At 38.0% G+C, this 144,179-nt stretch overlaps 1 protein-coding gene and 1 long non-coding RNA gene across 8 annotated transcripts; one reads left to right on the forward strand and one right to left on the reverse strand.

The window, feature by feature from the left end:
- The first annotated feature begins 3,167 nt into the window (after positions 1-3,167).
- LOC127559756 (uncharacterized) lies at positions 3,168-5,944 on the forward strand. Its single transcript, XR_007953203.1, has 3 exons — positions 3,168-4,418; positions 4,631-4,724; positions 5,580-5,944. It is a non-coding gene; the product is annotated as an uncharacterized LOC127559756 (long non-coding RNA).
- A 45,319-nt stretch (positions 5,945-51,263) lies between these two features.
- LOC127559750 (uncharacterized) lies at positions 51,264-116,347 on the reverse strand. 7 transcript variants are annotated; one of them, XR_007953202.1, is made up of 8 exons: positions 116,134-116,347; positions 102,615-102,959; positions 95,061-95,360; positions 94,605-94,721; positions 94,175-94,266; positions 93,704-93,794; positions 54,902-55,233; positions 51,264-52,049 (listed from the first exon to the last, which is right to left on the reverse strand). XR_007953202.1 is itself a non-coding variant. In XM_051993742.1 (7 exons), exons 1-6 carry the CDS (start codon positions 116,222-116,224, stop codon positions 93,711-93,713), a joined length of 1,029 nt encoding a protein of 342 aa, XP_051849702.1. In that variant the 5' UTR covers positions 116,225-116,347; the 3' UTR covers positions 51,264-55,233; positions 93,704-93,710. The 7 variants fall into 7 exon arrangements, 6 of the variants coding, with proteins under 6 accessions (XP_051849702.1, XP_051849703.1, XP_051849701.1 ...); XM_051993742.1 differs by having other exon boundaries at positions 51,264-55,233; XM_051993743.1 differs by lacking the exons at positions 51,264-52,049; positions 54,902-55,233 and adding an exon at positions 87,095-87,178.
- Positions 116,348-144,179: the final 27,832 nt, after the last annotated feature.

A 144,179-nucleotide genomic window follows, 5' to 3' on the forward strand; every position in this document is an offset into this window, starting at 1 on the left:
GCCTCCCAACAGCCCTGGTGGTGAGCGCTATCAGGGTCTCCATTTTGAAGTTGAGGAAACAGAGAAAACAAAGTTAAATGACTTGCCCAGAGTCACATCTCCAGGAAGTGTCTGCAGCTGGATTTGAACTCACTTCTTCCCAACTCTACCCCCTGGTCAGAGCTGCACTGTCTGTATAACCCTGTACAAATCTCCCAGCGTGCCGGGCTCTCCTTCCCCCCTTTCCCCCAGGAGATGCTCCTCTGCCCGGGACTAGGCTGCAGCCGGGATCCCAGACTGGCCCTGGGAGGGACCCCGGGGTCAGCGAGTGCTCGGGGCTCATTTTAGAAATAAGGGAAAGGGACCTGGGGCAGCCCCAGAGTAAGGCAGGGGCAGAGCTGGGAGCAGAGCCAGCCCAGAGCTCTCCCTCCCAGGAGCCCCTCCCACTGAGAAGGGCCCTGGCTCCCATTGCAGGCCACGTTCCAGAGCCCCTACCACAGGAGCTGAGCCTTAAAAGAGAGTGTGTCTTCAGATGCGGCCACTAGGGGGCGCCAGAGGGCTGGACCAGAATTCAGGAAGGCTCATAATTCTGAGTTCAAATCCTGCCTGAGACACCTGGGCCCGTCATTTAACCCTGTTTGCCTCGGTTTCCCATCTGTAAAATGCAGTGGAGAAGGAAATGGCAAATGTCTCCCGCATCTCTGCCGAGAAAACCCCAAATGGGTCACAAAGGGCCAGGAAGGACAAACAAGTGAATTACAGCAAAGGCTTCAGAAAGATGGGAGCGAGCTGTGCTTCTGCTGGGCCTGAGTGAAGCCGTGGGAATGGGAGGGAAACGGCAGCTTTGGGAGCAGCCAATGGCCAAGTTTGTCTGCGATGGGGGAGGCATAAAGGCGGGGAAAGAACATGAGAAGGCCCCAAGGGGAGCAGATTGTGGAGGCTCAGGAGAGCCCGTGCTCATCCTGGAGGCTCCTCAGGGAGGTTTTAGAGCAGCCCCAGGGCTGTGCCTTAGGAAAGCCAGCTCTGAGCCGGGTCGGAGGGAGGAGAGAGGAGAGAAGCAGGGAGATGCATCAGGAGGCTGCAGCCCTAGTGCAGGTGAGAGGTGGTGAGAGCCTGGCCAAGGGAGGCGTGTGAGCAGAAGGAAGGGATGCTCTGGGAGAGGGGCTGAAGAGGAGGAGAGACAGGATGTGATGGCCCATTGGGTATGGAGAGCAGGAGGGGAATGTCAAGGGAACCCAAGGCTCCTGCCCTGGGGGACTGAGCCCACTGTGGGGCCGAGGAGCCTGGAGAAGGGTCAGGTTTGCAGAGAATGACAATGACTTTCACTTTGTAATGTCTCTGAGACGGCTGTGGTTTGGGTAGGTCCTTCTCGGGACCTTTCTGCCTTTTTTATTCCCTCAGGTACCTAAGAGGCCACTTTTCCTGTGTACTAATGACTGTTATTTCCATCCTGTCACAGGCATCTGCATCTCAGAAGAGGTGACATCTCTGAACATAAGCCAGGGACGTGATGCTGTGTTCAGACTAGACCAAAAACTAGGAAATGACGCCCAGAGGATTATGTGGATCTTGACATCTAAACAGCTGATCCTCGCCAACATCTCTGCAGGGGAGAGCAGTCCAGACCGGATCAGTAACAGCACACAGTACAAGGGGAGGCTGTCTCTGCTTCCTGATAAATCTCTGATGTTAAGCAATCTGACAACTGAAGACAGTGGATGTTATGAAGCTGAAGTAAAATCATCCTTGGGAGGGATAACTACTCAGAAGTTCAATTTAACTGTTCTTGGTAAATGAGCCACTGGGCCCTATTTGGACCCCTCCCTGCTGTCACCCGCTTGTACACTTTTTAAAGCTTTGTTTCACTCTCCCACCTTCAGATCTTTGCACAATCTGTCTTGCCTCGCATCTCTGCCGAGAAAACCCCAAATGGGTCACAAAGGGCCAGGAAGGACAAACAAGTGAATTACAGCAAAGGCTTCAGAAAGATGGGAGCGAGCTGTGCTTCTGCTGGGCCTGAGTGAAGCCGTGGGAATGGGAAGGAAATGGCAAATGTCTCCCGCATCTCTGCCGAGAAAACCCCAAATGGGTCACAAAGGGCCAGGAAGGACAAACAAGTGGATTCCAGCAAAGGCTTCAGAAAGATGGGAGCGAGCTGTGCTTCTGCTGGGCCTGAGTGAAGCCGTGGGAATGGGAAGGAAATGGCAAATGTCTCCCGCATCTCTGCCGAGAAAACCCCAAATGGGTCACAAAGGGCCAGGAAGGACAAACAACTGGATCCCAGCAAAGGCTTCAGAAAGATAGGAGCGAGCTGTGCTTCTGCTGGGCCTGAGTGAAGCCGTGGGAATGGGAAGGAAATGGCAAATGTCTCCCGCATCTCTGCCGAGAAAACCCCAAATGGGTCACAAAGGGCCAGGAAGGACAAACAAGTGAATCCCAGCAAAGGCTTCAGAAAGATGGGAGCGAGCTGTGCTTCTGCTGGGCCTGAGTGAAGCCGTGGGAATGGGAGGGAAACGGCAGCTTTGGGAGCAGCCAATGGCCAAGTTTGTCTGCGATGGGGGAGGCATAAAGGGGGGGAAAGAACATGAGAAGGCCCCAAGGGGAGCAGATTGTGGAGGCTCAGGAGAGCCCGTGCTCATCCTGGAGGCTCCTCAGGGAGGTTTTAGAGCAGCCCCAGGGCTGTGCCTTAGGAAAGCCAGCTCTGAGCGGGGTTGGAGGGAGGAGAGAGGAGAAAAGCAGGGAGATGCATCAGGAGGCTGCAGCCCTAGTGCAGGTGAGAGGTGGTGAGAGCCTGGCCAAGGGAGGCGTGTGAGCAGAAGGAAGGGATGCTCTGCGAGAGGGGCTGAAGAGGAGGAGAGACAGGATGTGATGGCCCATTGGGTATGGAGAGCAGGAGGGGAATGTCAAGGGAACCCAAGGCTCCTGCCCTGGGGGACTGAGCCCCCTGTGGGGCCGAGGAGCCTGGAGAAGGGTCAGGTTTGCAGAGAATGACAATGCCTTTCACTTTGTAATGCCTCTGAGACGGCTGTGGTTTGGGTAGGTCCTTCTCGGGACCTTTCTGCCTTTTTTATTCCCTCAGGTACCTAAGAGGCCACTTTTCCTGTGTGTACTAATGACTGTTATTTCCATCCGGTCACAGGCATTTGCATCTCAGAAGAGGTGACATCTCTGAACATAAGCCAGGGACGTGATGCTGTGTTCAAACTAGACCAAAAACTAGGAAATGACGCCCAGAGGATTATGTGGATCTTGACATCTAAACAGCTGATCCTCGCTAAGACCTCTGCAGGGGAGAGCAGTCCAGACCGGATCAGTAACAGCACACAGTACAAGGGGAGGCTGTCTCTGCTTCCTGATAAATCTCTGATGTTAAGCAATCTGACAACTGAAGACAGTGGATGTTATGAAGCTGAAGTAAAATCATCCTTGGGAGGGATAACTACTCAGAAGTTCAATTTAACTGTTCTTGGTAAATGAGCCACTGGGCCCTATTTGGACCCCTCCCTGCTGTCACCCGCTTGTACACTTTTTAAAGCTTTGTTTCACTCTCCCACCTTCAGATCTTTGCACAATCTGTCTTGCCTGACAACTTTGCCCCTTAGAGAGGGAAAGAAGGGTGGAGCTGCTCTTTCTTTAAGTAACAAGAAAGTTGAAGACCGAAATCTGAAGCCAGAAGGACTGTCACAAGTCACACACTCGTTACACAGCCCAGTGAATGAAAAGGACTGACTGAATTACAGACTGAGCTGCCTTGGAGACATGTGAAAGTTACTGAGCCAGTCAGTCACTCAGTCCTTCCTCACTCTCTCCCTGGGAGTTCTCTGGACTGGAGAGCAATCCCTAACGGCTAAAGGTGACCCTGAAACAGTGAGGGAGGAACAGTGCCCCTTTCTGCTGGGTGTGTCCTTAATGAAGGGAGAGAGAAGAGAGGTGGGGAAGAGGGGATGTACTAGAGGAAGATGATTGATGCCCACTGGGGTTTCTGGTAGAAATGAAAGAGAATGGAAAGAACTGGGCAGGGACTGGCACTCTGGAGGACAGACACTGACTACAGTCATACTTTATAGCTTCTGTGATCACTTCTGTATGTCTGCCTTCTGTTTAAACTATCCAGGCCCTTTTCTCTCTTTATTACTCTTCTTTCCTGAAGATCCTTCTTTACCGAAATACCAAAAAAAAAAAAAAAAAAACCTCTACAAAGAATAGAATCTCTACTAATTCTTTTTCCATTTTCTTCTTTGCATTCCTTGCTTCTTTCACATACTCCCTTTTTGCAGCCCTCTATCCCACTTCTTTGTAACAGACTTATGGCTAATGATCCTGATTTTCTGTTTTAGAGTCTGAGAGTACAGAGCCTACCATGCATTATTTATGGTTTATAGTCTTCATCGTCTTCGTATTTGTTGTAATACCATGTGTTATCTGCCGAAAACCACAAGGTAACTGCCTTTACAAAATAAAAGTAACTTGAACATGAGAGGTTATGGCTGTGCTGGGGCGCTGGGGCTTAGGGGGAGAATTGCACTAGTTTTAGTTTTGGGAGAAGGGAGGGAGAAGATAGGTCCTAAGACTGCATGTTCTCATTAGTGGCCAAGCCTCCTGGAAAGGAAATGACCAACCTGCTCTTTGATTCCATTCTTCTCATCTCCAGGTATTCAAAGAAGAGGCGAATTATATACAGAGGAGAATGGACATTCCCAGATGGCTTCTCCTCAGACCAATGAAGAGAGTCTGAGGATGCTTGAGTAAGAAATTAGCCACACACACACACAGTGCTCAAGTATGTGTGTGTGTGTATATCTATATCTCAATTTCTTAAGTTTATGACTTTAAAAAACAGGGTGCCCTGGGAGCCCTTGACCATTTTCTGTAAGTGTATCCTCTAAAAGGCCAATAAGGTACATCTGAGCAAACAGAAATTAAGCAGCAGGTCCCAAGAAATTCTCATCCTAGCAGAGGCCTCTGACAAAGAACTTGTCCCTGGTGACCAGAAAGTAAATAAGAGAACAGAATTAAGTCTAAAGTAACTATGTAGGAAGGAGAACTCTATTTCAAAGTGATTGACACTTGGATCAAGAAATCACCTTCTAGATAGGAAATGCCCATTCTAGCCAATGCTTTAAAAAATGAATATATTCCCTTTTATTAAAGGAATCCCTTAATAAGGAAAATCCCTTAGGTTTTTTTTCTTCCAGGAACATGACTGAGTGTCAGAGGGCTCCCTTGCCTTTTAAAAGAGCTGTACTTTGGCAAAAAGGTTTCTGGGTTTTAAGCTAAAAGAACAGTAGTGTCTGAATTCAGTCCTCATCCCCTGAGAAAGAGGGAACAGCTCAGCTGAAGATTCCAGCTTCAGCTTGTAGCTTTTAAAAGCAGATGGAACTTCAGTTCCCAAAGTAGAACTTCTGGTATAAAACACAGCACTAAAAGGCTACCTGAGCAGCACATTTGAGGTTGTCATCTTTCAGTCTCAAAGAAGAGCAGAATGATGTCACTATGTTTGAGTCAGCCTTTTAAAGCAAAGTGTATAGTTTTTTGTGATTTTTGATTAATGGTTTCACAGAATACAAATAAATAACATTTATCTAAAACTTTTTATCCAGTAGAACATTGCCAGTCACAACCATACCAAAGGATATAGCAGGAATGCAGAACGGACTTGGCACACAACAGGAAAACAGCAGAGATCAGCACAGACAGGAGCTGGGTGTTGAAGAAGGAAACAGCACAGAATCTATGGACCAAAGGAGAACAGCACAGATAGAAGCAGTCTAACAACATCGATCAAAGATGTGGGATCTTGTAAAATACGTTTCGATATTGATTGTTTGGTGAAAGAAATCTTGAATGAAATTTAGGACCAAACAAGAAATAGACAATGTTGGGAAATAAAAAATGGATAGTTTTTTTTTAATATGTATATAGCTTTTTATTGACAGAATATATGCATGGGTAGTTTTTCAACATTGTCCCTTGCAATCACTTCAGTTCCAACTTTTCCCTTCCTTCCTTCCACCTCCTCCCTTAGATGGCAGACAGTATCATACATGCTAAACATGTTGCAGTATATCCTAGATACAATACATATTTGCAGAACCAAACAGTTCTCTTGTTGCACAAGAAGAATTGGATTCAGAAAGGTAAAAATAACCTAGGAAGAAAAACAAAAATGCAAGTAGTCTACATTCATTTCCCAATGTTCTTTCGCTGGGGGTAGCTGGTTCTGTTCATCACTGATCAATTGGAATTGAATTGGATCTTCTCATTGCCAAAGATAGCCACTTCCATCAGAATACATCCTCATACGGTATCATTGTTGCCGTGTATAATAATCTCCTGGTTCTGCTCCTTTCACTCGGCATCAGTTCATGTAAGTCTCTCCAAGCCTCTCTGTATTCATCCTGCTGGTCATTCCTTACAGAGCAATAATATTCCATAACATTCATATATCACAATTTACCCAGCCATTCTCCAATTGATGGGCATCCATTCAATTTCCATCGAGGCATTCTATTTATACAATATGATACAGCTGGCCTTAAGATACTGTATAAGTTCTAGGAGAAAAGGAAAAAACTCTAGGAATAGCCAAATGGGAAAGCCTGAGATAAAGGAGGAAGACAAAGAACAGATTAATAGCCATATCCCCACAGGGCCTGGAGACTTCAGTGAGGCTCAAGGGTGTGGTGAATCTGAGGCAGCTTCAGCCCCACCTACCTGAGCAGGTAATTGACTCTCCTCCATCAACTCCACCCTCCGGGATGGAGGGAGGAGGGGTAGGGAGGGGGGGGGGGGGGCAGTGACAATACCAGCACCTCCCTACCAGCATCCAGCACCTCCCCCCCAGCATCCAGCTGCTCCTTTGAGTAGATTGCAAAAGGGACTAATTAAGGCCAAAGAGAAAGGGAGAAATGTATTGGAATTTCAACACCACATTTTTCCCTTTATTCAACAGTTTAATTCTTCAGGTCAAGAAAGTAGAAGATACTCTCCTTTTGATACAGATGTCCTCAAAGACCTGAAAAAAGCTTACACTCTTTATGGGGCTACATCAGCTTATATTAAGATGTTATTACAGAATTTGGCTTTTGAAATCTTGACCCCTAATGACTGGAAATCTATAGCAAGATATGCCTAGAACATGGACAAAACTACTTGTGGCTTTCTGAATATAATGAGCTCTGTAGGATACAAGCCCAACAAAATAGTCAAAGTGGAGTTCATACTGCAATCACCTGTGACCTACTAACAGATGTAAGTCCTTATGCAGATGTCGCAGTACAGATTAATTATTCTATAGCAGCATATGAGCAAATTGCTGCTAATGCTATCCAAGCGTGGGCTTCTCTCCACAATAAAGACAACAAGGGTGGGGCCTTCACAAAAATAACACAAGGGCCAAATGAATCCTTTGCTAACTTTGTGGGATGTTTGCAGACAGCTATCACAAGAACAAATGGAGAAAATCCAATAACAGACATTTTGATAAGGCAACTTGCTAAGGAAAATGCTAATGAGGTTTGCAGAAGAATTATACTAGGACTGCGCAAGGATGCTCCTTTAGAGGAGCTCATAAGACGCTGTGCCACAGTGGGCACAGGTGCCTTTCATAGCCAGGCTATGATGCAGACTTCCCAAAATCCAAACATGGGAAGACAGAATCCCTCTTGGCAAGGGACTTCCAGAGAGACTCGTAGATGCTTTCGGTGTGGAAAAGTAGGGCATCTGAAAGCTCAATGTTGGTATAGAGATAGAATGGGAAAACAGGGTGGGAGAACAAGACCCAATACCCCATGTCCAAAATGCAACAGAGGCTTCCATTGGGCCTCAGAATGTAGACAGATTCAGGGAAACGGGATGAGGGGCCCAGCCCCAGGGCCCAAGGCAAAAAACACTTGGGGCATGATGGCAGCCAATGGTGTACCCAGAGAGTGCCTAGAAGTCCAGTACCCAGACATGCCAATCAGCCAGAAAGCCTTATGATGGAAGAAGGGGATTACACAGTCAACCAGCCAGGAAGCAACCTGATGGCAGAAGGGAATTACAATTGGGGAGAATAGAGCTGTATGCAGCTGGGACAATTGAGATACCCCCTGGAGAGGTGAAATCTGTTCCTCTCCAGCCTATGGATTCCTTGCCTCTAGGCACAATAGGCTTGACCATTTCACCTCCTTTTTGTATGTACAAAACAGTCCATCCATACACTGATGTGGGAAACTGGGGAATGTGTAGATAATATCCTAGTCACTAATACAGGTAGACAATGTGTGACTTATCACCCAGGAGAAGTCGTAGCATCAGGTTTACTCATACAGAATCCTAACAAGCAACCTGATGATAGTCACCCAGGTTCTGACTCCAGACCACAAAATCTAGGAATATATTGGACAGCGGCTGTAACAGCTGACCGACCTATGCTCACTATCTATATAAATGGCCTACCATTGGAAGGATTGGTAGACACAGGTGCAGATTGTACAGTTATTAGAGGTGCCAATTGGCCCAGTCACTGGCCAAAGATTAAAGCAGACACCTATATGTCTGGAGTAGGAGGATCAATAGCAGCTGAAGTTAGTGCTTCCCCTATGAGATGGACTTTTGAAGGCAAAAGAGGAGTTTTTACTCCTTTTATAGTTGAAAAAATCCCCATCAATCTGTGGGGAAGAGACGTTTTAGAACAATTAGGGTTAAAAATGAGTACTTCGGTTTTTTAAGCAGGGCTGCTGTTGAAGGCATACCAACACTTTCACCTGTTCCTATCCAATGGAAAACTGATACACCAGTGTGAATAGAACAATGGCCCTTAGGTAGCGATAAAATTCAGGCCTTATTAGATATAGTACAGGAGCAGCTTGAACAAGGGCATTTACAACTTTCTCTAAGTCCTTGGAATTCCCCAGTGTTCGTTGTAAAAAAGAAATCAGGAAAATGGAGGATGCTCACTGATTTAAGAAAAGTGAATGAACAGATGGAAACTATGGGAACTCTTCAGCCTGGACTTCTATCTCCTACTCAATTGCCTAGGCCTCTTTGGGTCATCGATATTAAGGATTGTTTCTAAGAATTCTATCCCTCTGGATAAGGAGGATATGAAAAAATTGCCTTTTCAGTGCCCAGCGTTTACTTAGCTGAGCCTTATAAAAGATATGAATGGACAGTTTTGCCACAGGGAATGAAAAACAGCCCCACTATGTGTCAAATGTATATTGCTGCTGCTCTTGCTCCAATAAAAAAAGCATTTCCAAAAGTTATGCTACCTTATATGGATGATACATTGGGATGTGCACCTGAGGAACAAATGCTAGAAGCATGTCTACAAAAGACCATAGAAACACTAAGATACTACAAATTATACATAGCTGAAGAGAAAATTCAAAGACATGCTCCTTTTCAATATTTAGGATATGAAGTATACCCTAAGGTGCTTACAGTACAAAAACTGTCCTTAAGAACAGAGAAGCTAAACACCTTAAATGATTTTCAGAAATTGATAGGAGATATCCAATGGATGCGACCAGTGTTAGGCTTGACTACCTATCAATTACAACCATTATATGATATTTTAAGAGGAGACAGTGCTTTAAACTCATCATGTCAGCTTACAAAAGAAGCTCAAGAGGCTTTGAGAAAAGTTGAACTGGCTTTATCCAATGTGGTTGAGTCATTCAAAAACCCTTGGAAATGTCAGTTTTTGCCACACAAGAGGCACCCACAGCAGTCCTTCATCAAGGAGACAGTGTGATAGAGTGGGTGAACTCCCGGCACAACCAGAACAAAGCCTTACTCCTTACTCTGTGTTTGTGGCTAGAATTTTGTTAAAGGCCATTAAGCGAGCAGTACAATTATCTGGGGCAAGACCTGATAAGATATATACCTTTTATACCAATACACAAATTAATGTGTGTTCTGAGACCATCCCAGAGTGGCAAATTTTATTAGCCATGGCTCCAAATTTTACACATGGGTCTCCATTAAAGATAACCAGACTTTTACATAATTGGCGATGGATTCTTTGAAGAAAAAGTTTCTAAAGTTCCTCTTAAAGGACCAACTATTTTTACAGATGCATCCAAACACAATATTTGTGCTGTATACTCTCATGACTTAACTATAAAGAGAGTAGTCAAAACTCCTTTTCAGTCCACTCAGCAAAACGAATTATATGCAATCATGTTAGCTCTCAACTTATTACTCAGGAGACATAAATATAATATCTGATTCAGCCTATTCAGTAGGTGTGGTACAAAGAATTGCCACAGTCCAAATAAAATTTGCGGCTTCTAATATATATCAGCTCTTTAAGGAACTTCAGGAGCAAGTGAGAAAACATCCAGGTAAGATTTATATCTTGCATGTCCATTCACATAGTGGACTCCCAGGCCCTGTTTTTGATGGGAATTCAAAGGCAGATAGCCTTTTAACTATGTTAGCCAGTACGCCTTTATTTCAGGAGGCCCAGGAATCCCATTCTAAATACCATCAGGCTGCTCGAGCTTTGCTTTTACAATTTGGGATTACAAAAGAGGAAGCTAGGAGCATAGTAAAAAGCTGTAGGAGCTTGCCTTCCTTTCCACGCTCCTACAATGCCTCCAGGGAAGAACCCTCGTGGTTTGAGACCCAGTGAAATCTGGCAAATGGATGTGACCCATTATAAATTTTTCGGTTGTCTGTCTTTTATCTATGTTGTAGTAGACACCTTTTCAGGATTCACTTTTGCCATACCAGCAGCAAAAGAGACAGCCCAAGTGGTCACTGAATTCCTCACACAAGCATTTGCCATTATGGGTGTGCCACAAGCAATAAAAACAGACAATGGTCCTGCATACACCTCCAAACATTTTGCACACTTTTGTGCACAGTATAAGATTTTACACACCACTGGCATACCCTTTAATCCTCAAGGACAGGCAATAGTAGAGAGGAGAAACAGAGACATTAAGACGCTGCTCCAAACAAAAGAAAGGGGGAGCCACAGGTAACCCTAGAGAACTACTAAATCTAGCACTTTATACTATTAACTTCTTGATTTTTGACAAAGATGCACTGGCTCTGGCAGACAGGTTTTATAACCCACCGGAAGAGCAGTGTCCAGTGCGAGCAGCTCCACTATCTTTAGATAATCACCAGGTGATGTGGAGAGACCCAGAAAGTGGTGAATGGAAGGGACCAGATAGGCTAACTGCTTGGGGGAGAGGGTTTACTTGTATCTTTACAGGTGGAGAAGGAATCAGATGAGTGCCAACGAGCCGTATTCGCCTTGTCCATTGCAGAGAGACGGAGCAGACCCTTGAAATGAAGAAGAAGACCCAAGAAACATCGGGTGGTTCTGTTGCTGATTGTGCTCACCATTGAAAAAGTGTGGCAGTTATGGCTTTTGACTCATGGACATAGAAAATCATTGGACTTCAAAACTCTCAGAAATCATTGGATTCTCTGAGACATTAGATTGTTGTAGGACTTTAAATCCCTCAGAAGTTATTGGTTTACCTTCTGAATCCAATTCTCCCTGTGCAGCGGGAGAACTGTTCGGTTCTGCAAATATGTATTGTATCTAGGATATACTGCAACATATTTAACATATATAGGACTGCTTGCCATCTTGGGGGGGGGGGGGGGAGGAGGAGGGAGGGAGGGGAAAAAACGAAACATAAGTGATTGCAAGGGATAATGTCGTGTAAAAATTATCCTGGCATGGATTCCGTCAATACAAAGTTATTATTAAATAAAATAAAATTAAAAAAAAAAAAAGAAGTTATTGGATTCTTTGAGACATAAGACTTGAAAGCTCTCAGGAATCATTGGATTTTCTGAGAAATGATAAGACTGTTACAGGACTTCAAAATCTGCTGGAATCATTGGATTCCCTAAGACATAAAAAGACTTTTGCTGGACTTCAAAAACTTGGGGGGATCATTGGATTCCCTGATATGTGAAGCAATGGACAATAGATTGGTTTTGGACTATCTCTTGGCTGCTGAAGAAGGCGTATGTGTGACTGTTGTTTACATACTCTCCTTCTAGGACTTCTGGCAATCTTTTACAACACAATGTTGATTTATATTGTTTGTTATACCGTTACTTGGGTGTATAATTCATGTTTGTTACACCACATCAAGCCTGCACTGACTGTGGGGAGGGTCATCACTAATAGCCTCTGCGTTGTTGCTATGTGCTTGTGTAATACTTCCCATGCTGATGGGTTTGTGCAAAATAAGACCCTTGAGCTCAGAAACCTGCTAGCAACCCCCACTTCCCTTTGGTGCTTTTCATCTCCCTTCCTGAGATGTCAGGGAGGGTGTGATTATCTCCTTTTTAGTGCTTTCACCTCCCTTCCTGAGAAGTCAGGGGGGTCGTGATCACCTCCTTTTTGGTGCTTTCACCTCCTTTCCTGAGAAGTCAGGGAGGGTGTGATCACCTCCCTTTGGGGACTCTGACCTCCCTGAGGAGTCAGGGATGGCATGATCACCTGTGTTCTAAAACAAAAGAAAGCGGGAGATATAATGGGCTGAGGCTTGAGTTGATGCACTGAGGTCCCAAGCACATGAGGCTAAATAGTAATTGGACCATACTCTATTAATATATAAGCTTGGAGAAAGAATGGCCCCTGCCCACTCTTTGTGCAAGTCCTGATGCGTTGTATAGGAAATGACAATTTTGGTGGGTGGAGGCAGGGGAGTGGAAAAGGAAGAGGAAGGAGAGACTGCTTGCTTTTGCCATTGCAACGACCTTTCAGCTCAGATCTCCCTCTGTTAGCTGGCTTCCTGTTGTAGCTGCCCATATTGCTATCGCAATCTTTCTTGTCCATATTGCTATCGCAATCCTTATTCACCTCTTCACTTCAATAAAGATTGAAGATATTTCCCTTAACCTGAATTCCTGACTCTGGCTGATTTTAAATACACTATCATTACAATGCATGGACAATTTTTCAACACTGATCCTTGCAAAACTTTGTATTCCAATTTTCTCCCCTTTCCCCCACCATTTCCCCTAGATGGCAAGTAATTCAATATATGTTAAACATGGTAAAAAATATATGTTAAATCTAATATATGCATACATGTAGTGTCTCTTAATGCTACCCTAACCTTGTAGCTCCCCTTTGAGCTACTCTTAATGCCCGTCTGTCGATGGCACGTCTAGGCCACACTTACCTGTCTTCGGGCACCAATGGATCCCACAGAGACAGACCAACCAGAAGGTAGGGGTGAAGTGAAAGAGAACGTTGTTCTTAGATAGCACATATTTATACCCCCCTGAGGGTCTGGGGGAAGGGGGAGGTTCTCTAGCAACCTGGGATAATGGGATTGGCCCAAGAAGAGAAAGGGAGGTGTGCTAGGCTTTGAGAGCACTAAGGAGTACCTGAGTGGTACCTGGGGTCAGATACAGCCTCTTGGGGCTAAGCCTCACCTCCACATAGAACTCGCCGGCGCCTAGGTACCTCTCATCCCTCAGGTCCTCCTCCATGCCTTGGACTGCATTCCTTGCTTCTAGAGGCTTTTAAACCCTTAATATATACATATTTATACAATTATCTTTCTGCACAAGAAAAATCAGATCAAAAGGGAAAAAATGGGAAAGAAAATAAAATACAAGCAAACGACTACATACTTAAACAATCTCCTTAAAGAACTTTCCTTCCCAGATGCTCCTTTGGTAAAGTAGCAGAAGGCAGTGGGGGTGGGTGACTCCTTCCCCCACCTCTTCACCTACTCCCAAAAGTCTTTCTTTCACCTTCCTAACACCATTCGAACCTTTAATTTCCCTTACAAATCAGTCCTTCCTAAATCACCTGCATTCCTCTTTCCTTTTCCCTTCAAAAACCTGTAAGATTCAACCCTATAGTGAATAATAAACCTCCAAAAACCCACCTATGTCCAGCAGAGCTGGTTTTAAAGTATTAACTTATGTTAACAAATTTCAGAAGGTAACAAACTGAATCAAACTAATACAGCTGTTTTTAAAAGTTTTTTCTTCTACCACATTTCTTCTAACAGTGATTAGCATCTTATCTCTAGAGCTTTTTATTGCCCAGGTCAGGCTAAGCTTGAATTTTATTGCTCTTTACTCTAGTAGGCTTTTCCTAAAAAAATTTTTAAATCACAAGCAAATTTTCCAAACTTTCAAATCCCTTTTAATCTATTTTTTCTTTCTTTTTATTTCTTCCTTTCTCTCACTTTTCTCCCTTTGTCTCACAGGCTGCTGCAGTCAGCCAGAGACAGAGAGAGAGAGAAATATTTTTCAAACTTCTTGATATTTTCTAAGCCTGCAACACAGAGGCTGAATCCTTATCTCTTACAAGCTTATTTTAACTTTTAACACAGACACACACAGACAAACATGGAGCTCCAATTTACTATGCACAGTTGCAACGTTGTTTTCCAACCAACAACATAACAGACAAACCACACAGAACATAGAACATATATCACACAGACTACACAATTATACAGATTCCATGACATTCAAGATTTTTTAAAGCATGAGAACAACAATTTTCTCAATCGTTGACACCATGTCTGTTTCAGGAGCTATTCAGTGAACTTGAGTGTTTCGATCTTCTCTTCAGGTTCCAAGGTGTCTTGGTCTCGTAACTGATGATAGAAGATGTGTCTTTTTGTGATCGCAGAATCTACTTGAGATTTAACGAAAGTGGTTAGTTTATTAAAGGCCCAAGGGCCAAAAGAAAGGAGGAGAAGGAGTCCCACAAGAGGGCCAAGAAGACTAGGGAGAAGAGTGGATAGCAAGGGGGAAGTGGAGAACCAGTTCTTATGCCAGGATTCATTTTTTTTCTCTTTCCTGTTTTCTTTTTTCCAGACTGTCCCTAACTTTTTGTAGGCTGTTTTCAACAAGGCCAAGTTTATCTGAATAAAAGCAGCATTCCTCCTTGAGGGCTGCACAAAGACCTCCTTGTTGTAAGAAGAGAAGGTCTAAGCCTCTTCTGTTTTGCAGGACGACTTCAGCTAAGGATGCTACTGAGTCTTTAAGGTGTTTAAGTCCTGCTTGCAATTCCTGTAAATCCTTATCTATAGCAGCGCTCAATTGGGAATATTGTTTGTCATTTTGTATGAGGGAGGCTATACCCGTCCCCGTTCCTACCGTTCCTAGGCCAAGGAGGACGGTCAGGGTTAATGCAGTAAGGGGTTCCCTCCTGGTCCTGAAATTGCCAGTACTTTTTCTTTCCCAGATATCAAGGAAATCATCGGCCTGGTGTATATTAATATGAGGGAAGAGAAAGACAGAAACGCAGTAATCGCGTTTTTTGATAAAAGATCGGGCATCCAGAAATGTAGTAAGGCCAGCAGAGCAGGCAAAATAAGAGCTGTCAGGAGCGGCCACATATTGCCACAGTCAGGTTGACAGGTATGGTGTGGTTGCAAACGCCTTCAAGCTGTTTGGGAGGAAGCATGTTAGGTCCTAGGAGACAAATTCCAATGAATTGATCAAACTGTTCTGTTAGCCCAGTGGGGTCTTCTATCAAGGACCTCATTTCCTTCTTAAAGGCCCTGACTTCTGTGGTGCTCAGGGGAGCGTTCACAAATCCTATACCTCCCTGGGCCGAAGGAACCTCTCTTAAGGGATATAATTTAGGACTTGGGGTTTTAGTTCCCGGCAAAGGATAATTTCGGATATCTCTTTGAATTTGATCTAATTCCTTCCTTAAAGAGGAGAATGACTCTTTTTGGAGTCCAGGTGGGGTCAATCGAATTAAATCCTCCCGTGCCCTGAGGGGCCCAGGAGGAGCTGATGGGATTAAGTCCTCACCTTCCCTTTCCTAAAACCATGGCTTCTTCTGGGGGTGGGGATAAGTATGGAGGAGGGAGAGATAACAATGGGTCCCATTGCTGGGTCTTTAAAGTTTCCTCCTTCGCGTCCTTTACACTTGGACTCTTACTCAACATTATAGAAGCCCCGGAAAGCCATAGTCCTGCATATAGAACCTCCTCTGGATTAACAGGTTCTTTGTTAATAACACACAAATTCAGTATTTGGCACACCCAATCTTCAAGGGAGCCAAATTTAGGCCAAATAGTGCCTCCACCAATGTCTTTGTCACCCCAGACAAAGCAGCAATACCTTATCATCTTTTTTCTTGCTTTTTCCTTTATATTTTGGCAGTTTGTTCTAATTACTTAATTTGTTTCCCAAGGGACTATCTACCGGTATTCTCTGATCATTTTTCTCATTTCTCTCGGCGAGGGCTGGCTGGGACTGGGCCACACCCATTGAATTTGGACGGAATCTAAATTCCAAAAACACCCAAACACGCCAATTGTCGCCAATTGACTCCAGTCACCCTAGAAGGCCTAGCCAAGCCTACCTGTCCAGAGACCTAGAGTTTAAGACTCAGGGCCTCACAGCGTCCTATGAGCGACAAATCCCCCCAAGACTGCCAAGAGTCTCCCAGCGAGCTCAAATTAGCCCGGGCATTTGAGCCGCAAGTCAGGGGCCTAGCCCTGCCTTCCATCAACATACAGTGTAAAAGGCCGGTCATCTTTCTCAAAAGGCAAGGTGGGAGTGGCCCCAAATACTTGGGCGAAGTAAACCTTTAGATAAAGAAACTCTAGCCCCAGAAAGTAAAAAGCTTAGCAGCAACCATAGTGTGGCCACAAATTAAAATAGTTACTTAAGGCAGTTTTACTTCTGGTCTATGCAGTCACACCTGAACTCAAAACTCCCAGCAAATATTAGCTGCAGTCCCAAAGGATTTTATCTTCTACATCAGTTATCATTAATCAAGGACTTCAGATGAATCTAGTTCAAGAATCACAGTAAAGGGTTTACAGCTTATACAGCTATCTTTCTTATATAAGTAGACACAGATCTTGAAATTCACAAGTAACTGAACCAAACTTCATATAACTTATTGCCCAACAGAGATGACAAATTTTAAGGCATAACTCAGTTACAAATTACCCAATACCTCTAGAAAACACACCATCTAAGTAGGAAGGTAAACTATCCCATCTTAGTCCCTCAGCATCTCAAAGAATGGGGAGGGAAAACAGGGAACAAGTCTAGAGAACATAGAAAAGCACACAGCAAAGACAGACTTCTTTCCTAAGGGTATTCACCGAATTCTTAAATGGCTTCAGTTTCTCCCATTTACTCATTTCTTGCTGCAGTCAAGGAATGAGGGGAGAAAGGAAATAAAAAGCCATCTTCCAAAGAATTTAATTTGCCTTGACCTGAAATTTTATTCCCCAGCCATCATTCTAAAGGTCTTTCTTGAAGCTGCAACCTGGCCAGGGTTGGAGCCCAGGAAAAAAACTCTTTGTTGGCAGGGACATAGAATGCCAATCCAGAAGAGAATAGAACCAGAACCGAGGGTACAAGAGCAAAAGGTTTTAGGACTAAGAAAATTAGGAGCAAAAGAGTTCCCACCTGTAGGGTTAGGTAGGAAAGTGTGAGACAGACAGACCTAGCCTGGTTTACCTAAGTTATCTCTCCACAAGCAGCTAAGAAATAGTTTTAAGTAGTGCCCTGAGGCTAAGAAAAAAAAAACGAGAGCAGTTTAAAATCCCATCTTTGTAGACAGCCTTGTGAGCATGCGAAAGCGTAATTCTGAGGCTTCTACAGACGCAGGATGACCAAATCAGGGAAACTGAGTCCCGTTTAAATGTATAGGACGAGCACACGTCCTGAGGGCTAGAAGCTGCGGCTTTAAGAGCCAGGTAAAGGTCTGGAAGGGGCGCGGCTCACTTGTCCAAATTGCTAGCAAACTTCTATTTTAAAAGTTGGTGACAACCTTTCTGGAGATTTGAGAAGATTTAGATTGAGTCCCCAATCTCCCCACTGTACAGTAACCCCAAGAAGGGGACAGGATAGGAGCATTTAATGGCAGGTTACCAAGCCACATGGGAGAGGTCCGAACCAGGCCTCGAGTTCTACACTCCCCACTCCATGGAAGAAGGGGGAGGAAAGGCCAGAACGAGGGTGGGGGAGGAAGAGATGCCATCTTACCCAGCGCAGTGCGTCTTGAATGGCGAGGGCTCCTCTGGCGATTCCACGCTGGAACTTGAAGGCAGGGCAGCTCATCTAAGTCCCTAAATCTTGCTGGGAGAGCAAAACCTGAAGGGAAGACCGCTTACCCCTGTCCAGGGAGTAGCTGCCGTGGGCAGAGACATTCTCTAAACTCACCCCAATTTAGTGACCTTTCTCCTCGTGGCTACAGCCTGACCATTAGAGACTCCATTGCACTTAACAGTGGCATGGGAGAAGGGCTCAAACACAGGTCCTCTTAAGTTTTTCCGGCTATCTCCCCAGAACAGATCAAAAAGAGCGCTGGCCTGGGACCCCCGAGAGGGGTGGGGTCCCCAGAACAGCCACATGACCACTCTTTGGTCTGGGGTGGTGTTAAAGAGACACTTCCTCTCGTGTCTCAACAGTTCCTGCTGGAGAGCAGGACTATCTGGTGACAGGAAAAAAAAGATTAGAAATGCATTGAGATGCAAAGGAAGGGCCTTTCTCTCTCCAAAGGATTTGGACAGAGGGAGTTTCTTCAAGCAAAGCATCTGCTCCAGGACAGACTTTAGGGGCAGGGGAGTGTCTAGATCAAAATAGCAGCCTTTTCACCTGAAATGGAAGTAGGGTGAGGCGGAACACAGATATATTCTCCCCACTACCTTTAGAGATAGAGTGAGACCAAGAAAGAACGCAGATTCTTCCCGGAAGAATACTGCCTGAACAGCTAAGGTGGGTCTTTCTTGTGATAGGGTCTGTATCCAATAGATATCTGAGGACCCGGGGGTGGATTTTCCCCTTTGTGCTCTAATGGCTGGGTAGGAAGTATCTAGGGGGAGGGGTACGGCTTGCGCTAAACGCTGATGAGGTTTAATTGAAATGGTGGTGTTTAAGGCAGAAGCAATGACCTTAATTTCTCCCTTGTAATTATCCTTAGGGGAAAGGGAATTTAAGGGCAGCAATGAATTCTGCAGCGAAGCCTGTAGTGCTGAGAATTCTTGGGTCATCTGGACATATTGTCTCTGTATTTCAAGGGTTTTCCTAAGTTCAGACATACGTTTAGTGAGTTCTTCCTGAACTGCCATAAGATCAGGGGTGGTGAGGGGGCCCTGAGAGGTTTGCAAGTTTTGTGACTGTGTAAAGTAAATATCTTGGGGATTATAGGCAGCGGCTTCTGTCTTTAATTCTGCTGCGTCCTCTTCGCTAAGAGTATTATTTTCGGTTACAGGTATAGTCGACTTGCAAGTATGGGGAAAAACGGGGCAAGTGAGAGTACTGTCCGCGGGGGGTGGCAGGTCTATAATGACTGAGGGAGGGGATTCTGCGTCCTTTCTATTCTCAATCTTGGGAATTTCAATTGGAATGGAAGCAGCTGATGTGGCACGAGACATTGGGGCCAAACAAGATTCAGCGGAGAATAATAATTGCCGAACCCTGCCGTTGTTAGAGGCTCCTTCAATGACTTCGTTAATTAATGTCCAGAGGGGGAAAACATTTACGGGAACAGCGTTCGACCCTTCTTGTTTTAGCAAATTGTTTAGGTCTCGGCCAACCTTCTGCCATTTCCCGGGGTGTATTTCAGGGCCATTTACAATAAACCAAGGACAGACCTTATCTATGTATATAAAGAATTTTATAAGGTCCTTCTTTTTTACTTTTATGCCTCTTTCCTTAAGATTTTCTTTAAGATCTTTAAGGAATATTTGTTCTTTAGATAAATGCGATCCCATAGTACCGACAGTCGCGAAAACTTACCTCTTCCCTTGCGGGGTTCCGTAGAGACCGTGAATTCTCTCGCGGAATGGGAGCCCTGGGTTCCAGGCGATCCGGGGGCAATCTGTTGGGCCGAGGTCCACTTCGAGCCCCACCGTTGAGCGCCAGTTGTCCTGTCCAGCAGGACATCAACAGTGGGTCATCGAAGGGAGCCGGGGCCGAGGGGGAGCAAAGGCTCTGTAAGACAACAGTCTGTAAGGCACGCTGTGCCTGGGAACAGGATCGGAGAGACAGAGAGGCAACTCAAGATTTAAGATGGTGAATGTCTCTGTTTAATGAATGAAGAGGTTTTAATTAAATATGATTTCTGAGTGGGGGGGTTGCAATGAGAAGAATGTCGGACCATAGGTGTGGCAGAAATCCTGGAGTATACTGTTATCTAGATCCTGGGCGGAGATGACCGATTTCTTGGGACACACATTATCTAATCTCAGGAATTTAGGGTGTTTGCTACTCTTCTTAGCTCCTTGTTTCCTGCCTCCAAGGACATGGTCTCTGGCAGTCTTCAAGGACATGGTCTCTGGCGTATCCTCAAGAACATGGTCTCTGGCATATACATATTTATACAATTATCTTTCTGCACAAGAAAAATCAGATCAAAAGGGAAAAAATGGGAAAGAAAATAAAATACAAGCAAACAACAACAAAAAGAGTAAAAATGCTTTATTGTGATCCATACTCAGTTCCCACAGTCCTCTCTCTGAATATAGATGGCTCTCTTCATCACAAGATCACTGGAACTGGCTCAAATCATCTCACTGTTGGAAAGAATCACATTCATTAGAATTGATCATCGTATATAGTCTTGTTGTTGTATGTACAATAATCTCCTGGTTCTGCTCTTTTCACTCAGCATCAGTTCATATAAATCTCTCCAGGTCTTTCTGAAATCATCCTGTTGGTCATTTCTTACAGAACAATAATATTCCATAACATTCATATCCCACAACATTCATATCCGACAATTTATTCAGCCATTCTCCAATTGATGGGCATCCACTCAGTTTCCAGTTTCTGGCCACTACAAGAAGGGCAGCCACAAACATTCTTGCACATGAGGGTTCCTTTCCCTCCTTTAAGATCTATCTTGTTGGGATATAAGCCCATAGTAACACTGCTGGATCAAATGGTATGCACAGTTGGATAACTTTTTGAGCATAGTTCCAGATTTCTCTCCAGAATGGTTGGATCAGTTCACAACTCCATCAACACTGCATTAGTGTCCCAGGCTAGCCACATTTCCTCCAACACTGAAAAGAATTTATGACCAAACAAGAAATAGAGAACGTTATGAAATGAAAAATGGATAGTTTTGATACATTAAATTAAAAAGGGTTTGCAAGTCAGGTATAGAGGAAGAATAGACACAAGAGGCATTATATGTGGGAGAAGGGCTCAGTTCTGAAAACCAACACATCAGGAATGGTTTAAATAGCCAATACCAGACATATACCATGATATATTCCCAGAATATGGCAGGAGCAGAGCTGGAAGCAGAGCTAGCTCAGAGCTCTCCCTTTCCCATGAACCCCCTCCCACTGAGAAGGACGCCCTGGTTCCTTGGTACCAAGAAAAGTATTGACTCCCATTCTAATTCACATTCTGATCTTCATAGTCCCAGCCACATCAGCTGAGCCTTGAAGGGCAGTAAAGCTTCAGATGGGATGACTAGACAGCATAATGCCCAGAGGGCTGGGCCAGAAGTCAGATTCATGATTCTAAGTTCAATCCTGCCTCAGCCCCCCACTAGACATGTCACCCTGGGCCTGTCACTTAACCCTGTTTGCCTCAGTTTCCCGTCTGTAAAATGCAGTGGAGAAGGAAATGGCAAATTCTCCCACATCTCTGTCGAGAAAACCCCAAATGGGGTCACAAAGAGCCAGGAAAGACAAACTCCCAGCAAAGGATTCAGAAAGATAGGAGCAAGCTGTGCTTCTGCTGGGCCTGAGTGAAGCCGTGGGAATAGGGGAAATGGCAGCTTTGGGGAGCAGCCAATGGTCAAGTTTGTCTGCAATGGGGGAGGCATAAAGGGGAGGAAAGAACATGAGAAGGCCACAAAGGGAGCAGATTGTGGAGGCTCAGGAGAGCCCATCCTCATCCTGGAGGCAACTGGACTCCTCAGGGAGGTTTTAGAGCAGCCCCTAGGAAAGCCTTAGGCTGTGCCTTAGGAAAGCCAGCTCTGAGCAGGGTCGGAGGGAGGAAAGAGGAGAGAAGCAGGGAGATGCATTAGGAGGCTGCAGCCCAAGTGCAGGTGAGAGGTGGTGAGAGCCTGGTGTGAGCAGAAGGATCTGGGAGAGGGGCTGAAGAGGGAGGGAAGATGTGATGGCCCATTGGGTATGGAGAGCAGGAGGGGAAGGTCAAGGGAACCCAAGGCTCCTGCCCTGGGGGACTGAGCCCACTGTGGGGCTGAGGAGCCTGGAGAAGGGTTAGGTTTGCAGAGAATGACAATCACTTTCACTTTGTAATGCCTCTGAGATGGCTGTGGTTTGGGTAGGTCCTTCTCGGGACCTTTCTGCCTTTTTTATTCCCTCAGGTACCTAAGAGGCCTTTCCTCTATGTTATGTTTTGGTATGCCTCAGGATCAAGGGAAGCCTAGGATGGAGTGGAGGGGTAATTCCAACTGACAGTAGTAGACAAAACCACCCTTTTAATCTCAACTTGACCCACTCTTTCACCCCTAGAATGCTCAACTTCATGAACACATCATCTCTTTGATGTACTAGTGGTTATCATTAAACTCCACTAATGCCTGTGGTTGAAGAAGGAGGAGAAATTATTTCCATCCTGTCACAGGTACTGGGAACTCAGAAGTGGTGTCATCTCTGAACATAAGCCAGGGAAGTGATGCTGTGTTCAGACTAGATCAAAAATAGGAAATGAAACTGAAGTGGAAAAGCACCCAAATGGGACCCTGAGAAATATAATCTTGAATCTTTGTAGTTAGAAGTTTATTACTAGTTCTTCACTCCCTAATGCAGATGGTATTTTTAACAGCCCAGATGTGCTGTCCCGACAAACCCGAGACCTTGACAACCTGATAAGCTTAAAGAAATGCTGCTGCTGCTGAGAATGGCCCCCTTAGAGTGATAACTTTTTGCCTCCCGTTTAGAATAGAAATTCCTTTATTATGACAAATGTATCAAGAAACATTTTGACACCGTATTAGTCTCTCTCTTCTTTCTATAAACATATGGCCTGAGGCCACTCATTACTGATCCCTCCAGGTTTGATGTTGGGGGATCAGTCCTGGCCAGTAATAAAAGGCTCTTAAAACTTCATTATTTTGGCTGCCCTGTTTTTCTCTCACCTGGTACTTCAAAACCCAGAGAATTACACAGACTCTTGAATCAAGATGGCTGATCCTAGTCAATGCCTCTCCAGAGGAGAGCAGTCCAAGCTGGATCGTTTCCCACAAAGGGTATAAGGGGAGGCTGTCTTTCCTTCGTGATCAATCTCTAAAGTTAAACAATCTGACGATGGAAGGCAGTGGATGTCATAAAGCTGACATAATATCAGTCCCAGAAGGGGAAGCTGCTCAGAAATTCAATTTAACTGTCCTTGGTAAATGAACCATTCGGCCCCATTTGAATGCCACCCTGCTGACACCCACTTGTACCCTTTTAAAAGCTTCCTTTCACTCTCCCACCTTCAGACCTTTCCAGAACCTGTCTTGCTTTCCAACTTTGCTCCTTAGAGAGGGAAAGAAGGGTGGAGATGCTCTTTCCTTTTATAACAAGAAATTTGAGGACAAATATGAAACTAGAAAGACTGTCACAAAGTTACACACTCATTAGGCAGCCTCAATGAATGAAAATGACTGAATTATAGACTGAGTTTTCTTGGAGAATCATGTCAAAGTTCCCGAGCCAGTCACTACCTCAGTCCTTCCTCAGCCCTTCCCTGGGAAGTCTTTGGACTGGAGAGCAATCCCTAAAGCCTGAAGATGACCCTGAAATAGTGATGGAGGAATAATGTCCCTTTCTGCTGGTTGTGCGTTTAATGAAGGGAGAGAGAAGAGATATGGGGGTAAGGAGATGTACTAGAGGAAAATGATTGATGCCCACTGGGCTTTCTGGTAGAAATAGGGGAGAATGGAAAGAACTGAGTAGGAACAGCACTCTGGAGGACAGACACTGCAGACACTGACCTCAGTCATATTTTATTAATAGCTTCTGTGGACACCTCTATATGTCTGTCCTTTGCTCAAACCAAACTTTTCTCTCTTTATTATTCTTCTTTCCCTACCTTCGTGATCCTTGTTTACTCAAATACCAAAAATTTCCAGAGTACAACCTTTGCTAATCCCCCTTTTCCCATTTCCTTCTTTGTATTCCTTGCTTCCTTCACATATTCCTTTTTTGTAGTCCTTTATCCCACTTTTTGGTGACAGACTGATCCCTAATGATCCTGATTTATTGTGTTAGAGATTGAGAATGCAGAGCCTAACATCAAAAACCTATGGATTCTGAAAGCTATTCTTATCCCAATCCTTTATACGTGTGTGTGTCTTCTGTTGAAAACTACAAGATAATTGCATTTACAAAATAAAAGTAACTTGAAGAAGAGAGGTTATGGCTGTGCTGGGACAATGAGGCTGAGACAGAGAATTGCACTGGTTTTACTTTTTTTCGAGAAGGGAGGAGGGAGATGGGTCCTAAGGCTTCATGTTCTCATCAGTGGCTGAGCCTCTTCTAAGGGAAGTGACCAGCCTGCTCTTTGACCCCATTTTTCTCATCTCCGGGTATTCACAGAACAAACATATCACATACAGAAAAGAATGGGCCAGAGGAGAAAAATAAACATTTCCAGAAGATATCTCTTCAGACCAATGAACAGAGACTGAGGACACTTGGGTAAGAAACTAGCCACATACATACCTACATACACATGTATATACATACATACACACATATTATATATACATACACATACACATACACAGAGTGCCCAAGTATGTGTGTGTGTGCATATATATCAATTTCAAAAGTTTATGACTTAAAAAACTGAAGGTGCCCTCACCCTGGAGCCCTTGACTGTTATCTCGAAGTATGTCCTCTAAAAGAACAGTAATATGGTACATTTGAGCAATCAAAAATTAAGCAGCAAGCCCCAAGAAATTCTCATCCTAGCAGAGGCTTCTGACAATGGCCTTGCCCCTAATGAGCAGAAATTAAATAAGAGAACAGAATTAAGTCTGAAGTATTTATGTTTTAAGGAGAACTCTATTTCAAAGTGATTTACGTGGATCAAGAAATCAACTTCTACAGCCCTTTTTGTAGTGGCAAAAAATTGGAATTTGAGCGGATGCCCACCATTTGGAGAATGGCTGAATAAGTTATGGTATATGACTGTTATGAAATATTATTATTTTATAAGAAATGATCAGCAGAATCATAGGCCTGGAGAGACTTATATGAACTGATGCTAACTGAAGTGAGCAAAACTAGGACATCATTGTACAAGGCAACAAGACGATTATACGATGATCAACTGTGATAGATGTGACTCTTCTCAACAATGAGATGATTCAAGCCTATTCCAATAATCTTGTGATGCTGAGTCATCTACACCCAGAAAGAGGACTGTGGGAACTGAGGGTGGATTACAACATAATGGCATTTTCACTTTTTTGTTGTGTTTAGCTTGAATTTTGCTTCCTCATTTTTTTAAACTTTTTGATCTGATTTTTCTTGTGCAGCAAGATAATTATATTAAAATGTTGCCTATATTGGATTTAACATATGTTAAATATGTTTAATAGATATTGGATTACATGCCATCTAGGGCAAAGGATGGAGTGAAGAGAGGAGGAATTGTAACACAAGGTTTTTTCCAAGGGTCAATGCTGAAAAAATTATTTTTGCATATGTTGTGAAAATAAACTTCAATTTTAAAAAATTGCCTTCTACATAGGAAATGTCCATTCTAACCAATACTTGAAAAATAAATAAATATATTCCATTTTATTGGGAAAAATCCCTTAGGTTTTTTTCTTCCAGAATCATGATTGAGTGTCAAGGGATTCCTTTGTCTTTTAAAAGAGCTGTGCTGTGATAAAAAGATTTCTGGGGTTTAAGCTAAAAGAACGATAGTAGCTGAATCCAGTCTTCCTCCTCTGGGAAAGGGAACAGCTCAGCTGAAGATTCAGCATTACCTTGTAGCTAAAAGCAGATGGAACCTCAGATCCCAAAGTACAACTTCTGGTAAAAACACAGCAACAAAAGGCTACTTTAGCAGCACACTTGAGGTTGTCATCCTTCGGTCTCAAAGAGGACCAAAATGATATCATTTTGTTTGAGTCAGCGTTTTAAAGCAAAGTGTGTATTTTTCTAATAAGTGTGTGATTTTTGATTAACAGCTTGACAGAATACAAATAAATAGCATTTAGTTAAAACTTCTTATTCAGTAGAGTGTTGTCAGTTATAACCATATAAAAAGATGTAGTAGTTATGCTGCACAGAAACTATGGACCAAAGAAGAACAGCAGAGATAGAAACAATCTTACATCAGTCAAAGATGTGGGATCATGTAAAACACTTTTCCATATCGGTCATTTGATGGAAGAGAACTTGAATGAAATTTATGATCAACCAAGAAATAGAGAACATTGGGAAATAAAAAATAGGTAGTTTTGACACATTCAATTAAAAAGGGTTTTCAAGTCAGGTACAGAGGCAATATATGGATGAGAAGGACTCATACTTCTGAATATCTACTCACATCAAGAATGGTTTACGTAAGTAGGATACAAAATAAATCTCTATAAATCCTCAGCATTTTTGTACATCACCAACAAAATCCAACAGCAAGAGATACAAAGAGAAATTCCATTCAAAATAACTGTCGATAGCATAAAATATTTGGGAATCTATTTACCAAAGGAAAGTCAGGAATTATATGAGCAAAATTACAAAACATTTTCCACACAAATAAAGTCAGATTTAAATAATTGGAAAAATATTAAGTGCTCTTGGATAGGCCGAGCGAATATAATAAAGATGACAATACTCCCTAAACTAATCTATTTATTTAGTGCTATACCAATCAGATTCCCAAGAAACTATTTTAATGACTTAGAAAAAATAACAAAATCCATATGGAAGAACAAAAGGTCAAAAATTTCAAAGAAACTAATGGAAAAAAATCAAATGAAGGCAGCCTAGCTGTACCTGATCTAAAACTATATTATAAAGCAGCGGTCACCAAAACCATTTGGTATTGGCTAAGAAATAGACTCGTTTATCAGTGGAATAGGTTAGGTTCATAGGACAAAATAGTCAATAGCTTAATAATCTAGTGTTTGACAAACCCAAAGACCCCAGCTTTTGGGATAAGAATTCACTTTTTGACAAAAACTGCTGGGAAAACTGGAAATTAGTATGGCAGAAACTAGGCATGGATCCACACTTAACACTGTGCACCAAAATAAGATCAAAATGGGTTCATGATTTAGGCATAAAGAATGAGATTATAAATAGTTTATTATTATAGGATAGTTTACCTCTCAGATTTGTGGAGGAGGAAGGAATTTGAGACCAAAGATGAACTAGAGATCATTATTGATCACAAAATAAAAAATTTTGATTATATCAAATTAAAAAGCTTTTGTACAAACAAAACTAAAACAAGATTAGAAAAGAAGCAACAAACTGGGAAAACATTTTTGCAGTTAAAGGTTCTGATAAAGGCCTCATTCCCAAAATATATAGAGATTTGACTCTAATTTATAATAAATCAAGCCATTCTCCAATTGATAAATGGTCAAAGGATATGAACAAACAATTTTCAGATGATGAAATTGAAACTATTTCAACTCATATGAAAGAGTGTTCCAAATAACTACTGATCAGAGAAATGCAAATTAAGACAACTCTGAGATACCACTACACACTTGTCAGATTGGCTAAGATGGCAGGAAAAGATAGTGACAAATGTTGGAGGGGATGCAGGAAAACTGGGACACTGATGCATTGTTGGTGAAGTAAACAGATCCAACCATTCTGGAGAGCAATTTGGAATTATGCTCAAAAAGTTATCAAAATGTGCATACCCTTTGATCCAGCAGTGTTACTACTGGGCTTATATCCCAAAGAGATATTAAAGAAGGGAAAGGGACCTGAATGTGCAAAAATGTTTGTGGCAGCCCTTTTTGTAGTGGCTAGAAACTGGAAAATGAATGGATGCTCATCAATTGGAAAACGGTTGGGTAAATTGTGATATATGAATGTTATAGAGCATTATTGCTCTGTAAGAAATGACGAATCAGGATGAATACTGAGAGGCTTGGAGAGACTTACATGAACTGATGCTGAGTGAAATGAGCAGAACCAGGAGATCATTATACATTTCAGCAACAATACTGTAGGAGGATGTATTCTGATGGAAGTGGATATCTTCGACAAAGAGAATATTGAATTCAGTTCCAGTTGATCAATGACAGACAGAATCAGCTACAGAGAAGGAACACTGGGAAATGAATGTGGACTACTTGCATTTTTGTTTTTCTTCTCAGGTAAATTTTACTTTTTGGATCCAATTTTTCTTGTGCAACAAGAGAACTGCACACATATATTTTATCTAGTATATACTTTTACATGTTTAACATGTATAAAACTGCCTGCCATCTAGGGGAGAGGAAGAAGGAGGGAAGGGAAAAGTTGGAACAGAAGTGAGTCCAAAGGACAATGTTGTAAAAATTGCACATGCATATGTTCTGTCAATAAAAAAGCTATAATTTTAAAAAAGAATGGTTTAAGTTGCCAATATCATATACATATCATGAGGGGTATAGCATCCTCCAAAATCTATTAAGAAATTGAAGTGAAGGGATGAATGGAAGAGGAAGTAAAAAGTGAGGAAAGAAAACAAGGGAGGTATCCATGGGTGGGGGGAGGCTAAATAATAACAAGGCCAGTGAAGGAACAGAATTAAAACAAAGAATTAGCAGGGATTCGAAAAATATGTGTGTTCTATATGTGTGAGAGGGGAAGGAGAGAGGTTTCTGTGTATGTATGAATATATGTATATATATTTATACATAAATATATCCTTGTTTAACGATAGCTTACTTGATGGAAGTGAGGGAATGAAAGGGGGGAAAGAATGAAGTAAAAAATAAGCACAGTGGAGAACAAAAGAACAAACTACAAAGTAGTAAAAAAAAAAATAAAAAAGAAGAACACTCCTGAATATAATTTTTTCTGCTATTATATTTCCTTTATTGAACTGGTAATTTTTTGTTACTTTGAATCATTCGTCATGTTCTGCTGGGCACATGACAATATCTATTTTGTTTTGTTTTGTCTTCCTTTTCTGTTTTTTAAAATTGTTTTTAAATAAAATAAATAAATGAACAAGCAAATAAATGAAGCCTATGGTGGACTGTTTGCTTGATGGAGACATGATTAAGATATGTAATTTAACAGAACATGACTTTTTATCACTTATCATAAATGGTTGCAGTTCTTTGATTAATATATTCAGGACTATAGGGGAAGTGTGTTATTGCTACTTTTACTATTTGATTTTATCAAGTGTCTTTTCTTTAAATTATTTAGATATCAACAACAAATAAGATTATGTGGTGATCAACTGTGATAGACTTGGATCTTTTCAACAATGAGGTGATTTAGGGCAATTCCAATAGACTTATGTTGGAGAGAGCCATCCCCATCCAGAGAGAGGACTATGGAAACTGAATATAGATCACAACATAATATTTTCACCTTTTAATTGTTGTTTGATTGCCTATTTCTTCTTTCTCATTTTTTCCCCTTTTGATCTGATTTTTTTTGTGTGGCATGATAAACATGGAAATATATTTAGAAGAATTGCACTTGTTTCATCTATAATGGACTACTTGCTGTCTAGGGGAAGATAGAGGTAGGAAAGATGGAAGAAAAATTTAGAACACAAGGCTTTGCAAGAGTAAATGTTAAAAACTTGTATTTCAGTGTATTTTGAAAAACAAAAAGCTTTTACTATTTAAAAAATAATAATAAAATAAATTAATTGTGTATTCTGGCTATTATGAAAAAGTAAACCTATTGGTGACATTTTATGGTTTATGGATTTAAGCAGATGTGAATTCACAGAATAACTTTAAACTGATAAACTAACCTTGTCTGTGAGACTATGCATCAATTGGAAAAGGATGGAGTGTTCCCAGATACTATATTTGAAAAAAGCAAGATGGAAAATACAAGAAATTGACATTTCCCTCTATATATTGCCACTATCTTTTTTTAAGAACATATGCATTGCAATGCATTTGAAGTAAAATATTATTGGTTCTACTCTCAATGGTATATTTTGCTATTAATAAGATCTTCTGAGTCATTTTACCTCTCTAAATCTGTTTTCTATAATGGACTCCTGCTTTTGTTCTGTTTCTTAGAATATAATATTCTAATATAGAAAGAATAGAATAGGTTCCTTTAGACTCTAGCTAAGTGGTGTAAGAAACTGAATTAAGACTCTAGTCTCTTCAAGGGCATGGATCCCACCATTGCCAAGTAATAAATGTTTGGCATATAAGATGGCTTTAAGGAAGACTTGTACCTCTGCTGTGAGGGCTGCTGAACCCTTTTCAGGGCTGCTTTCCACCTCTGGTGTCCACCTGATTCACCCAACCTTCAGTCATGGCTCCAAAGAGCCGTAGCATGGACAATGGCCATACTCTGGTAAACTGATTTGATCAACAGGCTAAAATAGGTTGAGGGTAACTGAAAAGTTTCAAACCCTTCTTGAGTTGGGGGGGAGGGATGGTGGAGGAGGGGGAATATTTAGCCCAAGTATATAAAGACTTCTCCCAGCAGAAAGGAGAGTTAAGAACAAGTTATTCCAATGGCCTTGAAGGTGGCTGTAGCAAACGATATTGAAAACTTAGATTTTTTATTAGAAATTGAAAATATCAAGGTCATCCACTGAGTTGCCAAGCCATCACCACTTGTCTTAACTCTGTCTTGTCATTGGACTGTGATGATTCTGGAAGAAAGAATGAGGCTGACAACTCTGAGCAACTCTGTCTCACTTAAAACCAATGCACCCACTAATCAAAAGACATCAGCCATACCATTTTCCATTTTTACCTATCTCAAAATCTTAAGTGATGAAGCAACAGGTGTACATGCACTAGGAGCCATAGTTACAATCCTGCACACAAGTGACCCATACCATAGGTTAGAATGTAAACTCCTCAAAAGAAGAGGAGCTATTTTATTTTTTGTGTTTATTTCCCTAATGTTTGTATATAATGTTTGGCACATAATAAGTGATTAATAGGTTTGTGCTGATGGACTGTTCATTTAAACAGTGTACACTAAATAGTCTCTAAGTTCCCTTTCAGCTCAAAATCTATGTTCTTATCAAGCTAGGTTCTATCAATACAGCAAATTATCATGACGAATATGTTTTATTTAGGGGCTTGATTTTTATTCATTAAAATCTACCATTTCCCTCTTAGCTCAATCAGTCTCTTTTATTACCAATGATCCCGGTTTTTTTGTTTGTTTGTTTGTTTTTTAAAGAAGCTGCGATTTTGCTACAACCTACTAGGTGTCGCCTTGTTCACTGCTAATTCAGCCGCTGTTGGGTTTCAGTTCAGTCGTTTTCAGTCAATGTCCAATTCTTTCTGACCCCGTTTGGGGTTTTCTCAGCAAAGATATTGTTGTATTTTGTCATTTCCTTCTTCAGTTTATTTTGTATATAAGATAACTAAGGCAAACACGGTTAAGTGGCTAACCCAAGATGACATAGGTTGTAAGTGTCTGAGGACAGATTTGACCTAAGGAAGATGAATATTCCTAACTCCAGGACAGGGATTTTGGAGATATAAAGGAATTTAGTAACCTGAGTCAACCATCTCATTTAACAAATTACAAATACTTAAGTTAACTATAAAGAATATATGGGGGGAAAAAAGATGCTATGGGCATCCAGAGAAAGAACTGATATATGTATGTATAGAATAATTTTAGCTATATGGATAAAATTTTTATGTCTAATGGTAGCTATCTTGAAGAAGGAAGAGAAAACGAAATTTACATGACAATTTTGTTGTAAATTTGAAAGGAATAATAAGTTACTCCAAAGCGATCCCAATAGACTTTGGACAGAAAATGTCATCTGCATTTAGAAAAAGAATTATGGAGACTGAATGTAAATCAACATATGCTATTTTGTTCACTTATTTTTTCTATTTTTTACCTCTCTCATAATTTCTCCCTTTTGCTCTTCTTTTTCTTTCCCAACATGTCTCACAAAGTAATGCGTATTAAAATAAATAAATTTACTAGGAAATTTTTTTAAAGTAATAGCGATTTATGCATAAAAGATTTGCAGTTTCTTATACAATCATCTTTTTATAATACTATGCTTTAGAAGTGTTTTTATTCCAGAAATAAAAATAAAAGTTAAAAGGAAATAGAAGCAAAGAAAATTAAAGTGACTTTTCCAAGATTCCAATTATTTAGGTGATTTTTTAAAAGTTTTTTATTTTCTTTTTTTTTTTTAATAACTTTTCATTGACAGAACCCATACCAGGGTAATTTTTTACAACATTATCCCTTGCACTCTTTTCTGTTCCGATTTTTCCCCTCCCTCCCTCCACCCCTTCCCCCAGATAGCAAGCAGTCCTATACATATTAAACAGTATATCCTAGATACAATATATGTGTGCAGAACCAAACAGTTCTCTTGTTGCACAGGGAGAACTGGATTCAGAAGGTATAAATAACCCGGGAAGAAAAACAAAAATGCAAGCAGTTTCTATTCATTTCCCAGTGTCTTTTCTTTGGGAGTAGCTGCTTCTGTCCATCCTTGATCAATTGAAACTGAGTTAGATCTCTTTGCCGAAGAAATCCACTTCCATCAGAATACATCCTCATACAGCATCATTGTTGAGGTATATAATGATCTTCTGGTTCTGCTCATTTCACTTAGCATCAGTTCATGTAAGTCTCGCCAGTCCTTTCTGTATTCATCCTGATGGTCATTTCTTACAGAACAATAATATTCTGTAACATTCATATACCACAATTTACTCAACCATTCTCCAATTGATGGGCATCCATTCATTTTCCAGTTTCTAGCCACTACAAACAGGGCTGCCACAAACATTCGTGCATATACAAGTCTCTTTCCCTTCTTTAGTATCTCTTTGGGGTATAAGCCCAGTAGAAACACTGCTGGATCAAAGGGTATGCACAGCTTGATAACTTTTTGAGCATAGTTCCTAATTGCTCTCCAGAATGGCTGGATGTATTCACAATTCCACCAACAATGTATCAGTATCCCTGTTTTCCCACATCCCCTCCAACATTTCACATTATCTTTCCCTGTCATTCTAGCCAATCTGATAGGTATATAGTGGTATCTCAGAGTTGTCTTAGTTTGCATTTCTCTGATTAATAATGATTTGGAGCATATTTTCATATGTTTATAAATAGTTTGAATTTCTTCATCTGAGAATTGTCTGTTCATATCCTTTGACCATTTATCAATTGGAGAATGGCTTGATTTTTTATAAATTAGAGTCAATTCTCTATATATTTTGAAAATGAGGCCTTTATCAGAACCTTTGACTGTAAAAATGTTTTCCCAGTTTATTGTTTCCCTTCTAATCTTGTCTGCATTTGTTTTGTTTGTACAAAAACTTTTCAATTTGATATAATCAAAATTTTCTATTTTGTGGTCAATAGTGATTTCTAGTTCTTCTTTGGTCATAAATTCTTCCTCTTTCACAGGTCTGAGAGGTAAACTATCCTATGCTCTTCCAATTTATTTATAATCTCATTCTTTATGCCTAGGTCATGAACCCATTTTGTCCTTATCTTGGTGTACGGTGTTAAGTGTGGATCAATACCTAGTTTCTGCCATATTAATTTCCAATTTTCCTAGCAATTTTTTGTCAAATAATGCATTCTTATCCCCAAAACTAGGGTCTTTGGGTTTGTCAAACACTAGATTATTAAAGTTTTTGGCTGTTTTGTCCTTTGAACCTAACCTATTCCACTGATCAACTAGTCTATTTCTTAGCCAATACCAGATGGTTTTAGTAACCGCTGCATTATAATATAATTTTAGATCTGGTACAGCTAGGCCACCTTCATGTGATTTTTTTTCATTAATTCCCTTGAAATTCTGGACCTTTTGTTTTTCCATATGAACTTTGTTGTTATTTTTTCTAGGTCATCAAAATAGGTTTTTGGGAGTCTGATTGGTATAGTGCTAAATAAATAGATTAGTTTAGGTAATATTGTCATTTTTGTTATATTTGCTCACCCAATCCAAGAGCATTTAATATTTTTCCAGTTGGTTAGATCAGACTTAATTTGTGTGGAAAGTGTTTTGTAGTTTTGCTCATAAAGTTTCTGATTTTCCCTTGGCAGATAGATTCCTAAATATTTTATACAATCAACAGTTACTTTAATTTCTCTTTGTAACTCTAACTGTTGGGTTTTGTTAGTGATATATAAGAAAGCTGATGATTTTTGTGGGTTTATTTTGTATCCTGAAACTTTGCTAAAGGTGTGGATTGTTTCTAATAACTTTTTAGTAGAATCTCTGGGGTTCTCTAAGTATACCATCATATCAACAGCAAAGAGTGATAATTTGGTTTCCTCATTGCCTGTTCTTATTCCTTTCATCTCTTTCTCAACTCTTATTGCCAAAAAGCTTTTTATTTTCAAAACATATGCACAGATAATTTCTCAACACTGACTCTTGCATAGCCTTGTGTTTCTGATTTTTCCTTTCTTCCCCCCCTTCTCCTAGACAGCAAGCAATCCAATATAATATACTTTTTTAAAATTAAATTTTATCCAGTATACTTTCAATAGTACTATGATACTGCATGCAACTTTGAATAAGGAAACTATCCTACAGCATCTATTCTGAAAAGGTACAGGCTAGGACAGGAAAAAGGGAGCTCTAGGTTCTCTGGAAACTTCTCTTTGTGCCTTGACTAAAGTGTCAGGACCTTCAGCCTAAGACCCTGATTATTCTACTAATATGAAGAGTGCTGCCTTGTTTGAGGCTCTGCCCTCAGTGTAAGTGATTGAAGCCCAGGTGGGAAAATGTGGCTTTTTTTACTGTCTGTCCCCAAACTGATAACAAACTTGGATATCACCTGCATTGATCTTGAATTTCCCAGAGAAATTTCAGATGATTATTAATTCTAACTATTGGTGTTTTTCAAATGCAACCAACTAGCAACTAGCTTAGAGCAAATAAGCTGTTGGCTTAAGGTATTGATGCCCCAGGAGTATATAAAGTATTTCTCCCAGTGCCAGCCATATTATCTTTAATAGTTATCATTTTCATTTTCCCCAGTTATTTTTAGGTTATACATGCACATTCATTTTTATATATTTTTATATGTATCATGCTGGGAGAGAAAAATCAGCATAAAAGGGAAAGATCACAACAACAACAACAACAACAACAACAACAACAAAAAAAAAAAAAAAAAAACAGAAGAAAAAAAAAAGGGTGAAAAAAGTGTGTTGATCTACATTCAGTCTCCATAGTTCTCTCTCTGGATTTGGATGACATTTTCCTTCCAAAGTTTGTTGGGATTGCCTTGAATCACTGAACCTCTGAGAAGAACCAAGTCTGTCATAGTTGATCATTGTAAAATCCTGCTATTGCTGTGAAAACTTCACAAAACTTGGAGAAATTATGCATATCTTCCTTAATTGTCAGATCTTTTTTTTGACAGGATAACTCTGATGACTCCTCCCCAGAATTGGCTTAGGGTATAAAAGGATGGAATTTTTGAAAAATATCTTGAGTGTATATGTTTGAGAGTAGAAAAATTATCTTTTCATAAGGCAGATGAAAGGACATTTCTTAGCAGACATGATCACAATGCTGAATCCCTGAATGAAGGGGAGCTCTTAATCCCTGCAGAAGAAGAAAGCAGCTTCTCAAAAGAAAACTCCAACTACCTATATTCTTTGATCCAGCAATACCACCACTTGATCTGTTTCTGAAGAAAATTAGTGGGGAAGGGGGAAAAAAAGTGTTCTAAAATGTTTGTAGCAATTAGGGAATGGCTGAACAAGTTGTGGTATATGATCGTGGTGTAATGCTACTGTGCTGTAAGAAATAAGGAGCTCTGTGATTTTAGAAAAACATGGAAAGACTTGCATGAAATAGTGAAGATGAAAATGAACAGAACCAAGAGAATGTTGTATACAATAACAGCAAAACTGTTTTAAGAACAACTTTGAAGGAATAAATTATCTTGACTATTATATTTTGGTTGGGTTTTTGTTTGTTTTATTTTGACTATTATAAATACTTAAATTAAGTACAAAGGATAGATTTTAAAAGACACTATTTGTATACATAGAAAGAATCGATCTGTAGATAATATAATTTGTGTACAACTCTGGTGAGATACACATTCAAAGCTGTCTGCTCAGGCACATCAAAAGCTTTTACTCACATTGAATAAAGTGGTCCTCTTTTAGAAATTCAACCTCTTGCTTCCTTTCCTTCTATATTCTCATTCTTTACAGAATAATTCTCCAAATTTTTGATCAAGATATTCTTGAAAATTACTGGAAATGTTCTCTCCCAGAACTTTGATTTATATGAGGTGTGCCTATCAATATTTACTATATTTGACATTTAAATATCTAAATATTTTTATGAAACTTCTTTAGACCTCCCTTTCTCTTGAAAGTATCTCTGGAAGTTCCAGGAGACCCCAAACCATTCTTTGAGAATCAATATTGGTGATCTCTAATTTTTTTTTTAATCACTATAAATCCCAGTACTATCTGCCACCACCCCACTCTAACCCCTTGGAATATACAATCGGGTACTAATTAGATAGGTTGCATCTTTTTATTTCCTAAGATTTCCCCAAGTTATAGGTCTGGACAAGGACCCAAATATCTGCCATTAGTCGTGTTAATTAGGACTAGGTAGGGGACAAGAGAATTCCTGAGGGTGAATCACAGGCATATTTAAAAAAAAAGTAAACCAAAAAATAAAAAATAAAAAATCACTCCCAGAGGGAGACCAATGGGAAAACAATGAGACCGCAAGAGTAGTGATCCTTAAGAGGCACCACTCCATTGATCATAGTCTGCATGCGGCGGGCTAGTCTGCCAGGAGCGGAGCGGCAGCGCCGAAAGGGACAGCGCTGAAAGCGAGAGCCCAGCCCAGCAACAAGCCCGCAGGTCCTAATAGGTTTTAGGCAGGGAATCAGCGCTGCTAATTGTCAAAGGCAGACGGAGCCAAAGGACCGAACCCTAGCAACAGTTACCTTTATGTGTCTTCGATTTACCTGTTCTGGATTCCCCCGGTTCTGGGTGTTCGTCGGTGCCGTCATGCTTTTAAGGAGTGAATGATCTCAGCTCTTACGGGGACGGACTAAGGAAAGGCTACCTTGGGGGAGGGAGGTATTCGTGGCGGGGGTGGGGTCCAGAACACTGTTGTTTCCTATATTTCTTCACTGTAGCTACTTTTTCCCCACTGAAGCGTCTACTTTGTTTCAATCCACAAATACAAATCTTAAACATTGTTGACTGGAAGGAGGTAGGCTGGGGCAGCTATACTCCGAGACACGTCCTTTCACTTAATGGCATTTGTCCCCACCCTCCCTTTAACGTAATGTGTGAAATTCTGCAACAGATTTGGACCCCGGGACTGGCTTTTCAGGCTTGAAAATTAATTGGACAGTGTAAGGGATAATGTTGTAAAAAATTACCCTGGCATGGATTCTGTCAATACAAAGTTATTATTAAACAAAAACAAACAAACAAAAAAATTAATTGGACAGCAGAAAGTTGGGGAGAACTATGAAAAAGAAGAAATGATAGTGTCAAAATCTATCACAAAATTTATTTTTCTGCTGGTTCTCTACGTTCTTCACTATCTTCTGTAAAATCTGGTGGCTGTAGTCTATGATTAGGGAAAACACGGAAAGTATTATTTCCTTTCTTCTTGGTCATGAATTCAGTCAATAGTTATTTTGCTGGACAAATTTTTTCAAACTTTCTTCAGTTAATTTCATCTCCCTGTATTTACTTCTGTGATAGATATAAGATGGAGTCTGACTATAGCTCACTTGGATGTCATCCAACCTCAGTCCACCACTTGACTTCTTATATATTCACTTTCACAATAATGAGCTCAAAGGAGATCCAGGGGGATGTTGTTCAACTTATTCTTCATAAATAAATTTGCCTTCTCTTCTTAATAAATTAGCTTGAGGGGGCAGTTAGGTGGTGTAATGGATAGAGCACCAACCCTGGAGTCAGGAGGACCTGAGTTCAAATTTGACCTCAGACACTTAACACTTCCTAGCTCTGTGACCCTGAACAAGTCACTTAACCCCAATTGCCTCAGCAAAAAAATAAATAAATAAATTAGCTTAAGCACCTACTCCAATTCATTTACAGTATATTATAATTATTTAGTGAAATAGAAATGCTTCCTTTGCCACTAATAACGTTCATCTGTATTTAAATAAATATTATAATTACTTTTAAAATTGTCTATTAACAAATGAGCAATAATAAACATATAACATGTACATAGATGGGGGCAGCTACATGGCATAGTGGATAAAGCACAGACCTTGGAGCAAGGAGGATCTGAATTGAAATTAGAACTCAGACACTTAATACTTGCTAGTTTGTGACCTTGGGCAAATTACTTAATTCCAATTGTCCCTCAAAAGAAAAAGCAATATGAACATATGTGCTATGATATGTTGGTTATGATTAAAGTCATAAAATCATAAAGATTCAAAATATCAGTACTTAACTTGTCTTTTCCTCTGTGGAAGGACAGTCCTAAATCATTCATTTCACTCCAGATAATAATAAAATCTCTTTAGCATCTTCTTAACATTTCTCCTGGAGATTAGACTTCCCTTCCCTTTTGGTTTTCTCTTCATCAACGAAAGAAAAGTCTTCTAGCATCTCTCATGCTCTTGAAAGAATCTTCTATATTTGTGATTAACTTTTTTTTTACTTTTTTATTGTTTTCTTTTTCTGGTTACACATGGACATTAATTCTTAATACACATTTCTTTATGAATCATGTCAGAGAAAAATCAGAACACAAGGGGAAAACCATGAGAGAGGGAAAAAAACTGAAAAAAAGAAATGAACATAGAACTGTTGATTTATGTTCAATCACCATAGTTCTTTTTCTAGATGCCAATGGTGGTTTCTATCCAAAGTTTATTGGGATTGCCTTGGATTACTGAACCCCTGAGAAAAACCAAGTCTTTCATAGTTAATCATCATACAATCTTGCTGTTCCTTAGTGATGTGGGAAAGATTAGTTTCTAGATTCCCATCCCCTCCTAGTGAATGTAATTACCCTTTAACTCACAAATCCTGGTCCCTTTGAATTCCAATAGAAGATCCGGATCTGTCCCAGCCCCACCGGGATCTGAGCCAACTTTGGGGCTACACCCAAAAGCCCCTCTAGCTAAGTTTCCTATTATAAAAAGGCCACGCTGGAAACCCCTCTTTGCAGAGATTTCAAACATGGTAGCCATGTGAGGACCCGCTGGACCCTTTGTCTAGTGACCTCCTTATCTCTATCTTCACCTATCTCCTTACTTCCAAACCTAATAATAAACCTCTTTTATCAATATAGCTCTCTGGGCCAATAAATGCTTTTATTGGGAACTCGCGCCGCTACTAGACCCCATTTACTGCCGTATCCTTGCGCCTAATCCAGGGGGTTGCAGGGGAGCTTTGCTTGACTCCCGGTACCCCAAACCTGCCACTAGACCTTAACTAAACCCTAATTTCATTTAGGTACCCCAAATCTAGACCTCAACATTAGTATACTGTATTTTTAGTTCTTCTTGTTTCACTTAGCATCAATTCATGTAAATCTTTTCAGGTCTTTCTAAAATCAGCTTGTTCATCATTTTTTATAGAACAATAATATTCCATTAATTTCATGTACCATAATTTATTCAGCCATTCCCCAATTGATAGCCATCTAGTCATTTTCCAATTCTTTGCCATCACGAAGAGTTGCTACAAACATTTTTGCATATGTGGGTCCTTTTTCCTCCTTTATGATATCCTTGGGATACAGACCCAGTAGTACCACTGCTGAATCAACATGGTTAACTTTCCATTAGATATTTTGGATATGGGGCCTTTGTCAGAGAAATACAATGCGAAGATTATTTCCTAGGTATTATTTTTCCCATCTAATTTTAATTGCATTAGATTTGCTCATGCAAAGCCTTTTCACTTTTATTTAAGCAAAGTTGTGCACTTTACTTTCTCTGATCCATTCTATGCTTTTCTGAAAGTAAATTCTTTCCTCTTCCATATATCTGAAAGGCAATTTCTTTCTTTCTCTTCTAACTTGCTTTTGATTTCACAGTTTTCAGATGAAGTAATCAAAACTATCTCTAGTCATATGGGGGAAATACTCTAGTTCACTATTGATTAGAGAAATGCCAATTAAAACAATTCTGAGCTATCACCCCACACCTATAAGTTAATACTGATGAAGACAATACAGCCTTGCCCAGAAGAGCATCTATATTCCCTGGGAAAGACTCTGTTCCTATACATTATGCACCTTTTGGATGCAAAACCTACATTCCCTGGGAAAGACTCTTTTCCCACACTCTATCTCAAGTATGTTCCTTTCGGATGCAAAACCCAAATTGTTTTGTTTCTGTATAAAAGTAAGCCCTGAGAAAATGTCTCTCCCCAACTCTTTGACATTGCCCACCAAGTGAACATCTTGATGTCTCTCTCTTTAATAAAGTGCCTTTTCTTATCATAGCTTTTTGTGTAGCGTTTCTCGCTGGGAACCTGCCCTAACCTGGTGTTCTGGAGAACTAGGAGACCCACTCATTTTCTTGCTACGATCCATACCTCATCAATACTACAGAAAAGAAATGTTGGTGGGGATGTAGGAAAATTGAGACACCAAAGCAATTGGTGAAATTGCATAGTAATTCATATGGTTAGTAGAGCAATTTGGAACTATGTTCAAAGGGGTTTAAGACTGCATGCTTTTTGATAAAACAATTCCTTTCTATGTCTGTATCTCAAAGATAAAAAAAATGATGAAAAGGATCCTTGTGTACAAAAATATTTATAGCAGCTCTTTTAATGATGGCTAGGAATTGGAAGTTTAGGGATGTCCATCAATTGGGGAATGACTAAACAAGATGTATATGATTGTGATGGAATACTATTGTGTTATAAGAAATGACAAATAGAATGCTCTCAGAAAAACCTGGAAAAGACTTACAAAATTGATGGAAAGTAAAATGAGCAGAAACAGGGTAACATTGTATACAGTAACAGCATTGTAAAAATATCTATGATAATATCAAATAAGGTTCTATAAATATAGCTAATTATTATAGCCTAATAAGCTTTATTTAGGGATTGATAATTGTTCAATAAAATCTTCCATTTCCCTCTTGGCTTAGTCTCTTTATTACCAAGGAGACCATTTTAAAATGAAGTTGCAATTTTGCTATAACCCATTAGATGTCGCCAGATTCCCCGCTAATACAGCCTCTGTTTGGTTTTTAGTCAGTAGTTTTCAGTTGCCATCTCTTTCTGACCTCAGGGATTTCCTGGCAAAGATACTGGCATGATTTGCCATTTCCTTCTCTGGTTTGTTTTGTAAATAAGATAACTGAAGCAAATACAGTAAAGTGGTTTACCTAAGGTGATATAGATAGTAAGTGTCTCATGCCAGATTTGAATAGAGGAAGATGAATATTCCTAACTCCAGGACAGGTAACCTGGGTCAACCCTCTCACTTTACACATAACTATGTAAAGGACATATGAAAAAAAAAATGCTATCAGCATCCAGATAAAGAGCTGATAAATATATGTATAGGATAATTTTACATGTGTGTCTAATGGTAGCCATCTTGAGTGAGGAATAAATTTACATGACAATTTTGTTGTATATTTGAAAGGAATAGCAAGTTATGCATAGGAGATTTGCAAATTTATATATAATAATCTTTTTTATAGTACTGTGTTATAGAAGTGCTTTTATTCCATAAATCAAAAATAAAACTTAAAAACCTACAAACCTGTAAATAGAGGCAAAGAAAACTAACATGACTTTGCCAAGATTCCAATATACTTTTTTAAAATTAAATTTTATCCAATGTTGTTTCTGTGATACTATGATACTTCATATAACTTTGAGTAAGGAAACTATCTATAGAGTCTATTCTGAGAATATAGACTTGAATGAGAAGAAGTGAGTTCTACACTCTCTGGAAACTTCAATTTCTACCTTGATTGGGGTGACAGGACCCTGAGCCTAAGACTCTGGTTGATCTACTAATATAATAAGTGGTGTCTTGGTCTTTAGCTCCGTTGTGAGTGCACTCAGTTGAAGTGGGAGGCAGGCAAAGGGGAAACATGGCTTTTTTTTTTTCATCCTAAAATCAAGCTCTGGGAGATGGTAAATTTGGATATCACCTGCATTGACCTTGAATTTCCTAGAATCATATCAGATGATAATTAATCCTAATTGTTGGTATTCCCCAATTTTTTTTAATTATAGCTTTTTATTTACAAGATATTTGCATGGGTAATTTTTCAGCAATGGCAATTGCAAAACCTTTTGTTCCAACTTTTCCCTTCCTTCCCCCCACCCCTTCCCTCAGATAGCAGCTTGACCAATACATGTTAACTATGTTAAAGTATGAGTTAAATACAACATATGTACACATGTCCAAACAGTTACTTTGCTGTACAAAAATAATCGGACTTTGAAATCGTGTACAATTAGCCTGTGAAGGAAATAAAAAATGCAGGTAGACATAAATAGAGGGATTGGAAATTCTGTGGTTCATAGTCATCTCCCAGAGTACTTTTGTTGGGTGTAGCTGGTTCATTTCATTACTACTCTATTGGAACTGATTTGGTTCATCTCATTGTTGAATAGGGCCACGTCCATTAGAATTGATCATCATATAATTGTTGTTGAAGTATATAATGATCTTCTGGTCCTGCATATTTCACTCACCATCAATTGATGTAAGTCTCTCTAGGCTTTTCTGAAATCATGATTCTGGATATTTCTTACAGAACAATAATATTCCATAATATTCATAAAACACAATTTATTCAGCCATTCTCCAATTGATGGGCATCCACTTAGTTTCCAGTTTCTGGCTATTACAAAGAGGGCTGCCACAAACATTCTTGCACATACAGGTCCCTTTCCCTTCTTTAAAATCTCTTTGGGATGTAAGCCCAGTAATAACACTGCTGGATCAAAAGGTATGCACAGTTTGATAGATGTTCCCCAATTGTAACCATCTTGGAGCTAGCTTGGAGGAAATAGGGCTTTAGCCTAAGATACTGAGGCTCTAAGTGTGTGTAAAATATTTCTCTCTAGTGGCAAACAATATTTTTAAAAATATATTTATTATTTTTCCCAGTTACCTGTAAAATATTTTTTAGGTTATACATGTATATTTTTGTTTGATTTTTTTATATATTTCTATATGTATCAGATAGAGAGATAAAAATCAGAACAAAAGGGAAAAATCATGAGAGAAAAAAAAACAGAAGAAAATGGAAAAAATAGTGGAAATAGTATGCATTGATCTACAGTCAGTCTCCATAGTTTTCCCTCTGGATGCAGATGTTGTTTTCCATCCAAAGTTTATTGGGATTGCCTTGAATCACAGAACCTCTGAAAAGAACCAAGTCTAAAATAGTTGATCATTGTATGATCTTGCTATTGCTGTGTACAATGTTTTCCTGGTTCTACTTGCTTCATTTAGCATCATTTCACGTAAAGCTTTCCAGACATTTCTAAAATCAGCCTGTTCATCATTTTTATAGAACAATAATATTCCATTACTTTCATATACCATAACTTATTTAGCCATTTTTCAATGGATGGGCATCTGCTCCTTTTCCAATTCTTTGCCCAGAAAAATGGGTAGTGGCAGCCAATATTAACTAACATTTGCACTTCAGTCTCCCTCCAGACTTTATTGTATACTTAAATCCATGCCATTCCCTTAGGGTTTCATTACCATGGTTTTCCTTTTTGTGGGGCCTGCTCAGACCTTTATGCAAGATGAAGGTCAAAATGCTTCCTCTCCTATTGAATCTGTCCAGTATTCTAGACAATTTATTTTGCTCCATGTCAAAGTACTCCTACCTATAGCTTTATTTTTAGAGGAAACCAGTTAGGAATAGCTATATAGTGCAATTAGGTGACAAACCAAATAGAGTGCCTAGGCTGGAGTCTAGAAGGCTTTTCCAGAGTTCAAATTTGGCCTCAGATATTTACTAGCTTTGTGATCCTGAACAACTCACTTAACCAGAAGTAACAGAATGGGTTGGAAAAAGAATTCAGTATCAAAAAAACAAATATTGGAGTCTAGAGAACTGACCCTTCAAACTTCATTCTTCATAAGCAGAGTACTAGCCCTCTCTGGTACCAGGGAAAACTGCTTTTCTAACTTCAGCCACCAGGTGTAGTCAGTGTTCAAGAAGAAATGGGTATTTTTCAGCCCGTTGGAATACATTCCATCTCACAGATGAGTATCTCCAGAAGAGCTACATTATTTCAGGAGCCTCCTTTTGTTCAAAATCATAATTCACAAGTCCATTGACATGTTTATTTTGATCAGTCCAATGAACAACACAAGAGTGCAAAGTAAATACATTTAATGAAAAAGTGCGGAAAGAAAAGTAGCAATAAACATTCCCCCCATACAAAGTATCATTATAAAGAGTAGATGTATCCACCAGGGAATGGATGGAGAATGAGTGAATTCAGTCCATTGGTCATGTACTTATCTGGCATAGTATATAATCTCTATCCAGGGGGTTGTACTCCCTGATGAGCATCTCTAACATCCTAATAATCTCACAGGGCTATTTGTTGGCAGTGACTTTGTGATCCACAGAGACAAAGAAAGAGAAACAGAGAGGCAGAGACAGGCAGAGACAAAGAGGGAGGAAGGGAAGAAGGGAGAAAAAGATGGAGAGAGAATAGGCTCCAGTTTATTGTTTGTTTAAAGCCCAAGATCCATTCCACAACTCTTTTAGAATGGTGAGATCCTCAGACATGGAGTCATTGAACTGGGGGAAAATTCTTGGCTATTTTTTCTGCAAATAGAAAAGTATTAGTCATAGACTTGATTCTGATAAACTTTTCCTCTGCAAGAGGAGAACTTTCATCCTAGGGACCAGGCTTTTTGGAACTCCAGAAAATGCAGTTACATAGTAACTATAGTTACCTATTAGGCTCCACTTTTTTTTTAATCTTCACTTCCTCCTCTCTGAGGAGGAGAATTTTTAAATGATATAAATGAAATGAAAGTCAAAGAAGAAATAATCAGAAAAAAAATGAAAGCTATGGATGAGAGACTTGAAAAGAGAAGTAACACTTTAGCATAGAGGTACAAAAAACTTTACTTAAGTAACACTCACCCTAAAAATTAGAGGGGAGTAAATATATATATATATATATATATATATATATATATATATATATATATATATATATATATATATATATTAATGATTCTATTAAACAAGAAAAATTAAAACAAAATCAAAAGATTTTTAATATAGAAGAAAATGAAAGATAATTCATACCAAAGGCAAATGACCCGAAAAATATATCAAGTAGAAATTATTTAAGAATTATTTTATTACCTGAAAACTATGACAACAATGACAACAAAAAGATTCTGTCTATTATATCTTTACAAATCAGTGGGAACTGCCCAGATTTCTTACAACCAAAGAGCATGATAAAAATAAAAATAATCTACTGGTCATCTCCAGAAAATAAATCATAATATAAAAACCACCAGCTATGTCATAGCCAAAATGAAAGCCTTTAGGTCAGAGAAAAAGTACTGGAAGCAACTAAAAAGAATGAGTTCAGGCACCAAAGAACCATTGTCAAGATCACACAAGGTTTAGCAGCTACAACTAAAAAGAAGCAGAGATATAACCTTACAACTAAGAATTACTTACCCAGAAAAATCTCAGTAAAATCAAAGAGGAGAAAAAAATTCCAAGAATTTCTAATGATAAAGAAAAAAAACCCTAGAACTACATAGAAACTTTTTGATTTCAATATGGGAATAAAGAGAAACAGAAAGAAGCAAAACACAAATGAGCATATATCAATAAAGATGAAGAATTTGCAGCCTAATTAAGAAGAGAATAATTCAAGGGTCCCAAAGAATCATGATGTCATCAGTGGTCATAAAAGACTCATGCCCTGGTTTGAATGGGCACATTGCTGATCTTAGTCACTCTATTCTTTCTGTAATGCTTAAGTCCTCAAGAGGGGCCTTCTTTAGCCACAGATAGAATATTCTGAGGCTCATGGATAGTACAGAAGAGTTGTCTGGTGATTTACAAGACTGGTATCTTGGCAATATTCTTGATGCATCAACCAGAAGTCAGGAAGTGACTGTGCTGAGTAGTGATAAGGACAACTTTCTGGGTTTTATCTTCTCAGAATGATGGTTACACACCACAACCCAGGCTATACTGAAGGTTCAGCCAGGATGTGTGTAGAGTAGCTGGGGGAGCCATTCATTAAGTGGAGGAAGTGGTTAAGTAGGAGAACTATTATCTCAAAATCAAGTTTATGGTTTTTCCTGCTCAAACTCTTAAATTAATCACCAGGTTTGGACTCAACATTTGATATTGACTCCTTCTATATCATTTTATATCATATTATTTTCCTTCTATATAAGATTGTACCATTCCTTTCATGAACAAAGGGATAAAGGACATTTGGGCTATGTCAAAAGCTCACTAACAAACAGGTAGGTAGAGCGATGGATAGAGCAGTGGACTTGTGATCAGGAAGAAATGAGTTTGAATATTATCTGAAACACTAAGTTGTATGATCCTGGTTGAGTCATTTTACCCCCTCAGTGTCCATTTCCTCATCTGTAATATGGGGATAATAAAAGCACTTATTTGTGAGTTTTAAATAATACAATATAGAGATACAGGACTTCACAAATCTTAAAATGTTATATCAATCTTAGCTTATTATATTATCATCATCATCATTATCAGTTCACAATTAGTCAAATGAAAAATGCACAAAATGGAATCCATTAACTTTACCCTCAATCCAACTGTCATGTGAATCCCTCTGTTTTTATCAAAAACATCACTATTCTTCCAATCATTCAGGTTCATGGTCTTGGAATTGATCTCAGCTCTTCATTCTCCCTCATCCTTCATATCTTATCAGTTGCCAAATCTTAGCAATTCTTCTTCCACAATATATCTTTCATCTTTTCTTTTCCACATCAATGATGCGACCATCATTGCAGTTTATATGCTAGCCACTTTTTATCAGAACTATTGCAATAACTTCCTAAATTGGTCTACCTGCCTCAAGATTCTTCTCTTTCTAGTCTATCCTCTGTGAAGACTGCCAAAATGATTTTTTTTTCTTTTTTTAATGGAAGTTTTTCCAATAATATTTTATTTTTCCATATACATATAAAGATAATTTTCAACATTCATTCTTGTAAGACTTTTGTGTTCTAAATTTTTCTCCCTCCCTTCCCTATCTTCCCCCATTTCAAGACAGCAAACAATCTGATATAGGTTATATATGTACAATCCTTTTAAACATATTTTCATATTTGTCATGTTGTACAAGAAAAATTAGAGCAAAAGGGGGAAAAACTGTGAGGAAAAAATAAACAAACAAAAAGCGAAAATACTTTGCCTCCATCCACATTGTCTCCATAGTTCTCTCTCTGGGTGTGTTTAACATTTTCCATCCCAAGTGCCTTTTTAAAGCACACTTCTGATCCATTTTCTAAAATACACCCATATTCTCCTCTCTACTGACATCACAATGTATTATCCATCTCCCATACCATCTATTGACAGCTGGTGTTATCGAATGCTAGGATACACTCTTAAAATTACATATCTCTCATCATGCTCCTGATTATTGGAATTGAGTTTCGCACTTCCCACTTGTATGTATGACAAATTGGGTATATCGTAGGAAAATCTCTCTGGTGCAGTAGCTTCTTGGATCCAGTTTCTAGGAAGATTTGCTTTATAATGATGGATAACTTTTAGACATATTCCTGATTAAAGATCTCTAACCCTTTCACCTTTCTGATCAGTAGTCACAGATTCTCTTCCTCTTCCAGAAGCATGAGAGAAGGGGTAAACTGGAAAACACCTGACATTACCTACCTCATTGGATTGTAAGAATATATATGTATATATATATATATATATAACATAGCATCTATTCTTGGATATTTCTGTGATTTTCATGCACATTACAAGATTGGGTCCACTGATACCTTGAATTCTAGAGATAACAACTAGCGGTCTATACTTCTAACAAGATAGCTCATGGACTCCACCAGTGTGCTTCTCATTAACACTCTTGACGGTGGACACAATTAGCTCTTAGTTTGCTAAGATAAACTAAGATAAATAACAAGAATAATTCCTGCAATACATTTCTCCCCACAAATCTTGGGTATATTCTCCAACAAGTATACCTAGTGTCCAAAGGAAAAGTGAATTCAGTAAATTACAATCATAGTGAGGATTAATTTAGGATATAAAACAAAGACAATTGCACTTAGGATTTAAGAAAAAGGCAACTCACAATTTCTGATGTTGTAGGGTCAGAAAATCCTTTCTTTCTTCGTAGAATCCTAACACAGTTCCTTAAGTTCAATGTCTCTGCCAGACATGATGCTCAGCTGGACTCTCAGAATCTATTCCTTTCTACATATCAACTCTCCATTACTACAGTTCACTACCTGAAGCTACTTTCTCCTAAATCTGTGTCTCTCTGGAGGATGTATCTCTTCTCCCTGACTAGATACAGCAAATCCTACTCATTTAAGAGAAGCTGTTGGCAGTTTTAGGAAGAAGAAAGAAATTCCCTTTCCGTATCTAAGGATGAGAAACAACTCCTAGCTTATATTTTCTTCCCCTTTCATATTTACCCAGTGTTTAGCTATATAATGCCTCTGGAAGAAGGGCTAATTTATTGACGAATCACTGTTGTGATTTGTATTGTGTTGTGACTGTTGTTCCTTCCTTAACTTTAATCAAAGAGGTGTTTCTGCAATAAAGGGATCAAAGCAGAGTTGATTACTTACAATTAGTTTAACAACTCATTAACATCTTGTTAACACCTAACATTCTTGGCCTTCAAAAATCACAGGAATCTATTCTCAGTCACCCACTCAGGGAAATATTTGCGATTCCCAGCAAATCAACGGGGGTGATTTTTGCCAAAGCAAGTGATACAGGTCACAAATAACATGGAAATAACATGCTATTCTTCAGCAAGGATAAAGTCCTACCATAGGTGGTGGGCCTGACAAATATCCTTATTTCCAAAATCAGAGTTATATATTTTTAACAAATACATTATTTTGTAAAGTTTTTAATAGATTTCCATTGTCTTGGTTCTTGCAAATATGTGCAAGGGTGCTTGCTTCCTCATTAGAGGTTTTCATAGGAAATAAAATACCTGCTGTTTTAGTTAGTAAGCTAGTGATGCGGGAAAGATTCCTTTCTAGATTCCCACTCTCTCCTAGTTAATAATGTAAATTGCCCTTTAACTCACAAATCCTGGTCCCTTTGAATTCCAATAGAAGATCTGATCTGTTCCCAGCCCCACCCGGATATGAGCCAACTTTGGGGGACACCCGAAAGCCCCTCGAGCTAAGTCTCCTATTATAAAAAGGCCACGCAGGGAACCCTTTTTTGCAGAGATTCCAAACATGGCTACTATGTGAGGACCCTCTGTCCACTGGACCCTCTGTCCAGTGCCCTCCTTATCTCTACCTTCACTTATACTTTAACTTGCTTATCCAATAATAAACCTCTTTTATCAATCTACTCTCTGGGCCAATAAATGCTTTTATTGGGAACTCGCGCCACTACTAGACCCCCTTGCACCGAATCAGTACCCCAAACCTGCCACTAGACCTTAACCCTAATTTCATTTAGGTTCCCCAAATCTAGACCTCAACACTAGGAAATGAAGAATTAGTGGAGAAAAGAAAAGATCATAATGAAGCACTGAAAATAGTTCATAAGGGTGAGGGGTGTTAATGCTGCTATAACAAGTTGTAACAGACAATCATGATTTTATTCTATAATCTACAATGTTATAATTAATATCATTATCACTAATGCATGAGATTCTTTGATTCTAACAGATATGTCATCCTAACAGAATTTACATGCATAACATATATATAACTACTCTAAACTTAATCTGATTCTGCTTAATTCAATAATATAATCACTGATACCTACCAAATCACAATAAACTGAGTAAATACTGAGTAGGAGGCATCAAAATTAGGGTGGGAAATGGGGCAGAGAATAAAGCTTTCTTTCCCAGAAGGGAAGTCCTTGGGGAAAGAAGGAGGGAGGGAGGAAAGAAAGAGGGAGAGAGGGAAAGGAGGAAGGAAGGAAAGGGGAAGGAAGGAAGAAGAGAGGAAAGAAGAAAGAAGGAAGAGAGAGAAGTGAAAGGAGGTAGGAAAGGAAAAAAGGAAGGAAGGAGGGAAGAAAGAAAAGAAAGATGAAGGAGGGAGGAAAGGAAGGAAAATTTATTTATTTATGGAAGGATCAAACATGATGATTTTATACATTCATTAAATTAATCAAATACATATATAACAGGGGTCTAGCCAATGAGAACCCAATCTTGCGAGTATGTGGCTGCTTAGTGAGCTTTAAGCCAATAAAGTATATATATATATAATTTTACTCTACCCACAGTCATTTCCCTGAAATTTGGTAATCAGAAATGTTTGGTTACAAACCACACATTATCCAGAGTTATTGAGTTCTTTGTGGTCTTATCCATAGAATTGCATGGAATTTAAAAAAAAAAAAAAAAAACTAACAGAGTGGTTACAAGAAACGTTGTATGGAGCTGACAGAGTCTCAAGTCAGGATGTCCCTAAGACTCCATTCTATTTCATTCATGGATAGTTAAGGGTGATAGAAACAATTGGATCAGGAATTGATGGATTATGAGACTTGGTAATAAAGTAAGTCATGGAGAAAGATAGTGATTTACAGGTCCTAAGTCCAGTGAGGAACATTAGCTTGGCTAACATGTATTATTTCCCCTTCTCTGTCCATCTAGGAAGACATTTCCCCCCATTTTCCTATACATCCCTTCACTCCTGCTTTTATCTATAGAACTCTTTGCTTGTTAGCCCAAGCTATCAGATACTCCTGTGATAGGCAAGAGTTTGGGTTTTTCGATTTCCTCTCATATCTCTGTTATTTAAACTCTTGTTGTAATTTATACTGATGGTCATCAATTTTGAGACTGCCTGATTTTTACCAAATGGGATCCTGTTCCTTAAATGATAGAATACTATTTTCCTTCCAGCACCACAGAAGGAGAGAGGACCATAGCCAAAAAGAAAGAAAGAATATACTTTATTATTGTATCTTTCCAGGATGCATATGCATACAAATTTGAAGCTAAATTTATTTCATTCCCCTTGTTATAAAACTGAGATGGCTTTAAAGCACATAGAAACTTCACATTGCTACTTTAGAAAGGACAAAAAAAAAAAAAAAAAAAAAAAAAACAAGAAGATTTATTCTGTGCACTTACACTGTCCAGACTGGTCAAAAGTATCACTCCCAAGTCACCTTAGTTATCTCTTCTGTTCCTCTTCCATTCTACTTTTTATTATAGTTAGTGCATGATAGTGTGTGTGTATGTGAATGAGTAAATGTGCATGTGCGTGTATGTGTGTGTGTGTTTCTGGGTATGTCCCAGTCCCTTTACTAGTTCATGCAATCCATGAGATTAGGGAACCACGTCTTATTTCTTTTTGTTTTCCTCGGCATTTTACAGGGTTCTTAATACTTATTGAATTGATATTATAATTCTTATTTATTATATTTATTAATTCATGTTATAATAATTCATGTTTATTGTTAGATGATTCTAGGTATACGTGGCAAAAGGAGCTGTATAGCAGAAAATAACATGAGAAGGGGAAACAAGATGTGCAGAGGAGGAGAACAGGAAGGCAGTAGTGAAAGGTTGTTTACCCCAAGATTAATGATTTTGTTATTGAGTAGCCTGTACCGTGAAGGGGTAAAGACAAAGAAAGCTGGGTTTGAAATGATGTAATGAGATGGTATATAAGAAGGAATGTAACTGTGAGAAGCTGTAGATGCCATTAGAGAAGATGTAGTAAACGCTTGCAGTACTTAGTAACATCTGGTGTGTCGAGTGTTCTGTGGGGAGGAGAGCAGCTGGCGGGAGCTACTTCGGAGACGTCCCAAGTACCTGGAGGATGGTAAGAAACCCAGTTATAGTTCCCCTTGGTGAGTAGGGAAGCTCAACAGTTGAGACCCTCATGGTGAGTAAGGGGAACTCAACAACTGGCCCCAGAAAGTACAGGGAAACCTCCGCCCCCATCGCTGCCGCTGCCTCCCTCCCTGGAATCCCGAGCCCTCGGGCATGAAACGGTTACCTATAGCCTATTAAATCCATCTTTGGACCGGTTTAAAACTAAAAAAGCGGAGGCGGTGGAAACTGCAGGGGCAGACGAATTGCCGCCCCGCCTAGTGAGTGGCAAACAAAGACCGAGCAGAACACACCCCCAGAAGAGGGAGAAACTAGGAAGTTGTGGAATGTGGCGCAGCTAGTAAAACAATAGAAGTAGTTAAACCGGTTTTTAAAAGAAATACAGGTTCAAGAACTCCCTGTAGTGACCAATGTATCAAAGTGGCGAGGTTATTCTTAGAAAGTAAAAAAGGGGGAGGAGGTTTCTGGCGCCCCTATTACTTTTTGTTCTCTTTCTAACGTTAAGTTACCAAAGGTTGCCCAATTATATCAACAACTTGATATAACTATTCCTCCTCATGTGATTAGTGTAACTCCTATTGATGGCCCTAATATTTTTACTGACGCTACAAAAGACAATAGGGCTAGTTTTTATATACCTTCCATGGAATGCTCTAAGTGTTTTATCTACTCCTTATGACAACCCAGAAAAATGAATTTTATGCTATTTTATATGTATTACAACCTATCTCTCCACACTTTAATATTATTACAGAGTCAGTATGCTTATTTAGTGGTTAAGAATTTACAGAGATAGTAAAGAAATGTTTAAAATATATTCCTTTTGCCCCTCATAAATGTGATCCTATCTATAATCCAAAAGGAGATAAGCCTAATGATATCTGGCAAATGGATGTTACTCACTGGAGAACACAATGTGTTCATGTAACTGTAGATACTCATTCTAATTTTATAGTAGCTACTCTTCAACCTGGAGAGGCACTAAAACATGTTATTTCTCACTTATATCATTGTTTTGCTTCTATTGGTGTCCCTCAACAGATAAAGACAGATAATGGACCTTTTTGTACCTTAAAAGGTTTTCAGTCCTTCTGTTCTGAATTTGGCATCACTCATGTGACAGATATTCCTTATAACCCCACAGGTCAGGCCATAGTTGAAAGAGCTAATAGAACCCTTAAGGCACTCCTGGTCAAACAAGAAAAGGGAGTGTCATGGGGTAGGCCAAAAGGTCCCTTAACACAGAGTATGTTAGACAAAGCAGTATTTACATGCAATTATTCACACCACCAACAAAATTAATAGGGTTTTATGGAAAACAGAAAAAGGAAGTTAGGTAGGTCCAGGGACAGTCCAGGTGTGGGGTCCCGGGTATGCTCTTATTGTTGCAGATGAAAACGGATGTGAGCAGTGGGTGCTGACCAGAAGGATCCGGGTCATCAAGATCAAATGGAAAAAGAGGAGAAGGCAGAAAGAGCTGCAGAGAAGATGCTCCCAGCACCATAGGCGGAGATGGAAAAGAGAACTGCCATCTCTACTGGGACTGTTATCTCTCATGAGCCTCAATACAGGAGCGATAGCACAAAGAGAGTGGAGTAACTGTGTGGCACCAGCACAGTTCCTGGCTGATCAAAAGGGACAATGGACTTGGGGGTTATTCCTGGACTATTGGTGGTGCATATGGCAGGGTGGGGACAACAAACACCTGATTTTCATGTATATGGCAATGGGACATTATAGTACTGACACACCCCAGGCAAGGATGATGGACACTTATTTAAATAACGTCACTTTTATTATTTATTCTGCTCCCATTTGTTTTTCCACGGGGGTGATTGGGCCCCCAAGAGATGTATTCCATGGGTAATGAAATCCTTGGTATGGGCCCTCACAGAGAAGTAGAATTGGATTATCATCTTTTAGCTTTGAGTGTAAGACTGTATGAGATATATGCTTTAGAGATGGCAGTATGTGGTTGGGAGAGGAATTGGTCCTTCACACTTTGTTACAATCTATACCTTGTCATTACACTTATCACCCTGTATGTGTTACTCCTTTGTCATGGGATGATACAGCACTCTAATACTTGGATTAAGGTGTGAGATCATTTAAGAGGGGCCTTATTGGCAGCAAATGTTTCTAACCAAATTGAAGAATTGGCTAAAATAGTCAAAGATATTAATGATATGGGTGCACAATTTCAATTACCTGATGATGCATCACAAGATTTTGTAAATTGGATCCAATCTAAATTACCCACATTGCCCTCTTGGTTTTATAGTGTCATAACTGGAGTAACTATAATTCTACTACTGCTTTTGTGTCTTCCGCGCTTAGTGATAATTATGAGAAAAATAGCGATAAATGCTTTTGCACAGTACCCGCCTCGGCCGCGTTGCTATACAAGCTGTTGAATTAATGGGACCATACTCTCAAAGTATCTCCCAAGAACTTCAACATTGATTTATGACATGGGAGACATTGGCACAGGACTGCCCAGCAGGGTATACCCTCATCAAAGAAGATGCTGTCCTCTATGAGCAAAGCAAAATTTAACTAGCTTAGAAAAAAAGTGAGATGCTTGAAGTTAGACAATCCACCCCAAATGTTCATAGGAACTATGTGTATCCAACCTGCGCCAAAGCATTCCAAGTTCATAGTGAGCTGATCAGCCACAGTCAGACATGCTGAAACTCGATTCTAACATAATGATGTTATTTTGGTCCTTTTCCAAAATGAAAGACGAGGATCTGATGACAAGAAAAGGTACAACACCCCCTCAGTGAAGACTGGGTTGGACTTGGGCATCTGAGCATAATGTCTTTACCTACCATAGACAAAGAAAGAAGTTTTGGTCACTGATTGATCCTTTAGAAAATTGGATTCAAACTTCATAGAACTGTTAACTTCAAGAGAGAGAGTTTCCATGCTCCCAGGTAATATTAGTCACATAAATCCTCTGTTAATAGCTTTCCTGGAAATTGATCCATGTTAGAGACGTCATCTCTAGGTTTAAAGAGTAGAATCTGTTGTTTTTCCTCAGGATTCAAGCTCACTATGATCTTTTGAATCTTGTGTCTTTGGTGTTTGTGTACAAGTGAAACAGGATGAAACTTCTCTGGATGCCATGCAGAGAATTATGGAAGTTCAGGGGTCCAAGTACCTGGGATAATGGAAAACAGAGTACAGGAATCAACACTATTTACCCACCAAAAACAGATCTTTCATATGTTTTCTTCCCCCATTAGACTGTAAACTTCTTGAACTAGAGACTACCTTTCTTTTTTTTAATTTATAGTCCCAGCACCTAGCACCATATCTGGCAGTCAGGCTGACTCTTCATGACTCCATTTGGGGTTATCTTGGCAGAGATACTGGAGTGATTTGCTATTTCCTTCTCTTGTTCATTTTACAGATGAGGAAACTGAGGCAAACAGGGTGAAGTGACTTGTTCAGAGTCAGAGAGCTAGTTAAGTGTCTTAGGCCAAATTTGAACTCAGAAAGATGAGTCTCCTTGATTCTAGGTCCAGTACTCTGCCCCCTGCACTACCCAGCTGTCCTGCCTGGCATATTTTAGGCAATTAATAAGTATTTGTTGGTCGATTAGTTACAGTATCCCAGACTCCTTCAGTCGGAAAAAATCTGGCTTTCTGAGCTTTCCTCTGTAACTGAGCAGCAATGGCATAAATAAACCTGCCATCACCAATCTTGTCCACCAGAAATGCAATCCTGAACAGCCGTGACTGATCCTGATGTACTTGAAACTTTAGGGATTATCAGGAGTCTTTGTGTATACATGGTCATCTTGATTCCCAGTGCCTTAAAGCCAGGTGTACTACATAAAACCTCTCCCTCAGGATTCTTGATTATCCTTTTTGGAGTTTAGAGGATCAGGTATAGGATTTCTGCCAATAACTCCAGTATCTACTGATGATATTCCCTCAATTGCAAAGGATGGGTCCCCTGCAACCCAATTCCATTTAATCACTTAAAATTGGGTTCATTTTTATGAAAGAATATTTATTTAAAATTACAAATATACAAAATTGGTATCCCATTATGTCAGAGGTTTAATGTTTTACACACACACTTCATAATGATGAGGTTTGAATGCCCTCAATTCAGGTGGTCATGAGGTTAGTGTCAATAAGAGAGTTGTTAAAATATCCCCTTTAATCTGCCACAGGTTTAAAAGTGAAAGAATTCACTTATTCCCAAATTATTAATTGCAAAATGGAAGTTTATTGTTGGATAGAAACCAGTTTGCTGAGGGACTGATTTCTATAGTGGCAAAGACCTATTAGGGAAATAGAATTTGTCACTAAGAATGTTTTCTCAATAGGCAGAAGGGTCCTAGCAGCTGAGTAAGCTACTTTAGGCCTTCTGCAAAGAGCTTAACTCTAGGAAGCTGTTATATTGGGTATCTTGGTGGGGGCTAGGACAGCCCGAGCTGATCAGACCAGGATTCCTCAAATGAATGAGAATTTCTATGGGAGTTGATTTGCTTCTGAATAGTACTGCTTCTCTTAGTCTTGGAGGATGGGCTCTGTCTCTAGACAACTTGGAGCCTGGAAGATCCTGATCTCTAAGATCAGAAAAGGGGATACAATCTCTAAGAGTGATAATCTTAAAGGGAACATAGCTTCAGTAAAAAGAAAGTTTCCCTCCTTCTTCAATACCACCTCAGTCTCTGGAGGAGGGGGAAGGGCTATGGTTCACAGTTTATCTCATTTCCTATAAAGCCCAATACCAAATTCCAAGTCTAAAACTCTTCTTGGTCTCAAGTCCCACTCACCCTGGCTTCTCGGGGGTTTCCCTGCTAGGCTAACTGGCTAACTAGAAGATCCTACTTGGAATCCTGGCTCCAATGTGGCCTTGACTTGAACTTTCGGGTATAGTGGGATTTGTCAGCACCTCAGACTGAGACAGACAAAGCTGAACAAAAACAGAAACCTCAAACCACAAGCAGAAGGAAATAGTTCTTCCCTGTTTCCTGATTCAGTGCTGTGTCTAAACTGTGTGATGTTTGCCCTCTGGATACAGCAGGAAACATTGCATAAGAATGTCCTAGTCTAGCAGTTTTAAAAAATATAGCCTGCTCTGACTACACAGCCATTCAAAAGTGTCTACTCTCCCTCACATGGTCAGGGAACACAGAAAAATAAGGTGCCTCCACGTTAAGTGATTGAGGCCCAATCCTAAATCCAAGGCTCCTGATCTAAACCCCAGGACCCCATTATACATTTTGAATTTGAAATTTGCCATTCTTGACAAATAGGCAAAAGTACATTTTTAATACAGTCCTTCAGAACAATTCTCTGAAGATGGGAAGAGACATAAGCAATGTCCATTCACTTGTTTCCCTAGTATCATACAGTTAAGACTCAAAACAGACAATAAAGATGTACAATCCCATATGTATAAAAGAAAATTAGAAATATTCACCAAAACAGAGTTTTGCAAATTCAACAAAATAAGAAGCATTTAAAGAGTTTACCCAAATTCTCTGCTTGTTTCCTCTTAGCCTTCTAAAACCTTTCTCAATCCATGAGTAAAAGAAACAGTGAGGAAAACTGGTTTCCCATATCCAATGGAAATATGATCCAACTGAGTTTTCCAAATAACATGGGGCTCTACCTAGAGGAATTTGGGATGAAGTTAAATTGCTGTTACCTCCTGCTTGAATAGAAACTTCTCCAATGATTCTCTTATTTCATAAGGCCATTCATCGAAGGTCTGGACAAAAAGTGTTCCTTTCTACATAAGGAAAAAATTCAGAGGTCCCACTGTCCTATAGGTGATTCCCATAGAGATCCAAGCAATTTCCTCTGAGGTCTTATTCCAAAGGGCTCTTGAAATTCTCACCATGGATCCTTGCTACTGCCAGAGTAAATTATCTGTAATTGCAGACTCACCCATCACCCAGTTGAAGCATCTACATAGTAGTTCAGAAAAATAAAGCCTAAGATCAGATCTGCCTTTAGATACTTACTAGCTGGTTGACCTTGAGAAAGTTCACTCAAGCTCTAATTACCTCGGTTTCCTTATTTATAAATTAGTCATGAAGACTCAGAAACAACTTGTGTCTAAAATGAGACAATATTTGTAAAGCACTTAGTATACTGCCTGGAATAAATGAGGTGCTTAATAAGCACTTATTATCTTATAAAAGTAGGATGAAATATCATCTACTTATGGATTTTAGGCACAAACATTCTCACCCTAAAAAATTGAAAAGCATTTTATTTTCACAAAGGCAAGCAGCCTGGGTCTATTTAAATGCAAAAGGAATGATATAAACAATATATTCTATTGATTCTTACATTTAACTTAATATCAGTACTTACAGAGAACTCCATAATACAGGATAATATCAGTATAAGTATCAGTATCAACAGAACTGACATCTGAGGGAACTCACACTGGGGTAAAAAAAATCTACTGTGCATTATAACCTAAACAATTTTTTTGCCCAAATTTCTCCAGGATCTTACAGGTTCGGGTATATAAAATCTAAAATAGTAGGCAGAGCATCCTTTCAAGGGTTCTCTCAAAAGCCAAGGGCCTAATTTTATTCAAAACTAGGCCCTACATATAAGCGATAACCTGACCACTACTACTCAAAGGAGGTACATTACATTTCATTCCCCAGTATTTTTTCCTTAAAGGGATTACAAGTTCCCTGTAAATGGCTCCAGCCCTGACTTATTTGATTTCTATTAGAAGTACTACCTCATCTTGCTTGTTATGCAAACTTACGGACTTATATATGACATCTGAAGTCAAGGCCTGAATTTAAAAAAAAAAAAAAAAGATTTCATTTTCTTTCTAGTGGCTGTTATTAAAATTTAAATACGCTATAGAAAAACAAGCTGTAATAGTTTCTTTGTGAATTTTTGCACCTCCATTTCCATTTGGTCAATTCTATTTTTTAAGAAATTGTTTTCTTCAGTGAATTTTTTGTATATATTTTTTATTTTTTTGTATTTACTAAGCTATTTACTTTTTTCATCATTTTCTTATATCATTCTCATTTTTCCTCAAGTTTCTTCTACTTCTCTCATTTGATTTTTTAAAATCTTTTTTAAAACTCTCCCAAGAGTTCTTTTTGGACCTGAGACCAATTTACAATTTTCTTTGAAGCTTTCCATGTAGATGTTGTCTTCTGAATTATTTGTGTTTTGATATTCCCTGTCACCATAGTAACTTTCTTTGGACAGGTTCTTTTGCTTTGGTTTGACTTGGTTTTGATTTTGCTCATTTTTTCCAGTCTATTTTGCAACTTTTAACTTTATATTAAAGTTGGGCTCTGCTCCTGAGATAGAAGGGTTACTGCCTCAAACTTCTTGTACCATGAGTATAGGACCTTGCTTCTAGTCTGTGCCTAAGGCACAAGGCTTGCTTCTGGCCTGTCCTGGGCTTCAGGACTTTGCTGCTAGTTGCTCAGATGCTACCTGGCCAAGATTACACTCCCCTTTTATCTCATTGAGACAGACCTTTCCTGCTGACATTCTAAGTTGTCTTAGACTGGAAAGTTGTTTCACTCCATCCTTTTTTTGGTTCCACAACTCCAAAATTCATTTTAAAATATTATTTTATAGTTGTTTGGAAGAGAATTTGAGAGTGTTCAGGTAAGTTCCTGCCTTACTACTACATCTCTGCTCCATTCTCAATAAGCTCCAATATTAATACTTAACCTAATGAATTTCCCTCCTCATCCACATCCATCCATCTCCAGACAGTTAGATGAGAGGAAAGACTACAGGGAAAGATTATAGATTTGAGAAATTCCATCTGGCAATTAATTATAAAAAAACAGGAGGGAAGCAATGAATTTTCCATTGCTTCTTACTGGGTTTCTCCTAGGTGTAGTCTATAAAAGGATTCCTAATCCTATTTACTCTATGTCTCCACAGGTCTCCAGAACCAAATACAATGCTCTTTTCCTATTCTTTATATTCTGAAATGTGTATATTTGTGAATGTTTGCTGAATTTATTATTTAAAAAATGAATTTTTTAAAAAAAGAAATTACATTTATATGTAATATATATAATTATTTATAGTTAAATTTCCAATAAATAGGAAAAAAAATTAAATGAAATGGGGTGGACTGAGTATTCTATAACCCAAGGAATATGATCAAATTCATGTATTGCATGTAAATCTTACTGGTTTTGAATTCATATTCAGTAGAGGCCTATATGTGTGGACAGGACTGGATGAAAAACTCTCCTATGTGTCTGTGGTTCATTGCCTCCACTCAAAATTTTTACCTAGGAATATTAACTGACTTCTATTTCCCTTCCCTTGCAAGCATCAGACTCTCAAAGGTATTAAACATAGAACATGTCTTTAACCTCACTTGCCAACCTCAGTTCATTCTGACTTTTGACATTCTTAACATTGTTTTTTATAGGACATTGCCAACAGTTTTATATCCTTTTTCTGTTGCCTGACCCTGCTTCCATCTTCTGTATGTTTCTTTTTTAAAATTTAAGTTAGTTGGTAAGTTTGTTGCTCATGCACATAGATATCTTTAGACAAATCTCATTTTTCTTCCTGGTTTGAATTGTTTCCCTTTGTGACTTCAGAATGCCATTCTAGAGCATCTTTTCTCGAAGCATTTTGTTCCATGAGATCATTTTATTTTTCTTCTGAACCCTTTTGATATCATGCTTTCCACTCATACTCCATTCCTCTATCACAAACTCTAGAATTGAGTCATCAATTCCCTCCAAGGTACCTATCATTTCCTTCCCAGCAACAAGATTCTCTCTGCTAATGAGAATTAGATGCAGAATGGAATTTTCTCTTGTTGTTCCTCCATCTTTTGAATTTTATTGAACTGCTTGAGCATAAAGATTGTATTTTGCCTTGTTAAAAAAAATTCTCACACTTAGCACAGTGTACATCATAGTAGATCATAGATACTTTAGTGTTTCTTGATTGATCACTGGGACAAGTTTCAATTAGCTCAAAATACAGATATCTTTGATAGCCAACAGGTGGCACTCTGAATGTTTCCTACCTATCACAGGGTTTCTGAAGATAGGCACCTTTAATCTGCTGCACCCTCCCTATTGTTCACTAGAAAGGGCTCAAGAAAAGGGGGGAAAAGCATAGGATGTTATCTTCTACAATAGTATTAATACTAAAATGGCATTGCAACCCTTTGTCAGTCCTGGTCTAATGGAAGAAATATTCACAAGATAAATTCTAATACCATTATATCTTGGTTTTAGTTTTTATCTCTTTGGGAATAATTTGCTCTCCCAAGTACTACTGGATTTATATTGATTTAAACACAAAATACATATCAAGTTTATGGTATAAAGAAAAAAATGAAAAAGGAATTAGGCAAAATATTCTTCCACTCAAGAGATTGTCATTACTAGCTATCATCTCTCTTTAATGCTTGCTTCCTTTCCCAATCTTCAGAATAAAAAGGAAATGTTACTAATCACAAGCACCCTTGGCTCCTAAAAGAAATTTAGGGGGAGAGAATTGGCTCAGGCTCATAGATAAAAGAATTCAGTATATATGACACATCCATCTGACTCACCAATATGATTGTGATCATAATCATAATTCTTAAAAAGTTTGGGTCACAAGATGCCGATGTCCCCCCCTCCCCATCTCTCTGTTGAGAGGCTACCAACACTGGGATTCAAAACATAGGTCTCCGGACCCTGGGGCAATGGTCTTGGTGATTGATATCCATTTTTTTTCATCTTTATGACCTCAGCAAATTATTTAAATTGAAAGGTCCTCAGTGTACATATAGGTTGAATGAAGGTATCGGACCAGATAGAATTTAAAGGTCTCTAAGTCAATAATGATTAGTTTTTTGCCACGACAAAAAGAGTTGCTATAAATATTTTTGGACATGTAGGTCATTTTCCTTTGATTTCTTTGGAGATATAGACCATTCCACCTTTAGATAGTTATAACTGTGAATTCCTAAACTGACTTTGAAATGTCTACTTATTGCTCCTAGATCTATCTTCTCAGGCTTGACAGAATAAGTCTTAATACCTCTTCTACCCAATTACCCTTCAAATTTTCAAGGATAGCTTTCCTGTTCTCTTGGGTCCTGTCTTCTACTGGCTAAATGCCACCCAGTTGTTTTAACCAAAATTCAGGTCATGAACCCCAGTTCCACCAATATCCTGGCTGTCCTTTGGATATACTCCAGCTTCTTAATTTCTTTTTTATACTGCTTCTTTATATATTTGGGATAATTTTTTTTACCATTCCAAGGAAATTATAATTGACTTTCTTCTTAACTTACAAGATTCCTTTAAATATTGGGAGGACAGAGTTATTTCAGAATTCATGGGTCAACTGGTAAACATTAACTATAATTTTGCCTGCTGAATGGTTGAAATTTCTAACTTCAGTTTGGGAATCATGAGGATCAAGTAGTATCCCCTTGGTCTGGGATTGAAACAGTTTCAAATGATTCTCTTCTACCTCCCACTCCAACTATAATCCTTTTGGTTAATTCTTTCACAAATTCATGCCACAAACTGCCCCTTTTATATAGAACTTCTAGGGCAAAAGGGCTATAAAGCTATGTATAACCTTTCATTCAGTAGTGTCACTACTAGGTCTGTATTCAAAAAAGATCATAAAAGAGGGAAAAGGAGCCACATGTGCAAAAAAAGTGTTTATGGCAGCCCTTTTTTTGTAGTGGCAAGAAACTGGAAACTGAGTGAATGCCCAGCAATTGGGAAATGGCTAAGAAGTTATGGTATATAAATGTAATATAATATTATTGTTCTATAAGAAATGATGAGCAGGCTGATGATCAAGGATGATAAGGGAAGAAGGAAGGGAAAAATGGGAACACAAATCTTATAAAAATGAATGTTAAAAAACTATCTTTCCATGTATTGGGAAAAATAAAACATTATTGGGGAGGGGAAAAGAAATTGCTAAATGCTGCAGAGGCAGATTTAAGCTCAATACAAGGAAAATCTTCTCAAAAATTAAAGATATTCAAAATAGGAAGGGTCTAATTCCTTCATTAGAGATCTTCAGAGAACGGGTAAACATTTATACAATATGCTGCAGACGTGATTCTTGTTCAGGTACATTTTGGACTAGAAGATATCTTAGGTTCCTTTCAACTCAGAGACGCTGCTATTCTTTAAACCTGGGTGTCTTACTCCCCAATTGAAAAACAGCTGCTGCAGAAATATTTGCTAGCAGGGGAGGTGGGCTGGGAACTCAGGGTGCTTTAGTCTTAGCCCCATTTGTGACGCATTAAGCAGGAAAAAAGAAGTGAGAAACAGGGGAGGTTGTGGTGGGGTGGAAGAAAAATACTGTCCACCATTACCCAGCCTCTGAGCAAAAATGACCACAAACCACAAGCTAATTTATAGGGTACAGCTTCTAGAGGAAATTTAGCAATAATTTTAAGGTCCCCTGACCTTAAAGTGCTTTTGTTCTAACAATCTATCTGTCAATGATTCTAAAGTCTTGGGCCCTTAAAATAGTCCTACAAACATTACTGATTAACAGAGAGATAATCTGTTGGTCAGTGAAAATCAAGTTCCTGAGACAATACTGAATAGACCACCTCTCAAACCTACCTGTTTACAATTAGCAAATAAGTAACATGAAGCTCTAATCTAACTTTGTCCTATAAATCTATCTTCTTTCTCTTGGTATCTTGCTAAATTCTTTTGGAACTTAGCCCACTTCAATTGATATTACAATAAACTTTGTCCCTTAACTTGGAGATGGGTTCAAGCCTGAAAATTCTTTTGAGGCACTTCATGACACCAGTCTATGACCTCCTGACCCTTTTGGTGTCCCTTCTGAACCTCAGCACCTATAAAATATAAATAACAGGTACAATATAATATAAACAATATAAATAAATATTGTTAAGTTTTCTGTAAGCACAAACATTCCTACCTCCCACCAAAACATTTCTAATTGCAAAGTCAATTTTAGAGGTTTTTAATTGTAGACAAGAAATCAAGGGGAATTGGACTAAGTGAAAGGAAAAATCCATATTAGTCTTAATCCAATCCTCCACAGGAACCTCAGCCTCCAGACTGCAGTCCCAGTCATCTGTAACATCTGGTAAAGTCTTTCCTACTATGCTTCTTCCAGGACTCCTGGAAATTCAAACTCCAAAGGTATTGTCTGGATCAATAATCCTTGCTACCAAGATGTGAAAGGGATGAAGACTCTGCCAGTGTATAATTCCTTAAAAACTTATCCTTTGTCTAAAAGAATGAGACTTCAGCCTGGCTAAGGCATTCCATACAAGAGTGATAATCCTATATTCCATTTCAGGACTGTTCTGACTCTGAGAAATGCTAGTAGTAAACAATCTGTCCAACATAACCTTCTTTCAGTGCCTAGTTTAAAGATCTGTTGTTTCAAAGTCTGAGTCATTCATTCTACTCCTCCTGAGGAAGGCAAGTACCAAGGGTTATGGAATTACCATTTAATTCCTAAACACACTATGATATTCTGAAATACTCTAGCAGTAAAATGGATTCCATTGTCCCAGTCAATCCTTTCAACTAACCCAAATGGAGGAATGATCTATACAAGGAGGATTTTGCTGACCCCAGCTACCTTGGCTGAGCTCAGAGGTGGAAGCTAAGCTTCCACCCATCCAGTTAAGTGATCTATAATTACCAGTAAATGTTTGTCTCCCTATTAGTGGAATTTCAGTGAAATCCACCTAAATACTTTGGAAGGGTCTTAGCAAGACTTCCCTTCCTCTCTTCATATGTTTCCCCTAGAACTTTTTGTTAACCTACTGGCATATCACACATCTTTCTGTGGTTTATTTTGCCACAGTATAAATCCCAATACACTCAGACTATTTAAGAACCATATTCCACAGTGCCTGGATTCTCCAATCAATTCTCTTGTTATCCCTTTGCTTAACATTTTTGTCCCATCTGGGAGTATCCACCATCCTTTCTCCTCTTTAATAGCCCTTAATTTAGACAACTATTCTGTTTCCCTTTGATTAAAGACTAGGATGTGATGATCTATTTGAGATATTAAGACTAACATGGGGTTTTTCCTTTCACTTAGCCCAATTCCCCTTGCTTTCTTGTCTACAAACCTATTTCCCCTCATTTCTAGCAAACTTCCCTTTTGATGCACTTTGATGTGTACCATCTCTATTTCTGATGGTAACAGTAAATTTGCTAATGTTGATTATTTCACCATGAGCCAAATCTTTTCCCTTACTGTTAACAAGACCTCGTTCCTCCCAAATCCTTACTCCATAAGCATATTTGGAATCTGTATATATAGTCCCTTCTTTCCCATTCAAATTTCTTAAGGTCCTGATAAGAACAGCATCTTATATGGAGAAATCCCAGATCACTTTTGGGAACAATTCTTTAATATAGCAATAGGCAAACTTTCAGTCCAAGGAAATTTAGCTTCTAATCAATTTAGTAATTGGTTTCTTAAGAATCTGACTCATTCTTTCCACTTTCCCAAAAGAGGGCAGATGCCCAGGTGTATGGAATTGCCACCTAATTTACAATCTCTTCCCCATTATTTCTTATAAGACCTTAAAAGTAAAGTATGTTCCATTATCAGAATCAATAGTCTCTACCAATCCATACATAAATACAATGTGTTCCAATGTTATTCCACTAACTCTTCTTAAAGCAGCAGAACTCAGGAGAAAATTTCCACCCATCACCTATATCTCAGTTTTCCCACTAGTGTCATTTCATTAAAACCTAACCTAAATATTTTGGAGCCAGGTTCCCTCCTTCCTTCCAGAGGCACACTTCCTCAATACCTTCCAATCTATCTCTAGACATATTATACATTCTTCAGATACAATTTGCTCTGCAATTGATAAGGTAAAGCTTTTGAGGGAAATATAACAATAATTTTAGGGTCCCCTGACCTTAGAGTGCTAGTGCTCTAACAATGTCAGTCAATGATTCTAAAGTCTTCTGGTCTTAGAATAGTCCTACAAACATTAGTGACTGTCAGATAGTTATCACTGATCAACAGATTATCTAAGTTCCTGAGACAATAGTGAATAGACCACTCTTCAAACCTAGCTGTAAGCTCTGGTCTAACTGTTCTATAAATCTATCTCCTTGCTCTTGGTTATTTGCTAATTTTTTTTTGGAACTTAGTCCACTTCAACTGGTGTTACAATTACAATAAACTTTGTCCCTTGACTTGGAGATGGGTTCAAACCTACAAATTCTTTTGAGATACCTCAACACCAGTCTGAGATCCCAACCTTTTGGGGTCCTTTCTGAACTTCAACATTTGGCAACTGTACAGGGAGAGTCTGGCCTCCCCTGACTTGATTTCCTCCTTGTCAAGTAAGGCCCCCATTTTTTTCTCCCTCAGTCCTATAGCTGAAACACTCCAAGAAACTGGGAGAAGGCTTATCTAGGATGTGGTGAGCACAGCAAATTTTCCTTGACTGGGGTCGACCAAACTTGGAAATTTTTGCAATTTTCAGCAAAATTCCTAAGGAACTTTTGTCACCTTCCCGCCTTCTCTGGGACACCAAAGAAGACAAGGTGCTATAGGATGACTTTTGGCAAAGAAATTTTATGGCTTGTGACAAAGATGGGACAGTCCTCTTTCAAGTGATTTTTGTCTTTTGTCTGCATCTCTGTGCAGAACACCTGTGTCATGTTTGTTCTGTGACCTAGATTTTGTTACCTAGAAAGATTTAAAACGTAGCCAGCAAGAAAAAACTTCTATGCTGTAGTTAGAACACTGGGAAAGATTTGTTAAAATCCTTAACATCCTGTGGACCTCAGCTCTGGCCAAGCTGGGGGCTATAGAAATAAAATTAGCTCATAACATCTTAGCAGATCCTCAAAGTTTCGAGAGTGATGATTAAGAAGCTTGGCAATTAGTCATTTTAAGATTGAAAGAAAAAATAATTCCCAAAACACTGGGGATAATTCCAGGAATTTACCCCATTCTGAAAGAAAAAAGAAAAAAAAAAAAACTAGGTAAATAGCAATTTTCTGCTAACCCTTCCTTGGCTCTTCTCTTGTCTGGAATCCCCTCCTGCTCCTTTGGGAAAGCACCCCAGAAGGTATTAAGATACCCTCTCCACTCCAGTCTGGAGGAGTCCTGAGTATATCTCACTTGTGGGAATTGCTAACAAGATCATTATAGCCCAAGTCCCTCTGTCAACTCTTCTCATCTCAGATCAGATTAAGAAAAAAGAATGCTATGGAACTGTAGGGAAACTCAAATTCTGCCTCATCTGTAGAAATAGGAGAAGCAGCAACAGCTGTAGGGAACCCACACAACCTTGTCCAAACACCTCCCCGATCCAGCTTGGGGGAATGGAGATGCAGTGGGGTTCAGGTTCCATGGTCAGCATTCTCTGAGCTCTGGCACCTGAAACTACCATCAAAGAGCGAGTCACCCCAGCCTTCAGCAAATTCTATCCAGGAATTGCCTGGGAAAAATCCAGGTACCCCTGGCAGCACCCAGCATGGCAGTGTGAGATGAGAAAGCCAGTCAACCTCTGCATTTGGTAAGCCCACCATTTTGTTTCAATTGTAGAAATGTATTAGCTATGTGATTTATGGCAAATTATTTTATCGCTGCCCAGTCTTCTGATTTTTAAAGAGAAATTAAAATGTTGTGAAGATCACATGATTGCAAAAGTGCTTAGCATAAAACAAATTCTATATGAATGTTAATTGCTTTATTGGATATAATTGCTTCATATTTGAAAACTTCATGGGTTTTTAGATGTGATCAACACACAATGTCAATGTTGAAAGAAATGATTTCTATGTGTGTGTGTAAAGTAATTTGGAAGCAAATTCAACTATTAGGAGGATAGTGCACAGAGGAAAGAGTCTTTCTTTCCCTTTCCTTCCTTCCAGGACTGTAGCAGGTTTATATGGACAAAAGGATAAGAGGGAGAGAAAGAAAACATATTCAGTTCAGTGAAGTTTGTTATTTGAGATATGATAGTAAAAGCAGTTTTAAAGGAGCTCTAATTAAAGCCCACAAAAGGGATATATAAATTATAATCTATTTGAACTGATAGTGTTAATAGAAGAGTTAAGATCTTGAGAACTTTAGGAAAACAGAAAAGCAGTTTGCTACGACTTTAAAGACTATGGCAACAAACAACCTGCTTTTGAGTTATTGAAAGTCAGACCTCTGAGAGCCCTGTGAGACAGAGACAGAGAGACAGAAATAGAGACAGAGACAGACAGACAGACAGACAGAGAAGGAGACAGAGCAAGACAGAGACAGAGACAGAGACAGAGACAGAGAGAGACAGAGAGACAGAGACAGACAGAGAGACACAGACAGAGAGAGAGAGAGAGAGAGAGAGAGAGAGAGAGAGAGAGAGAGAGAGAGAGAGACTGAGACTTATTTAAAGGAATAGAAATTACATCTAAGACTATTTGTGGTTAGAAAAATTCTAAAATTGTTAACAAAGTTATTTTGGAATTAAAGGAGATGAAAGCCTTATCAATTCGCCTCCAAATATGAGGTATGCAACACCACTTTTTCCCTTCAAAGAGTGGAGAGAAGTATCAAACAGCAAGCCCATGAAAACACTAACAATAGTTGGGATAGGCAATAGCAAGCTGAGCCCCTTCTCTGAGTTTCTGTCAACTCCCCTTATATTGTAAGCTTGCCAAGTTTTCTTGGAACCATGAGGGTGAGCAGGGTCATTGGCCCTGAGAAATGAGCCTGTTTAGGATGAATAGTGGCTAAATAAGGAATGTGTTTACTAAGAATCTATGAGTTTGTTTAATAGTTGATCCTTTGCACCAGTATAAGTTAAACAAAATCTCCTGTGTGTGTAAGTCCCAGTAAACTTTTAAAAACAATGTATCTAGCCCTAAGCTGTGATTGGTTAACTGGAAGTTCATAGCAGATGGATTTTACATATTATGACCCCTTTCAGAGGCTTCAAACTGCTTTTGGTTTTTGTTGACACCTTGTGTATAATGCCACTGTCCTACCCATTATTCCTATTCCTTTGAGGAGACAAAAGCAGGGATTTGGGGGAAATGTTCTTTAGTATTTATCTTTTTTTTAATAACTTTTTATTGATAGAACCCATGCCAGGGTAATTTTTTACAGCATTATCCCTTGCATTCACTTTTGTTCCGATTTTTCCCCTCCCTCCCTCCACCCCCTTCCCTAGATGGCAAGCAGTCCTTTACATGTTGAATAGACTACAGTATATCTTAGATACAATATCTTTGGTATTTATCCTAGAAAAAGCTGTCTTAATGAGAGACATTCATGATAGCCTTATCTACCCTGCCCCCCAGTATTCCTCTGTATAGGGTTCCTGGTCACTGCTCCTAATAAACCCCATACTAACTCCACTTTTGTTTATTTTCTCTCTCTCTCTCTCTCTCTCTCTCTCTCTCTCTCTCTCTCTCTCTCTCTCTCTCTCTCTCTCTCTCTCTCTCTCTCTCTCTCTCTCTCTCTGGAGGGGGGGAGGGGGGCCTCAATCTACTCATGAGATTTGTTTCTTCCAGACTCCAAGCTATGAACTTCCAACTACTTATTCAACCTGAATACCCTCGGGTAACCGATTCTAACCCTCAGCACTCCTTGTGCTGCCATTCAAGGTGAGTGCCTCCCCAGCTCAGTCTAGACTCCCTAGGCAGAGAAAGCTCTATGTCAGCATGAAGTAGTTCCCAAAGATGAGATCTCCATCCCTTTGCCCCGAATGAATCTGGTGTTCAAACTGCTTGAGAGGGGGGAAATACAGCTTTTAGGGGGAAATATAGCAATAATTTTAAGGTCCCCTGATCACAGAGTGCTTCTGTTCTAACAATCTGTCACTGATTCTAAAGTCTTCTGGATTATAATCAGCGATCTTGAGGTCCACCCAACCTTACAATGCTATTGTTTTAACAATCTGTGAATGATTGTAAAAATTTTTGGCCTAGGAATATAATAATATGTCTTCCCTTAGATTTTAGGGAAGACATATTAGAAATCCTGAGACCCTCTGACCTTAGATTGTTAGAACAATAGCACTTTATCTGTCAATGATTCTAAACTTTTCTGGCCTTAAAATTGTCCTACAAACATTAGTGACTGTCAGATAGATAATCTGGTCAGTGATAACCAAGTTCCTGAGACAATAGTGAATAGACTACTCCTCAAACCTACCTGTAGGTTCTAGTCTAACTGTTCTATAAATCTATCCCCTTGCTCTTGGTTCTTTGCTAAATTCTTTTGGAACTTAGCCCGCTTCAACTGGTGTTAAAATTACAATAAACTTTGCCCCTTGACTTGGAGATGGCTTCAAGCCTGCAAATTCTTTTGAGACATCTCATGACACTAGTCTACAACCCCAACCTTTTGGGGTCCTTTCTGAACCTCCACATAATTACACACATCCTCATACGCCAAACCTACCTGCCTCTACCTCTTTGTTAAAAGGAAAAAGCAAAACAAATTTTTAAGATTAATATTCTAATTAGCTTTGGACTAAATTTCACAAAATTTATACCACATATCAGGCTGACAAAATATTAAAGCACAGTTCATACAATATTACAAATTGCCCAATATACAATTTAGCAAGCAACACAGTAGCTTGAATGTATTTAATCTAAATAGGAGATACAAACATATGACCTCTTTAGGTTAATTACCAGACAACCAAAATATTTAACTTAAAATCGAATCAAATACAGATTTAAATTTCTAATAACAATACCTCAATATTAATGCACATATATTTCTAAATCTTATACCAGAATAAACACATTCACAATTTTAGCACACACTAGTTAATAGTAATTATCTTATACAGTTTCAGAATTAGAATTCCAATTTAAACACACACAGCCCCCAAAGTTAAGGTGGCAGAAAACTGTCCTTTCAAAACCATCCACAGGGCTTTAAGAAATTGGTGGATGACTTCCAGCCAAGATGGCAGAGAGGAGGCACACATCTGCATAAGCTCCACATTTTCTCTCAGAATCCATTTCATTACAAGCCTCTGAATTAATGCTTGACTGAAAAAAAACCCACAAATAGTTACCAAAAGAAGACATCCTTGAAATTCGCCAGAAAAGGTCTGTTTTTGCTAGAGGGCAGGGATGGTTAGATGGGGCGCAGACTGAGGGCAGGCAGCTCACAGCTGAGAAGACTGGAGGGAGGGTGGGGTGTGATCTCAGCCGTCTCTGTGGGGAGAGCTTTGCTACAGGATTGAATACTTTGCCCTGGCAGCAAGCCAGCAGACAAGCAGAGAAGCTAAAAACACCGGGAGTGAAGAATACAACCCCAAGCAGCTGGAGTCTCTTGGGACCTGGCCACCCCACCACACAGTGTCTCAGCATGCTCTCAGAGTCTCAGAGTGCAGGCGCAGCACAGCCGTCACTCTCCTGCTAGTGCCTCACTGCTGCCCCTCGGCAGTCTGAAGAGGAAGCTTAGTAACACCACCAAGTACCCCACCCTCAAAAAAAAAGCAGATTGCATTTGTTTTTTTTTTTTTCCTTTGCTAATTCATCTTTGATTCTTCTCTGACAAAATAAGGAAAAATTTTAAATGGACCTTAACCATTGATAGCTTCTATATGGATAGAGAGCAGACTTTAAACTCTGAGGAGACTAAAAACAGACTGTCTCCAGGTGAATCCCCCAAGGAGGATAATGTCTGGTCCTCAGCACAGATGAATCTCATAGAAAAAATGTAAAAGGCTCTCACAAGAGAGCTTGAAGAAAAATGGGAAAAGGAGAGGGAGGCTTGGCAAGAGAGTCTGGAGAAGTCATCCCATTCATTTAAAGACAGAGTGGATAAAGAAATCAAATCCTTGAAAAACAGGATTAGTGAACTGGAAACAGAAAATAGCTCTCTAAAAAATAAAATTGGCAAAATGGGAAAAAAATCCATAGAACAAAAGAACTCACTTAAAAATTGAATTGGACAATTAGAAAAATATATTTAAAAAGTGAGTGAAGAAAATACTTCATTGAAAATCAGAATCGAACAAATGGAATTGAATGACTCAAGGAGTCAACAAGAAGCAGTCAAGCAAAACCAAAAAAATGAAACAATGGGAAAAAGTATCAAATACCTTCTTCAGAAAACAACAGACCTGGAAAATAGATCTAGGAGAGACAATCTGAGAATTATTGGACTCCAGGAAAAATATAATGAAAAAAAGAGCCTAGACACTATTTTCCAGGAAATTATCAAAGAGAACTGCCCAGAAGTCATAGAAACAGAGGGCAAAATAGACATTGAAAGAATTCATCGATCACCTACTGAAAGGGATCCTAAAATCAAAACACCAAGAAATATAGTGGCCAAATGCCAGAACCCTCAGACGAAGGAAAAAATACTGCAAGTGACTAGAAAAAAAAACAATTCAAATATAGAGGAGCCACAATAAGGATTACTCGGGATCTAGCAGCGTCCATATTAAAGGATCAAAGGGCCTGGAATACGATATTCCGAAAAGCTAAGGCACTCAATATGCAACCAAAAATAACTTACCCAGCTGGAATAAGCATCTTTTTCCAAGGAAGAAGATGGACATTCAACAAAATAAGTGAATTTCACTTATTTTTGATGAAAAAACCAGAACTTAACAAAAAGTTTGATCTACAAATATAGAACTCAAGAGAAACCTAAAAAGGTAAAAAGAAATCTTGGGAACTATATTTCTGCTATAAAGATATATAAAGAGTACATGTATACCTTGTTCTAGAAACTAGAGGTGGAAAGGAAATTGTACCAGAAAAAGGGTAAAGTGGGGGTAGTACATCTCATGAAGAGGCAAAGGAAACCTATTATATCTCAGAGAAAGAATGGAGGGGGGTGAACATAGTGTGTATCTTACTGCCATCAGAATTGGCTTAAACAGAAAAATTTTAGACATAGTCGATTTATGGTGAAACTTCTCCCAACTCATTGAAAAGTGGGAAGGGAAAAGTGAAAAGGGAAGGAATAAGCTAAGCAGAAGTGAATATAGAAACTGTGAGAAAAAGGAGTAAGATAGTGGGAGGAACTCTATGGCAGAGAGGAGGGATATTAAAAAGAGAGAGCTGTGAGAAGCAAATGGTGCTCACAAGTTTAATACTGGGTAAGGGGGAAGGAAGGGAGAAAAGCATAAACAAGGGTTAACAAGATGGCAAGTAATACAGAATTGGTCATTTTAAACATAAATGTGAATGGAGTAAACTCCCCCATAAAGAGGAAGCGGTTAGCAGAATGGATTAAAAGCCAGAATCCTACAATATTGTTATTTACCAGAAACATACCTGAAGCAGGGAGATATATACAGAGTAAAGGTAAAAGGTTAGAGCAGAATCTACTATGCTTCAGGTGAAGTCAGAAAAGCAGGGGTAGCCATCCTGATTTCAGATCAAGCAAAAGCAAAAATTGATCTAATTAAAAGAGATAAGAAAGGGCACTATATCTTGCTAAAGGGTTGCATAAATAATGAAGCAATATCAATATTAAACATATATGCACCAAGTGGTGTAGCATCTAAATTCTTAAAAGAGAAATTAAGAGAGCTTAAAGAAGAAATAGACAGCAAAACTATAAGAGTAGGAGATCTCAATTTGTACTCTCAGAATTAGATAAATCAAACCACAAAATAAATAAGAAAGAAGTCAAAGAGGTAACTAGAATACTTGAAAAGTTAGACATGATAGATCTCTAGAGAAAACTAAATGGAGGCAGGAAGGAGTACACTTTCTTCTTAGCAATTCATGGAACCTATATAAGAATTGACCATATATTAGGACATAAAAACTTCAAACTCAAATGCAGTAAGGCAGAAATAGTAAATGCATCCTTTTCAGACCACAATGCAATGAAAATTACACTCAACAAAAAGCCAGGGGAAAGTAGACCAAAAAATAATTGGAAACTAAATAACCTCATACTAAAGAATGATTGGGTGAAACAGCAAATCATAGACATGATTAATAACTTTACCCAAGAAAACGACAATAATGAGACATCATACCAAAATGTGTGGGATGCAGCCAAAATGATAATAAGGGAAAATTTCATATCTCTAGAGGCCTATTTGCATAAAATAGAGAAAGAAAAGGTCAATGAATTGGGCTTGCAACTAAAAATGCTAAAAAAGGAACAAATCAAAACCCCCCAGTCAAACACTAAACTTGAAATTCTAAAAATAAAAGGAGAGATCAATAAAATTGAAAGTAAAAAAACTATTGAATTAATTAATAAAACTAAGAGTTGGTTCTATGAAAAAAACCAACAAAATAGACAAACCCTTAGTAAATCTGATTTAAAAAAGGAAAGAGGAAAGTCAAATTGTTAGTCTTAAAAATGAAAAGGGAGAACTCACTACTAATGAAGAGGAAATTAGAGCAATAATTAGGAGTTACTTTGCCCAAATTTATGCCAATAAATTTGACAACTTAAATGAAATGGAAGAATACCTTCAAAAATATAGCTTGCCCAGATTAACAGAGAAAAAAGTAAATATCCTAAACAGTTCCATCTTAGAAAAAGAAATAGAACAAGCTATTAACCAACTCCCTAAGAAAAAATCCCCAGGACCATATGGATTTACATGTGAATTCTACCAAACATTTAAAGAACAATTAACTCCAATGCTATATAAACTATTTGAAAAAAATAGGGATTGAAGAAGTCCTACCAAGCTCCTTTTATGACACAGACATGGTACTGATACCTAAACCAGATAGGCTGAAAACAGAGAAAGAAAATTATAGACCAATCTCCCTAATGAATATTGATGCTAAAATCTTAAATATAATATTAGCAAAAAGATTACAGAAAATCATCCCCAGGATAATACACTATGACCAAGTAGGATTTATACCAGGAATACAGGGCTGATTCAACATTAGGAAAACTATTAGCATAATCAACTATATCAATAACCAAACTAACAAAAACCATATGATCATCTCAATAGATGCAGAAAAAGCATTCGATAAAATCCAACATCCATTCATAATAAAAACACTTGAGAATATAGGAATAAATGGACTTTTCCTTAAAATAGTCAGGGGCACATATTTAAAACTGTCAGTAAGCATCATATGCAATGGGGAAAAATTGGAACCTTTCCCAGTAAGATCTGGAGTGAAGCAAGGTTGCCCACTATCACCATTATTATTCAATATTGTATTAGAAATGCTAGCCTCTGCAATAAGAGTTGAGAAAGAGATTAAAGGAATTAGAATAGGTAATGAGGAAACCAAACTATCACTCTTTGCAGATGATATGATGGTATACTTAGAGAACCCCAGAGATTCTACTAAAAAGCTATTAGAAATAATTCATAACTTCAGCAAAGTTGCAGGATACAAAATAAATCCCCATAAAACCTCAGCATTTGTATACATCACCAACAAAACCCAGCAGCAAGAGATACAAAGAGAAATTCCATTCAGAATAACTGTTGATACCATAAAATATTTGGGAATCTATCTACCAAAGGAAAGTCAGGAATTATATGAGCAAAATTATAAAAAAGTCTCCACACAAACAAAGTCAGACTTAAATAATTGGAAAAATATTAAGTGCTCTTGGATCGGCCGAGCGAACATAATAAAGATGACAATACTCCCTAAACTAATCTATTTATTTAGTGCTATACCAATCGACTTCCAAGAAAATATTTTAATGATCTAGAAAAAATAACAACAAAATTCATATGGAACAATAAAAAGTCGAGAATCTCAAGGGAATTAATGAAAAAAAAAAATCAAATGAAGGTGGCCTAGCTGTACCTGATCTAAAATTATATTATAAAGCAGTAGTCACCAAAACCATTTGGTATTGGCTAAGAAATAGATTAGTGGATCAGTGGAAAAGGTTAGGTTCACAAGACAGAATAGTCAACTATAGCAATCTAGTGTTTGACAAACCCAAAGACCCTAACTTCTTGGATAAGAATTCATTATTTGATAAAAACTGCTGGGATAATTGGAAATTAGTATGGCAGAAATTAGGCATGGACCCACACTTAACACCATATACCAAGATAAGATCAAAATGGGTCCATGACCTAGGCATAAAGAACGAGATTATAAATAAATTAGAGGAACATAGGATAGTTTATCTCTCAGACTTGTGGAGGAGAAAGAAATTTGTGACCAAAGATGAACTAGAGACCATTACTGATCACAAAATAGAAAATTTTGATTACATCAAATTAAAAAGCCTTTATACAACCAAAACTAATGCAAACAAGATTAGAAGGGAAGCAACAAACTGGGAAAACATTTTCAGAATTAAAGATTCTTATAAAGGCCTCATTTCCAAAATATATAGAGAATTGACTAATTTATAAGAAATAAAGCCATTCTCCAATTGATAAATGGTCAAAGGATATAAACAGATAATTTTCAGATGATGAAATTGGAACTATTTCTAGCAATATGAAAAGATGCTCCAAGTCATTATTAATCAGAGAAATGCAAATTAAGACAATTCTGAGATACCATTACACACCTGTCAGATTGGCTAAAACAACAGGAAAAAATAATGACGAATACAATAGATCCTAATTCAATTTAGTTGATAGTGCCAAGCAACTTAAAAGTCTCAAAAACCCAGAATCTTCTAAAATGTTGTTTAGGAGTGTCCAGTGTACCTAAACCCAGAGATCTATCCCAGAAACAAAAGAATACAAGTCGATAAGAATAAATTCTTAACTTAAATTTCCCTAGAGAACTGCTGTACAAGCAGGTATCCTTGGATAAGAGAATTCAAAGCCATCATCACCTTTAACAGAAGTACTTAAATGCTAATTAAGAGGTGATGAGGAAACTAGAGGGGAATATTGCCATTAAGACAGTTGAACAACTGCAGCTTTTTAGCTAAAGCTCTGCTTGTTATTATAAAGTCTCAAGTCACAATTAAGGTATAGTTTAAGGCTATATTTCTATAAGTGTCTTTACTCAGTTAATTCCACATAATGGGAAAAAATGTTAGTAGTCACCCTCTCCTGCTTCGGCTTCCTTTGCACAGTCCATTACTCAGCTTAGATTCTAGCTTCAGGAAAAAAGGGTTTTTATTAACCTCTGGCTAACCTTTCTCCAGTTGCTGGAAAAAGCAATTTAGCCTCTGGTCAACCTCATTTTCTGCTAAAAAGGGAAATGCGGCCTTTTGAAAAATCTTATAATCTCATGATTATCTTGTTTTTCTAATTTATCTGCTATTAACTAAGTTTTTTTTCATTCTATTCACTAAATGTGTAGTAACTTAGATTTAACATTACTATTTAATCTGGCTCAGTTTAGGCTAGTTCTTCCTAAAGAAGGGACCCTAACCCTATAATCAAACTAAAAATAAATTGAAGTCATCAATAAAATTTGATTTCTTTTTCAATTTCCCCACCAAGCATCCCCACAGAAATAGTTTCTACTCTTTGATACCATTTGCTGGTCTTTGGCTGCCATGCAGCTTCAACCTACTACACAGAAGGAGGAGTAAGCTCCATAGTCTGCTAGCCCCAAGGACCATCTAAAGAAAATAAGAATAATATCTGGCATTTATACATCTTCAACTATGTTGTTATGCCCTGAATAAAAGTATTATGCCTCCTCCTTCTTTGCCATTAGGACTGAAAGAATTGAGTCAGGAAAAACCTTGAAGCTCTGACTACTTTACATACCATTGTGCCATATACTCCAGATGCATTATCTCAATCCTTGCTGGGATAATCCCCCTCCTTTTGAATATCGCCCCTCGACTTGCTGTCTCCTGTCCTTGAACTTCTTATTTTGACCCCTATCCTGTCAGAATTAAGTTATGATCCTTTCCTGGAATTACATCTCATCCATCCTCCCAGTCTTCAGCCCTCCTTATCTGCTTTTGTTAAACCCTGCCTAGCTTAAATCCTTATTTGCCTCAGCTCCTTGCTGCTAAATGCTTTGGGCAAGAGTCCCATTACAGCTGGCTAGCTTAGAACTCTCCACATTAAAAGATTAAAAACCAATCTCTGTCTTGCCTCAGTTTTTTCTGATATTACAATGTGTCCGGTACTATGCTAAGAGTTTTATAATTATTTCAATTAATCCTCAGAGATGGTTTTGTTCTCATACACATTTTACAATTGAGGAAGCTGGGAAGAACTGAATGACTTGTCCAGGATTACGTAGCTAGTAAGTGTCCGAGTCTGAACTCAGGTCTTTGTACTGACTCTAAGCCCAAAGCTCTATCACCTCACTCCATCCATTTAGCTAGAAGCATCCCAAGGTGTGGTGTTCTTTTCTTCTTTAAAATATATAATATAAGATGGTTCTCTCTGGGAGAGAAGGTAGGTTTCTCGGGGGAGGTTTTCTGGAGGCAGTCTTAGTTGCAGTTGAAAGTAATAATCACCCAATGCAGCCAGCTGATAAAAGTTCAGATCTTTTATTGTCTCCAACATAGCCCGGTTAGCTTGGAGGCCTATCTCTCTGCTTGGTTCCAAGAGCTCTTGCTGGTTTGTCCTTTGCTTCTGCCTCTGCTTTCTTCAGCCTCCAGAGCCAGCACCAAGTTGAATCTGTCTTGCCTCTGAGAGAGCCTTCTCAATCTTCAGCGGAACTCTCAACTCGTAGCTTCTTCCTCTGAAAACTCTTCTGACTGGCCCCTTTGAATCTCTATTTATTTGAGAGAGAGGAATTGTGGGATGCAAGAGAGAGGGATTATGGGTTTTCTCCCATAGTGCTCTCTGGCCCTAAGAGCTTCAAGGGAGGTGTGAATTCACAAAGTTACACAGTTAACTTTGTGAATCTCCCATATTTGTGAACTCCAATGAGTAAAGGTGTAAACACAAGCATTGTATCAATTAGTTCTACTTAGTACCTTGTTCCAGGTTCTGGATCTTCTTGTAAGATCAGATCAATAATCTATCAACTCTAATGAGTTAGCAGTTTGTAAAGATTCCAACACCAAGGCACATTTAAGTCTATGTTTTTGAAATGTCTTTTCTGCTACTTCCCTAGATTCTGTATTTGACACAACTGAGTTAAGGCCAGAAGTTCCTTCTAATCGATATTACATTTCTAGGTATAACGGAGGGGTGTATGGGTGTTCAAGTAGGATTAAGACCTCTGATGTGATGACTTGCCAAGCCCTTTTCAGGACTACTCAATCACCTTTGGTATCTGCCCAGAACCAAACTTTAAACCTGTGGCTCCAAGAAGCTGAAACTTCAAAGTTTGTACAACTTTGCCTCATCTAAATCCAATTCATCCATCACTGTATCTTTAGTACTCTTTGAAAACAAACAAACGATAACAGTATCCCTGAGTAACTTCAAAGTATTCTGGGTAACTCATTTAGCAAAACTGCAAAGAACTAGTAAAGGGACTTCACTACAGTGTCATGAAAATGAAGCTTGGAAACAAAATAGAGAAAAGCCAATGGAAGTTAATAGTCTTTGATTTTGCATCCCTGAGAGTAACAGAATTGCTAATCGCTCTATACTTAACACTTCAGATTCAATTATGTTATTTAACATATATTGGACTACTTGCCATCTACAGGAGGAAGGAGGGAGAAATTGGAACACAGGATTTTGCAAGGGCTAATGTTGAAGAATTGTCCACTGTTTTGAAAAATAAAAAACTTTAATTTAAAAAAAATTTTTAAAGAATAAAATGAAAAAATAAATTAATAATGAATGTTTAAAAAAAAAGATTCAATTATGTAGGGAAGGATTCTACAGTAATGAAATGGGGAAAAAGCAGACATAGTTCCATTGAAAGGAATCTCAGATTTTGGCCATGGCTTTTCTCCTCTCCCCACTTTCTACCTCAATCAGTGATTTTCCTATTCAGTTTAGAATATGGTCATATTAATCCTGTGCCCCCCAGTCTGCCCCCTCACCTAGACAACTTCTTTTATATTGCTCAGCCTAGGGAAAAAAGGCTCTTTCTTGCACTTATTGTGATGTATTTCTTCTAGTTTTCAATTACTAAATCCAAATTATCTACTCCTTAGTGAAGCTTTGGAGCTCCTTGGGTAAAGAAAGAAGAAAAACTAGCAAGTTCCCCCTCTGAGTAATAATAGCCTGGGTCTAAGAGGAATGCCTTCCCTAATGGGAACTGCTTGCAGTATTTTTTTTTTCTTTTGATCTGGACATTCTTTGGCAGACTTCAGGGAAAATCCAAATGGATGATAAAAGTCTGCCTGAATTTTTTCCAGTCTGAACTCCTAATATTCATACCCACCCCATCCCATTGCTCTAAGCACAAGCACATGAGCGCACATACACACACATACACACCCCTCATCATTTAAACCCCAACTCAACCCCCTCTCCTCAATGTCCCACTCTAAAGTTATCTTTATCCACTCATTTCACTGTGCTGCTAGAATGACTGCTTCATATTATAAGTGTGAGAATGTAGCAAAGCCAGAGAATCCCTAAGGTTATCTGTCCTAGGGAGTACCATGAACAATGCTGGTCAGTCTGTTCATCAGTAAGCTGTAGAACTCAAGCATGGGAACTATCCCACCCCTATCAGCATATCAATCTAATCTTTGTTTCTCTTTCTTATGGAATTATTTCCTAGATTCTGACTCTTTGCCAGATTCTCTTGGAATTAACCAGTTGTCAAGCAGCATAACAAATATTTGCCCCTTAATTTAGAAACAAACTGAGTGTTGCAAATTCTTTCACCAAACCCACAACACTGACCAAGGGACCCTAATCTTGTTGGGGTGTCTTCCACTTCAACATATATGCAGAAAACTTGCTTTTCTCTTAAATCATTTCCCATTCCTTCCATCTTTAGAGTCTAATGGGTACTTGGCTCCCTCCTGATGTCACAGTCTCCTTTTATCCCACTTTCCTAAGTTGAAATGGCAGAGTTGGAATACTTCTTACTCCCCATTGCCACTATCCAGATTTTCCCCCATTACTCAGTAACATTCTCCTTTGAGGTTCACCCAATCCATAGGTACCACCTAAACAAAATTCCCGTAGCTGATGTCTCATAGATTGCAAGGCACTCCCCTTAATGATCAGTGCCTGGCTCATAGAATTTTTCTGCTCCTCTATTCTTGACCTTATCCTAATATTCTTCAACATCCATATTTATGCTCCCTCAATCACCTTAGCCTTATAGTTCCTCAGTTTACTCATTTTACATCACCTGTTCCTTCAACTCAACCATACACAAAGATTCATTCTTTCTCCAACTTGACCCTTCAGTCATAGAGTTCAACTTCACAGTTCCCTCTTTTCTTCAGATCTTTGCCACCTTATATCTCCAATCTTGTCCTGCCAAGACTCAGTCATAGATCATTCCCACCATCCACTTCTTTTGTTCCTCTACAAAGAATGAAGTTGGACAAAATTTTGCTAACTGAGTCTACTACAAATTTGTATTATATAATCTTAACCAAATTCTTCCTGTGTCAAAAAACCTTTTTTATACTTCCCCTAAATAACTGATGATCCCACTTACCACAACAGCTCTGCCAAACTTTTTCATTTTTTTTCTCAAAACTTCATTGGCTCTCCTCTCTTCTCCCCTTTTAGCTGAGAGCCTTCCTCATATTTCAATGCAAAACATTAACATCATTTTCCCAGAGTTTCCTCAAGTTCTCCATCTTACTTCACCTTCTTGGCCTATTGCTTCTATCTCTTCCTTCACCCTGTGTGGGACAGTGAACCCAAATTAAAATCAGAGCCTTTCAGAGTAAGAAAGAGCAAAAGGGTATTTATTACGCTCTTATGAGAAAGTATGTCTCCCAGCTGACATGGTGTTTGTGAGTAAAGGAATGCAAAGTACAAACTGCAAAACACAAGATTAAATAGCCTAAATGCACAAGTCTCCATTTCCCTCCCCACCCCCCAAACTGGCCTTTTCTCACATTGTTTGGGGAAAGTCCAGGCTTACATTCTAAATGCACAAATCTATCCCAGAAAAAGAATAAATTGTCTTCAAAAGAAGTACTTAAATGCTAATTAAGAGGTGGTGGGAAACAGGAGGGGACAAATACCTGCAGCTTTTTAGCTATAGCTCAACTTGTTATTGCAAAGTTTCACGTCATAATTAGGGATTCCCATGAGAGAGTCTTCACTCAGTTTATTCCATACAATCCCTCCTCTTTATTATCCTTTGAAGACCCATTACAACATTTTTAATACATTTCCTCAGCCATCTTTTTCTCAGTCTCCAATCCCACTGAACCCGGTTTGTCTTTTTTCTCTCTGGGGTCCACCCTTGTCTAACTGAACTTGCCTCTCCAGGTTGTTCAATCTTTCTTCTGTGGAAATCTGTCATGTTCCTAAGGTTAAATTTTCCCTATAAAATCTACTTATGGGCCATCCCAAGTCACTGCCTTCCTTTGGGTCAGCCTACCACAGCATTCTGCACTGTGGTAAATTTTCCCCTCCCCCACACTGCGTGGTATCTCTCCTAACTCCATTATGCTTTCCAACCCTACTCCTCCTTGCAACTCACTAATTCTTTTATGATGCTAAGAGCCTTTCAGGATTTATCCTGCCACTTAGGGCATGCTCCAACCTCAGGGGGTACTCCCTTTCTACTGGGAAATTGTGAGTTCCACCAAGGAACTTGTCTTTTCCATTGTTAATTGTTAAAAAGTACTCTCCTTGCTAACTACATGCTCTCTCAAATCTATTTATTTCTACTATGGCCTGGAGTCTAATGAGCCTGTTCAGCATACAAATTGGGATTCTGTACACTCAACTCCCATCTGGGGCCATCTATCACCCTAACCATTTGTGTCCCCAGCAAGTAGAGTAGATAACCTTTCATAAATGAAAAATGCCTATCATGAAAGTCAGCAATAACAAAAATGCTAAAAGAAACAGACATATTTGCATCTAGCCACAGGTAGATGAAGTAGGCCAAATACTCATTTACTTATTTAGGATATAATGACTACATATTTTCAGATAGGAAACTGCAAGATTTTACATCTACTGAACACTTGCCCTGATTATAAAAATTTGCTATAAGAGGAAAAAGCAGGGAATGATTATAATCAAAAACTGATCCTTCAGGCCTTAGCCTGAGAGCACATATATGACAAGATAAAGCATCCTTAACTCAATTTAACAATTCTACTTTATATCCAGGCTCAGGAATTATCAGATGGGTTCTTATTCAAGGGAATACCACAGGGAAACTGATTCAGAAGGATCCCCCCTTAAGTGAAGGCCACGATTGTCCTCCCAACTCTTGCCCAGTACTAACCTCTACCTCTAACAATTCAGGACACTTTCCTCTGAGTAGCTTGTGGCATATTCCTTTCAGATGGTATATTACTGGCTTGATGATCCATCGGACAATCATATCTGAATTCAAAACTCCAAATAATATCAGCTACAGTCCCAAGAGATTTTATCTCAAATAGCAAGTCTCATTAATCAAAGCTTCAGATGAATATGGCTCAAGGGTAACATATCCTAAATTAGTATTGACTATACCTACTTACACTGATAACAGTAAGAGATTCATCTTAGAAAGTTCACAGCTTATCTTCATATCTAAGTAGATGGGTTTTAAATTTAGCGTTGCACAAATCATTTTGCTTTAAGATGCTCAATAACCAATCTATATCAAAACATGTTATTAGCCATGTTTAAAGGAACAAAGTCATAGACCACTGTTCTCAGAATCTCCCTTAAAAATGGGAACAGTTTTTAAATGACTCAATACAACCAATTAAAACTAACATAGAATATAGAATATCCTAATTTCACATTAAAGAACCCTACCATAATTAACATTAATAATTTCTTCATCCTAAAAAAGTGTTAATTCAACTTTCTCCAATCAAAGAGTTCCTATAAACTTTTTTGGAAATCTAAATAACAGGTATAACACCAATATTGTTAAAATTTCTCTAAGCACAAACATTCTCATCTCCCACCAAAACATTCTTAATTTCAAAGTCAATTTTAGAGGTTATAAATTGTCCTTAACCGTCCATTCTTGAGGTTCCTCCACAGGTCCTTTAAGCCTGGTATTTTCCACCTTCAGATTGCAGTCTCAGTCATGTGTAACAACTGGTAACATCCTTCCCACTGTGCTTCTTTCAGGATTTAGTAAGTGTACACTTGCCTGCAAACTGCAAACTCCAAAGGTGTGTCTGGATCATCAATCCTTGTTTTCTAAGGGCTAAAAAGGGAGGAGGACTCTGGCAGTATATAATTCCTTAAAAATTTATCCTTTGTTTCAAAAGAGGGTATTTCCCTTTCTCCTAGATCACTTCTAAAACAATTAGCAAACATTTGGTTCAAGGGAATTTAGTCTCTAACATCAATTTAGTAATCTGTTCCTAAAAATATGATTCATTTCAAGCCATTCTCCCTTTGATAAATGATCAAAGGATATGAACAGAATGTTCAGATGAAGAAATTAAAACTATTTCTAGTCATATGAAAAGGTGTTCCAAATCATTGTTGATCAAAGAAATGCAAATTAAAACAACTTTGAGGTCCCACTACATATCTCTTGGATTGGCTAAGATGACAGGAGAAGAGAATGATAAATGTTGGAGGGGATGTGGGAAAACTGGGACACTGATACATTGTTGGTGGAATTGTGAATGGATCCAACCATTCTGGAGAGTAATTTGGAACTATGCTCAAAGGGCTATCAAACTGTGCATACCCTTTGATCCAGCAATATCTTTATCATAAAGGAGGGAAAGAGACCCACATGTGCAAAAATGTTTGTGGCAACTCTTTTTGTAGTAGAAAGAAACTGGAAACTGAGTGAATGCTCATTAGTTGGAGAATAGCTGGATAAGTTATGGTCTATGAATGTTATGGAATATTATTGTTCTGTAAAAAATGATCAGCAGGATGATTTCAGAGAGGCCTGGAGAGACTTACATGAACTGATGCTAAGTGAAATGAGCAGAAGCAGGAGATCATTGTACATGGCAACAAGAAGATTATATAAAGATCAATTCTGATGGATGTGGCCCTTTTCAGCAATGAGATGATTCAAGCCAGTTCCAATGGTCTTGTGATGAAGAGAGCCATCTACACCCAGAGAGAAAACTGTACATTACAACATAGTATTTTCACTCTTTTTTTTTTTGTTGTTATTGTTTGCTTGCATTTTGTTTTCTTTCTCATTTTTTCCTTTTAGATCTGATTTTTCTTGGGCATGATGATAATTGTAGAAATATGTATAGAAGAACTGCACATGTTTAACATATATTGGATTACTTGTTGTCTAGAAGAGGGGGTGAGAGAAAGGAGGGAAAAAAATTGGAACACAAGATTTTGCAAGGGTAAATGTTCAAAATTATCCATGCATATATTTTGAAAATAAAAGACTAATTTTAAAAAAGAAGATGATTCATTCTTTCCACTGGGCAGATGATGAGGGCAGATGCCCAGGTGTATGGAATTGCCACTTAATTTGTAATTCCCTCCCCATTCTTTCTTATAAAACTTTAGAAGTAAAATATGTTCCTTTATCAGGATCAATAGTCTATCAATCCATACTTAGGCAAAATTTGTTCCCATATTATTCCACTAATCCCTCTTAAATCAGCAGAACCCAGGGGAAAGCTTCCACCCATCTCCACTGGTGTAATTTCATTAAAACCTAACCGGAATATTTTGGATCCAGACCCCTTCCTTCTGGAGGGACATCTCCTCAATACCTTCTTGTTTATCTTTAGATATATTATATACTTTTCAATGCAATTTGTTCTTCATTTACACATATCCCTATATGCCAAATTCTTATTTTTACTTCTTTGTTAAAGGAGAAAGCAAGACAAACCTTAAGATTAATATTCTAAATAACTTTGAACCAAATTTCACAAAACTTATACCACATATCCTGCTGGACTAATAAAATATTAAACACAGATTATACAATTTTTATAAATTACCCAATATACAATTTAGAAAGCAACATATTTCATCTAACTAGGAGATAACAAACATGTGACCTATTTAGATAAGTTACCACAGAACCAAAATTTTTAACTTAAAATCAAATCAAATACAGATTTAAATTTCTAATAACAATACCTTTATATTAGTGCACACATGCTTCTAAAATCACACACATACACAGCTTTTCTTAAATCTGTAAAGGGCTGAAACTCTGAAAAAGGTGTGCTTGAATCAGACAACCAAGCACTCAAGGCTAATTATCTATTCAATATAAGACAATGACTATTAGCATATGTTTGGGAAAATGGCCCTTCTCACTGTTTGGTGCTGACTCAATGTTTGGGGTTTAAGATAATCCTAGGCAAGGATTAAAGGGTGGGGTGACAGAGGCCAGAGACTCACGTGGCTGCAGAATGAGGAGGAGAAAGGTGGAGATTCTGGACTCCAGAATCAAGGAGAGATCTTTGGCTAAAGTCCTGGAAGTTTGCCTGCTTCTCCCCGTAAAGACCAAAGACTTTTACTTATCCTGACTCTGGCTGATCCTGAGGTCTCCAGGGAGCTAGCCCGGCCTTAGCATAAATCAATCAAGTTCCTTTTCTTGGCCCCACCTTGGAGTGGAAATGAAGAGGGGAGTTCTGGAGCAGAAGCTTTAGGAGCCAACTGGCTATATTAAAGGCACCTTTGAATTTATACCCAGCCCTTGGGGTATGGACAGTTCCTGCAAAAGTTTGAGGCATCTGCCCAAAAAACCAATAGTATTTCCCTATACATTTTTGGTACTTCATCCCAATTCTTTCTAAAGAACTATCTTCCCAGATCACTACATAGGTTTAGAGCCAGCTACCTTCCTTTTCCAAGGTTCACAGTTTCTTGTCCTCTTTATGGAGGACTCACCCAATCTTACCAAAGGAAAATAGGAAAATCCTTACAGACTCAAACTGCTTAGGATTTTCCCAATATCAAAGGGAAACAGGAGCTTTTTATGGAGTTTAACTACCTAAAATTTCCCAATCTCAATCCCACTCACCCACATAGATCACCAGTTCTTGGCAAAGGAAAGTCCTCTCACAGATCTAACCACTTAGAGTCTCTCCCCATCTCACCAGTTCTTATTCACCTGGGTGATACTGCATAGCTTACCTGACTGATTTAAAATTTTTCTCAGCTGGCTTATCTCCTGGGCCAAATTAATCCTCTATCTGTAGTAGTCTTCTTCCATTTTTGCTTTGTCTAGTTGTCTCTCTTCAAGATTTCACCTAATTGGAGTGGAAGTTCACGAACTGAGTCCAAGTTCCATTAGAGAACTCTCCAGAGGGTGCCTGTCCAAGGATTCAGTCTGAGAGGGACCTCCTCACAAACAGGAAATATTCCTGATGAGCCTCCAAACTACATGGCACAGTGAATCCAAATTAAAGTCAGAGACTCAGAGTAAGAAAAAGCAAAAAGGGATTTATTACAATCTTGTGAGAAAGGACATCTCCCATCTGACAAGGTGTTTGTTAGTAAAGGAATGCAAAATAAAAACTGCAAAACACAAGATTAAATAACTTGAACAGAGAAGCCCTATCCCCATCCGGCCTTTTCTCCCATTGTTTGGGAGAATCAGGACTTGACATTCTAAACATGGAAATCTATCCCAGAAAAAAAGAATAAATTGTCTTTAAAAGAAATACTTAAAAGCTAATTAAGAGTGGAGGAAAACTGGAGGAGGTGAACAGCTTTTTAGGTATAGCTCAACTTGTTATTGCAAAGTTTCAAATTATAATTAGAGCATTGTTTAAGATCATATTCCCATGAGAGGATTTTCCCTCCATTTATCCTATACAATCCCCATCTGACGTAATGAAGTGATCTTTCTCTTTGCCAAAGCAAATTCCTCTTTATATAGAAGTGATCTCATTCTATCTTATCTTCACAAATAGATCATCTTTTCTATTATCCCCACTTTCTCACTTATTTTTCAATCTCTGTGTCTAGTAGTTGCTTCCCTATAACCTACAAACATATTCATGTTTCCTTCCATTTGAAAACAAAAACAAAAACCTGGGGAAGCTAGGTGGTGCAGTGGATGGATCACCATCCCTGAAGTCAGGAGGGCCTGAGTTCAAATCTGGCCTCAAACACTTAACACTTCCTAGCTGTGTGACTCTGGGCAAGTCACTTAAGCCCAATTGCCTCAGGAAAAAAAAACACCTTCAATTGATCCATCCATCCCTATCAACTAGTGCTCTATCTTTCCAGACTTTTGTGGCTAAACTCCCAAAGAAGACTACCTAAAATAAAGATCTCCACTTCCTCTTCTTTGACTCTGTTCTTAAGTGTCCAGTCTGGTTTCCCATCTCATCATTCAACCAAAGTCATCAGTGATCTCTTAAGCACCAGATCTAATGACTTTTTCTTAGTTCTCATCCTTCTTTTTTTTTTTTTTTTTTTTTAAATTTCATAGCTTTTTATTTACAAGTTATATGCATGGGTAATTTTACAACATTGACAATTGCCAAACCTTTTGTTCCAATTTTTCCCCTCCTTCCCCCCACTCCCTCCCCTAGATGGCAGGATGACCAGTAGATGTTAAATATATTAGAGTATAAATTAGATACACAATAAGTTTACATGACCAAACAGTTATTTTGCTGTACAAAAAGAATCGGACTCTGAAATGTTGTACAATTAGCCTGTAAAGGAAATCAAAAATGCAGGCAGGCAAAAATATAGGGATTGGGAATTCAATGTAATGGTTCTTAGTCATCTCCCAGAGTTCTTTCGCTGGGTGTAGCTGGTTCAGTTCATTACTGCTCTATTGGAACTGATTTGGTTCATCTCATTGATGAAGATGGCCAGGTCCATCAGAATTATCATATAGTATTGTTGTTGAAGTATATAATGATCTCCTGGCCCTGCTCATTTCACTCAGCATCAGTTCGTGTAAGTCTCTCCAGACCTTTCTGAAATCATCCTGTTGGTCATTTCTTACCGAACAATAATATTCCATAATATTCATATACCACAACTTATTCAGCCATTCTCCAATTGATGGGTGTCTATTCAGTTTCCAGTTTCTGGCCACTACAAAGAGGGCTGCCACAAACATTTGTGCACATACAGATCCCTTCCCTTCTTTATGATCTCTTTGGGGTATAAGCCCAGTCGTAACACTGCTGGATCAAAGGATATGTACAGTTTGATAATTTTTTGAGTTCTCCTCCTTCTTAACTTTTCCTTCACCCTTTGACACTGTTCATCACTCTAATACGCTCTGGATGCTCCCTTCTTGATTACTCTCCCTGATGCTGTCTTCTCTGTAGGTTTTCAGGACACCATTCTACTGCCTCTTTCTCTGTCTATCTGGCGCTTCTTTCTCAGTCTTCTTTGCTGGGTCTTCTGCCAGGTCATGTCCTTTTACCATAGGCATTATATTCACAGGTCTCTATTTTGGATCCTCTTCTTTTTCCTCTCTATATTATTTTCTTGATGATCTCGGTTCCATGGATTTTATGTCTATGCTGAGGATTCTCAAATCTAATTATTCAGGTCTGACTTGTCTGCTGACCTCTAATCTTGTATTTCCAAATGTCTTTTAGACAATTCAGGAGGAATATCCTATATACATATTAAATTAAATATATCCAAGATCTTTCCCCCAAAATTCTCCCCTCTTTCTAACTTTCCTATGACCACTGAGGATGCCACCATTTCCCCAGTCACTCAAGCTTGGTATTAACCTAAGTATTATCCTCTATTCCTCGATTTTTCTCACCCCACTAGATTTAGAGTTGGAAAATTTAAATCCCAGATCTGCCATTTACTAGCTTTGTGGCTTTAAAAAAGTCCCTTCCCATTTCTGAATCTGTTTGCTTACCTGTAAAATTAAGATGTTGGCCCAGTTTTGTGATTTCCAAACTTTTTATAATGATATTTCCCCTTTTCATACACACACTCACACACACACACAATCTTACAACTCTCACAATTTTCATAAAATAATTTGTAATATTTTTCAGTTCATGCTTTATTCAAATAAAATTAATATTTCATGATAATTCAATAATCATGTGGAAGTAAATCAATCCTATAATGATAGAACAACACAGATATGGATGCTACTTCAATCTTTTATTATTTTCACATTTGTAATAATTTATTTTAAAAATTATAACAAAGGGTAAAGACAGAGGCTACACCTATAATTTCATTGGTTCAAAAAATTTGTTGATTGAAGAAAATTTCTTTACTAATGCAGAATGGAAACATCTGTACAACTTAATTTTAGAGTACTGGCTAGAATAAAAATTCTTAAAGTATATATTATAACCCCATATAATTTAATTTGGAGAGATCACTAAAGTATTATTTATTATCAGTAAATGTTTGATTTGTATACCTATTTAATATGCTAAGGTACTCAGGGTCATATAAAAATTTATTGGGTAAAAAGGAGTCATGAGTGGAAAAAGTTTAAGAAATTCTGGGCTAGGGTAATTTAACCAGGTCTACACAGCTAATGTGGATTAGAACTAGAAACTGAAACCAAATCTTTCTGATTTTTTGGTGGTTGTTTGATTATTTTCCAGTCATGTCTGGCTCTTTGTGAACTTATCTGGAGTTTCCTTGGCAGTAATACTGGAGTGGTTTGTCATTTCCCTCTTCAGCTCATTTTACAGATGAGAAAACTGAAGCAAAGTTAAGTAACCTGCCCATGGTCACATAACCAGTAAGTTTCTGAGGCCAGATTTAAATTCGCAAAAATGAACCTTCCCATCTCCAGGCCCAGTACTCTATCTACTGTGTTGCCTATCTTTAGATGACTCTAAAGTTCAATAATAATAGTACTGTGATGGGCAGGCTTGCTTTTTGTCACAGAGTTTCTCAAAATGTATCACCACTGGTGATATTGCTATTTATAACCATTTCTTAACCACTAATCTTTTATCTCTGAATAGCTACAACAGAAAGCCCCATTTAATACAAATATAATATTAGTAATAATAATTTTTATACCAAATTTTATTTGTATACCAATATTTATACCATTTATTAAACATTTCCTGTATGCAAGCTTGGTGCTAAATACCAAAAACATAAATACAAAGAAAGTAGAAAAACAAGGAATTTAAATTATATTAAGGGAAGATAATATATAAAAGAGAGCTCAAAAGGAAATATTGGCGGGGATGGATAAGTCATAAGAGTCAGGCACAGAACCTGGTGAAAAGTAAAGGAGTGATTATGGCTGGCTTGGGAACTTTCTCTAATGGATGTACCAAGAAGGAATTCACCAGTTAAAAGAGTAGAGAGTTCTTCCAGGATAAGAAGGTCTTTTGGGTGGAATCATCTTCTTGAGGGAGAAGACTTCTTGGCATAGCAGAGAAGTACATAGAGTCAGGAACAGAGCCAAGAGAGTAGTAAATGAGTATAATCAATATGGCCAACTTAATCACCTATAACCAAGATATAATGGAATTTTCAGGTTCAAAAGTTTGTTTCAGCATATTATCAATCAATTCTTAATTCTTAAACAGCTATTATTTGCCAGACATTCTGCTAGGTACTGACTACAAAGTATATTTACAAAGAACTTCATTAAAGAACCTCTAATCCTAATAAGCTTATATTTTAATGGAGGAGATAACACATACACACAAAATTATATGCAGCATAAACACAAAATTAACAGACATAAATATATATGAAGTAATTAAGAACAATATTATGTGAAAAACCTTCAACTGATCCATTTATCATTTAACCTTTCTTCAGGTTGCTGAAGGGAGAGAAAACTTCTTGGAACAAATCGATATGTAGAGAATCTAACAGTCATGATCATGTCCCTGTTCCCTGTTTGCTATAATGGAGACTTTGGGGAAGTTCCTCTCTGGTGAGATCTGAGAGCCTTTCTTGGTGGAGCTGAGTTAATCTTGCTCTCAATGAAAGAATTCAGTCACTCTGTATTATCTGATGTATATCCTTTTATAGTTCCTATGTCCCCCTTTCTCTGATTTCTGTTTGGTCTCAAATTGGATAAATGCTATTTATTATGTGTGTTCATGGTGGAACTAGCATATGGTAGCAAGGGAATCAAGACTTGTAAAAAGAGCTTGGGGTATTCTTTCTCCATTAAGGAACAGCGATCCGGAATTTATCTTGTACCTAAAAACCTTTCTCTAGACTATTCTTTTTTTTTTTTTTTTTTTTTTTTGCTGAGGTAATGGTAAATATATATATATATATATATATATATTATATTATAGAATTCTCTTGCTACACAAGAAAAGTCAAATCAAAAAGGAAAAAATGAGAAAGAAAATAAAATGCAAGCAAACAACAACAAAAAGTGAAAATGCTATGTTGTGATCCACTCAGTTCCCATAATCCTCTCTCTGGGTGCAGATGGTTCTCTTCATCACAAAATCACTGGAACTGGCCTCAATCATTTCATTGTTGAAAAGAGCCATGATCATCAGAAGTAATCTTCGTATAATCTTCTTGTCGTGTACAATGATCTCCTGGGTCTGCTCATTTCACTCAGCATCAATTCATGTAAGTCTCTCCAGGCCTCCCTGAAATCATCCTGCTGGTCATTTCTTATATAACAATCATATTCCGTAACATTCATATGCCATAATTTATTCAGCCATTCTCCAACTGATGGGCATCCAATCAGTTTCCAGTTTCTTGCTACTAGAAAAAGGGCTGCCACAAACAATTTTGCACATGACACACATACCTCTTATTTGTGCAAATTGATTCATGTCTAAGAAATCTGTTTATGCAATAGCATCTGAACTCAAAGTGATTCTGTACTCTAAAGGGTAGTTAGAAAATAGTTCATGCTATGCCTCCAATTGTAGCACAAAACTCTGCTGCAATAAACTGAGAATGAAACATCTAATTCTATGTGAGTAAAGATTCATTTCACCTAACAGTTGCCATTCAAGTCACAAATAAAGGGGAGCCCAGCAATATAAAGATAGCATCAACCACAAGTGTTTACAATAAATAACATTAAATCTGGCAAATATATTCTTTTTCCCCTTGAGGGAATTAGGGTTAAGTGACTTGCCCAGGGTCACACAGCTAATAAGTGCTATATGTCTGAGGTCAGATTTGAACTCAGGTCCTTCTGACTTCAGGGCTGGTGCTCCATCCACTGCACCATCTAGCTGCCTCTGTATTCTTTAACAGAATAAATTTAAGAAAAAATAAAAGGAAGTAAGACTGGAGCAGGGCAGGATGTTCTGTTTCTCTTAGCTAGCTTGTTTCTCTGTGTGTTTCTGCCACTGGAGCAAATACTCTTAATAAAGCTCACATAGGAACATGCATTTCATAGATTGACTTTTTAAATGATTACCTTTCACAGCCTTAAAAAAAGGAACTGCAAGTGTGATGGACAGTAGCTGCTGCCCCTTCATACCACTGTGTGAGATAACTTCTGCCTCTCCTTGTGTCCCTCCTTATTCTCTTCAAGAACCCCCCAATGCCCACTGTAACTGTGCCCTCCCTCCTGCAAGGGTTGACCTCAAGTTAGTTTCTCCTCTTCCCAAACTAAGAAAAATTGCAAATATAAGAGATTTTCGTGGCTGGCTCATCCCTTGTCAGGGATAGTTACTTGTGAATGAGATCTTAGGAACCCAACAGGTAGGGAAGATACTTTCAAATACACTGACATATTGAGAAGGAAATACATTGACTTTAGAAGGTTGTGTGTTGGGGACCCTAAGCTCCCTTTTTATATCCTACCCCAGCTTAAATGTCTACAATCTCCCCAACTGTATCCTCATTACCTGAGTATTAGTGGGGTGTCTTCTGGATGTTACTGTATATAGTGGTGATGTTCTCCCTCTCCTGTAGCCGCTGCTCACAAGCTTCTTGGCACTAGAAAGCAAGAGAGATATTGGAACTAGGTTGGTGGAGAATAAAAATGAAGATTTGGGGAGGAACACAGAATCTCTAGCAAGGCCTGGGCAAACACACCACAATTTATATTTATTTTGTGTCCCTACAGCACCTATAGCCATCTATATTAGAAAACATAGGATAGTCATAGGAAGTGATTGACTTTGAAAAACAGGCACAAAGAGGGGCAGTTATTTGCCCTGAAGTCACACAACTAGAGTTGAAAAGAAGTCTCCGTCTTACCTTTTGTGTCAGTAAGAAGAGGTGAGTAAGGACAGAAGGTGTGATGCCTATGGGAGTAAAGAACTAAAGGAAAAGAAAGTTTCAGGGAGTCCTTAGGATTCCCAGCCCTCAGGTACCTGGTTCTGGTTCTCAGGAAGCCTGTCTGGATTCAGCATTGTATTTTCGACACTATTATCACTATCTCTTTGATGCTTTGAAGAATCCATAACTGAGACAATAAAAAGAGAAGGCAGAGATTTGATTCTCCCTACACAATAAGAGGCAGAATCCTAACTCACCCTCCCCAGTCCCAGCAAAGATTTAGGGCTTTCCTGTCTCTCAAGGCTTTGGTTCGATTTTCTCTGTCTGCCATACATCACACACACACATACACACACACACACACACACACACACACACACATACACACACACACACACACACACACTCCCATTAGAGTAAATGCCACACTCATCACCTTTTAGATAACATCTCTGACCAAAATTACTGGGGCAGGGACCTCTAATTAAGAAGGGAAAGGAGAGGATTTTTACATTCCAACAATACCTTCTTTCTTCTTTTCTTTTCTTTTGTAGATCCACCATCCAATCCCCAGACTCCCGAACAATATGAACAGGATGAAAATTCCAAGATACCAGGGCCGTTTATGTAAAGTTGACATGTCTCAGCCATAGAGAACAAGAGAAGTAAGAACAGGAAGGAAACAGGAGAGATTCCAATTTAAGGGGGAAAGAGATAGGGCTTGAATGACAGAATGATTATGGTCAAGGGTGGAGAGGTCAGGGAGGTATATTTGGACCAAATTTATTTCAGTTGAGCAAAAATTAAGTACCTGATTGCCTGAGGAAATAGTGATACCAGAAATACCTAACTGGGAGGGCTAGAGAAATGGTGAGAATAAGTGACCAGCCCTCTACCTCTTCTCTTCCTCCTCAATTCCTTCCACGCCACCAACTCCACCTTAAACCACCACCAAAATCCAAGAAAGATACTTTCACTCACTCAAATTATCAACACAGACGTCACGCAGTTTTAATGTGATGTTTTTCTGTTCTGCATCATTCATGGCTAGGCAGGTGATAGAGTAATTCTGAAACTTCGGTGGAAGGAACACTTTTACTCTGCTAGAGTTAGAGAGTAGACCTAAACTCTCATTCTGTATTAGCATCTTAGGAATATCTTCACTTTCCCAAGTCATTCTCACTTCCGTCATGTCTCTCTTGGCTTGGCATTCTAAGGTAAGGTTGCACCAATCTGAAGTCTGAGACTTTGAGAGTACCTCAGTCTTGAGAACGATGGGCTCTGAAAATAAAAGACAGACCAAGAATCAAGTATAAAAGTGGCCTGCCCGAATCCAGCCCTTGTAACCATGAGCAGTTTGTTTGGTCTCTATGATCCACACAATGAAAAGACGGCCTTTTAATTTGCTGTTGAGCCAGAATTGGATATGCATTGGAAAGTCAAAAGCATCCAGTCTTTTTTTTTCTGGCTGGCTGGTTCAAGATATACTGTAAGGTTCTATGTGGGAAGAAGCAGCATAGCATCCTTGTCAGATGTGCATATAGCCTGTGAATAGGGGCCTGTTCTTTTCCTCACTGAATTTCTTCCTCCCCAGTTATGGGTGAATTAATATTGGAGATAACTGAGTATTGTAAGCTTCTGAAAGTTGGGAAAGTGAACCATCTCACTTCCCATTGACAGGAGTCTAAGCCAGCTTTTGCTGAATAGGAGCAAGCCTAAGGGTGTCTAAGACACCAACTGGTCCACTGATTAGGTTGAATTCAGAAATGGATTTGGTGCAGTGAACACTCACAAAATGTTCTAAGTGTGAGTTCCTTTCCCCAAAAACTTACGATGTTGAAGAGAGAGTGTACCTGACTGTTATAGGCAAGGAGGGGATGTTTGTACATCTTTTTTTACACCTTCTTAAAAAAATAACCCTTTGCAAAAACCAATTGATGAAAATTGGTTAAATGATACCAGAGAATTACTTATTGACAGTTATCCTTTGGGAAAACACTGGAATGGGACCTCTACCAATAGCATTTAAAAAGAATCTTCACCCCACCCCCAGAATCCCAAGGATTCCTCTAGAATCCTGAGGACATATGGTGCCTTAACTCATTAGTGTCAATAAGAATTGGAATGAGAACCCTTAGAGCTTTATAAAAGTTTCTAGACAAGGTTCTGCTCAAATGACCCCAGAGCACTTTCTCCTCACTTTTTAAAGATGGAAACAGAAGCCATGAAAAAAACTAAGGCGAGAGGAGTTGGTCGATGAGTGAATAGAGCACCAGTCCTGACGTCAAAAGGACCTAAGTTCAAATTTGATCTCAGACACTTACCACTTCCTGGCTGTGTGATTGTGGGCAAGTCACTTAACCCCAATTGCTTCAGCAAAAAAAAAAAAAAAAAAGAAAGAAAAGAAAAGAAAAGAAAAGAAAAGAAAAAAAAAAAAACTAAGGCACAAGAATTCAAGCCTTTCTCCAATTGATAAATGGTCAGAAATATGAAGACAACTTTCAGATGAAGAAATTGAAATCATTTCTAGTCATATGAAAAGATGCTCTAAATCACTATTGATCAGAGAACTGCAAATTAAGACAATCCTGAGATACCACTACATACCTCTCAGATTGGCTAAAATGACAGGGAAAGATAATGACAAATGTTGGAAAGGATGCGGGAAAACTGGGACACTAATATATTATTGGTGGAGTTGTGAACTGATTCAATGATTCAATCATTCTGGACAGCAATTTGGAACTGTGCCCAAAGGGCTAACAAACTGTGAATACCCTTTGATGCAACAATATCTCTACTGGGCCTGTATTCCAAAGGGATCATAAAGGAAGGAAAGGGACCCCTGTATGCAAAAATGTTTGTGGCAGCCCTTTTTGTAGTGGCAAGAAACTGGAAACTGAGTGGATGTCCATCAGCTGGAGAATTAAGTTATGATATATCAATGTTATACAATATAATTGTTCTATAAGAACAATCTATAAGATGAGCAGGCTGATTTCAGAAAGTCCTAGAGAGATTTACATGAACTGTGTGTGAGTGAAATGAAGCTAAGTGAAATGGGTAGAACCAAGAGATCATTGTACATGGCAACAGCAAGATTATATGACGATCAGTTCTTATGGATGTGACTCTTTCCAACAATGAGATGATTCAGGCCAGTTCCAATGGTCTTGTGATGGAGAGAGTCATTTGCACCCAGAGAGAGGACTGTGGGGACTGAATGTGGAGGATAACATAGTATTTTCACTTTTTTGTTGTTGTCTTGTATTTTATTTTTTCTCATTTTTTCCTTTTTGATTTGATTTTTCTTGTGCAGCATCACGATTGTGGAAATATGTATAGAAGAATTGCTCATGTTAAACATATATTGGATTGCTTGCCATTTGGAGGAAGAGATGGGGGGAAAGGAGGGAAAAAAGTTTGAAAGAGAGTTTTTCAGGGGTGAATGTTGAAAATTTTCCATATATACATTTTGAAAATAAAAAGATTTAATAATAAAAAATGTTTAAAAATAAAGTCAAATTTCTTTCATCTAAAGCTTCTAAGAAAAATAAGAATTGGGCTCAGGTAATGGAAGAGCTCAAAAGGAATTTTGAAAATCAAGTAATATAGATAGATAGAAGAAAAATTAGGAAGAGAATTGAGATGGTACAAAAGTAAATACAAAAAGCCAATGAGAAGAATGCCTTAAAAAGCAAAATTGGCCAGTTGGTAAAGGAGGTACAAAAGCTCCCTGAGGAAAATAATTCCTCAAAAAGTTAGAATTGAGCAAGTGGAAGCTAAAGATTTTATGAGAAATTAAGATACAATAAAGCAAAACCAAAAAAAAAAATAGAAAAGAAAAAGTGAAATATCTCATTGGAAAAACAATTGACTTGGAAAAATAGATCCAGGATAGATAATTTTAAAATTATTGGTCTACCTAAAAGTCATGATGAAAAAAAAGAGCCTGGACATCATCTTTCAAGAAATTACCAAGGAAAACTGTCCTATTACGCTAGAACCAGAGGGTAAAATAGACATTGAAAGAATTCACTTATCATCTCCTGAAAGAGATCCCAAAATGAAAACTCCCAGGAATATTATAGCCAAATTCTAGGAACTCACAAGTCAAGGAGAAAATATTGCAAAAAAGAAACAATCCAAATATAGTGGAACCACAGTTAGGATAACACAATATTTAGCAGCTTCTACTTTAAAGGACCGTAGGACTTGGAATATGATATTCTAGGGTGCAATGGAGCTAGGATTACAACCAAAAATCATCCATCTAGTAAAACTGAATATAATTCTTCAAGGGAAAAGGTGATCATTCAATGAAATAGAAGACTTTCAACCAGAACTGAGTGAAATTCAAATACAGGATTCTGGAGAAGCATAAGAAGGTAATCAGTCAGGAAAGTGATATCATAAGGAACTTAACAAAGTTTGTTTACATTCCTATATGGGAGGATGATATTTGTAACTCATTAGAACTTTCTTATTATTGTGGCAGTTAGGAGTATATGTAGACAGAGGACACAGGTGTGAGTTGAATATGAAAGGATAATATCTTTTAGAAAAATTATGAAATTAAGAGGTGAGAGAGGAATGTACTGAGAGAAAAGAAAAAGAAGTAGAATGGTGCAAAATATCTGCCATTTTAAAAAGGCAAGCAAAAGCTTTTACAATGGGGTGAAGAGAGGGAGGAAAGGAAAAGTAAGTGAACCTTACTCTCATCAGAATTGGCTCAAAGAAGCAATAACATGGGTATAGAAATCTATCTTACCCTGTGTAAGGAATCCTAGTGAGTAAAAAATCTTAAGTAAGTCTCAGCCATGTATTTGTGTAACTTTTTGCTGAGAACATGAGAACATGCTTGCAATTATCTGATGGAATTCCAGGAAAACCTAAAGAAATTGAAAAACCACTCTTTATGTTGCATCGATTAATTAATTAATTCCCTTTATTGCAGGCCTGTTTACTCCAGAAACCTGGCCAGTTCCTTGAGTAAACACAGTCCTCCTAAAAAATATTCTCCTTAATGGGCTCCTTGTGATGGAGCATTCTATACCTGGGAGGCTGCTTTGTCTCAAGCATCATGTTTCAAATGAGAACACTTAACATAATGCCTTCTTTGTTCTCAACCTATAAAAACCCCTTAGTGGAAAGGAACTTTGAGAATTTGGGCTAGGAAGTCTTGTACAAATTTGCCTAAATTTGCCTGAGTTCAAATCCAGGCTCAGACACTTAACAATTCCTGGTTGTGTGACCATGGACAAGTCACTTAACCCCAACTGCCTCAGCAGAAAACAAAAAAAAAAAAATAAAGACAAACTGAAATATCTCATTGGAAAAAAAGCTGACTTGGAAAAATAGATCCAGGATAGATAATTTTAAAATTATTGGTCTACCTAAAAGACATGATGAAAAAAAAGAGCCTTTCATCTTTCATCTCTCATCTTTCAAGAAATTACTAAGGAAAACTGTCCTACTACGCTAGAACCAGAGGGTAAAATAGACATTGAAAGAATTCACTCATCATCTCCTGAAAGAGATCCCAAAATGAAAACTCCCAGGAATATTATAGCCAAATTCTAGGAACTCACAAGTCAAGGAGAAAATATTGCAAAAAGGAAACAATCCAAATATAGTGGAACCACAGTTAGGATAACACAATATTTAGCAGCTTCTACTTTAAAGGACCGTAGGACTTGGAATATGATATTCTAGGGTGCAATGCAGCTAGGATTACAACCAAAAATCATCCATCTAGTAAAACTGAATATAATTCTTCAAGGGAAAAGGTGATCATCAATGAAATAGAAGATTTTCAATCAGAATTGAGTGAAATTCAAATACAGGATTCTGGAGAAGCATAAGAAGGTAATCAGTCAGGAAAGTGATATCATAAGGAATTTAACAAAGTTTGTTTACATTCCTACATGGGAGGATGATATTTGTAACTTATTTGAACTTTCTTATTATTGTGGCAGTTAGGAGTATATGTAGACAGAGGGCACAGGTGTGAGTGGAATATGAAAGGATAATATCTTTTAGAAAAACTATGAAATTAAGAGGTGAGAGAGGAATGTACTGGGGGAAAAGAAAAAGGAGCAATAGAATGATGCAAAATATCTGCCATTTTAAAAAGGCAAGCAAAAGCTTTTACAATGGGGGAAGAGAGGGAGGAAAGGGAAAGTGAACCTTACTCTCATCAGAATTGGCTCAAAGAAGCAATAACATGGGTATAGAAATCTAACTTACCCTGTGTAAGGAATCCTAGTGAGTAAAGAATCTTAAGTAAGTCTCAGCCATGTATTTGTGTAACTTTTGCTGAGAACATGAGAACATGCTTGCAGTTATCTGATGGAATTCCAGGAAAACTTAAAGAAAATGAAAAACCACTCTTTATGTTGTATCAATTAATTAATGAGTTCCCTTTATTGCAGGCCTGTGTTTACTCCAGAAACCTGGCCAGTTCCTTGAGTAAACACAGTCCTCCTAAAAGAATGAACAAATATTCTCCTTAGTGGGCTCCTTGTGATGGAGCATCCTATACCTGGGAGGCTGCTTTGTCTCAAGCCTCATGTTTTAAATGAGAATGTAATGCCTTCTTTGTTCTCAACCTATAAAAACCCCTTAGTGGAAAGAAACTTTGAGAATTTGGGCTAGGAAGTCTTGTACAAATTTGCCTAGCAATGGCTCCCACTTGAGACTCAGTAGCTGTGATTATGAGTCCTCTCAGCCAAGCAATTTTTATGTTAGTGCTTCCTCAGAGTGATAATGATATACGTTGTAGGTTGTATGTTTGTTAGTTATAGTGGTCACTGTGTTTATTAATTGTGTGTTACTTTTGTGCTATGATTTCCCTCTTCTCTTAGGTCTTATGTAAATCAAGGTTCTGAGCAGTAATAAATTTGTACCCCCACCCTCTTTAAAACGATGCCTGTTGAAATGTGATTTCCAAATCTAGATTAATCTTACACTTTGCAAGAAAATAGGAAGGGAATGGGATACAGAAAGTGGGGATGGCTATAAAAGAGAAGGCTTACAGGGGAGAGAGTGGTCAATAGCAAGACACTTTTTAGGAAGACTGGGTGAAAGAAGAGAGAAAATAAATGGGGGGAATACAGTTAGCAATAGTAATTGTAAAAAGAATTTTGAAGCAAGTTTCTATGATAAAGTCAAACCTAACTTTTTTAGAGGCTCAAAATTTTCCAACTAATTTAATTTCTTAGTTCTTTTGCTTGATTTGGACTTCACATATATGTGCCCCAAGGCAGGTTATTTCCCTCTCTTTTTCAGCTTCCTTTCATGTATTGTCTGCTTTCATTCCATTATAAGCTCTTTGATGGTTAAAGTTGTCTCTCTATTTCTTATTTGTATCCCTAGTGCTTGCTTAGCACAATGCCTGGCACCTAATTTGTGCCTAATAAATGTTTATGCTGATGCTGAACAAAACTAGCAGAACCAGGAATACATTGTACACAATAACAGCAAGAATGTGCCATGATCAACTATGAAAGACTTGGTTCTTCTCAGAGGTTCAGTAATCCAAGGCAATCCCAATAAACTTTGGATACAAAATACCATCTGCAACCAGAAGAAAAAAAAAACTTTGGAGACTGAATGTAAATCAACATATGCTATATTCACTTCTTTTTTCTGTGTTTTTTTTTCTCTGCCATGGTTTTTCCCTTTCATTCTAATTTTTCTCTCCCAACATGTTTCATAAAGCAAGGTATATTTTTTTAAAATAAATAAATAAAAATTTAAAAAATAAATGTAATTGGGGGAAATATTAAATAAATAAATCAAATACAAAAAGAATTTTAAAAAATAAATGTTTATGGACTATTGGCATCAAACCTGAACTAAGATGGTGCTAGTGTTCCAACTGTTCCTCCAACATTAAGGTCACAGCCACAGGCGCAGCAAAGAGTTTATATCACATGGGCTATTTGCAGTAGGATTTAAGCTGATGGTCAGATGTTATAATATCACATGGACTATGGACTTTATATCAGGTTCTCTGCTTTGGAGCACTTAGATTCAATTACACCAGGCTGTCTCTGCTCTTGACATCCCCTATAACCCCTCTTTTTCTGGAATCTTCCACATTTGGACATTTCAAATAGCTGGACCCTTACCAATCAACCTCCAGTGTCTCCCTTCCTCTGACATCACTGATGAGAAATCAAGCAGAGACAATTAGCTGTCTTTAAAGACACTTATAGAAGTTCTTGTAAATCAATTGAACTCCATCTGGTTTTTCTATTTCTACTCAAATTCATTCTCAGTTTCTTTAGATTCTAGAGACAGGGAGCACAAATCCTGGGAACCTTGACACACATACATATTCTCTTCAAGTAACAGAGAAAGCCACTCTCCTTCCTAGGCCTGTTAAAGAAATGTGAAAAAAAAGATAAGAGCAAGTCTGGCAACTCCAGAGAAAAAGGACAATATGATAAGAGGAGACACAATAATCTCTTAAGTGAGCCTGATCTATCTCAGGAACTGGTCTTGGAAATCTCAGTATATTATCCTCACCATTAACAGAAAGCAAGAAGGTTTGCTCACTGATTTTTCCATTATAATATTCAATTGTTGCTTTATAGCACCCATGATCCTCAAGGGTGAGATTCTTAATATGGAATGTCATGTTCGTCACATTGACTCTCTGCTCAAATCTGGGCTGGAGACGCTTCCATTTTAGAGATTTATTCTCAGGCTCAAATTCAAGCAGAGTCTGTTGATCCTTATCTTTAAAGGTCCATCTGATTATTGCGATCTTTTCTCCTGAGCTTATATTCAAGTGAAACAGGATGAAACCTCCCTTGACTCCATGAAGAGAAGTCGGAATTCCATTACTCTGAGCTCCAGAGGTCCAGGCACCTGGAATGAGGTGAAACAGAGAACAGGGATCAGCACTATGTATTCACCAAGAACAGATCACAGCATCTCCACCTCCCTCAGCCATAAGAAACCTGGTTATCTAGTTCTTCCCTCTGCATCAGGACAGCACTGTCCTAAACAAGTCCTACTGCAAGAAAGAAATGCAGAAGTATCAGCTCGGCTCTCCAAGGGGCAGCACAGACCAGCCCTAGAAACCAATATAGAATTCGTTTACAATCAGCAACTATGGTAAAATGTGAGCCCCCACCATGTGGGGCAGAGGAATAAGACTAGACCAAGAACCAGAAGGTCGGCATTTGAGGGCCCCCATTCATTGCATTTGAACTTTGGGTTAGTGTCCCAGAATTCCTTCTCTGGAGCTCCCTCACTTATTAACTATGAAATCTTGGCAAATCACTGACCTACTTTTGACCTAAATTTCTTCATCAGTACATGGGGGCAATAATCAATAACCTCACCAGATTATTTTAAGGGTCAAATGAAATCATATATGTGAAGTGATTTATTAATACACATACACACGTGCTATTATTATCAGAAAGATGTTTCCATTGCAGTTCTTGCAGCTTTCCTCCTGGTAGAATATAAGCACACTCTCTTTTCCCCTGCCCTTAATAGAGACAAGTAAGAACTCATCACTCCCTTTTAAGCATGTATGCTTCAGGGATCTGAGGAACCTTATTCATTTCTCACCCATCCAATCCCCAGTCTTCTCTCATTCATTTATTGGTCCAGAATCTACTAAGGGCATATAATCTAGAGCTAGCAGGGATCTGTATGGTAATCTTATCCAATGCTCTTCTTTTACAAGTAAGAAAATCCTAAAGTCACTTAGGATGTAAGTGGCAGAGTTGAGATGAGAATTTCACTTCTCTGCTTTCAAATCTGACACTCTTTTCACTGGACCATGTTGCAACTATATCCATTTCTTCACATTCCTTTGTCTCCTTGATTTACAATGCTGTTGTCTATTCTGTTCTAGGCACTGTACCTAGTAATGGGAAATTCATACAAGTAAGAACAAAAGCCATTCTTGAATGAACAAAGGATATGAACAAGCATTTCTCAGCATGAACAATAAAATCTGTCAACAGTCATATGAAAATTGTGTTCCAGATCAATAATAAGATTAAATACAATAAGAGGTTAAAATCAACTTTGTTATTCTGCTTTACATTCATCAAAATGGCAGATGATGAAAGAGGAAAATGACAATTATTGGAGGGGCCATGGAAGGACGGACATACAAATGCATGCTATTAGTGGAGCTGTGAAGTCTTCCACCAATATCCAAAAAAAGTCACTAACCTGTGCACACTCTTTGACCCATTAATAACACTAATGCAGCTACACCCCAGTGAGGCAAGAGATCAAAACGTACAAAAATATTTGTGGTCACATTATATGGTATAGCAAAGGTCTAGAAACCAAGTGTGCATTTATCCCTTGGAAAGTAGTTGAACAAATTATAGTATATAATTTATATATAGTATATAATGTTCTACCAAAAATTTATGAAAAGGATGAATTCAGAAAAAACTGAGAAGATTTGTAGAAGAATGAAATTGGCAGAACCAAGTGAATAATAATACAAATTATATAAAACTATAGTACTATAAAGGAGAATTTGGAAATATTTAAGAATTCTAAACATTTTAAAGTCTAATGGCCACTCCTAAAAACTGATGATGAATCCCATATGTTTTCCACCTCTTGATAAAGACATAATAGATTAGAAGCAAAGAATTAAATATACATTTTACATATGTATACATATATACATAGTCAATGTGTCTATTTGTCCTGCTTTGTTTGACCATATTTATTTGTTATAAGGGAGGGCTTCTGTTTGTTTTGTTTTGTTTTGTTTTGTTTTTTTTGGTGTGGGAGGGATAATTATGGAAAGAAGAACAATCATAGTAATAACAATGTCAAAAAAAGAAGAAAAATGCAACAATAAAACATTTAAAAATATACCAAAAAAGTAGTAAAAAGTCCAGAAGATACAAATAGAGCAGTGTTAAGTTTAATATATACTTAAAAAACAAGCTGTATATAAAAAACTTATAATTTCATATGTAATTCTTTTTCTACAATCTTTGTACATGAAAGTGTTCAAATCTGTTGATGGTTGTCAAGCCCATAATTTTAAAAAGAAATCTTTAAAAATAGAGGTATCAGTGTCCCTGCAGCATTGGAAGCATGAGTTGCTTCTTCATATGTATGTCTCTCAACACATTCCCTATGTGAATATCCTCCCCAAAGTTTGTACTTGTGGGAGAATATACCCCTGGCTTATGAGTAATAATGTTTTATTGGTAGTCTTCTTTCTCTGCTATTTTATTAAATGTTTTTGCTCTGAAATAATTGTGTCCTCCCTGATCATCTACCGCCATGGCACTTATCTCTATTCTATGCCTTTATCTTGGACCCAACTTGAACACTCCAACTCCCCCTCTGGGTCCTGGGTTTCTAATTTGTGAGAGGTTTCCCTATCAAGATCATCCCAGATTCAGCACACTGCTGAAATCATCTTGATGCCATTTCAACTTCAGTAATCAGCTCTTTCTCTTCGGTCAGAATCAGGCCTCTACTAGCAGTTCCCTGTTTCTTCTGTCATTTTGAAGACTGAAATGATCACTAAGGAAAGGCAAGAATTTGTGAGTTCTCACTTTGATAAGACTCCAGCTGATATTCAGATAACTAAAATTATCAGTTAAATTGACATAGGTTGGTTTCATGTTTTCAAAAGCTTCTATTCTCTCTGAGTTATGGAAATAACCTTCGTGTCCAATAGGAAATTTCTTTTCAACCCTCCTGAGTCCTTAATGCTCTTCTAGAGCTTGCATCTCAGTTTAGGCCCTCATCACCTCTTGCCTCAATTGCTGTAATAACCTCCTAATTGTCTTCCTACCTTAAGCCTCTCTCTAATCCAATCCATTTTCCACATACCTACCAAGGTAATTTTCCTAAAACATCTCTATTCCCCTACTCAGTAAATCTGAATGACTTTCTATTACTTTTAGCATCAAATATTAATTACAAGAAAGTCCAAAACCTGAACCACCATTTCATGAGTATATCCAACCATGTTTCATATAGAGAATAACTCTTTCTGTGGATTTCTTTGCATCCTCAATAGTAGTCTAACTCCCTGCTATTGTTTTTTAAGCTCCTCTTTCTGTTGTTTTTCTTTCCCTTCCTCTCAAGGTCCTTAGTATGTAAGCTTCTTCAGTTTGGAACTTTGCCAAAAGGGCTATCAAACAGTGTTATATCCTTTGCTTCAGCCGTGTCTCTACTAGGTCTGAATCCCAAGGAGATAATTAGAAAAACAGGAAAAGGACCCAGATGTGCAAAAACATTTGTGGCAGCCCTTTTTGTGGGGGCTGGAAACTGAGTGGATGCCCATTAGTTGAAGAATGGCTGAATAAATTATGGTATATGAATGTTATGGAATATTATTGTTCTGCAAGAAACGACCAGCAAGATTATTTCAGAGAGGCCTGGAGAGACATACATGAACTGATGCTGAGTGAAATGAGCAGGACCAAGAGATCATTGTACATGACAACACTATACTGTTGTCAATATTAATTCTGATGGATGTGGCTCTCTTCAACAATGAGGTGATTCAGATCAATTCCAATACATTTGTGATGAAGAAAGACATCTGCCTTCAGAGAGAAGACTATGGAGACTGAATTGTTTGCTTGCTTGTTTTTTCTTCTTCATTTTTTTCCCTCTTGACCTGATTTTTCTTGTGCAGCATGATAAATGTGGAAATATGTTTAGAAGAATTGCACAAGTTTAACCCTTATTGAATTTCTTGCTGTCTAGGGGAGGGGAAGGGAGAAAAATTTGGAACACAAGATTTTGCAAGGGTAAATTATAGTGGCTGGAACTCTGAAAGGGTGTACTTGAATCTAGGTGGCAAGGTGCTGAGATGGTGGTTCTCTAAGCACATACTTGATGTAATGTCATGATGTGGTCAGTCTAGTTGGCTATAGTTAGGATAATGTGGTGATGTGATGTTCTACAGCTGCACATGCCCAGTGGGGATATAGTTGTGCTGGAATATTTAAGGAGAGTCCCAGGGACAGAGAGCTCTTTTCTCTCAGCTGCAGCTCTTAGCAGCATCTCTCAGCCACAGAAGACTTCAGGCTTCAGACTCCAGACTCCATCTTGGAACAGCCACATGACGACTCTCCTGTCTCCTTCACTTCTCCACCCTAAGATCAAGGACTTTGCCTGATCCCGAGGTCCTCTAGAGAGCTAGCCCAGACATTACAGTAAATGTTGAAAACTATCTTTGCATGTATTTTGAAAAATAAAAAAGCTATTATTATTTTTAAAAAATAAAAAGAATATAAGCTTCTTGAGGGTAGGAACTATCTTATTTGCTTATATTTATAGTCTCTGCACTTAACAGTAGATGGCATACAGTAAGCATTTAATAAATGCCCAATCTATCTTGGATTAAAGAAAAGGAGGTTTCTTTTCTTTCTTTAAGCTATTAGAGGGTAGAGGGGAATTCATTCTAAGTAGTGGTCCCGAGACTGCACCAGTCTCACAAAATTGTCCACAATGGGGAATAAAAGAGTTAAGAACCCTTGCTCTTGTACAAAGAACAGCTGCCCAGAAACATTTGGTGGTTGTATCTATAAATACAGAAGGCTCTAAGTGGGGCCATAGCAGCCACAGTAAACAAAATGAAATCATTTCCTGTTAATAATGGCTCTTTGAAATGCAATGTATACTATCTGCAATATTACTCCAGATGTCTCTTCCCATGACCGGTTAGCTCCCTGGGCTCTTTCTCCCCCATCCACAACTAGCTATTTCTGAGCTCCTCATCCTGTGACTTTGTCTGTCCTCAAAATTTAGCCCAAATATACTAGAAGGCTTTCATTTTGCTCAAAGGACAAAAACTTTTGATATTCTTGACCTTTGCAGAACAGCAACATCAGATGAAAGCCATATCCACATGTACTAATCCTAGAGGTGATCCTAGGGCCCTTACCTGCACTTAGCCTGGTGATTGTACTCCCACTGACCATACCTCAGCCCTGGCTCCTCCAGAAAATATTCAGGGTTTTGGAGAGGAGGTAATTAAATTTATGTCCTGACATCTCTAGGATAAACCTTCCCATCTCTCCAAATATTTACCCTTGCTCTGAGAACAATTAAAAAACACTTTTTTCAATAAATTCACATGCAATATATTTTTCCAACATCTTAATTTTGTTTCTTTTCTGCTCTTTTTTTTTTAATTCTGGATTTAAAACACCAAAAAAGAACATTTCTATGCATACAGCAGAACACAAAAAGAAGTTTTTATATGAAATTATGATTCTCAGTTTCACTCTACTTGCTTTTTAATGAAAAACATAAAATAAATACTGCACGTTGCATTCAAAACTTTCCTACTTATCTATGCTTCTTTCTGAATTTCTTCCTGTTCCCCTCTATCCTCTTTTTCAGCATCACTTGGAAACAATAGCATCCCACTACCCCACCTCCCATCAATTAACTGAGCAAAAGAGAATTAAGTAAAAAATACACAGAAGAGAGCAAAAGAAAATCTACAAGGAAACAAAAAAGAAAAAAATATGGACATCTCAGAATACAATATGCAGTATTTATTATATAGGTTTTCTTGAAATGGAAACTTATTGCTTTATATTTTTATTCCTTCTTACTGTGCATGTGGCAATTATTTTCTTTTCCTATTTTCTATGTAAGTTTAAAATAAATAAAGGGAAAAAAAGAAAATGGGAAGGTTCTTAAGCTGAGCCAGGTTGCTGGGGAAGAAGCTAACCTAGGAATCAACATTTGCTCCAAATCATTAGCATCTCTGGTCCCTCACACTTTGTGGGTATAAAGCACTTAGAAGATACTGAGAAGGAAATGACACACTTCTCAAGTTGATAAGAGAGAAGGGGAAATTAAATATACAGAGGAACAGATAAGGCAAAAAGACAAAAGGTACACAGGGGAGGAGAAGTCACCGCTTTGTGTCTAATGTGTGCTTATCTATGTCCCATATTCTACCAATATTGAACAAGCCAAATAAATTTGTTTAGGCTATGCATATTTGTTACAGTTTTCCCTTTTTTTTTTTCCAATGGGAAGGGATAAAGTCAAGCAGAACAGTCTGATATCTCCCAAATTCCCTTCCAAACAACTTTAAAATAATGTCTGAAAATTAATTCTGGAGTAACAGAACAACAACAGTAACGGTCAAACAATTTTCCAGCTCAAGACAACTTAGAAGATGAGCAGGAAAGGTTTGTCTCACTGAGGTGAGAGTGGAGCACAGGCCATTGTATTTATCATGCTGAATTTATTATAAACTCAAAAAAAATCATAAAAAGCAAGCACCACATAAAAGTGATTTGCTCTTTCATGTACAATCTTCTGTTCTATGATGTATATAGAAATTCTCACTTTGGTATTTATTAAGTTTAGAATTTTTTTTAAAAAGAAAAGAAAGTTGGTTAAGAACCTACACATCAATGAATAATAAGCCAGGAAGCAGTTGGAACCAAAAACAGAGATTACCACTTAGAACTGAAAAAAGAAAAATTACAACCCCAAGTTCTACCCTCTCTGTTATTTCCACCCTCACTCAACTTCTTTCACCTTCCTCCTCCTCTATTCCCCCCCATTCTTCCTTCCAATACCCCTTGATGCAGACATTGATCCCTGAAATTCAAGTGTTTTTGGAAATCACTCTCAGTAGAAATAGCTATAGTAGGTCAAACTGATCTGGGTTTTTCCAGATTTCTGATAGCAAACATTTGTATCAGCTACAGGGGGTGTCAATCTAGAAGAAGCTATAGATGAACAGATTTTAAGAAGGAGGGATAGGTTGTAAATGCTTGTCTTCCTCTTGTTGTTGTTATTATTTAGTCACGTCCAACCCCATCTGGGGTTTCTTGGCAAAGATATTAAAAGAGTTTGTTATTTCCTTCTCCAGATCATTTTACAGATGAGGAATAAAGCAAACAGGGTTACATGACTTGCCCAGGATCACACAGCTAGCAAATATCTGAGGTTATATTTGAACCCAAAAAGATGAATCTTCTTGGCACTTTATCCATTGCCCCAACTAGAGGCAATGCATTAATTGTTGAACAAGTCAGGAAAACTGATTAGACCCTGCATAATTATTACAAGAGCTTTGTTTTGGGGTTTTGGATTTTTTATTTGACCTTAGAAGTGATAGGGAGCCCCTAATTAAGCTGGGGTTAGGGCGGTGCCATGGTTAGACACAGTCTATAAGAAAATTACCTTGTCAGCTGAGTGGCAAATGAACTGGCATGGGGGCAGGCAGACCAACTATCAGGCTGTTACAAAACCAAAGTGGGAGGCAATAAGGAACTGGACTTTGGTCGTGGCACTATTAGAGAAGAAAAGAGAGTATATATGACAGATTTATGAAGGTAAAATCAACAAACCTTAGTAACAGATTGCATACAGGGAGACAGAGTAGAGGGCCAATTTATTGGGAGGGACTAATTTGCAAATCAGGTTCACTTGGAGAGATGGTGATGGTACCTTTAATAAAGAAATTAGTAACAGTAATAAGAAATTAAAGAGCAAAGGGTTTAGAGAAAAGATCATGAGTTCAATTTTAGACATGTTAAATTTAAATATCTATGGCCTTTGTAGCCAAAGCAATTTTAATCATAGCTTATACATGGACAGATATTATCTTTGTCACCAAATATAGCTTTGTTATTCGAATATAAAGGTTAATTGTTATAGTTGTTCCATGAGTCATGTCAAAACTCCATTCATTTAAACCTAGCTCTGTGACTCTGTGTTTGGCAGATCAAGAGCAAACAAACAGTAAGGCAGAGTTCTTTCAGAGCTGCTTAAAGAAAGGATAAAGGAGGATGCTCTTGTCTTCCTTCCATGCTTCACACAAAACTCAACCCAAAGGGAACTCTCAGGAGGAAACTGTTAGCTTCTTTAGAAATGACTGACTTGATTGTAGTCCATATGATAACAATAATAATTATTATGTTTTATTTTATATTTTACAAAGGATTTCCTTACAACAACTCAATGTGGTAGGTAGAACAAACATTATTATCTCCATTTTATAGCTGTTGGATATCTAGTAAATTGTAGAGCCATGGACTTATACTCAGGCTTCCTGAATTCTAGCCTGCTTCACCAAAGGTACATAGAATATTATTTTTTGAAGATTGAAAAACAGCAGCAGCATATTAAGATGGACTAAGAGAAGTCCTGCAGAGAGAGAGAATATCCAGGACATACAGATGCATCTGTATTTGAATTCAAAAATAAACATCACAAGCATAAGATGAGATGGGAGGGGCATGTTTAGACAGAAATTTATCTGAAAAAGATTGTTAGGTTTTAAGTATCTACAAGATCCACTTGAGTGAATAATATCTCACTGGCAGGCAAAAAGAAAATAATATCCATTGCCCATCAATTGGAGAATAGTTAGATAAATTGTGGTATATGAATGCTACGGAATATTATTGTTCTGTAAGAAATGACCCACTAGTGGGATGAATACAGAGATGATTAGTGAGACTTACATGAACAGATGCTAAGTGAAATGAGCAGAACCAGGAGATCATTATATACTTCAATAACGATACTGTATGAGGAAGTATTCTGATGGAAGTGGATTTCTTCGACAAAGAGACCTAACTGAGTTTCAATTGATAAATGATGGACAGAAACAGCTACACCAAAGAAGGAACACTGGGAAATAAATGTAAACTGCTTGCATTTTTGTTTTTCTTCCTGGGTTATTTTATCTTCTGAATCCAATTCTCCCTGTGCAACAAGAGAACTGTTCGGTTCTGCAAACATATATTGTATCTAGAATATACTGTAACCTATTTAACATGTATAGGACTGCTTGCATCTGGGAGAGAGGAAGGGGGAAAATCGGAACAGAAGTGAGTGCAAGGGATAATGTTGTAAAAAATTACATTTTGGCATAATTTTAGATTGCTCTCCAGAATGGTTGGATTTGTTCACAATTCCACCAACAATGCATCAGGGTCCCAGTTTTCCCGCATTCCCTACAACATTCATCATTATGATGATGGCATGGGTTCTGTCAATAAAAAGTTATTAATAAAAATTAAAAAAAGAAAAAAAAAAAACGACCAGCAGGATGATTCCAGACAGGCCTGGAAAGACTTACATGAATTGATCCTAAGTGAAATGAGCAGAATCAGGAGATCATTTATAGATGGCAACAACAAAACTATATGACAATCAATTCTGACAGTCGCAGCTCTTTTCAACAATGAGATAATTTAAACTAGTGCCACTTGTTCAGTGATGAAGAGAGCCATCTACACCCCGCGAGAGGACCACGGCAAGTGAGTGTGAACCACAACATAGCATTCTCACTCTTTCTGTTGTTGTTTGCTTCATTTTGTTTTCTTTCTCAGTTTTTTTTCTTCTTGATCCTATTTTTCTTGTGCAGCAAGATAACTGTATAAATATGTATACATATATTGTATTTAATATATATTTTAACATATTTAACATGTATTGGACTACCTGTCATCTGGGGGAGAGGGAGGGAAAGGAGGGGATAATTTGGAACTGAAGGTTTTGCAAGAATCAATGTTGAAAAATTATCCATGCATATGTTTTGTAAATAAAAAGCTTTAATAAAAAAAAAAAAAAGAAAGAAAAGAAAAAATCCCAGGACCAAATGGATTCACAAGCAAATTCTACCAAACATTTAAAGAACAATTTATCCCAATACTATATAAACTATTTGGGGAAAAAAGGCAAAGAATTCCTTTTATGACACAAATATGGTGCTAATACCCAAACCAGGAAGAGCCAAAACAGAAAAAGAAAATTATAGACCAGTTTCCCTAATGAATATTGATGCAAAATTAAATAAAATACTGCTAAAAATGTTACAATAATATATCACAAGAATCATACTTTAAATGGTCAAAGGATATGAACAGACAATTCTCAGATGATGAAATTGAAACTATTTCCACTCATATGAAAGAGTGTTCCAAATCACTATTGATCAGAGAAATACAAATTAAGACAACTCTGAGATACTACTACACACCTGTCAGATTGACTAAGATGACAGGAAAAAATAATGATGAATGTTGTAGGGAATGCGGGAAAACTGGGACCCTGATGCATTGTTGGTGGAATTGTGAACAAATCCAACCATTCTGGAGAGCAATCTAAAATTATGCCCAAAAAATTATCAAACTGCATACCCTTTGATCCAGCAGTGCTACTACTGGCCTTATATCCCAAAGAAATACTAAAGAAGTGAAAGGGACTTGTATGTGCCAAAATGTTTGTGGCAGCCCTGTTTGTAGTGGCTAGAAACTAGAAAATGATTGGATGCCCATCAATTGGAGAATGGTTGGGTAAATTAGGTATATGAATGTTATGGAATATTATTGTTCTTTAAGAAATGACCAGCAGGATGAATACAGAGAGACTTGGAAAGACGTACATGAACTGATGCTAAGTGAAATGAGCAGAACCAGATCATTATATACTTCAACAACGATACTGTATGAGGATATATTCTGATGGAAGTGGATATCTTCGACAAAGAGAAGATCTAATTCAGTTCTAATTGATCAATGATGGACAGAAGCAGCAACACCCAAAGAAGAAACACTAAGAAATGAGTGTAAACTGTTTGCATTTTTCTTTTTCTTCCCAGGTTATTTTTACCTTCTGAATCCAATTCTCCCTGTGCAACAAAAGAACTGTTCAATTCTGCACACATATATTGTATCTAGGATATACTATAATATATTTAACATGTTTAAGACTGCTTGCCATCTAGGGGAGGGGGTGGAGGGAGGAAAGGGAAAAGCCGGAACAGAAGTGAGTGAAAGGGATAATGTTGTAAAAAATCACCCAGGCATATGTTCTGTCAATAAAAAGTTATAATAAAAAAATAATAATAAAAATTTTTTTAAAAGAATCATACTCTATGACCAAATGGGATTTATACCAGGAATGCAGGATTGAGTCAATATTTTTTTAAAAAACTAACAGCATTGTTGATCATCTCAATAACAAAACCAACAGAAATTATGTGCTTATCTTAATAGATGCAGAAAAAGCCTTTGGCAAAATACAACCTCCATTCCTCTTAAAAACACTTGAAAGCATAGGAATAATATCTTTAAAACATAAATAATATTTATCAAAAACCATCAGCGGGACAGTTAGGTGGCAGCAGATAAAGCACTAACCCTGAAGTCAAAAGGACTTGTATTCAAATTTAGCCTCAGAACTTCACACTTCCTAGCAGCATGATCCTGGACAAGTTACTTAAGCCCAATTGCCTCAGTAACAAAACAAAACAAAACAAAAACCAGCAAGCATTATCTCAAATGGGGATAAGCTAGAAGCCTTCCCAATAAAGTCACAGGTGAGGCAAGAATGCTCATTATTTAATTATTTATAATTTGATTATTTAATATTGCACTAGAAATGTTATTCTAGCAATAAGAGGGGGTTAAGAAATTAGAATAAGTAATAAGGAAACAAAACTATCATTCTTTGTAGTTGATATGATGTTGTATAACATCATATCAACTACAAAGAATGATAGTTCAAAAAACTATTTGAAATAATTAACAATTTTAGCAAAGTTGCAAGATACAAAATAAATCCAAATAAATCATTAGCATTTCTATATATTATCAAGTCCAGCAACAAGAGATAGAAAGGGAAATTCCACTTAAAATAACTGTAGACAATATATAAAATATTTGAGAGTCTACTTGCCACAATAAACTCAGAAACGATAAGAACTTATACATATAAAACTGTATAATTACTGTCTTATAAAGCAGTAATTATCAAAACAGTCTGGGACTGGCTAAGAAATAGAATGATGGAATTTATAGCAAGGATTCTTAACCATTGAATCATAGACCAAAGGAATCTGATGAAGCTTTTCTCAGAATAATGTTTTTAAATATATAAAATAAAATATAAAAGGTCACAAAACACAATAATGATACAGAAATAAAAATGCATTTTTTCCTATTAAAATTCATGAACTCATGAAATTTATTGACACATTTCTTGGGTGTGGGGGGGAATCTATGGATATCAGGTTAAGAATCCCTGATTTAAAGTAATATTATTTTTGTCAGAAATAAAATTATTTCTGTCAGATTTATTCCTAGAAATGCAGTATTAATTTTTATTTTTTAAATACTAGTACACATCTATAAAACAGAAAGTAGGATGATGCAGTCCTGAAACTGTATTTCATGAAGAGGAGTTGAAAGAACTTAGGCACATTTATCCTAGAAAAATTAATGCCTATTTAAAGGGTTGTCATATGGAAGAAGGCATTAGAAGAATTAATAAGTTAACACTGCAGGGAAGACAATAGAAATTTAATGCAAAGACAAACAGCAAGAAGATTATATATATATATAAAAGCCCTTTGTAACTAAGTCACCATTGACTCATATTGACTTTGCAGGCCACTAAAATCCCCAAATGTGCTCTCTAAATAGGACTCGGCCATGTTATACTTCTAAAGTTACAACCTCAGAAATAGTGGATCTGAAAACGTGCAGGAAAGCTCTATGACCCAGAAATAAAGAAAACATCTTTATAAGGGTAACTATGCTTTTCTGCACAAGGATTTCACTCCAAACATGGAAAAACTACTCTGAATCAATGTCCAAACCAGCTTCCTTGAATAAGGGTGTGGGAGTTGGGGGTAGAAATAGGGTCCTTGGAAGTAACCTAAATAAAGATGCCCCTTCCCCTTCCTTCTATACTCAAAAGGTCGACTAAATTCTTGCAGCACTGACTCCACACCCACCTCTCAGCTTCAGTTCTATGAACTTTTATACTGTCACCTTTATTTTTCCCCTGTGATAAATTTCAACTTTCTCCTCCACCTGAGCAGCTTGGGGGGCCAAGTATTAAGAAGAGCTCCCTTCTCTATTGTAGACCAAGGGCTCTATTCAGGACGAGCATCTTTCAGATCCAAGAGCTTAGACTGGGGAGATTGATGAGACTCCATTGCAGCTCTCCTCTAGGACTCATGACTGAGGGGGCCCAAGACCGAGGGGGCCATGAAGGAAACCCGATTAAAGATAGCAAGACTTACCTAGGACACAGACAAAGGCACCTAGGACTCTGGGGAGCTGGAGGCAGACAAGCTGATTAGCAAATAACACTTTCATTGGAGGTCTACCCATCTGCACAACAGGCTGAGAAAATTATTTCTTCCTCAAAAATTGAGAAACACATAGTCCCTCCCATGCCACTCGCTTTTTAGGGGAGGGACTGGTGAGAAGTTCCTCATTTGCCCAAGCAAAGAACAGCATTAAGTGGTTACGTATCAAATCAGTGGAATCTCTTACAGCCCCTTTCACTCGAAAAATAACTTTTAAAATAGCCTAAAGAAAGCAGAAGCCCAGACATTATTAATCCAGCTCCCACCCACCCCACTCTAACTCACTTCTCATTAACGAAAAAGGATGGAGGGGAGGGGAAAGACAAAGAATGGGAGGGAGGGGAAAAGAAAAAAAAAGGGATCTCCGACAGCTGGTTAATGACAAAACAGCTAGGAAATGGAGAGTATCTCTGCAATCACAAATGTACACAAATGTGTTTAACTACCTAGGAAGGGGGAAACAACGTAGTACATTTTTAATTTTCTCCTTCACTCTTAAGTCTCCCTGGTTTGCTCTGAACCAGACAGAGAAGTTGAGCAAAGGCCTGGGCTACAAAAAGAAGCAAAAGGCAGTTCCTGCCCTCAGAGAAATTATAACCTAATGGAGAAGACAACCACAAGACAAATATGTACAAACAAGGTATATACAGGATAAATAGGAAGTAAATGAGAGGGAAAGAACTAGAATTAGGAGAGGTTGGGAAAGGCTTTCTAAAAGATGTGTTGTTAGTTGGGGCTTAAAGGAGACCAGGGAGGCCAATAGACAGAGAGCAGGAGAGAGAGCACCCCAGGCATGAGAGACAATCACAGAAAATGCCCAGAGTCAAGACATGGAATGTCTTGCTTGTGGAGCAACCAGCAGGCTAGTGTTACTGGAAGGAAGAATATATGATAGACAGTAAGGTGTAAGAAGACTGGAAAGGTATGAGAAGACCAAGTTATGAAGGGCTTTGAATGCCAGACAGCATTTTGTATTTGCTCCTAAAGGTAATAGGGAGCCACTGGAGTTTATGAGAAGGGGGCTGATATAGACCTATGTTTTAGGAAAATCACCTTAATAGCTGAATGGGGGATGGATTATAGGAGAGATTTGAGCCAGGCAGACCCACCAGCAGACTATTACAATAGTCCAGTTGTGAGGTGATAAAGACCTGCACTAGAGTGGTGATAGTGCCAAATGAAAAAACATGGAAGCTTGTTCAAGAGAGAGAAAAAAAAAGGTGGACTCAACAGGCTTTGGCAACAAAAATGGGAAATGAGGGTTGGCAAGGAATCAGGATGACTCCTAGGTTGTGAACCTGAGGGTCTAAGAAGTATATTGGGAGTACACTAATTGGGAAGGAGGGGGAAGAGATGTTTTTAGAGATAAAAATGAGTTCAGTTTTAGACACACTGCTTTTAAGTTGTCCACTGGTCATCTAGTTTGTGGTGTCTGAAAGGCAGTTGGAGGTGAAGATGGGAGATCAGTAGAGACCTTAGGGCAAGGATGAGTAGATTTGAGAATTATCAGCAAAGAGACAGTAATTAAATCCATGAAAACTATCAGATGAGATCATCAAATGAAGTAGTAGAAAGGAAGAAAAGAAGAGAATCCAGGACAGAACTCTGTGTGACACCCACAATGAGCAGGTGTGATCCACATAAAGATTCAGAAACAGAGGCAGAAACGGAGTTGTCATATAGGTAGGAAGAGAACAGGAGAGAATGGTAGCCTGAAATTTTAGAGAGAGAAAATACCAAGGAGAAAAGTGTGGTGATCTTCTTCCCAAATGCAGCCAGGTGATAAAAGTTCAGATCTTTTATTATCTCCAATATAGCCCGGTTAGCTTAGAGGTCTATCTCTCTGCTTGGTTCCAAGAGCTCCCTCCGAATGTCGCCAAATCCAAAGGTTTTGTCCTTCAGCCTCTGCCTCTGCTTTCTTCAGCCTCTGCACCAGAGTGCTCCTCTCCAGTCCAGCTGAACTCTCTTCTGCGACCAGCCAGCCAACTGGAAAATATATTCTGGAATAGCTCTCTCTTCACTGGCCTTATATGTGAATCTTCTGAGAGAATGGGATTATGGGTTTTCTCCCATAGTGCTCTCTGGCCCAAAGAGCTTCAAGGGAGGTATGAACTCACAAAGTTACAAAGTTTACTTTGTGAAGCTGGCATACTTGTGAACTCCAATGAGTAAAGGTGCAAACACAAGCATTGTACTAATTAGTTCTACTTAGTACCTTGTTTCAGGTTCTGCCCAAAACATCTTCTTGTAAGATCAGATCAACTCTAATTAGTTAGCAGTTAGTAAGGATTCCAACAGAAGAGGATGATCAACAGTATCAAAGGCTGCAGAGATGTTGTGAGAATGAGGAAAAAACCAGTGGATCGGACAATTTAAGAGATTACTTTGGATCTTTAAGAGATGACTTTGGAAAGAGCAGTTTCCCTAGAATGAAATGGGAAGCCAGAGTGTGAGGGGTTAAGAGGAGAATTGTAGCCCAATATAAAAAGGAAATACAGAATAAAATATTAATAAGGGTACAGCTATCCCTCAGATGGACAAAATTTAGTCTTGACTCTAGGAAAAACTTTCTTACAATGAGAGCTCTCCCAGAGATGGAATGGGCAGCTTTGTCAGGTGGTAGCTTCTCTCTCCTTGAAGGTCCAGCACAGGCTAGATGACCATTAGTTGGGTATATTGTGGGGATTCTTTTCATGTATGGATTATACTGGATGGCTACTGAGTCCCTTCTAACTCTTCAATTCTGTGATTCTGTGATTAGTCCTCTATCATTTAAGGAATTGAAATTAAAAGTTAGTCATTTCAGTAACTAAACAGAGAGATTATAACCCTGATCTTCAGATTCCAAAACTAGCACTTTTTTCCATGTTACTACACTGCCTCATTTTACTAATAAGAATACTGAAGTTCAGAGAGATGGGGTGACCGCCTAGGTCACACAGGTAAGTAGTAAGTAAAGTCAGACTTCAGACCAAGTCCTGTGTTCTTTCTTCTATACCTTTAGAAGAAGGACCAGAATATAAGAAGCTAAGCTGCTAAGCTGTGACAATTGACCCAGTGTGCTCTTTCATCTATGAGGCAGATAAAAGAGAGATAGGATGCAAATTTTTATTTCAAAGTAAAATTATAATAAAATCTTTGGGTCTATTGACATGCTCAGCCCTTCTAGTATTGAAATTCTAAAAGACAGCTAATTGCTCCTGCTCCACCAATTCTCCTTCAGTCTAAACAGCTCAAGTTCATTTAAATGGTCTTTATATAACAGTATCCAACTCATTTCCCATACAACTAAGTGCCCTCCTGTTTCTCCTTATAAGCCTACAGTGAAGGGGAAGATCCCTGAGAAAAGAGATCACTGCACTCAATGGACAAAAAAGCAAAGAGTAAGACTTCTCCAAATGGCCAGTGATGCAATGGCTAGACCACAAGGCTTGCAATCAGGAAGAACTGAAGTCAAATCCAGCTTCAGATACTTCCTAGCTGTGTTACCCTGAGCAAGCCACCTACCTCAGTTTCCTCAATTGTAGAATGAGGATAATAATAGGACTTACCTCAGAGCAAGGTTGTTGTAAAGATCAGATTAGGTAATATTTATAAAAAACACTTAAACAGTGCTTGTTACATTGTTGATTTTTGTTCTTTGTTCTAAAAGAGGACCAGTGATATCAGAAGAGGGATGTCTTGACTTGCAAGTTCTCAATCTCTCCTCCAGAGTTACCTGGGTCCAGTGGCAAGACATAGATCAGGATGCCTGGAGATGACTCCAGACATAGTAGGAGATCTTGGTCTTTTTAAGCTGAAGTCTTTCCCTGGTTTCAGTTTGTCTAAGGCAATACCCATTCAGTATTTTAAGGCTGGGTAAATAATAAAGCAAAGGTGGCCTGGTTTGTTAATTTAAAAAAAAATCAAAATGAAAAGGAAGCTCCATGAGGTTTACGATTAAATCAGAAACAATAGCTTTTTATACTCACTCTGAGCCATTAGAACCCAAATAATGACCAATTAAGGATTAGGCTGGGACTATTATTGGCCAATAAGTGAGAGCTGGAGTGATTTGGTTTGAAAACATGGTCAAATTGTTCTATTTAAATCCCAATGGGTTTTATCAAAGTCTGGTTTTTCAGCGCTATTTCTAGAAATCATAAATAAAATTACACGGGACAAAAAACTTTATTGTCCCTATCAATGCTTATTCCCTTCCTCCTTTCCTTTCCCCTCTCAATGGCAATCATAGGCCACACAGAGCTCCAGAGAGACCAAAGGAATATAGAAAGTTCAGCACACTATTTCCTCACCTCTGCTTAGTCTCCATCTTTATCAAATCCCAAATGCTCCAGATATTCTGTGTACCCAACCAGGGACAATGCACTTGCCTACTGGTCTCTCAAAAATGTAAAAAGGAAGTAGACTGAAGGTCTGAGCCTGAAGAAGCAGAAGCTTTCCTATCTGCATATATAGTCCAAGTGCTACTTTGTACAATCAACCTTTTCCCTTCCATTTAAAAGTAGGTAATAATGCTTTATTGAGCAGAATAAATTGGCCATTTTCACCATCATTTCTCCATTAATGGAAAACAGTTATAGAAAAACCAGTAAATCACCTGTTCTTCTCTTCATAACAGACTATCTAAAATGGGAAATCTCAGCAATGCCTTGTTCTACTTCTTTAAATGAAACCCACAAATTTTGTTTTCAGTTTAATGCATCTGAAAGTATTGATACTTGGAGAATAGGGATCATCTTTCTCTTTCTTATTTGTACTCCTGTTTAGCATATCACACAGTAGGTAGAATTGTTTTATTGATTGTCTTAACTGAATCAAGCAATGGAGATAATCTTAATAATATATATATTAAGCCATATTTCTCTTTTTCTGGAGAGCTATTTATTATCACTTACAAGTACCCTGCTAACTGAAAGCTCTATTGAACATTAGCAATCCAACAGGGATAAGAACCTCTGATCACAATGTTTGCTTTATAATACACAAAATCATGGGTTTTAGAATTAGAGGACTCTTTACAGATCATTTAAAAGTCCAAGAGTCTACTAACTTAGGCCTGAGAATTATGCTTGTTTTTGTACAACTTAGGAGCTAAGAAGGATTTTTAAATTTTTAAATACAACTTTATTTTAAAAAGTAAATGCTATTCTTAGTTCTCTTGACTTCTCTCAGACCGCCTTGCCACCATATTAGATCAGATTATGATCCCTCAACTTGAACCATTTGGCCTGAGCACCTATTTATGCTGGAACCAATGGAGAATAACTTAGGGAGTCAACAGTAAAAGAAGCTTGCACATCCCCATCCAGCTTAGCAAACTCAGCCCTTGCTCTTCCTTTATCACTAGTCTCCACTTCTTGGTAAAATAAAAAGTACACAGGACATAGCAAAGGACATAGAATCAAATCTTGATTCTATCATCTATTACTTGTATTGGCCCAATCATTTGACTTCTCTGGGTCTCATCTTCTTTTCTTTTTAAATTTTTAACACTTTTTAAAAAAAAATTTTAAGTTACAAATTTTCTCCCTCTCTTCCTTCCCTGCCCCCCTCCTTGAGAAGACAGGCATTATAATACTCAAAATACATGTAAAATCATAGTAGCCATGTCACACACAAAAAAAAAAAAAAAAAAACAAGAAAAATAAAGAAAGCGAGAAAATTACACTTCAATTTGCACTCAGAGTTCTTTCTCTTGAGATAGATAGCACTTTTTCATGAGTCCTTCAGAATTGTCTTGGATCATTGTCTTTATCGGAGTAACTAAGTCTTTCATAGTTGATTATTATTACATTATTGCTATTAGATTAGTACCTACGATGATGCCCTGGTTTGTTCACTTCTCTTTGTATCAGTCCATTTATGTCTTCCCAGATTTTTCTAAAAGCATTTTGCTCATCATTTCTTATAGCACAATAGTATTCTATTACATTCGTAAATAACAATTTGTTCAGCTATTCCCCAATTGATGGGCATCCCCTCAATTTCCAGTTCTTTGCTACTACAAAAAGAACATTGTTGTATCCTTTTCCTTTTATCACTTTGGGATAGAGATCTAGTAGTGGTATTGTTGAGGCAAAGTATGCAGTTTTATAGCACTTTGGGCATAGTTTTGAATTGTTCTCCAAAATAGTTAGAGCAGTTCACAACTCCACCAACAATGCATTACTAAACCTATTTTCCCACATCCCCTCCAGCATTCATCTTTTTTTGATAAATGTGAAATGGTACCTCATTGTTGTTTTAATTTCCATTTCTCCAATCAATAGTAATTAGACATATATAACCTGTATCAACTCGCTTATTTTGAAAGAAGGAGGTTAGTGAGATAATTCAGAACTCAAAAATTTTACCAAAAAAGTTAAAAATCATTTTATATGCAAATGGACAAAAATAAAATAATATTTTAAATCATAATTTAGATTATTTTTTCATATGACTAGAGCTAGCTTTGATTTCTTCCTCTGAAACCTGCTTATTCATATTCTTTGGCTATTTTTCAATTGATCAATGGCTTATATTTTTATAAATTTGACTTAATTCCCTGGATATTTAAGAAATTATGGGCCTCAGTTTCTCCATCTACAAAATGAGGGGGTCGGACTCCATAGTCTCGGAGACTATTTCCAGCTCCAGAGCTTTGGTCCTCTGCCTCTTTTTCATGGCATTCTATGCGAATCTTTCTCAGCTGTAATATCTTGGGAGGTTGGGTGGATTTTTTAAACTTAATTTTTATTGATAACCTTTCCTTCCATTTACCTTCAGTTTTAAAAATTCCTTATACTCAGAAAGAGAGAAAGGTGCATGGCAAGCCATCTCTTATAACAAATAATTTTTTAAAAAACTAATTCAATAAAATTAAACCAACACATAATCTGAATCTGACAGTATATACAGCATTTCTCATTCATTGTCTCCCACCTTGACAAAGAAAGGGGGGAGTACATATATTATCATTTATATTGGGTAGCCAGGTGTCACAGTGAATGGAGAGCAGGGCCTGGAGTCAGCAAGACTTTAGTTCATTTTGGCTTCAGATACTGTATGAACATGGGCAAGTCATTTAATTTCTGTCTGCCTCAGTTTCCTCACTTGTGAAAGAGAGATCATAATAACATGACTCCCAGGGTCATTATAAGGATCAAATGGAATGATATTTGTAATTAGCACAGTGCCTGCTACGTAGTAAGTATTGTATAAATCTTAGCCATTATATCAGAACTAAGATGAAGGCTTATTATTACCTGGTTCCATTTTTTTTCATTTCTTCCTTTTACCTTGGTATCATCCTAGCACATATTGTTTTCTTGATTTTGCCTACCTTTCTCTAGTTCAGTTCATATAAGTTTTCTCATGTCCCTTTGAATTTTTCACATGTGTTTCTTACAGCACAGTAATATTACATTCCCTTTAGATGCCACAATTTGTTTAGCCATTCCTGTGGTAGACTGGTACTCATTTTGGTTCTCAGTGAGGATCTTTGGATTTAAAGTCAGAGGAATATTTCAGTTCAAATACTGGGCTTGCCATCTACTAACCAATCTATGTGACCTTACACAAATCCCTCTCCCTCTATTCTTTATCCTTCCTTATCTTTACAGTGAAAGGATTGTACTAAATAGTAGACCTCTGAGATTTCATTATGCAATTTTCTTCTTTTGAAAATTGTTTCTGAATTTGTGGTCCTAGTGAGACTTTCTGATTTCCTATAGGATGATGTGTGGCATTTTAAAGCAGATAGGGGATTTTCAGTCCTGTATACAGTTTGACTTTATACTGTCCTCTGACTAGGATTTCTCCTAGCACTACTACTACAGTGAGCTGAGTGGCAAGGACAGGTTAATAGTGATTAACTCTCACTTTAAAATCAGTGAAAATACAAGCCCAAAAGACAAATGAATAGCAATCAGGAATTAAGAATAAATAGACTGCCTCATTTACATTCACTTCTGGATTTACTGAAATCTGCTCCATCCCTCTCTGTCTCTCCTTCTCCCTCTTTCCTTCTTTCTCCCTATTTGTTTTTCCCCCCAAAAGTATTTTTAATTAATCTGTTCCACCTCCAACTATCCATTCCCATCAAGCAAATTTTTGAAAATGAAAAACAAATTCATCAACACATATTTACACAGTTTTTTGTTCTCCTTTGAGAATTCATTTATGGTTTGTTTAACTTATTTTTATGATACTGGGCTATTTAAATAATTTAATTCCTTTTTTTTTCTAAGCTTAGTGTTTTATATTTTTATCTATTTCCTTCAAATTATCAGTTGTGTTAATATATAATTGAGTAAATTTTTTTTGATATTTTCCTTTACTTCCTCTTCTAACTTCCCATTTTTCACTTATATTGGGATAGTTAAACAAGTTAATTAACTGTGCTTCCTGTTTATGAGTGTGATGCTGGGGTCAAACTGTCAAAATCTAAGTTGATAAATAGCTTCCCTTCAGATTCTGGAAAACAGATACTTTTCTGGGATAATTCCTTTCTTCCTATTATATCAGAAGAATGACCATGAAATTATCAGCTAAAAGAGAACATCATAAAATGAATGCCCTTTATTTTTAAAAAAATTGATTTTTTTTCAATACAGTCCTTTTTGGATTAAGTTACCACCACCATCCTAGGATAGGAGATTCTAAAAACAATTAGTATCATAATATTAAACTTCTAACAAAGGAAAAGATATTCAGTAGTATTAAAATTAATTAGTGAATATGTTGGAAGTAGATTATTAGAATTGAAATAAAAAGCCATTTGAAATGCAAAAAAGCCACAATTTTCATAGGATTTCTTAAATTACATAGAGTATAATGTTGCATTAATATTATTATTGCTATTACAGTATATTACATCACAATGGGGTTAAAACTAAAATTTTTCTCAGGAAAAGAGTCATGGCACTCTGGGCAAGGATAATATGGAATATGGAATAAAAATGTAATTGAAACCTTACAATGGTGACTAGGAGAAAAAAAGAAGTAAACTACTAAAAAGTCTTAAAGGTTTTGTGTTTGGAATTGTGCAAAGTATAAAGACTGCACTGTCAGAAATAATTTGGTGCAAATGATTCTATAATTTAATCTCAGTGGAATATTTTGATAAGTATTATGCTAATTTTCACTATGTTTGTTATTGTGGTAGTGGTTCAACCATGTTCAACTTTCTGAGACCCCAGTTGGATTTTCTTGGCAAAGATACTGGAGTGGTTTGACTTTTCCTTTTTTAGATCATTTTATAGATGAGGAAACTGAGATGAACAGAGTTAAGTGACTTTCCCAGGATCACACAGCTAGTAAGATTCTGAGACTGAATTTTAATTCATATCCTACTGATTAATAGTCCTGAGTTTGTAACTATAATGGATAGTGAATTTCAAAGGCTGATATCAACAAAAATAAGGAAACCTGAAGAAAAATATGGCACATTTTAATGAGTTGTTCAAAATAGTTCATTACTCTGTGTTGAAAACAACCAATCTTGTTTGCAGAACATCTAGCTATGTGTGTGCTACAGAAATCAAAAAAGGCAACTTCAGATAGTGAAGATTTAAGAGAAGGAAATATATGAACTTCCTGATGACAAGTAGAAAAATGATTTATGTAACCAGGGAGTAAGGTTTCAAAGTTCCAGAATTTGTGGTGGAAAATCACTCCCAATTACAAAGTAATTGTACAAAGGAATAGCAAAGATATCTTTTGTCATTAATGGGGAATGAATATATTCAATTTTAAAATAAAATAAGAAAAGAAATACAATTTTCACACGTGAAAAGTGGATTTTAAAACACTGACTTTGGGAAATGGAAATGGGACCAGCAATAAAGGTAAAACTGAACCCCAATTCAGTAAAAATTAGCTCATTTTCAACCATCACAGTTGGTTGTCAATGAAAGACAATGATATAGTCAATGAAAGAAGAACTATCATCTGTTATTAATTGGAAATTATCTGATCATAATTATACTAAATACAACCAAAAGGAGATTTTGGTTTTAAAAACCTGATATTCATGGAAACAGTGATTAAAAATTAAGAGACCAAGTTTCTTTTCAAGAGGTAAAATAAGATGACAAGATTTTGCAGAAAAACTTTGTTATTCATAAAATGTTGAAAAAGAACCAAAGATTTTTAACTATATCTAAATTGAAGAAAAAATTGGAAAGTTATGTGCACCGAATTCCTAATGTAACCCCTGTCCTAAAGCCCATTGACATGGGGCTCTCTACTTGCTAGATGAGATGAATACCTTATGCTGTGTGAGAAGCAGAACAGAAGTGGCAAAAGACAAGAGAACTTTAGCCGTCACCAGCCCCCTTTCAAGATTCCAGGTCTAATCTTGTGTGGATCCTTAGCAAGTTTTAATCTTATTCAACCAAGTCTATTCAGATGTCCGACTCCTGATCATCCCCACTTCAGATTGCTGAAGGAAAAACATGAGAGGAATGGGCAGTTTTCATCATCTGCTTATTCCCAGCTTGCTGTTCCAGAGACTTCAGAGACTTTCCCCTTGAATGAAAATTAAGACACTCTCTCTTAGTTGAGTTGGATTTTCTCACTCCCAACTGAAAAGCTTCTTCACTTTGTTTGATCTTGTATATATTCTCCCATGTATACCTTCCCTGGTTTCTGTTTTATTATGACTTGGATAAATGGGTTTCTTTGTTATATCATTATATATTGGATTATGATAAAAGAGTCCACTTTTTTCCCCTAAAAGACAAATTACTCACAACTTAGATGAAACTTGTCCTAATTAATGCTCTAACTATTAAAATTTAAGAGAACAGATGGATATAATTCTAGCCTCTCTCTGAAAAGTACTCCTCTCTGAGAAGAACAGAATGGCTTCTGTCCTAACTTCCTGCTTCCTCTCCTAGTGGGAATGAAAGCTTCCCTTAAAAAAAGGGTCGGAGGAGACAAAGTTAGAAATGTTATTCTGGAACTGAGTGTGAATCACAACATAGTATTTTCACTCTTTTTATTGTTATTTGCTTTCATTTTGTTTTCTTTCTCATTTTTTTCCTTTTTGATCTGATTTTTCTTGGCAGCATATTTGTGGAAATATGTATAGAAGAATTGCACATGTTTAACATATATTGAATTATTTGCCTTCCAGGGGAAGGGTTAGGGGGAAGGAAAGGAAAAAATTTAGAATGCAAGATTTTGTACGGGTAAATGATAAAAATTATCCATGTATATATTTTGAAAATAAAAGGCTTTAATTAAAAAAATAGAAATGTTATTCTGCCTCCCTTCAAACCATATGGCAAACTCTTCCACACATGGACATTTCTACACATGAGGGTCCATTCACTTCTGCTACATGATTCTAATTAAAAATCCAAATGATATATCAGAAGAAGCTGCTACATTAAAGCAGAAATCTAAAGCTATTCAAAGGCAACATGTTCTGAAATCGATAGAGAACTAAAAAGAAAGATATTGCTAGGGGAGAAGGAGAGATGAAGCTGTGTCTGGAACTGAAGAAGACTCTAGTTCAAATGATGATATTTTATTTGCATATTGTTGCCTGCTAGGAGTTTAGTTTGTTTTTTATCATATGTATTTAAATCATAGGTAAAGTCAAAGAGAAATATAGGAAAACTATACCCCCACATAAAAGTCTTTGTTACTCAAATGTTATGTTTAAGATCCAGAAATGTCAATGACACTATTGTGCTGGTTTGTGTAAATGGAAATCAATTGGTGGAGGTTCAAGAGCAAAGGTGATGGTAGCAGTATTGTATTTCCCCTCAATAGGGTTTCCCCTAGAATTTTAGGGCGGCTACATGGCAGTGATCCTACTCTGGGAACCTAAACCTGCCAATGTTAGTGGTATTATTGTTATTGTTTGCCCTTCACTTATCAATGTGGGAAAAGGTTGGAGGAAGTGAGACAAGCCAGAGGGTAAGCAGGTAACAGATATAAGCCACTGTAAAGCAGAAGTAGCTACCTCATATACCTGAACCAATATGTTACACCAATAAACTCAAACTTTGATTCATAATGCATGAAATTTTTTCCACCAATGTAACTCGCTTTTCTATTGAAAAAAAAAACAAAAACAAAAACCTAGGGATTGTTTCTCACTTCTTATCTGAGGCTAAGACAGTTTCACAGATTTTGACTTCCTTTTAATCCAGTCCCCTCATTTTATAGATGAGGGAACTGAGGTCACAAGAAGTTAAGTTATCTGTCCAATGTCACTCAGCCAGTAACAGATCTAGTATTAAAACCTAACCTGGAGGGCAGCTAGTTGGTGCAGCAGATAGAGCACCAGCCCTGAAGTCAGGAGGACTTGAGTTCAGATTTGGCCTCAGACACTTAACACATCCTGGTTGTCTGTGATCCTGGGCAAGTCACTTAACCCCAATTGCCTCAGGAGGGAAAAAAAAACTAACCTGGATCTTATGCTCAACTCTTTTGATGGTGTCATCAGGGAAAAAAAACAAAGATTTTTTGACTGTTCAACATATTCAACAGTGTTTGATACTTAATTAAGCATTTGTTGAATCAAATAGAAATGCATTGCATTCTTAGTGCTAAAAGATAGCACTAATCTGATCTCAATCATAGATATTTTGTCTCCTGATAAATGAGATTTTAGAATAATTCTTTTTTTCTAAATAAATTTTATTAAAACCAAGTTGTCAGAGAATTGTCTCTGTTTCCATATACTAGCCAGACTAAATACCTGTTACCGACCAAAGTCAAGCACTAATATTTTTCTAAATGATTGATCCCAGATGGTCTGTGAATTTCAAAAGTCACACTAGAACTTGTCTTACATTCTCAGATGACTTGATAAGAAGAAAACTTTTAGAGGTGGCTTGGTGGCAAGGAAATTCATGTCAGGGGCAACCCGAGAACCTCCCACAGAGGAAGAGGAATAGACAAAAATATCTCCTATAGATCTCCCTGAGGCTGTGGTTAAGGGCCAGAACCACAAGACTAAGGCAGAATGGGAACACTACATCCTCCATCCCCTGCCCTAATCTGAGGCCTTTTAGGTAACCTAAAGCTTATGTGTGGCCCTTTCCTACTCAGAGCCCCAAAACATCAGCAGAGATCAATCAGCCAGTCCTGATACTCAAACATAGGTAGAAAGGAAGGAAGTAGGAAAGCCTCTTAGGCTAAAAAAGGAACATAGATATCACCCCACCTTCACTAAAAAACAGAGACCTGGACACAGAGACAGAAAGAACACGTTGTGAACAGCCAACACTGTCCTCCCCCCTTCCTTCAAAGTCTGCATCAGCTGCTGATCGCCTAGAAAGTTACATGTTTGAACTCTTATTTCAGTATATATACCCACCAAAATTGGGGTAGCTAGATGACACAGTGGATAGAGCACTGACTCTGGGATCAGGAGGACCTGACTTCAAATCTGGCCTCAGACACTTACTATTTACTAGGCAAGTTGTTTAACCCTAATTGCCTCACCAAAATAGAAAAAAAAAAAAAAAAAAAAAGACCAAAATTACTGGAATTCAAGCTAAGAATTCTATTCTTCCCTCGGGTAAATGTGGAAAGCCCAAGATATATCCTCATCAATTGGTCTTTTAATGCCCTCTTCCTCCCCCCATTCCCTCATCTTTCAATATTCTTTTGGATTCTGTTTCTCTGTCCCATTTCTTCTTTTCCCCTTATATCTTATCCCTTCCCATCTCTCCCAATATCTTCCAATCCCCGTCCTCTCCACCAATTTCCCTCAACTGCTGCCACTCCCAGCCTTACCTCCAAAATTTTTGCTTTTTTCCTTCTGCTCGGTGACCTCCTCTCCTTTACTTTGAAAAGTAATCCCTTTCCTTCCATCATCCCTGATTGCAAAAAAAGTTATTATTACCCTCCTATCTCAGATTTCTAAATGGAAAAGGTTCATGAGTGCATTCTCATTTCCCCTGCCTCCTAGAACCTGTGGCACCCAGGGAAAACCAAGTAGGGGTGTCCAGATTATTGGTAGATGGATTTCTCTTATCATCAAAAATTGTGTAACTCTGGCTTCAAGCCTAAAGTATTTGCCTGAGTCATTGGTGGAAGGTTACCACCATTGTTCCAATCACCCAGGGTCAAAACCAAGATCATCCATTTCACCCTAGATTTCTCTCTCACACAGATGCCACAAACACCATCCACATCCAATCTACTGCCAGGATTTCATTTTACTTTGTAACATCTCTCATTTATGTCCCTTTCTCTCCTCCCCCCCAATACTGCAACCTCACCACTGGTCTACTGCAATATCCTTCTGGTTGGTTTCCCTGTCTCAAGAATGACCCTATACCAGTTCATGCTACACTCAGTTATCCAATGAATCTTCCTAAGTCTGACCATGTAACCCTTCTACTCAGTAAACTCCTAGAGATCCTTATCACCCCCAGGATCAAATACCAAATTTCTTTGGTGATCAAAGTGGTTCAAAATCTGGTCTCCTCCTCCATTTCCAGTCTTCTAACATTTTACCCCATGCTTTCTGCAAACCAAGAACATTGACCTACTGGCTTTTCCGTTCATAAAACATTCCACCTTCTGGAATTTTTATTAGTTATCCATCATTCATGAAATTCTCTTTTCCCCTGGGCTAATCACTTTCCGGCTTCTTCCAAGTCCCAACTAAAATCCTATTCTATAAAAGAAGCCTCTCCTGATCTCTCTTAGTTCTAGTGCCTTCTCTCTGCTGATTACCTCCATTTCATCCTATCTGTGTCTTGGTCATACATAGATATTTTCATATTGTCTATTCCATTAAATCTGTTCTCCTTGAGAATGAAGACTGGCTTGCCTTTCTTTTTTAGCACACTCCTTGTGTTGAGGTTGGAAAAGGGGGATCCCAGAATTTTGGGGTCCAGACCAGTGTCACGAGGTATATCACAAGAATTTGCAGACTTGAACCCATCTCCTAATCAAGGAGCAAAGCTTTGTTGCAATAGTAATGCCATTACAAAGCAGACTGAAATGTAAGGGAATTCAGCAGAGAAACAGAAGCAAGGAGATACATTTATTCAGTTTTCAGTCATAGATACGATCTATAACTCATAGGTTGGAAGGCGTGGTCTCCCGAATTTGGTTTTCACTGGGGTCTTATTCACTATTGCCTCAGGAGTTTGAATTGTGGGAATTTCCTAAGGCCAGAAGCTATCTGACTAAGGAGTGGTCAGAATCAGAAAGATTGGGCGTGGGCATTTTCCTGAGGCAGAAAATCTAGAATCACTGACTTGTTGCCAGAACAGAAGCCCCTCTAAAATCAGGGGCCACAAAATCATATTACATCACTTGGAACAGAGTAAGTGCTTAATAAACCATTGCTGACAGGAGAGAAGAACATATCTCTTCTCCTAAGATATGAGCTAATTCTTCAGGCTAAAAACTAGAGTTACATTATGGTCATTCCTGAGAGAACAATTTTACAGCAACAGACAGGAAAACCAATATGAGTAGAATGAATAGGGAGAAGGCATTCCTAATACAAGAAATTCAATAGGTAACTCTTTTTGAACAGTCCATTCCACTGCTGGAGGGCTCTAATAGTTATATTAGCTGTCCTTATAGGAAACTGGAAGTTCCATCTCTGCAAGCTCCATCTACTGTTCCTTTCCTCTGGCTCAAAGCAAAATAAGGCTAATTCTCTCCTATGAAAGAATATATTGAAACAACTATAGTGTCCACCCTCCACCCCATATCTTTACTTTTCTAGGCTAATCAATCCATCAATTAATAAGTGCCTACCCCATGCCAAACACTGTGCTAAACACTGTTGATACACAGATAAATGAAACAGTCCCTACCCTCAAGAAGCTTACATTTTAAAAGAGATAACAGGTATAATAATAAGCTTAAACAAAATACTGCAAGTACAAAGTAAATTGATAAGGTTGTACTGGTAGGTGGGAGATGAGAACAGGTTTCAAATAGAAGCACAATTTTGAAGGAAACAAGGATTTTAAGTAGAGACGAGGTAGTACATTGCAGGTACTCCCAAGAGAAGTGTAAAAGCACAAGACCAAGAAGTCTAGTTTGGCTAAAAATGACAGTTGGGAAACAGAGGTTGTGAAGGGATTTAAAAGCCAAATGGAGGACTTCTATTTAAGAGAGTACGTTGGTAGTGAAGCCTAGTTTTCCCATATGCTCTCCAGAAAATATTTAAAGTGGTACAAGAAAGCTCAGCCATCAAGATGCTCAAAGAGAAGTAGCTGTGAGCATTTCTGTCCATTCTAGGACTGCACAGGAAAACAGACAGAAGCTTGCATGAGCTTAGAGAGCAGTTGTGGCAAGAGAACCAGTCACTAGAGAGAGCTTCAGTAAACAGAACAAAGCCGGTAAACATTCTGAGGTTTGATTTATCCAGGGAGCCTGAACCCAACCCAATATCTGGGGACTGGAAGCTTGTGGGTGTTCTGAGAGGAGATAAGTCAGAAAGAGAAGCTCATGGGATCTCAATTCTGGCCTATCAGAGTAGCATCAGGGAATAAAGTTAGCTTCCATATACAGAGAGGCAAAACCTCAGAGTCCTGAACCATCCAGGAAACAAGACTAGCTGAATATATGTCCTAGTTGTGGGATGGGAAAAAGAGGATATTTTACAGAAGCCCTGGAACCAGCAGGATATCCAAGACTTTATTAGAGTCTTGGCTTATTAGGCTTATTAGAGTGTGACTTTTTAGGGCCACAGCAAACCAAGAAAGGAGACAGAGAAGGAGAAGAGAGGAGGCAGAAGCTTCCACAGAGGGGTAGGGCTTCATCTCAGCCACTCCAGCCATAACTGCAGCAGCATCCAGAGTACAGTGGAGACAGGATAAAGAAGAATTGTCCACGCTACACAATATGAATCCAATTTTGATCATGTTAAGTTTGAGACGCCTACAGTATATTCTATTTGAAATATTCATTAGGTATTGAGAGATGTATAACTAAAGCTAGGGAGAAGAGATTAAAGCTAGATATATAGATTTTGTAATCATTGACAAACAAGATAAAAAAAAAGAGTTGTTGAAAAAATACCCATGGTTAAAAGATGTGATAAAGATAATGAACCAGGAAAGGAGACTGAAAAGGGTCCAGATAGGAAAAGAACCAACAGAGAACAGTATCATGAAAACACAGGTAGTAGTCAATAGTGTCGAATACTTCACAGAAACAAAGAAGGATATAACAATTAGCCCTTACATAGCATCACCTCAGAGTCAACATCCTCATTGGTGTGTTCAGTTCTGAATATCATATTTTAGGAAAAACGAATAAGCTGATGATTATCTAGCACTCAACTATACACAGTACCTTTAGCATTTTGAGGCCCTGATATACTATATCCATTACTCTCTGTGATTCTCTTTAACAACCTTGGATTCAAGAGTCAAGAATTCATGCCCAAGAATCAGGTCTTAAATTTTCTATATGTTCCCAGGGAAAAGATAGAGGAAATGTCACTTATTTTAGACATCCCTAATACCCCCTCTTGGCTGTCTTCCTAAAGTGAACACATCCTCACAGAGTGGGTCCCCAGAGTAGCAACTATTTTCAAGATCTGAGAGTGTATCCGTAGTACCTCCCTTCTAAAACTACAATGCATGAATCCTTATCAATGTGCTTCCTATTAATAATCAGTCAGTAGGCTCAATTAACTCTGGATTAAAGACATCCACTCATATGGAATTGCAAGCATAGTAGCTACAAAACTTGTACTCCTATTAGCCTGACAAATACACACTGTGTCTTAAAGCATAATAGTAGTGAGGAACATGTGCAGATAATACATATGACCAAGGCCATTTGCAACTCTATAACTGCAGGATTTCAATCTTTTTATAAAGTCTCTGATGGGTTGGATGCTTGAATGCATATGTTCCTCACAGAGTATAGTGTGGATCCCCAGGACTTGTTCCTTATAGGCAACTGTATTCTTCAACTATTTCCAGCTTCAAAGTTCACTGTATCCTACATTGGGTTATCCTATTCTTGCACAGAGACCTTTTACTTAAAATGTATAGAAGTCTCTCTCATATCTGCTCCTTTAATACCTCTGCTCTCTTACCTCCCAGAGGACAAGTAGGAAGGCTGAGTCTTAATTTTCCTTTGGCAATTTCCTGGTTTAGAACTGAGTCCCCTTAGTGAAAGACCTCACTTTTAACTTAGAGTGACCAACATCCAGTACATTTCCTAAGTTTTCATGTCTAGGATAGATCATTTGCTTAATAATCATCAATTTAAAAAAAAAAAAAAAAACCTATCTCTGGTGTTCAGAGTTCTCCAGAAGTTGTTTGCTTTTCAAATTTTTTTTTTTACTTTGTAGCTCTCCTGTCATTCTATGTAAATAAGAGGTTAGGGAAAAAATTATTTATCTATACATATTGGGCAAGATCGTGATCTCTGTTGGCATTTTCATAAACAAATGACTTACTAAAATCCTTTGCAAGTTATAGAATAAAAAGGACTTTACTCTCCTACCATTGGTTGCACTGGAACAATGAATAGATCACTTATATCTGAAAAGGGTTTCGTGATCTTTAAAATACAAATGAAGTCTGAATGGGATTATTCACTTACCTCTCTGTGTCCATAACTTGCTGCTAAAGGTGTGTAAATATGATACAATTACACATTTTGGTCATTGGCTCCACCTGGTGACTTCCTAGTAAACTGCAGCTGATGATTCCCAAGGAATCAATGGCATATTCCTGGAATACTGAGCCTTACTTACTCTGTGCCCAGCTTTAGCTTGTACTTTGAAGTCCCCGGTAAAGTGGAATGGGCAAGGGATTTAAAGTCAGAGGTCTTAAATCTGAGACCAAGTTGAACCATTTACTTGCTATAGGACTATCAATAAGAAACTCTGAGAACTAGAAACTACCCCACAATTGAGGAAATGGCTGAACACATAGTGTTATCTTGATGTCAGTCAGTCAATGAGCATTTATTAAACTCCTACCATATTCCAGGTACTGTCCTAAGCTCAGGGAATACAAAGAAAGGCAAAACATAGTCCCTAACATGCAGAAACTCACAGTCTAATGAGGGAGACACTAAGTAAATAATTATGTACAAACTGTATCCAAGATAAATGGGAAATAATCAACAGAGGGAAAGGACAAGAATTGAGAGAGACTGGGAAGGGCTTTGAGCTAAGATTGGGAGGAAGCCAAGCCAAGCGGCACTAATGGGGCCCAGGTAGGGAAAACATCTGAAGATAGGAGATGGAGCATCTTGGAGGCCCAGCAATGAAACTAGCGTCATGACCAAAGCATACATAGTGGATTATAAGGGGTAAAAAATTAAGAGGTATGTTTGTGGAGGGATGAGAGGATTATGAAGAGCTTTTAATGTCAAAGTATATTCTATTTGATCCTGAAGATGAGTAGGGGAGTGATACGGTCAGACTGTACTGACCGTACTTGAGGAAAATCACTTTGATGGCTGAAGGAGGGATGGAATGATGTAGAGAGACCCATGGCAAGCCAGCCAATCAGCAGGTTATTATTAGTCTAAGCATGAAATGAAATGTAGGCAATAAAAGATCCTGCTTTAATGCTTCATCACATCTAGTGCCTGGGGTAACTCTGTGTTCTTTAATGTCGGTTTCCAGAGGATCACGTCGACATAAAAAGAACCTGTGTCTGACTCTATTGATAAGTTTGTGTTTCTGTTGTCCAAGGACCAAGCCAAAGTTAAAGACTTAATGCAGCAACACAGCTGACAACTCTCAAAGACCTTCTACAAAGGCTTAACTATGCGAAGGTCACAACAATGAAATCACAGATCATTGGATCATTGGTTCCTTGATGAGAAATGAGAAACAGGGGTGTTTTGCACCAATAGAAATGACAAATGTGGAAAATCCAAAGAAATATATGAAAGCTTACAGGAAGCAGGGCACAGTGAAGGAAGCAGGATTAGAACAATCTATGTATTATTGAAGTACACATTGGACTCCTTAAATCTATTATATTTCATATCAATTCCCAATTGCCACAGCTAACCCTCTTCATCAGTGACTGATTCTATTGTCTTCTGCAGAGATTACACTGCTTCCACTCACTCCAGAGCTGAAAATTTGAATTTTTCAAAGACCTGGTGAATTTTCAGTTCGGCAATAGCTGAATTTCATCAGGGAAAACTGCACACTTTGAAAAGAGGTAACAAGGGGCAGTCTCCTGTCTTTGCATTTAAACACATTAACAATTCATTATAAGACTAATCCAAGATGGGGAGTATTGGGAAGAACCACAGTGAATTCTTCCTAAAATTCCCCCAAAAGATCTAGAAATGCACCAGACAGAATCCTGATGGGGAAATATAAGAAAAAGTCAGTGAGTCACTTGTTCAATGTAAGTCTATATAGAAAGATAGACAAAGAGAGCTATGGACACTAGAGAAGAGGGCTAGGCAAGAGTATGCCTCCAGACCAAAAAACAAAAACAAAAACAAAACTCTGCACCAGGACAAGAAAAGATTACAAACCCATACTTGGGCACCAAGATAGGAATAGGTGCTAACTGGCAGCATTCACACCTACTATCCAGTTCCAAGTCAGAGATACAAGGGTTAATTAAAGAGATTACCTGCATCCAGAAGGGATATCAATGAATAAACATATGTTAAGCAGCTACTATATTCCAGGCACTGTTAAACACTGGGATTAGTTAAGCATTCCAGAGTAAATAGTAGCATAAGTATGGCTTGGGAGCAAAGCAGAATCTCACTTCCAGCTTCTACCCCAGAGGAATAACCAGGGCAGAAAAGATGGGATCCTGCATTTCAGTCACTCCCAAGCATCAGGACTTCCCAGATGGTTGATGTTGGTCGAGTTCAGGAATAGTCCACTCTTGTTTAGCTCAAAACCAGGTCAAATATTTGCAGAGATCAATCAAGGAGCAGCAATCAGACTTTATCCTAAATCAGATCATTTTGGGAGCACAAAAACTTGCAGGTCCTCAACCTGAGCAGTCCCTGAGATTTTAGAATAACAAAACACTGAAGAAGTCAAGAAAGCAGCAACAGGGCTACTTCAGACCTTTCCTCCAAAAGTGAACAGAAATTAGGCTGCTTTTCTAAAACAAGAATGAGCAATTATGGCTGCCTCAAAAACATCAAACCCAAAGTAAGAAAGCTGGAAGAATGGGCCAAAAAGAAAGAAAGAAAGAAAAGAAAAGAAAAGCAAGAAAGAAGAATCCAATCATTAAAAAAAAAAAAAAAACCTGTCGTAGTGACATGAATGCTTAAGATACAAATCCAGAGAAAGAAAATGATTCCAAATCATCTACAAGCAAAGCCTCAAAGAAAAACACAACATGAGCACAAATCCAAATAGAATTCCTGGAATACATGAAACGAGGTTTTTTTTAAGTATTTTAAAATATTTTTATAAATGGAATGAGAGAAAAGATAGTCTGCAAACTATAGGCAAGACAGCTAGACTTGGACTTTCAGCAAAATTCTAGAACAGTGTTAAAAAGATGAATGAAGATCTGGAAAGGAAGAGATGATTGAAAAGATTTCACTACACACAGATCATACCAGATTATTTCCTTTTTTCCATGGGGAAATGCTTCCCAAAGCAGGAAACAATGAAGGAGACTATACAATAGTGCAGGTGAGAGGTGATGAGGGACTGAATAAGATGGCAGTAGTGTGAGGGGAATGATAAGAGTAGAACGGTATCATAGAGGTAGAATTGATCAAATGTAAAGAGTAAAAGAAAGAGATGATTGATGTTATAAATTTGGGTGAGTGGAAGAATGGTGATTCTATCAATAAAAATACCCCATCAGAGAGATGGGGAAGCTGAATGATCAGTTTAGAAGATTAGAAAGAACAATTTTCCACTGCCCCTCTTTTCCCAGATGCTTTTTTCTCTACTAGAGCTCTTTGTTTTCCCTTCAAGATCCACAGCACATTCACTCCAAGCATTTTCTGGAGGAGAAATCCCTCAGAGCTAAGATGACTTAGAAGCTTTTGACTATAAAGGTTGCTGTTGTTTGTTCTTCATTCTTGAAGAAATGACCGTGACATCTTGAAAAGGACCATGACATCAGCAAGGGGAGTTGGATTTAAGTGAAGCAGGGCTGTGCAAATCATCTGCCTCACTTTCTCCTCCAGAATAATCTGGGTCGGGACTTCCGGTTAAGATGGCTGAGAGGAGGCTCACAGTTGCATAAGCTCCGCGCTTTCTCTCACTATCCACTTCATTACAAGCCTCTGAATCAATGCTTGACTGAAAAAAACCCACAAATAGTTACCAAGAGAAGCCATCCTTGAGATCCGCCAAGAAAGGTCTGTCTTTACTGGAGGGCTGGGGCGGTTTTAGATCGGGCGCAGGCTGAGGGCAGCGGCAGTGAGAGCACGGGAGCAGAGCTGAGAGGGGGTGGGGAGTGATCGTAGCCGTCTCTGCGGGGAGAGCTTCGCTACAGGTTTGGAACCTGCAGCAAGTCAACAGCCCAGCAGAGAAGCTAAAAACACCGGGGCTGAAGAATACAACCGCAAATAGCTGGAGTCTCTCAGGACCTGGCCCCCCCCCTTCCCCCCCCTCAGTGACTCAGCACGCTTTGGGATCTCAGAGCGCAGGCGCAGCACAGTCCTGCTAGTGCCTCACTGCTGCCACCTGCAGTCTGTAGAGGAAGCTCGATAACACACCCAGCCCCCCCCCCAAAGAAAGACTCCAGTTTTTTCTGTTTTTCTTTGGTAGTTTGTCTCTGATTAATAGACAGAATGAGCAAGAAGCTGAAGAGGACTTTAACCCTTGACAGCTTCTATACAGATAGAGAGCAGACTCTAAATCCTGAGGAGACTAAAAACAGGCAGTCCCCAGGTGAATCCCCAAAGGAGGAGATCATCTGTTCCTCAGCACAGATGAACCTCATAGAAGTGATTAAAAAGGCTCTCACAAGGGAGCTAGAAGAAAAATGGGAAAAGAGCCTGGAGAAAGTTAAAGAAAGAGTGGATAAAGAAGTAAAATCCTTGAAAAATAGGATTAGTGAACTGGAAACAGAAAACAGCTCTCTAAAAAACAAAATTGGCGAAATGGAAAAAAATTCCACAGAACAAAAGAACTCAATTGGACAATTAGAAAAAGATTTTTAAAAAGTGAGTGAAGAGAATACTTCACTGAAAATCAGAATTGAACAAGTGGAATTGAATGACTCGAGGAGACAAGAAGAATCAGTCAAGCAAATCCAAAAAAATCAAACAATGGAGAAAAATGTGAAATACCTTCTGGGGAAGACAACAGACCTGGAAAACAGATCCAGGAGAGACAATCTGAGAATCATTGGACTCCCAGAAAAACATGATGAAAAAAAGAGCCTGGACACTGTCTTCCAGGAAATTATCAAAGAGAACTGCCCAGAAGTCATAGGAACAGAGGAAAAAATAAACATTGAAAGGATTCATCGATCACCCACTGAAAGGGATCCTAAAATCAAAACACCAAGGAATATAGTGGCCAAATGCCAGAACCCTCAGATGAAGGAAAAAATATTGCAAGCGGCTAGAAAAACCCAATTCAAGTATCAAGGAGCCACAATAAGGATCACCCAGGATCTGGCAGCATCCACATTAAAAGATCGAAGGGCCTGGAATATGATATTCCGAAAGGCTAAGGAACTTGGTATGCAACCAAAAATAACTTACCCAGCGAGAATGAGCATCTTTTTCCAGGGAAGAAGATGGACATTCAACGAAGTAAGCGAATTTCATCTATTTCTGATGAAAAAACCAGAACTTAACAAAAAGTTTGATCTACAAATATAGAACTCAAGAGAAATCTAAAAAGGTAAAGATTAATCTTGGGAACTATATTTTGACTATATAGATGTATAAAGAATACATGTATACCTTGTTCTAGAAATTGATGTGGAAAGGACATTGTACCAGAAAAAGGGTAAAGTGGGGGTAGTACATCTCATGAAGAGGCATAGGAAACCTATTATATCTGAGAGAAAGAATGGAGGGGGATGAATATAGTGGGTATCTTACTGCCTTCAGAATTGGCTTTAAGTGAAAAATCTTAAGACATATTCAATCTATGGTGAAACTTCTCTCATCTCATTGAAAAGTGAGAAGGGAAAAGTGGAAAGGGAAGGAATAAGCTAAGCGGAAGGGAATACGGGAACTGGGAGGGAAAGGGGTAAGATAGGGGGAGGAACTCTAAGGCGGGGGGAGGGACACTAAAAAGGGAGGGCTGTGAGAAGCAAGGGGTGCTCACAAGCTTAATACTTGGAAGGGGGGGAAAGGGGAAAGAAGGGAGGAAAGCATAAACCGGGGTTAACAAGATGGCAAGTAATACAGAATTGGTCATTCTAACCATAAACGTGAACGGGGTAAACTCCCCCATAAAGAGGAAGCGGTTAGCAGAATGGATTAAAAGCCAGAATCCTACAATATGTTGTTTACAGGAAACACACCTGAAGCGGGGAGATACATGCAGGTTAAAGGTAAAAGGTTGGAGCAAAATCTACTATGCTTCAAGTGAAGTCAAAAAAGCAGGGGTAGCCATCCTGATCTCAGATCAAGCTAAAGCAAAAATTGACCTAATTAAAAGAGATAAGGAAGGACACTATATCTTGCTAAAGGGTAGCATGGATAATGAAGCACTATCTATATTAAACATATATGCACCAAGTGGGGTAGCATCTAAATTCTTAAAAGAGAAACTAAGAGAGCTGCAAGAAGAAATAGACAGTAAAACTATAATAGTGGGAGATCTTAACCTTGCATTCTCAGAATTAGATAAATCAAACCAGAAAATAAATAAGAAAGAAGTCAAAGAGGTAAACAGAATACTAGAAAAGCTAGATATGATAGATCTCTGGAGAAAATGTAATGGAGACAGAAAGGAATACACTTTCTTTTCAGCAGTTCATGGAACCTATACAAAAATTGACCATATATTAGGACATAAAAACCTCAAACTCAAATGTAGTAAGGCAGAAATAGTAAATGCATCCTTTTCAGACCACGATGCAATGAAAATTACATTCAACAAAAAAGCAGGGGGAAGTAGACCAAAAAATAATTGGAAACTAAATAATCTCATACTAAAGAATGATTGGGTAAAACAGCAAATCATAGACATAATTAATAACTTCACCCAAGAAAACGATAATAATGAGACATCATACCAAAATGTATGGGATGCAGCCAAAGCGGTAATAAGGGGAAATTTCATATCTCTAGAGGCCTATTTGTATAAAATAGAGAAAGAGAAGGTCAATGAATTGGGTTTGCAATTAAAAATGCTAGAAAAGGAACAAATTAAAAACCCCCAGTCAAACACTAAACTTGAAATTCTAAAAGTAAAAGGTGAGATCAATAAAATTGAAAGTAAAAAAACTATTGAATTGATTAATAAAACTAAGAGTTGGTTCTATGAAAAAACCAACAAAATAGACAAACCCTTAGTAAATCTGATTAAAAAAAGGAAAGAGGAAAATCAAATTGTTAGTCTTAAAAATGAAAAGGGAGAACTCACCACTAACGAAGAGGAAATTAGAGCAATAATTAGGAGTTACTTTGCCCAACTTTATGCCAATAAATTCGACAACTTAAATGAAATAGAAAAATACCTCCAAAAATACAGCTTGCCCAAACTAACAGAGGAAGAAGTAAATATCCTAAACAGTCCCATCTCAGAAAAAGAAATAGAACAAACTATCAATCAACTCCCTAAGAAAAAATCCCCAGGACCAGATGGATTTACATGTGAATTCTACCAAACATTTAAAGAACAATTAACTCCAATGTTATATAAACTATTTGAAAAAATAGGGATTGAAGGAGTCCTACCAAACTCCTTTTATGACACAGACATGGTACTGATACCTAAACCAGGCAGGCTGAAAACAGAGAAAGAAAATTATAGACCAATCTCCCTAATGAATATTGATGCTAAAATCTTAAATAAAATATTAGCAAAAAGATTACAGAAAATTGTCACCAGGATAATACACTATGACCAAGTAGGATTTATACCAGGAATGCAGGGCTGGTTCAATATTAGGAAAACTATTAGCATAATTGACTATATCAATAACCAAACAAACAAAAACCACATGATCATCTCAATAGATGCAGAAAAAGCATTTGATAAAATCCAACATCCATTCCTAATAAAAACACTTGAGAGCATAGGAATAAATGGACTTTTCCTTAAAATAGTCAGGAGCATATATTTAAAACCATCAGTAAGCATCATATGCAATGGGGAAAAACTGGAACCTTTCCCAGTAAGATCTGGAGTGAAGCAAGGTTGCCCACTATCACCATTATTATTTAATATCGTATTAGAAACACTAGCCTTGGCAATAAGAGTCGAGAAAGATATAAAAGGAATTAGAGTAGGCAATGAGGAAACCAAACTATCACTCTTTGCAGATGATATGATGGTATACCTAGAGAACCCCAGAGATTCTACCAAAAAGCTATTGGAAATAATTCATAATTTTAGCAAAGTAGCTGGCTACAAAATAAATCCCCATAAATCCTCAGCATTTTTATACATCACCAACAAAACCCAACAGCAAGAGATACAAAGAGAAATTCCATTCAGAATAACTGTTGATACCATAAAATATTTGGGAATCTATCTACCAAAGGAAAGTCAGGAATTATATGAGCAAAATTATAAAAAAGTCTCCACACAAATAAAGTCAGACTTAAATAATTGGAAAAATATTAAGTGCTCTTGGATCGGCCGAGCGAACATAATAAAGATGACAATACTCCCTAAACTAATCTATTTATTTAGTGCTATACCAATCAGACTTCCAAGAAAATATTTTATTGATCTAGAAAAAATAACAACAAAATTCATATGGAACAATAAAAAGTCGAGAATCTCAAGGGAACTAATGAAAAAAAAATCAAATGAAGGTGGCCTAGCTGTACCTGATCTAAAATTATATTATAAAGCAGCAGTCACCAAAACCATTTGGTATTGGCTAAGAAATAGATTAGTGGATCAGTGGAAAAGGCTAGGCTCACAAGACAGAATAGTCAATTATGGCAATCTAGTGTTTGACAAACCCAAAGCCCCTAACTTCTGGGAAAAGAATTCATTATTTGATAAAAACTGCTGGGATAATTGGAAATTAGTATGGCAGAAATTAGGCATGGACCCACACTTAACACCATATACCAAGATAAGATCAAAATGGGTCTATGACCTAGGCATAAAGAACGAGATTATAAATAAATTAGAGGAACATAGAATAATTTATCTCTCAGACTTGTGGAGGAGAAAGAAATTTGTGACCAAAGATGAACTAGAGACCATTACTGATCACAGAATAGAAAATTTCGATTACATCAAATTAAAAAGCCTTTGCACAAATAAAACTAATGCAAACAAGATTAGAAGGGAAGCAACAAACTGGGAAAACATTTTCACAGTTAAAGGTTCTGATAAAGGCCTCATTTCCAAAATATATAGAGAACTAACTCAAATTTATAAGAAATCAAGCCATTCTCCAATTGATAAATGGTCAAAGGATATGAACAGACAATTTTCAGAGGATGAGATTGAAACTATTACCACTCATATGAAAGAGTGTTCCAAATCATTATTGATCAGAGAAATGCAAATTAAGACAACTCTGAGATACCACTACACACCTGTCAGATTGGCTAAGATGACAGGAAAAAATAATGATGAATGTTGGAGGGGATGCAGGAAAACTGGGACACTAATGCATTGTTGGTGGAGTTGTGAACGAATCCAACCATTCTGGAGAGCAATCTGGAATTATGCCCAAAAAATTATCAAAATGTGCATATCCTTTGATCCAGCAGTGTTTCTATTGGGCTTATATCCCAAAGAAATACTAAAGAAGGGAAAGGGACCTGTATGTGCCAAAATGTTTGTAGCAGCCCTGTTTGTAGTGGCTAGAAACTGGAAAATGAATGGATGCCCATCAATTGGAGAATGGCTGGGTAAATTGTGGTATATGAATGTTATGGAATATTATTGTTCTGTAAGAAATGAC

Source organism: Antechinus flavipes, chromosome 4, assembly GCF_016432865.1.
Source record: "Antechinus flavipes isolate AdamAnt ecotype Samford, QLD, Australia chromosome 4, AdamAnt_v2, whole genome shotgun sequence".
Lineage (NCBI taxonomy): Eukaryota > Metazoa > Chordata > Mammalia > Dasyuromorphia > Dasyuridae > Antechinus > Antechinus flavipes.

Excerpts from the sequence above, each read along its gene's own strand:
- LOC127559750 (XM_051993742.1), bottom strand. The coding sequence starts at position 116,224 with ATGGGTAGACCTCCAATGAAAGTGTTATTTGCTAATCAGCTTGTCTGC. Across the intron at positions 102,960-116,133 it reads TGCCTTTGTCTGTGTCCTAG|GTGCCTGGACCTCTGGAGCT; the intron begins GTAAGTCTTGCT and ends ACCTCATTCCAG. Across the intron at positions 93,795-94,174 it reads TTCCTGAGAACCAGAACCAG|TGCCAAGAAGCTTGTGAGCA; the intron begins GTACCTGAGGGC and ends CTTGCTTTCTAG.